The 144179-nt window shown below is 43.6% G+C and overlaps 3 protein-coding genes across 3 annotated transcripts; 2 read left to right on the forward strand and 1 right to left on the reverse strand.

Moving 5' to 3' along the window:
• Nucleotides 1–18635: 18635 nt before the first annotated feature.
• On the reverse strand, nucleotides 18636–77718 carry RBPJL (recombination signal binding protein for immunoglobulin kappa J region like). Its single transcript, XM_048497893.1, has 12 exons — nucleotides 77709–77718; nucleotides 59864–60089; nucleotides 47297–47422; nucleotides 42395–42465; nucleotides 38916–39031; nucleotides 32488–32662; nucleotides 30053–30190; nucleotides 28250–28365; nucleotides 25444–25584; nucleotides 24516–24671; nucleotides 20718–20821; nucleotides 18636–19656 (listed from the first exon to the last, which is right to left on the reverse strand). The coding sequence occupies exons 1-12, from the start codon at nucleotides 77716–77718 to the stop codon at nucleotides 19383–19385; spliced, it is 1653 nt and encodes a 550-aa protein (XP_048353850.1). The 3' UTR covers nucleotides 18636–19382.
• Nucleotides 59658–107679, forward strand: MATN4 (matrilin 4). The gene is made up of 11 exons (XM_048498215.1): nucleotides 59658–59946; nucleotides 89731–89849; nucleotides 92398–92967; nucleotides 93653–93775; nucleotides 94781–94903; nucleotides 96067–96189; nucleotides 97384–97506; nucleotides 99285–99698; nucleotides 102613–102765; nucleotides 104475–104579; nucleotides 106588–107679. Exons 2-11 carry the CDS (start codon nucleotides 89774–89776, stop codon nucleotides 106644–106646), a joined length of 1869 nt encoding a protein of 622 aa, XP_048354172.1. The 5' UTR covers nucleotides 59658–59946; nucleotides 89731–89773; the 3' UTR covers nucleotides 106647–107679.
• A 27063-nt stretch (nucleotides 107680–134742) lies between these two features.
• LOC125433392 (waprin-Enh1-like) lies at nucleotides 134743–139457 on the forward strand. Its single transcript, XM_048497895.1, has 3 exons — nucleotides 134743–134830; nucleotides 138402–138539; nucleotides 139300–139457. Exons 1-3 carry the CDS (start codon nucleotides 134743–134745, stop codon nucleotides 139455–139457), a joined length of 384 nt encoding a protein of 127 aa, XP_048353852.1.
• Nucleotides 139458–144179: the final 4722 nt, after the last annotated feature.

The following is a 144179-nucleotide window of genomic DNA, read 5'->3' on the forward strand; positions in this document are numbered from 1 at the left end:
CACTGAAAATTATTATGCCTGATGTGTTATTGTGCCTTAATACAAGACCTTTTCCTATCTGACTTGAGAAAGCAGCCATCATCTTTGACCATATGCTGCTGCTAAACAGAAGTCACACAAGGAAAATGAACAATAAAAGCATTCTGTACCACTTGGAATGGACAAAGATGCCATATTGGCTGGGCAACCTATTTAGTTTTGAGTTTACAAGTCTAATTCCAGTTTAGACATGGATTGCCTGGTTAAATCACTAATATCTAGCCCTCAGGGCCAGTCTTCACATTACAAAGTCCTTAAGTCTGGTGGGGGATTTTGTATCAGATATGTGATGGGAGTTTTGTGTGTTCCAGACTCACACCGGTTGTCTTCTGCCTGTGTCTAGGGCATACAGGGACAAGCAGCTTCAGTCTTCCTCCCACGCTGTTTTCAAGTCCTCAAATCGCCTTGTGTGGCTTCTGTTGCAAAAATTATGTCATATAAGTAATGTGATTTCTGCAATGGAGCCAACAATGTCTCCAGAGGACGGTTTGTCATTTGCCCTCCCTTGGTGGACAAACTGGTCCCTAATTCCCCACCCGCAAGAATCTGAGGGACAAGGAGGAAAATGCCCCCCTCCCAAATGAAGAAGAAGAAGAAGAGTTTGGATTTATATCCCACCTTTCTCTCCTATAGGAGACTCAAAGGGGCTTACAATCTCCTTGCCCTTCCCCCCTCACAACAAGCACCCTGTGAGGTAGGTGGGGCTGAGAGAGCTCCGAGAAACTGTGACTAGCCCAAGGTCACCCAGCTGGCGTGTGTGGGAGTATACAGGCTAATCTGAATTCCCCAGATAAGCCTCCACAGCTCAGGTGGCAGAGCGGAGAATCAAACCCGGTTTTTCCAGATTAGATACACGAGCTCTTAACCTCCTACGCCAGTGCTGCTCCTATGGCCTCCATAGTGATACTGTAGGAATTTTCCCATATCTCTTTCCTACATAAGTTTAGGAAAATTCCTAGAGGGGCATCCAGGAGTGATAGCACAACCCTCCCTCCCTCCCCCACACTCCACTGTGCCTAGGCACTTCCATCAAAATCTCCTGCATTTGTTGAGGTGATAGTTGGGATCCATGGGGCAGATGTAGGATTAAAAAATTGGCAGAAGGGGAGAAGGCTGAAGCTACTACTTCCCACCTGCTGCAGTCAAAAACAGAAAAGGCCATATTTGTCTGGGAGGCGCAAAACTCCCCTCACAGAACAGATACAAAGTCCTCTTGTCTTCCCTGAACAAATGTGAGGGCTTTGTAACGTGGTGATAGGTCCTTAGTTCCTTGTCTGTGAAAATATTATTCCTTATGCAGGCAGAAGAAGAAGAAGAAGAAGAAGAAGAAGAAGAAGAAGAAGAAGAAGAAGAAGAAGAAGAAGAAGAAGAAGAAGAAGAAGAAGAAGAAGAAAAAGAAAAAGAAGAAAAGAAGAACAAAATAATAATAATAATAATAATAATAATAATAATAATAATAATAATAATAATAATAATTTGGATTTATATCCCCCCTTTCTCTCCTGCAGGAGACTCAAAGGGGCTTATAATCTCCTAGCCCTTCCCCCCTCACAACAAACACCCTGTGAGGTAAGTGGGGCTGATAGAGCTCCGAGAAGCTGTGACCAGCCCAAGGTCACCCAGCTGGCGTGTGTGGAAGTGTACAGGCTAATCTGAATTCCCCAGATAAGCCTCCACAGCTCAGGCGGCAGAGCTGGGAATCAAACCCGGTTCCTCCAGATTAGATGAAAAGATATTGTTACCCATCTAACCTTTAGAAACAATGTTATTCTAAATCAATAATTTTGTTCCAGTGACCATCTGACTCATCTAGGAGGTCATTGAGTACAGGACGACCTGTGGGAACTTGGAGTTCAAGCCAACCTGCTACGTTTGTTTTGGATTACCAAGCTTCACTACCGGTTCAAAGCTTGTTCCCTGCGATATGACACAGAACATACCGTGCTGGTTCCCTCTACAAAAGCAGAAAGACGCTCCTCGGTTATAGAGATGCAACAACATTCGTGTTCCTTAAGGCCCTCTGCTGAATTTGGAATTTTAGTTGGAAATGAAGGAGTCTCTGATGTATAGCTAGGGAGCGTGAAGGAGTTCTGGCTTGACTGAAGATGTCAACTAGGCAATCTCTGTTGGTCAGTGATTGCACAAATAAACACTTTGCAGTCTTCACTCCCTAGTAATGCCAGGCCTTTTGTCAAGAAGCCAAGCACATAATCGTGTGTGTGGCAAGGACAAGATGGGTTTGTATGTGTGTGAGTGGCCAAACTATATTTACAACCCATTTGTAAGGGCTGGCAGAGGGGAAAAAATCCTCAGAAATACAGAGGTGGCTGGCATTTCCGGGAGGTTTTTAAGAGAATCAGTCATGCCATGAGGCAGTTAGGAGGATTGGGTGACCCACTGGAGGTTCTTTCCAACTTAAAAGAGCTGCTGATTTTTTCTCTTTTAGCATATGACTTAAATTACTGCTGAGGTTTGCTTAATCCATTAAACTTTAAGAGTGTTGCAATCGCCACTTCTTGGGTCATTCCGTCCAACAGTTTTGCAGTAAACAAAAAAATTATTTGCTTATTTCAGACTATCAGACTAGGAGATAAAAATGTTCCCCACAATTGGACAACAAAAAATGTGGCTAAATATAGAAGGAAGCCTTCTTTTACAAAATTAGAACAGCAAACTGTTTAGCTGGGAATTCCTCAAAAGGGAGGAGAATGGAATGAACAATTTTGGTCTCAAACTGATTTGGAGACACAAGGCATGCTCTTAAATGTTTTCCATCTTTTTATTCAATTCCAGTACTTTTCAAAGGCGAATGAAAAAGGATGTATTTGGGGGAGGTTTATTCAGTAGAAAAGGGATCATGTAATGGGAACAAATATATTCCTGAGTCCTGGGACATAATTTTCCTTTTGGCTGGTTGCCAAAGATTGTAATCTTGTAGGCTTCCACTCTATCGGCATGTATAGCAGACCTCTCTCTCCACTATAAACAGAACCTCATTCAAGACCATTTTCAGAAGGCGACAGGGTTGGGTGTTTGCTGAAGCCCCAAGACTGGCAAAAATTTTCACCATTCTACAAGGGTCATTAGTCTCATTTCACACGAGGCTGCCAAGAAAGTTCAGGGCGGCATGAAACAATCTTCAGTTTTCCTGCCCTACCTCTTCCAGTTTAAAAGAGGCTATTGAAGTTGCTTTGCCAGAAGTCCCCCTCCAAATTCTGACTGTAGTACTACCACTCTGTATATTAAGGATTGTCTTCCATGATGATTACTCTGGATGAGTAGCCATCTCAGCAAAATAAAGTTGGAGTCCAATGGCACCTGAAAGATTAACAAAATTTATTCAGACATTTATTCCAGCATCTGATGACACTAGTCTTTGAAAACATTCGTTGGAATAAAATTTTAAGGTGCCTTTGGATTCCTGTTTTATTGAGGGGTCTGTTTGGGAAGGTGGCACGGTATAGGCCAAACTCATCAGATCTTGGAAGCTACACAGGATCAGTGCCACGATGGGAGACCACCAAAAGAAGGACCTGCACAGGAAGGCACTGAGTGGCAAACCACCTGTTTCTCACTTGCCTTGGAAGTCCTTTGTCAGTTGTGAATTGATGGAACATATGTATATTTGAAGGAACACTGGGAAACAGTGAGCTACGGAGATCTATCCCTTACATTGTTTCTTTTAATTGCAGTGCAACCAGCTGAAAAATGACTACTGAGAAACCAGTGACACAGGAGTTTTTAACCTGGTTGCACTTACGGGTGCTTTTGACAGCAGGCAGTTGTAAAGGATTCAATGGTGTTGATGGTGAAGTAACCTTGAGTGCATTCCACAGCCCGGGCGATGGGCCAGATGCATCGGCGGAGACTTTATCTTTGCGCGGGAGATGAAGCCTCTGTTCCCATGGGAAGCAGGAAGGGGGGATGGGGTGCCTGGTATTATAACCTGTGCTTCTGGCGGGAAGTGTCATTCCTGCCACTGCGTGTACTTGAGCTTTCTAAGATGTCTTAATAAATGGACTTTTACCCCAAAAAGCCTTTTATTTCTGCTTCTATGGAATTTCTTACATTGTGGCAGGAATCTTTAATTCATCTATATTCCTGGTGCAGTGGACCTCTTTGCTGGTCTTGCGATGGAGAGGTTGAATTTTACTGCGGAAGGTGCTGCAGTTCCCAAAGAGGCCTCCCACCCTTCCCTTCTGCCTCTGGGGGAACCAGCAGGAGAACGGGCCTCGCTGGTGGCTCTTCCCCGGCCCCTCGTGATCAGCACGAAGTCTTCCCCACTCCGCTGGAACGAGGGACGTGATTTACCACTCATGGGGACTTACATGAGTCGCTTGGGGCGCTGTCCATGGATCGAGTTTCTGTGGATCGGATCTCTACCCGTTTTCGTGTGGATGGCAAACTCCCACGTTGCAACCTGTCACGGAGGAGACGCGGTTGACCACCTTTCATGCGGCAACCCAGGAGTCCATTGAACAGTCTCCTGGACTCTCTCGCAGATTTTGGTGTGATGTTCTAAAGAACCACCGCGGGCATTGCAGCACTGGGGCCCTCGGCCCAAAGGACACCGGGACTAAACCTCGAATTGGGAGGGGTATCCGTACCGGGCTTCCTTAATCGGACCCCCCTAATTCCGGGCCAGCAAACGCACCGGAGGTGCTCCTCGGCGGAGCCAATGGTGGCTACGGCGGCTACCGGGTGTCTCCGATGCCTCGCTTCCAGACTCCATTTAAGAGTCCGAGGAAAGCTTGCCTTCCCAGCCGGACCGGGTTCCCCTCCCATCGTAGAGAGGACTGGGATGAGGAAGTGGGATCACCGCGAGATGCCTGGGCCGCATGGAACCGCGGAACGCCAGCTATGGGAGTGAGGAACGGGCACAGTTGCAGCAAGAGCGCGAAAACCTGCAGAGGGACCACCGGAACAGCAACGCAAAGAAGTTCAGCCTCGAGTTGGACCGCGCTAAAGACGCTACCCAATCCACAATATGCCCAGAATCGGTCAGTCCATGATAAAGTCCTGGAACATTCCAGACTGGATTTACAACGGCAACGCCAAAGCTGCTCATGCTCTGGCGCACGCGAAAGTGAGCTCACTGAAGCCCTCAAATCCACCTGAACCGGGCTAAATTGGAACGAGAAAAAGCTGCTTTGCCGGTAGCATTCAGGATGCATTGCCTCGCAAGGAGAGGGATCTGGCTGCGCTGGAGAGGGAACTCAGGAGGCAGCAGACTCGGGAGGACCTGCTGGAGCTCCATGCTGTTACTGATCATGCCGGGTGCCAGGGGGGCCACGCACCTGGGTCCTGCCACTCCAACGCCAGCGGCAATCAGCCAGCTCGCCCGATTCCTCGCCCCCCCCGCGACAACAGCGCTGCCTGCCCAACCTGCTCAACCAGCGCAACCACCTCCCCAGCAGGCTTAAGAGCCGCCGAACGGGGCTACCATCGGCCTCCGACACCAGCCCGCTTTTGATGGGACCGCCTCCAAACTTCCCTACTTCATCTTGCAACTCAATGCCCACTTGGAACATTCATGATGATCTATAACCGGGTCTGAACGCCGGTATCACGTGGACATCGGCTCAGTCCTGGATGGGGCAGCAGCCGACTGGTTCAGAATCACTGTTTTGGATTTGCAGGATGAGGACTCTCGTACATTAAAGCCCGCATTCCTCCTTAATCTGCTAAGAGCTGCTTTCAAGATCCAGGCGCTGAGAATGCAGCCATCCGCATTCATCAAAACCATCCAGCAGGGCAACCGCCCGTTTACAGAATTTGTCCGTGAATTTCGGGTGGGCGGCTGCTCGACTTCCTCCTGAGTGGCCTGGAGCGCATGAAATGCGAATACTTCTCGGATGCTGTGGACAGCAAACTACGTGGAACGGTGTTTTTAATTCGGCTTCCTCGCACTACTGCAGATTGGATCCAGTTGGGGGGTCTCAAGCGGCGTCTCGCTTGGAATATCGCTCATTAAGGAGGCCGCCCAGTTTCTAAAACCACTACTGTGTCCACTAAATCAAGCCCCATTGGCGCTCCTACCGAAACGTACCCTCCGAACGCCGGGGGCTTCGCCGAATTTGCTTGTGCTCTTTACTGCGGAGGGCCAGGTCATCTTAGCCGCCAACTGTCCTAAGAAGCAAAAACCACCAGCTCCAGCTCCGCGCACACCGCCGGGCCAAACCACCTCACGCGAGGTGTCAGGGGTCAGCCTCCCCCCACTGGCCTTCGCCTAAAGCGTGGACCGAAGGCGACCCAGAGGAGGGGGAAGCAGCTGTTTGTCTTTCTTCAGCCCCCATGGACATGGGCCCGACTCCTGACGCCGGGTGAGTGAAGGCAGCGCTCCCATTACTGTTCAAGCATTTCTCAACCCCCGCTTAAACACACACTCGCATTATAGCCTCGGCCCTTGTGGGATTCCGCCTGTTCCCACTGCTTAATGCGGCTCCCCAGGTGGATGCGGAGCCCGGTTTAGACCGAATCACCTCTGGCTAAGCCCATACCATTCACCCAAATGGATCGCATGCCTCTCGGAAACGAAGGTCCGCCTCAGTACAAAAACACAGCCGGCTCCTCCTCCGTCATACCACCCATTGGGAGAAAATTAGTTTCATTTTTGGCTTCAGTGGCCAAACACTCCATAGTTTTGGGCATGCCTTTGGTTATTGTTACATGAACCAAAATTCATTTGGAAGGAGAGAGGATCCTAGAATTCACTGACCCTCCCTGTGGTGAACACATGAACTGGGAAGAAAAAACCCAACGCCTCCTGACACACCCCCCTCTCTGGCTTCCTCAGTGATTGCTCCCGATTCTATTGGCATCCCACCCGCATATCAGATTCTAGCCAGAGTTTTTTCAGGAGCAGGAATGCCATCAGCCGCCCCCCCACAGAGACACTGACTGTAAAATTGTCATACAAATCAGGGGCACAACTACCCAAGGGTAGAACCTACCGCATGAGTCCCAATGGGAGGAGAAGGAACTTCGTGTCTTCTTGTGATAAGAACTTTGCTCTCAAGCGTTTCATAATGACGGGCTACCAAACACACACACGCTGCTCCCGCTTTTGTTTGTCAAAAAGAAAGATGGGTCTTTACGTTTTGCACAGATTATCGAGGTCTTCACGCGGTCTCCCTGTCCAATGGGAATATCCTTTGCCTTTGATCAAGGACCCTTTAGATGCACTCGGCAAAGGACGCATTTTTTACTACATTGGACCGAGAGAAGCTTACTACAGAGTCAGAATTGCTGAAGGATATGAACACCTGACTGCGCTTAACACAAAGTTTGGACAGTTTGAATATTGCACAATGCCATTCGGGTTAAGTGGGGCCCTGAGCTTTCATGGCCCTTATCAACGAAGTTCTCCATGATTTACTGTACAAGGGAGTGGTTGTATACTTAGATGACGCTTTTAATTTCATCGCAGAACTATAGGAAGAGCATGAAATATTGGTTCGAGAGGTATTGGAAACGCTTTGCTTGATAAACTCTCTTTGCCAAACTCTCCAAATGCTGCTTTCATCAGACTTCCATTGACTATTTGGGTTAATGGATCTCGCTTCCCGAGGGCTTAACAATGGATCCCGCTAAAATTGAAGCAGTCCTCCCAAATACCTGCCCCCACCAACCGCAAAGAAATCCAGTCGTTTCTTGGTTTTGCTAATTTCTATCGCGGATTTTATACCCCAATTTGCTGAACTAACTCTCCCTCTCACAGACCTCTTTACGCGACTAAGGGTAAAGATCCACTGTCCACCAAGCCCGGGGCCCCCCTTTTTTGGTCTGAGAAATGTCAAACAGCCTTTCACATAAAAAAATCTGGCGCTTACTCACCGAACCGGATCCTGAAGCACTTCTGACCCGGATCTCCCGCTTGTGGTTCACGCGGGACGCTTCGGACAAAGCACTTGGGGCAGCCCTGTTGCAGAAAAAAAATAAAGATGGTAGACTGGTTCCGCAGCTTATTTGTCAAAAAAATTCTCTGGTGCCGAACTCAACTGGACTGTAGGAGACAAGGAGACTGGCGGCCATCAAAGCAGCACTCTCCACTTGGCGCCACTGGCTGGAGGGGGCTAAGCACCCCTTCCAAGTTTGGTCGGATCATAAAAAACCTGGCAGCCTTTTCCACTTCCCTCAAGATGTCCGCGAAAACAACTTCGCTACAATGCCGATTTCTTTTCTCGCTTCTCTTTTACAGTCCATTTTTTCCCTGGGAAAACCAACAAATTCAGCTGACGCGGCCTCGCCACTTACCCGAGGAGGGGGGTGGAGCTGCCTTACTTGGTGACATCTCCACGCGACTGTTCTTACCCCCTCCCAGTTGGGGTTGGCTGTCACCCGTTCGCTTCAAACGCCCACTTCTCCTCCACCCCTCGCTCCCAGTCTCGTCTCTCCTTTCCCAAGCGGGAATTGGAGGAGGCAGGGCTGCGTGAGCCTCCAGCAGCCGGTGGAGACTCCCACCCGCGCTTGGAGAATGGAGTTTGGGCGGAGGGGGAAATGTTGGTATGTGCCTCCCCCCCTCCGCAAGCAAGTTCTTGAAGCTTGCCACCATGCCCGTTCCGAAGGACATTTTGGCTTTTTGAAAACTCTGCACTTAGCCCGCCGGCAGTTCTGGTAGCGCCGCACGCGCAGCGACATTGAGGCATTAACATCAAAGGCTGCTCGGTTTGTGCAGCTTCCAAAACTATCCTGGGAAAGCCCCATGGACTATTGAAGCCTCTCCCGGTAGCTTCCTCAGCCTCTGGGAAGTCATCTCCATGCATTGACACAGATTTGCCCCGAAAGTCATGGGCAATACGGTTTTATGGGTGGTGGTAGACTTTATTCTGGCAAGCCCATTTTATTCCATGTGCTTCCCATCCCCTCCGGCCTAAGTTTAGACGATATTTATTCAACATGTTTACCGTCTCCATTCCGCCCCCGTTAAGGTGGTCTCCGACCGCGGCCCCCAATTCATCTCAAAGTTCTGGAAGGCGTTTTTAGGGTTGTTGGGGGCCGCCCCGGCCATCATCGATTACTCTACCACGCTCAAAGTGACGGCGAGACGGAGAGAATCTTAACAGAACCCTAGAGCAGTATTTACGCGAAACATAACTAACTACCACCAAGACAATTGGTGCGAAAGCTTATTCCGCTTTATGGAGTAATGTTTCATAACAATGCGTGTTCATAGTGGCACAAAGAAAAACCCCTTTGAAATTGTGCTCCGGTCGCCTCCTTCTCGGCCATAAGCTACAACTGCCCGCAGCTGCTTTGGACCCTGGTGAATTTCAACAATGGATTTCATCCTCAGCCGAGGGGATGGAAGTCGGTCCAGACTCGCTTTTACAACAAGCAAAGGACTCTAAAAACTGCAAGCAGATAAACACCGCTCGGATTTCCCTCTGCGCAGGGCTCCTGGGTGTATTTATCTACAAAAAATCTCTTGTGAGACGTGTATAGATATTCCAAACTTGGCAAGAGATTTTAGGGACCTTTTCAGATTACTAAAGTGATTAATGATGTCACTGCCCGCTTAGATTTGCTTCAACTCTCTTAGTAACATCCATCCTGTCTTTCCATTCCAGCTTTTACTCAAGGAGGCTCTCATTCCGATGCTTGAAGTATCTAATTCCTCCGGAGAGGCCCCCAACGTAATTATTATTGATGCAATACAAACACTACCTAAATTGACGCTATCCTGGACTCTCGCTTTAATCGCAACCCCTTGCAATATTTAGCTTTTTGGGTGGGATATTCCTCTGGGTATAATCAATGGGTTTATTCCGAAAACATTGAAGCCCCCACCCTTATTGCTGCTTTCCACCGCGCCTTTCCGCACAAACCTGGGGGGAAGGGGTTTTCTTTAGGGGAGGCAGAGTGTAAAGGATTCAATGGTGTTGATGGTGAAGTAACCTTGAGTGCATTCCACAGCCCGGGCGATGGGCCAGATGCATCGGCGGAGACTTTATCTTTGCGCGGGAGATGAAGCCTCTGTTCCCATGGGAAGCAGGCCCCGGGGATGGGGTGCCTGGTATTATAACCTGTGCTTCTGGCGGGAAGTGTCATTCCTGCCACTGCGTGTACTTGAGCTTTCTAAGATGTCTTAATAAATGGACTTTTACCCCAAAAGCCTTTTATTTCTGCTTCTATGGAATTCCTTACAGCAGTAAGCACCTCCACAAAACAACTGCCTTTGGAGCAGGGGTAATCACAAAAGGCTGGGTGGATCCAAGCCAAGGATCATCCTAAAATGGAGGCAACTACTGTGGAATGGGTTCTCCAATGCCTTCTGAGCACTTTGGTGAGATTGAGGAAAGCTAGGACTGACTTTTTGTTTTGGCAAAGTGGCTGCTAGAAAAACATGTTGGTGGGCATCATGGTGATTATCGCTGTGAGAGTACACAGCTAGTATTTGCACAGTACTGGCATTTACCTGAAATACAGATTAAAAGTTGGAGGCTTACAGCTTCTCTTATCTATGTAATATTTGTCAGAAGAGGTGGAGTATTGTTCAAAACAGCTGCTGTGTGGCCTCTTCGAGCAGAGTGTTTTGTGTTTATTATGCATGCAATAATTTACAGAACCCAACTCATCAGTGCATATTATGGTTGACATGCTTGTCCCCATTTGGCATGTCTGGGAGACAGAGATAAAATGAAAATTGGTAGGTTGTGAGCAGAACCAGAAGGAGACCAAGTGAATTGGAATGTGATGTAGCTGAATCTGGATTTTCAATCCTTGGTAAGTACTGTTGCCCAACTGAACATAGTCAGACCAGTTAGCTAGAAGGCTGGCAGCTCTATCCTACTTGCGTAGAAAGTAGTTCCATCAGAATTGGCCAAGGTCACCCAGGAGGCTTCATGTGTAGGAGTGGGGAACAAACTTGGTTCACCAGGTTAGAATCTGCCGCTCACGTGCAGGAATGGGGAATCAAACCAAGCTCTCCAGCTTAGAGTCCCCACATTTAACCACTATGCCATGCTGGCTCTCTCAGCACTTTTACAGGCCAATTATTGAGTAGGAGTTTTGTTAGTATGGGTGCTGAACTCAGTGTGGAACAGGTGCTCAGGTGCTCACCTGGCTTAAGCTGTACTTATCTGAGTAGCAAATATATACAGTCAAAACACAGTATAAAAATCTAAGGCCAGCCAAGCCTGGAAAACATGGACTGTATATATATATACAGACACAAAGCAAAATGACCTTATAGGTATATGCAAATGTCCCAAATTGTGAAGACAATTAATAAGACATAAGACATAAGTCCATGTTTTCCAGGCTTGGCTGGCCTTAGATTTTCAAGCTGTACATACACAGAAGATGTGGAAAATCCTACCTAGGCTGCAATACTAAACTTTCCAGGCATCCTTTTGAAATCAGTAGGACTTCCCTCTGAGTAAACACAGGATTAGATTGCTACCTAACCATGCAGCTTGATCTGCCTTTACTGCAGATGTGATGTCATCCGAACATTCTGCAAAACAGAATCCAGGGATGAAGATTCCATTACTGAAAAAGATATATTGGAGCGCTTCCAATATTTTCACGTGGAAAATGTTACAGGTAAACAATTTCATGCTTTGATCTGTACTGTGGAGCATGATTTGCAGATGGGGCTTATCTGTGGAAGGCATCCACTGGGATTTTTGTCTGGCCAGCATCAGAAACCTACGTAAGTGTTGCAATGCATGCCTTCACATGGTATTAAATTAAAAAAAAAACAGGACAAGAAGAAAGGAAAGAAAGGGTATCCCAGAGTAAAGTACACACAAAGTCTTATTTTGCTGTTCTTGGCTTCTCCCTGTTGAGTTGCACCACCAGTCCCCCAGTGGTTTGGACTTTAAAAGTTCTCTGAACATCATTTTCACATGGAGTCTATGTTCCCAATCAACAAATATTGATTTAGCTGACCACAGCATCAGAGCCAGTCCCTTAAAACTTTTATAGCTTTTTAACTATAAATGCAAGCAAAGCAACTTTTTAGAGGTCTTTTGCATATATTATGAGGGTGGTCAAGGAGCCTCTTTACAAGATTTCAGATTGTGCGGGTGGATAAGTTGCACTCGCCATTAGGATGGTACCCAGCCCAAACCAGATTCCGGGGAAGGAGCGCACCCTATCCTGGTGGTAATATGTAGGACTTCTAACTGTGACATTACACAGGCCGATACCATTTTTAGTTTATAGTGCTGGGAGGTGTTTTCAGACAGCATTCTACTGCTTTCTGTAGGTGTGACAGTAGAACAGTGCTAGTCTTTGTCCTTTTCACACCTGAAACTACAAAATGACACTGGATTGAAACAAAAAAACATATTTTTCTGCTAAGTGATATATCTGAATGGCCAAAGGTTGTTGCTTAAGTGCTAGATACCAGAGTACCCTGTTTCCCCGAAAATAAGACCTACCCCCAAAATAAGCCCTAGCATGATTTTTCGGGATTTTTGGAGGATGCTTGAAATATAAACCCTACTCCAAAAATAAGCCCTAGTTACCGATTCCCCGGCGTGGCTGATCTGGTCACGTGGGGGGAGCAAAATCATGGAAAAAAATAAGACATCTCCTGAAAATAAGCCCTAACACATCTTTTGGAGAAAAAATTAATATAAGACCCTGTCTTATTTTCTGGAAAACAAGGTATATAGACATCCATAAGGGAACCCTCTTATTTCAGCAAAATTAAGATGCGGCACCAGAAGAATACCATCCAGCCTGAAAGCACCTTCCAGCATGGCAAAACAGAAGTAGTCTGAATAGTTCTACCTCAAATTAGTCCCCCCCCCCCCACAATGAAGGTAATATCTGTAGCTATCATACCACAGAAGGATCGAGTTGGCAGTCATCCCTACTTTAAGCTTATTGTTTCACCAGAATGCAGTCATCTGTTTATGCTTGGTTCTTTGTCCACCCTAGACTAGCCAGTAACTGGTCAAAGTGACCCAGTCACTCCACTCGCTCCAGACTTTGGTGTCTCATTTTCTCACATATACTTTTCATGCCTGGCAGTTAGAATCAAATCGGCTAGTTTGAGTCATACTTTTTGGCCCCAAATGAGTCAAGGTTAGTATTGTCTACTCAGACTGGCAGCATCTCTTCAACATTGGGGAATTTCAGCTGCCGGTGTGGGAGGGGGTCACATTGGTGCCGACCTCCTCCGTCCGCAGCCTGGGGGTCCACCTGGATTTGTCTCTTTCAATGGAGACCCAGGTGGCCCATACAACCCGGGTTGTGTTTTTCCACCTTTGACAGGCCCGACGGTTGGCTCCCTTCCTCTCCAACGCTGATCTAGCCACTGTGATCCATACAACAGTCACCTCCAGGCTAGACTATTGTAACTCGCTCTACGCGGGCCTTCCCTTGCGTTTGATCCGGAAATTGAAACTGGTCCAACATGCGGCGGCCCGGCTGCTCACAGGGGGCGCCTTCCGAGAACATATCTACCCTGTGTTGCGCCGCCTGCATTGGTTACCATTGAATTCTGAATCATCTTCAAGGTGTGGGTGTTGACCTTTAAGGCCTTACGTGGCCTGGGTCCCTCGAATTACCGCCGGGACCGCGTTACCGTATGTCCCGAATTAGAGCCTCTTTCTTTGCTCAGCAGTAAAATTACTGGAGATCCCTGGCCCCTTATGTGATGCGGCTGGCCTCCACTCGAGGACAGGGCCTTTACGGCTCTGTACCCTGCAGTTGGAACGCTCTGCCACCGCAGCTGTCCGGGCCCTGCGGGACCTTGGAGAGTTCTGCAGGGCCTGCAAGACTGAATTGTTCCACCGGGCCTTTGGAGAGACCAGCCGCTGAGGGTGCCCTGCTTTGCCCCCCCTGCTGTATAGGGTCCCTAACATCATCGGGACCCATTATTCTCTTGGGAGGGTTGCATATGGGTTTCGTGGGATACTGTTTTAGAATGTAAATTTTAAACTTTTTATATGTTTTTATATATGATAGTATATTGTTCGCTGCCCTGAGCCCTTCGGGGATAGGGCGGTATATTAAATCAAATAATAAATAAAAAATAAAATAAATAAATCTCGGGCTGAGGTCTTTCACATAGCCTGCTACCTGAACCCTTTGCTGGATATGCCGTGGATTGAACCTGGGACCTTCTGAATGTCAAGGAGAGGCTCTGCTAAGCTCACAAGCCAAGACCAGGTGAGGAGACAGCAAATGGATGCTGTAGCACAAGCCAAAGTCAGAGCACGAGACAAGCAAACAGGAGCCATAACACAAGCCAAGGACTGGACAGGAGACTCAGTATTCAGCACAGTAAAGTCAGTGGTACAAGCATGAGAGGGAGTAGCTCTTCCCTTGGTCTCTTTTAAGCCAGATGCTCACCTGGCAACCAGAGATGCTGTGCACCTGGCTCCTGCATCAGACCTGCTTCTGCAAACGCTCCCCATCATTGCTGAGGCCTGGCTGGCTCTGAGCAGCCAAGTGAGCGCTGCGTCTTCTCTCTCTCGCAAGTCACCTCACAGCTTTCTCCAGTGCTGCTTGCAGGGCTCAGCATCACTTCACATGGAAAGGGATTCCTGCCAAATTACAACTGCTTTACCCTGCTTGGTAGTGTTCAGAATAATAAAACCAGCTTCCTGCAATGGCAAGAATCCTCATATTTTTTGTGACTTGATTTATAGATCATTGTGATCCAAGGACTAATGCTGGATTATACCAACGATGAATTAAATGATCTGTGACATTTGTAATAGAAAACAAACCAAACAAAAATCTTCACAGGAAGAAGATGCCACAACATCTGCATCTGTGCAGCGATTTTTAAATTAATATGTTCCAATTGCGATCAATGTTGCAATTCCTGTCCTTAATGGTTTGTGTTGGTGCATCATAAATCCACCAAAGTAATAATTCCCAGACTTTGAGGCATTATGAAAGGCTCCTGTGAGCCCATGTGGAAACTACTTCCTGCATTGGCATGGGAACTACTTCCTGTATGGGCAAAGTGCCAGTGGGCTTCAACTGGGGCATCCAGGAGCCAAGCGATGATTGCTTTGATTACCGCCAAAGTGACATGGCTGCCCAACATCTTAAGTTGTGTTCATCAGGGGTGCCACCTAGGCTGCAGTATGAGCCACACCACTTCCCTGAATGCTCAGTCAACTAACTCCAAGAACCATTTCAACCTCACTTGGTGCTAGAAAGAGCCAACTTCTGACCTCGCCCTTCATTTTCAGCAACTTGGCTTCTATCCCCCTCATCAAGAAACTTGACATCTTGCTCTGCTTACATTATACTACCTGCTTCTAGCCCTTCAATTAAAGTTTTTGGGATCTGCTTCTTCTCTGCTCTAGATTGCAAAGATTGTTTTTGACTCTCTTGAACTAAATGATGATTCCCTGAAACTGGAATGCCTGGGGCTGGAACCGGAGACTGACAGTGGGCAGTTCGGCGGTCGCCAGGACACCTCTTCCCCATCTGGCTTCCATGATAAGTAGGTTTTCACATGCCTTACCCAGGTGCTGATCCTCAGGAATTGGAAGGGCAGAAGGAGGGCCCAGCCAGGAAGAAGAGTTTGGATTTAGACCCACCTTTCTCTCAGGTAAGGAAACTCAAAGGGGTTTACAAACTCCTTCCCCTTTCTCTCTTCACAACAAACACCTTGTCAGGTAGGCAGGACTGAGAGAGTTCTGAACAAACTGTGACTAGGCCAAGGTCACCCAGCAGGAATGTAGGAGCGGGGAAACAAATCTGGTTCACCAGTGAACCAGAGGAGAATTGTTGCAGAAATAGTTCTGCCTGGTAGTGTGGCAGAGTGGTTTAACTCTACCTCTAGGAGAGGAAAGAGTTGTGAGGTCTGTTTCCAGTAATGTACATAAACAAATCTTCTTTATTGCTTTATCGAACCTCCTGCTTCATTGATCTTTGTAGTCTCCCTGCTAAATACAAAAATTATCTCACAGCAGTGACTCAAAACCTTTACCCTTGCTACCTGAAAAACATCTTTAACTGAAGGGAAGGCTTATATCACAAAACCAAGCAGATTCCCCTGATTCATCAGAAAGTTAGTTGGTCCCCTCAGTTCCAAGAAAGGACCTACCACAGTAGGAAATATGTTATGTATCTTTGCACTGAGACTGTTTGAATTATCCATATCCCATCACATCACAGCACATTAAACATTGGATTAGGGGTTGGATTTAGCCAACCTTTTCATCCAGTTCTTCTCCTTGTTGCAGTTCCTGTCTCATGAGGCTTTTGTCCATCCAGGTTCATGATCCGCAGCACAGACTTCTTTTGTGGTCAAAACAAACAGTAGAAAAGCTGGTTGCATCTTACCCTGGGTTATGTTGCCATTCTGATGTACATGTGTTGGGGGTTAGTCTGTGAAGATCCACTTTTGAAGAGAAGAAGAAGAGTTTGGATTTATGCCTCACCTTTCTCTCCTGTAAGGAGGCTCAAGGTGGTTTACAAGCTCCTTTCCCTTCCTCTCCTCACAACAGACACCTTGTGAGGCAGGTGGGTCTGAGTTCTGCAGAACTGTGACTAGCTCAAGGTCACTCAGCAGGCATGTAGGAGTGTGGAAACACATCTGGTTCACCAGATAAGCCTCTGCCACTCAGGTGGAAGAGTGGGGAATCAAACCCGGTTCTCTAGATTAGAACCCACCTGCTCTTAACCACGACACCACGCTGGCTCTCAGTTTGGATCAGAAGTCTGCCATGTAGCTCACTAGGTGACCTTGAGCCAATAATCTCTTATTCTGATCTACCTTACAGGGCTGTTGGGAGGATAAAGTAGTAGATGAGAGGAAGTGTAACACTGTTCTGAGACATATGTTGGGAAAGTGTGAGAAAAATGTTTTATATATATTATATATATATAGTGTGAAGTGCTGTCAAATTGTGGTTGACTTACGGCAACCCCAACAAGAGTTTTCAAGGCAAGTCAGAAACAGAGTCTTCCTTGGAGGTCTCTCTTCTAAGTACTGACCCTGCTCCCAAAATTTGACAAGGTTGCATTATACCATGCCACCTCCCTTCCTGCACATTTTAATAGCCTGCCAAATTTAAGGCTGTCACTATGTAATCTCACCACCACCCCTCTCCTTTTTTATTTTCATGGTTCAGGCAGGAGCTGCTGTTTTGATGCTGAACAAGGTTGTATTTGAGGGTGCAGTTGTCTGGAGCAAGACTGGGGATTTCTTGGGAGTTGAAAGAGTGGTCCAAGTGTTAACCAGGTCTGCCCCCCCCCCCCCCGCCAGCAAATCAGCGGATTCTTGGACACCATGGAAATATCCCTTCCCATAAAAGAGCACGGAAGCCTGCCTCTGAAATCTTAGACATCAAATAAACATGTACTGTAATGTGAAACACACTGGCTGCAGAATTTCACAAGCTTGCAAAACCCACTAATGAACAAGACAGTCTTCCAGCCCCAGAATCATGACCAGGGAAGTCAGAGAAAGAGGGGCTTGTTGGCAGAGCTTGTCTGGTACTTTGAAGATGCTGACGCTCGCGACACTGTGGTCTGTTACCACAGGGCTCCTCTATAGACCTTCAGAAGTTCAACACAGGTTAAAAGCCAGCGTGGCTCGGACAACAGGCTCCCTTCTAAATCAGTCTTTAATGCTAAAACAACACGCTTCAAAATAGATTGGCCTTTTGACGCTGCTTTCGTCTGAAGCTTCTGAGAAAATCTTCACAGCCTGCAACATGTGTACAGTAGATAATTGTACATTTTTGGAACACAGATTCACTGTAAGACACTCTGATATTTGCAGCATAGTTGCTAATTTTTTTTAAAGTATATATGCAAATATAAGTTGATCTGAACAAGTAGTAGGGGAAATGCTCTATATCCAATGGCAATTTGGCTGGGCATCACATTTCTCATGCTTCCAGCATCCTGTACCACATTTCTACAAATGGTAAATTTGCCATAGCTGGCATCCCTCCCACTCCTTGACCTTCTCTGATGCCATGGAAGATGACAGCAACATGTCACTATATTTTGCTGCTGCCTTAATGCTTTGGCCAATGTGGGAAGTTGATAGCCTCTTAGAAGAAGTAGAGCTGGTTTTTATACCCCACTTTTCCGTATCTTAAAGAGTCTCAAAGCAGCTTACAACTGCCTTCCCTTCCTCTCCCTAAAACAGGCACCCTGCAAGGTAGGTGGGGCCAAGAAAGTTCTGAGACAATGGTGACTGGCCGAAGGTCACCCAGCAGGCTTCTTGTAGATGCGTCGGGAATCAAACTCAGCTCTCCAGATTAGAGTCTCCTGCTCAGAACAACTACACCGTCCATTCTGCACAGCACAAAGAAGATGTCCTGAGGATGTCTTAAAAAGAACCAGCTTCGTTTTTTCCTACTGCACAACACAAATAAAACATCCTTTGGGCTTTTTAAAAATAACCCCTCTAGGCTTTGTTGTCTCCACAGCGGACAACTTTAATTTTTTTTTCATTTTCACAGCAGCTTGTGCCTGCCATTTTCTGTAGCTTGAGAGTCTCCCTGCTGCTGCCATTTGATGCATTTGTTTCCCACGCAGGTTTCCTCTGCTTGCAGCTCATCCGATGGTTATTTCCTTGCAAAATGTTCATAAACAAAGTTTGTTTTCCCTGGGGAACCTGCACATGTGTCTTTTTTACTTTTTTTGGTGTTTTGTTTTGAGGGAGCTGTATCCATAGCTATGATGCAGGGGCGGAGCAAGGGGAAACTGCACCTGGGGCACGCCCCCACCGCGGTGCTGCCTGCCCCCGCCCTGCCACTGCCTGGCCACACTTCTGCTGCGGCTCTGCCCAGGGTGTTACCTCCCCGGCCCATTGGCGCTACACCACTACTATGATGACATGGATAAGAGAATTGCAGTTGCTTGGAGGACTGGTCTACCCCGCACTAAGAAGCATTGGGTAGACCTTGCCTCCCATGGGGATTCTCAAGCTGCAGGAAATGGTGGGCACAAGTTGCTCTGAAAATAAAAGTAAGTGTTCTAATGGGGGGAGGGGGTGGAAGGTGGGAATACTGAAACACTCCCTGCCTGGTTGCGTTCGCACGGCCACGCAGGAGATGTATTAAATATGACTCCTGGAAAAAAAGTCCACATTTTAGGTAGAAGAACGAAGCAGCAGCAGCAGCTTTGAGCTGAAATAAGGTGTCCTAAGGACATCTTGGCAATAAGCTGTGGAGGCATTCCCCCCCTGACAATGTACAGAGCACCTTTGGGATTTCAGCTAGCCTGGCCACAACCTTATAAGCAAATCTTCACAATCACAGAAAGATGTGTTTTTTGTATTTGTTTTAGAAAATGAATGATTTCAGGAAACTGAATCCTGTGCCCATTACCACTTTTTTTCTGCATTTTTTCCCCACTCACAGAATCATGTACTCGCAGAGTCACATGCAGTTCTGGCTCTAACTTTGCATGAAGAGATGAAAGTTGGTCCTGGTGAACTCTTGATGGATGGTGTCGAGCAAGCTGCCAGAATCCTGCGTCATCTCCTGCAAAACGGGCTGCCCAGGGAAGAAATTCTGCTCTGGCGTATATGTGAAGCTGAAAGTACTGGAATAGATCAGACCGTCATTCCTTAGGAGTAAGAGAGGCACGGTGATGGGGTATCTCAACCACCTCCAGTCACGGCTAAATGCAGAAACATCAGGCACAACACATTCCAAGGACTTGGGACTCCTAGAAAAAATGCAGAACAGAGGAAGATTTTTTTAAAAAAAGTCTGAGTTTTAATTAGATAAGAACCTGTTCATATTATAGAAATGAGTGCGTTGGTATATGCTATTCAATCATGAAAAAATTAATGATGCGATTTGTGATTAAGCCGATCGTTAGCATACAGCCTATGGGGCACTGAATAACTAGTTAACTGTATTAATGAGGTGATCCATTGATTGTCATTGGCTAATCAATATACTGCCATAAAAGATGTTTTCACTGATGTAGACAAGATGTTTTCACTTATGTAGGCAGTTGAGAGGAATTTGTGAAGGTCTATACTCGTAGGCTCCATAATACATCTTGTGAATGTGGATTGGTTGGACAGAATGCATGGATCTCCTGCCCCATATTCCTGTTCATTCTCCAGCCTTAGAATGTCTGAAAAGGGCTAGTGTAGCAGCTAAGGTGTTAGCCTTGGACTGTAAAGGTCTGAGTGTAAGAAAATGAATGATTTCAGGAATATTCAGCCATGAAATGCACTGTCTGACACCTGAAGGACCAAATTCTCCCATGTGAAGCCTCCTGTCCACTTTGGAGGCCATGTTTCAGATGCTCTTGCCAGCTGAAGCTAGACAGGTGGCAAACCATGAAAGGGTCTTCATGGTTGTGGCATCAAAAGTTGGGAACTTCATCCACAGGATCTGTCTTCCTCTGTTTCTGATTAGGAGAGGTATGAGACTGACCCAATATTTGCCACATCAGCATTTACACAGATAACACAACAACTTGTTTATCTACTTGTCTCCAGGGTGGTTCAAACATGTGCCCCACCACTAAGACAGAGAAGAATACTGTTTCCCATCAGGTGGTGCAGTTTATCATATACTCCCAACTGTTCCCACCCCCTTTCTCATATGGCACAACGACTGACGGTCATTCATTCATTTTTCCAGCAACCTGGCCAATCTTCTGTTATTATGCAAGAAGTTATGGTGTGGCAGTACCCCCAAAAGCACTGGTTGTGAAACTGCTTGCAGTAACATACCTCGTGTTCACAACAGACTGCCTCTCTGCTTTACCTGTACATAGTTTCAGCTTCCACATCTCCAAACCAAACTTTCAGGTTTTCATGGAAATATTCACCCTGTACTTCTAGTATCGCCACATCTCCTCCACCTGTCAGCTGTGAGGAGCAGACCCAATCACAAGGGAGAAAGTTACACAAAGCACCTTATGCAAAGAGTAAAACACAGACCCATCTCCCTCTTCCTGCTCCAAAATCTGCATCCTCTGTCATTAAAACAAGCATGGAGACACCTCTTTTTGGAGACCTTCCTGTCCTGCTGGTAGTTAAATTTGGGAAGGCATGAAAATGACCTTACCCCTTGTAATGTGCTTTGCAAAGTGGTGGTTCCAGATTCAGTCCCTGGAAGTTCCAGGGTTTTTAAAAAAAATTCTGTAGTGTCTGGTCTAGAAAAGCTCTCAAATGAGACCTTGGAGTGCTGCAGGCAATTTCATTAAGGCCATGTTGGGCAAGATTGCTTCCAAAAAGAATGTATAAATCTTTATGTTCATACTTCTCTAGGGTGATAAAAGAGGTAGAGTTAGGTCTCCTAATTGGACATTCATCTTGGCTACATTTTCATGCTCCTTGGTGCTTGACAATGCAATTCTGAGCAGAGTTACACCCTTCTAAGCCTTCAATGGGTTTAGAATTGGGATGTCACCCTCCAGGTGAGGCCTGGAAAGCTCCTGGAATGGCAACCAATCTCCAGAATACAGAGATCAGTTCTCCCAGAGAAAACAGCTGCTTTGCTTTGAGCAAAGAACTACGTTCTCACAAAACTATGGCCAATTCCCCACAGTCAATTAATCGCGTGATACTCAGCCGAATTATCAAGAATTCAGGAAGAACTCCCCACTGCCTGATTGACAAACAAGGATTCATCCCGGTGTTATAAAGTGAACCAAGAAGAAATAAGGCTAAACTTATTTGCAGATGATATACTAGTAATAACGGTGAATCTGGCTGATACAATAAAAGAATTAAAAATAATTTTAGAAGACTTTCAGAAATACTCAGGATTAAAAGTCAACATGGAGAAAACAGAAATAATGGGGGTTAATGTGGAAAAAAGTCAAATAGAGAGAGGATTACTCAAAAAGAAGATTAAATATTTGGGTATCATAATAACACAGAGAAAGGAGAAGATGTTTAAATATAACTATGAAGTAAGGTGGAAAAAAATATTAAAACAAATAAAAGAATGGGATAAGAAGACCTTGTACTCGATCACTGGGAAAATCAAAGCATTAAAAATGACCTTTAATGCCGAAAATGTTCTATTTATTTAGGAACTCTTCCATTGGAAATTAAGAGAGAAACAAATTTGAGGAATGAGATAAGAAAGCTGAAAGCAGGTGTTTAATAATAAAAAACCAAGAATCATGAATAAGATTATATATATGTCAAAAATTCTCTCTCTAGGTTGAGGGATACCAAAAATGCAAGAATAGTATGAGGCGTTCCAGATTAAGAGTCTGATGAAAAGAGTATAAGCGAGGAAGATATGTAGAAAAATGGATTAAGACAGAAAATGAAATAAATGAAGGAGTTGCATTTTGTAGTATCTTCAATATAGAGTTGAAGAAAGGAAATCAAAAAGCAATAGGACCAAGAAAAGGGTCTTACTAGATATATGGGAAAAAATGGAGAGAGTAAATGGATGCGCCCTGCAACACCCTGAATGTGGCACCTTTGAGAAGTGTAGTTGTGAAAGAAGGAAAAAAAGTTGTAAAAATATTGAAAAGAAAAGGAATTCAAACATGGCAGAATTTAATCAGGGAAGGAGGAGAGATTATAACACTACAAAAATTTTATATAGAAACTAAGGGGAAATGAGAACTGGTTGGTTTAAAGAGGCATTTGGGGAGAAAGGATTAGAGCTTCCTGGATAAAAGGAGAATGTCAATGTCGAAATGTTTGGGTATATGGAAAATATAAAGAGAAAATTTTAGGGCACATATACAATCATATGGTAGATGATAAGGATACATGATAAGAACACTGAAACAAAAATGGGAGAAGGAAGGATCTCTAGAATACTGGAAGTATTGAAAAATTAATGAACTTGATTTGGGAAAATATAAAAAGAATTAGAAATATGTAAGGTTAGAAAAGAAAAGTGATATTAAAATGGTATAGAACACCAAAACAACAAGCCTACATGATAAAAGGACTTGGATTCAAAATACTGACACTGTGGAGACAAAGAACATGTTATAACCATATATATTGAATAGAGAATGTTCAGAAAGTAAAAAAATTCTGGACAACTGTATTAATATATATCGAGAAACTGGTGAAGATAAAGGTAATTTAAATAATGACTTAATGTTTATGGGAAGTAATAAGGAAAGAAGACAGAAAGATTATGGAAAAACAATATAGTTATATATACAAAATAATGATTAAAAGCAGCCCATGCAGCAATAGCCTTCGGCTGGAAAGAAAAGAAAAAATGGACAATTCCAGAAATGGTTAGAATATGTTTGGGAACAAGTGACATTGGATATTTTCGATATACTAACTAAAAATAAGGCATTAGCAAGACAAACAGAATGAAATTTACTGAAAAATATGGATAATATCACTGATGGACTGGATGAAAAAGAAGTTATTAGAGTCATCGAAGATAAATGGAAGAAAAGGAGCTACAAAAGAATAAGAACTTACTGCTACTGTTTGTTATTGTGAAAAAACTAGAGAAAAAGAAGCAATGGGGGGTGGGAGAAAAGGGGGAAAATGTATTGTTTGAAAATGTATGAAGAAAGAAATTATTATCATAAATTGTAAAATTCAAATGATACAATAAAAAATTAAAAAAAAAAAGGATTCATCCCGGTTTTGGCACTCATTCTCCCCCTTATCCCGTGTCTTTGCCGAACCTGCTTGAAAGTACCACTTTTTCAAAAAACACGTCTTCGATCCAGTTTGGAGGGGAGGATCGGGGACACAAATGCCTTACAATCAGTGGTGGGATTCAAATAATTTAACTGGTTGTTTATAAGCATCATTTTAACAGCCGGTTCTGCCGAAGTGGTGCAAACCTGCTGAATCCGACCACTGCTTACAACCAAACAGTGCGTGCGGTGCTGTTCTTGCAAGAGCACAAGAGAACGATAACCAACCAGAAACTTGGGTGGGGAGAGACATGCTGACGTCATAATGGTGGACCGTTTGCTGGACTAACGTAGCATGACGGCCAATCAGGAGAGAATCCCATAAACCGATCACTTGAAATTGAGGATAGTTACATTTGCTGAATTCGAGAAAGGCAAACTGGAAATGTCTTCACTGGAAACATGCTGCAGTGGGGAGGTTGAAACCTTGATGAAAAGGTGCAGTTTATTTTCAAATTTGGCTTGATCTAGATTGAATTTCCCAGTGGGGGATTCGACTAACGATGCCCAAATTCACCAGCGAAAGTTGCAAGAATCGGCTCCAGTTCCAGTGTACAGAAAGGAGGTATTCAGCATGGCTGTAGTTCAGTGGTAGACCATCTGTTTTGCATCCAGAAGGTCCTAGGTTCAATCCCTGGCATCTCTAGTAAAAAGAACCAGGTAACAGGTGATGAGGACCTCTAAGCTGACACCCTGGAGTGCCACTGGCAGCCAGAATAGACATTAGTGACCAATGGTCTGAATTAGTCTGAGGTAGGTTGATTATTATGTCCTTAAAAGTTTAGAGGCAGCAAGAGTAAGGAATGCCAAGTGGAATTTCAGCTCCATGTTTTTCATTAAATTTGGTAGGAAAACATTTTTGCTCTAGTTTCTCACCAAGGAGCCAGACAGAAGATGGACTTTTTTTTACATACCTCCAGGGCAGTTATGAGAGGGGCTGGGCTCACAGGATCCCGAATGGATCTCAGACCATCACTGAATGTGTATTCCACGGTCTCTGTCCCAATGATGGTCCAGCAGGAGCTGTCGTTCAGCAACTCCCGGTTGGCTTCTCTGGGACACGGGGAGGCCTGAATCACAACATGACAGGGCATTAAAAGATGGGGTGGTGAGCTGAGTCCTGATCTGTGTTGCCTGAGACATCTGGTTGATAATTCGAATCTGGTTGGGAAGGGAAGCTGGGTTGTCACGATAGAGCGAATTTCCATATCCCAGTTCACCGGCAGCCCTCCAAAGAGGGAAAGCACTGACTGGGAATTTCCACCGATTGCGGAATTTTTTTTTGAAATTAAGCGTAATGGTAAAGCATGCTAGGAAACTATGAGCTGACAAGCATGAACCTGGTTGGCAGCACTAGGGTAGAGATGATGCTCAGGGTTGCCAATATGCCATTTGCCACCTATACCCCTCTGGTGTCCTCGGGAAATGTGTAGGTCAAGAGTCCCAAATGGGGTGCTTGTGGGAGCTGTGGTGCTCACCAACACTTCTCTTGGTGCTCGCTGACAGTTTTTGGAAAGTAGGCAGGACCAAGTGGGCATTTGCCCAGTAAGACTGTTGATGGAGCACTGGAGATTTGATTGGGTGTGCATATTTTTTAAAGACAATGCTTTGGCTACAGTTGCTACCACAGTGCTAGGATCTTCACTGTGTGACTGAAGTAACTTGTGGCAGCCATTTTGTGGAAGCTGTGTGTCTGCTCCTATTACATTGTGTCAGAATTCCAAAGGTGTTCACAGGTTCAAAATGGATGGTCTGGGCCTGTCTGTAACTATTCATAATATCTTTCTATGCGCCGGTATAAAAGATGTTGTTCTATTGATTTTTCCCTGAACAACCTGTTACCTGGAACTGGATCACTTTCTCTGTAGAGAGGCATAGGTACTTTCCATCACTGCCATAGAGCTGGAAAGCACATTTGTGCAGCTGGGAAATGGGCTCATCCACATCCATCAGCACAGATTGCTTAGCAACTTTGCGAATGATCTGGGGAGACAAATACAGAGATGGGCTAGCAGCTGTGTGGGGCAGGAGAGGCGAGGAAAGTATGTTTACAAACTTTGTCCCTTGTTTCCATGCAGATATTTTTTTTCACTTTTGGATTCACTAGTAATGTAACCAGGAAAAGACGTTCCTTTGCGGGTGGAGATTTCCAACAACATAGCTGTATTAAAGCATCAATATGATGCTTCCTTTCATCAAATATTTCTTAAACATACAGATGCAGCCAAGAGGGGCCTCACACCTATATGATTGTTATCCATAGCCACACTGTTTGTTTCACAATGGATTATGTTTTCAACCTGTTTTGTAGCAATTTAAAATACAGATATAAACAAGGTGCTTAGGGAAGCTGTTCTTACTTCTTTCATATAAGAGAAGAATGGTCTTGATCAACAGAAGAGCTGTCTTGATGAAGAGTGTACAAAATTTCAGAGGGGAGTCGTGTTGGTCTGCTTATGAAGGGAGCTTTTTATTCTTGAACGATTATACCCCCAAAATTTTTGTTGATCTTTTAAGGTACTACTGGACTTGAATCTAGTTAGTGTACAAATTCTTTTCTGTTGTCTGAAACAAAACCTTTGAAAGCATGGAGTGAGGTGGTTTGTCTTTTTAAGCTCTTAACCTGTGTATGATATCTGGAAGACTGTCAGTCAATAAAATAGCCTTGGCTTGGCCATCCAGTTTAGAGCAAAAGTGGTGGTAGAGTGTTAATAGTGCGGAGAAGTGGTAGACTTACTGATTAAAGGTAAAGGTAAATGTTTGTTAAGGAACTACATTTCAGACAGAAAAGCTGAAAGACAGGAATAGCCTTCAGCTACCTTGCCAACTAGGGAAGGAGGGTGATGAGATTTCTGAGGAGAAAGAGAAAATTAGGTCTGAGATTATCACTCTAGGGACTGACAAGAGCTGACACAAAAGGACAAAAGGGTCTCTAACCTTGCAGTCCTATCTATCTGACCACTTGCCTGCCACCTGCTGGGTGTTCCTCTCAATTCCTTTGCATGCTAGACAAAATAAAAACTACAGACAGGAATGCATTAAAAGCCAATCTGAAAATACTTTATGCCCCCACCAGCAGATTATTTCCCATTCGTTCAGCCTCTACTCCCAAAACTTCGTGGAAGAACACCAGAAAGCCAAGAAGAGAGGCGCCCCTCTCCCAACGTGGACCACTTCTGAGACATTGTCCCACAAAGGTATTTGTTTGCCGGGTGCCTGGCATTTTATCACTGGGCCATGTGGGTCCCAGGTTTCCCGAGGTCCTTCAAGGCACATGGCCCGCTGGCAGGCAGACGCTGCACCATTTTGGTTATGAGAAGGAAGAAGGTAGCCCTGATTTAGGGAGCTAATTTGGCTCGGGACGGGGTGGGGGGGCTTGGTTTTTCTCAACACCTCCCTCCCCTTCCCCCCCTTTTTATGGGTGACGAGCGGACTAACTGGGCAATATGACCTCCAATGTCACGGTTGAGGACGATGGTTTTCCTGTTGGCTGTTTTATTAAGGTGGATCAGCCTAGGTGTGGGTACCCGGGCCTCTCCCCCCGTGGTCTTATGGGAAGTTGCCCAGTGACTATGCTCCTGGCCTTCAGGGTCGAGGCCCCGCTAGTACAGGGCCTGCCTGGGTGCACCAAGGTGGTAGCCCAGCGGACACCGGGATTGGCCTCGAAATTTTGTGCAGAACATCCAAGACCAGAATTAATACCAGCATGAGATTAATAATCATTAATGGATAGAATCTTCCGCCTTTCAAGGTCAGGGCTTGGCTGTTCCTCGGAAAAAAGCCGAGTAGTGGGTCATTGGCGTTTTTAGCTTTAAGCTGGATGTGTGACCCAGTGGCCCAGTACCTCTCTGTCCTCCCCAATAGGGATTGGGGTTGTTGCCGGGGTCAGCCAGGGGTGCTGACCGGCTGCTGAACAATGTGCTCCTCTTGCTTGCCCAGCTTCTGTTATGATAATAATAAAAAGGGCTATGGCCCATTTTAATTCCAAGATATGTCCTGTGGTTATTCACCAAATGGAACCTCTGCACATCTGGGCTCAATGTAGGTATCTCTTGTATAATTAGTAAAATGTTTGTTTGACCACTGGATATCAATGAAGACATGCCTTGAGTCACAAAGGCAGAAGGGGGAATTTTGGGTAAACATTTATTGCCCTTTCCCCCTTCCCTACACTTTCTCTTTTACCTTTTTACTGCCTAGTCACAATGTAACTAACATGCAGTTTAAATAGGAAATATTTTTCTTGTTTTTCATTCATATGTCTCCTTCCAATCTAAACTTATTTGGTAAAGCATTTTATATGATCTCACTCAAGCCTGTTGTGCACTGTCTACTCTGATGAATATGAATTATGAATATTAATATCTAATCAATAACAAGAAGTCCAGGGTCATGATGCAGAAGCAAGCAATGGCAAACCACCAGAGAACTTCTTTTGCCTTGAAGACCCCATGGGATTGCCGTAAATTGATGGTGACTTGATAGCACTTTCTATCACCTGTTTTATTGTTTGTTTTATCAAATTGTTTGTATATTGTTGGTACCTGGGTTGCTCAGGAGAAAAGGTGTGCACATTTTCATATTTATTTCATATAAGCAAAACATTCGACAACTATGATCCACATTTGGATTTACAACTGAGCCTTACCAAAAGGGGCAGCGCAACACCCGTGGCTGTGCAAATGAGACGGACGATGGATCCATAACGAATGTAGCCTTCTCGGAGGGGGAACTCACTCCGGGACTGGGAACAATATTCGTCTGCTTAAAACAAAATAAACAGAAGAGACAAAGGCTGAAAGCAATGTGCAGGAAATGGGTGACTATAATTTTGGAAAATAAGACAATACTGGTCATGGAACAGTGTCGGAATGGGAACAAAACACTGCTTTAGGACAAGAATACAGATTATATGTGACACAAGTCAGGTTACATGTGCTTGACCTGTCTCTCAGTCACAAATTTACCTTGGGAATACATTTTAAAATTTCTCTGTTGTTCCTGTGAGGGGAAAGGAGAGACTCCAGGATTTCTTCCTATGGTGTTTTCACCAGTGGAAACGGCTGCTGGGGCTGTTTTCCCAGACTCCACTTAGCCATCATAGGGCACATGGAGCCCAAGGAGGGGGCAATTAGCCTCCACCCCTGAGGCTGTTTCCACTGGTGAAAACAGAGTGGGAGAGAAGCCAGAATTCCCTCCTTCCACCTTGCAGTGTTTTGAGATGCATAGATCAATTGAGAGAATTTTAAAGATTAGTCCTCATGTGAACGTGTGGCTGAGAATCAGGTTGAGCACTTGGTCCCAATACGTGCAACATGTAGTATGTATTTTGATCCCAAGCCATGACTGACACTGGACTAGCCACTATTTATCATTTATTTATTTATAGGATTTTTATTCTGCCTCTCCCTGATCAAGATTAGGCTTGGGGCAAAACAAATATTAAAACAATCAAATGTTTAAATGCATTAAAACCACAGCACTAAAATATCCACTAGTGCTTTAATTTCCTTCATCACCTGGGCAACCAACTAAGGAAGGAAGCAACCTGAAGGAATTCATCAATCAATCAACAAATGCTAAAAAAAAATCAGTAAATCATAAAGAAGTAAATTTAGGTTTAATTGATCTAATTAAAATAGGGATATCTTGTAACACTACTTTACTGGATCAGACCTAAATTCCAGTTAATTCAGCATTCTTTTTGCAAGAGTGGTCAAGTAGAAGCCTCTAAAAAGTGAACAAATTGTGAATGGGAAAATAAAAATGGTATGCCCAGTCAATCAAAATTTGGCACCAAAACTAGTGTCAAAACTATGCTGGCTGGATACATGTAAATAACTTTTCTTGGCTTGCACAAGATATTTTGTAATGTTCTAGTGTCACAGGCATGTCAGATTTTTATTTTGCATTTCAAACTTATTTCTGCTGTAGTGGGTGGACATGTCAAGGCGTATTCAACCCCTGTTGCCACCCACTCTATATAAAGTAATTTATTTACAAGAAACATACCAATTTGAAGAGTGACACATATCCAAATGAACAACTCAAGGATGCCAAATAAGCCTTTTTTTAAAATCCCAAATTGGTGCTGTTTCTAAGAAGTGACAGACTAAAGCCTATTAATCACATTTAACTATGTTGCTTTATATTATATTCATTCCCTGTAGAAAACTTCATACATTTGGTTTTCCAGTGATCTGGACCTTATGCTCATTTAAAGTTTTAGCTTACAACAGTGACCTTGTAAAAGATGGTAACATCATTTTGACAGTCTCCGAACAGCATCGTTAAACATTCTCTTTGGTTTTGGAGTCTGCCACCCACTCATAGTTCAGTTCCCCAGAACTCAGCTTTATTGCCGAAAGCGCCTGAAAACCGAGGGGAGCAGAATTCTCATTAAAGTTTTGCATGAATTATTAGAAACAAACATGCACATAACAAGCCTCACCCAAACGAAGCGTAAATGCGGCCCACTGCCTGGCACTTGCAGTGAAGGCCCCGCCCTCCACCGAAAGATAGCGGGTGCTGACTGTTTGGGAGCGCAAGCGGTTGAAGAGGGAGACTTTGGATCCAGATGAAATGCATACTGAGGGAGGGAGGCAGAAAAGAAAGAGATATCAATGATGCAACCCAAGAAGCACCTTTGGGTGTTGAATTGATTTCTAATGCATATTCAATTAAAAAGGGCGTTTGCAGGAATGTAAAATCTGAGTCTTGTTGATCTATACCAATAACCTTTTTGGTATATATTACTAAAAATATTATACATGCTTGTTGAAGGCTTCCATGATGTTGTGGGGTTTCTAGGCTGCGTGGCCAGGTTCTGGTGGTTTTAGCTCCTAATATTTTTCCTGCTTTGTGACTGGCATCTTCAAAGGCATTTTCATGGTAAGATGTGTTTCTCTCTGTTACACAGTGTGGAGTGATTTGTGTGGTGGATATGGTATGGTGAGATGAGAACAAAATAGATACCCACCACACAAATCACTCCACACTGTGGCACAGAGAGAAGCACATCTAACTGTGACATGCCTCTGATGATGTCAGCCACAGATGTGGGCGGAATTTTAGGAGCTAAATCCACCACACCACTACCATACAGCCTGGAAAACCCATGACAGTCAGTTACAAATGCTGTTGTTTCTACATGGATGCTTCTTATTCTGCCTTGGAAATGTTAGAGCTGAAATGATTATGTGGAAGAAGAAAAGTTTGGATTTATGCCCCACCTTTCTCTCCTGTAAGGGGACTCAAGGTGGCTTACAAGCTCCCTTCCCTTCCTCTCCTCACAACAGACACCTTGTGGGGTAGGTGGGGCTGAGAGAGTTCCGAAGAACTGTGACTAGTCCAAGGACACCCAGCAGAAATGTAGAAATGCAGAAACACATCTGGTTCACCAGATAAGCCTCTGCCACTCAGGTGGAGGAGTGGGGAATCAAACCTGGATCTCTAGATTAGAATCCACCTGCTCTTTACCACTACACCACGCTGGTTCTTGACTTGGAACATCCACACAGGTATGATTCTCTGTTGTGGACTCAATTCCACTGCTAATACAGAGGCAGCAATGGAGCACCCACCCAGCATGATTCATGGTCCCCCAAACACTGCCTCCCACCACCCCTCTGCAGCTTTTGGATCTTTTTTATACATCAAAAAATCCCTCCTGCAGCTGGAGAGGAATTGGCTAGAGAATAAGCATAGCATAAGCATTTTATTGTCATTGTGCATGCACAATGAAATTTACAAATTTACATGACATTAGATGTGGGTAGGGAAGTACAGATATCCACACCTTTGCATCCACATGTGGGTTAATCCACTTTCTGATTTTTTTGAAACTTCAGAACAAACCTGGTTCTGGAAACATCACAGCAAGCGGGGAGGGGGAATCCTTGGAAGGCACATGGGGAGAAAACATCCTGTGGATGTTCTGAACGCCCTCAGTGCAATTTGAGAGCTGAAGCAAGGAAAATCATTCACAGTGGAAGACTTTCCATAACAGTCTTGCCCGTAATGCAACTGGCATAGCAAGCAAGTGGGATCCCAGTATGTGATTGCAAGGCACCAACTTTATACTTGGAGCTAAGTCAGCCAGGGTCTGGCCAGTACCTAGATATGAGGTCTCTGGAGAACCTTATGAACCTGGTCTAAAACAGTCTGAATTGTGGGTAGCATATCTGATTGGGGAAACAGTGCAGGGAGGTAAGAGTTTAATTCCTCTTTGCTCAGTGCCGCAGCTCTAGTCCATACTAAGCTATCCTTGGCTGTTTTTTTGCAGGTGAATTACATGTGTGAGAATCCAATCAAAGAGTCTCAGAGGCGTAGCAAGAGGGAAAAGCACCTAGTGCAACGGTGTGTCCTCCGCCCCCGCCCCACCCCAGAACGCCCCAGAACGTTAATTAACAAATTAAAGTCAGTGCTTAGAAGGGAGGTCACCAAGGAAGTCTTGGGTTTGCTTTACAGGCTATGGCAAACTACTGTTTGTCTCTTGCCTTAAAAACCCTATGTCAATGTAAGTTAGCTGTGACTTGACAGTGCCTTCCACTACCTCATAGTAGTTGGGGAGCGTCTGATATTCTCTCTGGGTGAATTGATTACTATTTGGATTCATTCTAGTTTTGAGTCATCCTCCCTTTTTAATCCCTTCCCCTTTCTGTTTTGTATATAAATTGGCCTGATGGATGTAAACCTCAGGCATCAGATGAAGTGAGCTCTGATTTACAAAAGCTTATGTGGGAATAAACTGTGTTAGACTCTAAGGTACCACGGGACTCATTTGATTCCACCACTCTTCCTATCTTTCCCTATGGTTTAGAAGGCTGTCTCAAAAATTATTAACAAATCCCCTTCATAAGGACTCACCAACCCATCAACACTCACGCTCGGTGTTTTTTAAGGACTGTTTCTTCTGTGACGGCTTGGAGATCACTTTGATCAGCTTGCTGTGGAAAGTTCCAATCTCCTGGCCATTGCTGAAGAACAACTTTAAGACCAGCCGGAAGTGTTTCCTCTTATCAGAGTCTGAAATGTACAGAGTTTTGGCACAGCCGAATTCCTGCATTCAAGGGAGAACTTCTGTGAGGGAGAAATTATGCTGAGGTATTACTGCTTGAATACATGGAGGCAAAATTAAGTGCTCCTTTCTGTTTAATTTTAGATGTGCCACGAAAGTGGTTTTTATGCAGAAACTTGGGTCGATTCCCCACTCACGATTAGATGCATGCTCGTCACTCCAAATATACAGGTTTCCTGCAGAACTCCCCAGTTCACCAGCACCAAACGCGCATTCATCCCATTTCTGGTGCTCCCCCCACCCCCCCGGCACATGTTATTTTAGAACCTGGAAGAAAGCAGACCTTTTTGAAAAATGCGTGGGCAATCTGGAGTGGTGGGGAAGTTGGGGGTGGTGGTGAATCCAGATTCGAACTACCCACCCTTGCGAATGACGTTGTTACGGCCTTAACAGGGGTAACAACGTGGAGCCTCCCATCCAATGAGAACGCAGTGGGCTGTATGCGATGTGTGCGCAGTCCTTTTTTTAATTTTGCGGACTGGAGATCCACGTGGATATGAAGCAACATGGGGGCGGCTTTGACTGATTGACTGAGTAGAAGGCAATACAAAGCAGCGCTACACATCATATTCACATGGATCCGAGTACATGGAGGATTAACGGCGGAAACGGAACTTTGTTTTAATCGCCCGGATAGGATTTGCTTTGCGTACTTTCCAGCGCCAGGCGATAGATCCCATCAGTTTGAAAGTAAAAAAAAAATTCCTTCCCCAGCACAACGCAGCAGCCAAGCAGGATAGCCCCTGAGCGAATCACATGTTTGATCTGCCAACAGTGGGAACTCCTGCATGGCTGCTGCGTTTCCGGGAACAAGGGGGCAGAAGCTGCAGTGAGGACCATGAAACCGTGTTCAAAAGGTCCCGAATCTTACCAAATCAGTTTGTATCTACTTTCATTTTTGAAGTGGGGAATCGACCTTGGACAGAGATTTTGACTATTCTACTGATTTAGCTGAAGATGTTTTGATGTTAGATCTTTTTATTGTGATTTTAATTAACTGTGTTAGTTAAATTACAAGTCACTTGGCCTTAACGCAGTGGTCTGGTGATATATCCACCAACTCTGAAACAAGGTAGCTACAGTTTTTAAGTAAGATACAGCGGAGGGGGGGGGGAAGGGGGAGGAATCAATTCCTTCTGCTGAGGAATAAGATTGTAAGGCTTCATTGCATCCAACTGAAAACAAATTGACCTTCACAGGGAATCAGAGTGAACTGCCACTGATTGGCTCAGCTTACAACCAATAAGCATGAAATATGGGACAAAACAGCCCCCACTGGAATGCATAATGCTCCTCATTCAAAGCTCTTTGAGGTTCATGTAAAGGGGAATGTGATTAGAGATGTTTTTACAGGTGGAATGAAGAACTCAGTGACAGCGAAGGCTTTATTTACTTTGGGGTTAGGGATATCCAAATGGAAATCAATGTTCACGCGCAATTTATTCTACACAACATAAGAAAGTCCCCAGGTTTACAGTTCCCAGTCATCTTGGCACTCCCTCTGTCCGATAGCCTTTGCTTTCACAATGAGTCAAGCGTAGCAAACACAAAGATCCTCTCTGTAGTTTTTCTGGCCCTCCTCTGGTTGCCGCATTCTTCTGAGGCTGGAGATAAAGCGGGGGACATTTTTGTTCTATTAGAAGGTGCTAAGTTGTCACTGCTGCTCTTGATCTTTGGGCTTTCTCTCACCACTTAATGAAAGAAGGCACTTCTGCTCGGCAACAAGGAACATCAGTGTTCATCAGCAAGAGGCAACGGCTTTGCAAGACGGGTAATCCATGGCAGGTCCCCAACTGTAGAGAGCATCAAGTAGGATGGACAAAAGCTGTGATGGGTTTCGTTGAAGACCCTGGAAGTCTGACTTTTTTCTAGCTGCCATGTGGCAATGCAAAATGATGGTGCAGAATTAGAAACAGTGATCAGTGGGAAGGGGACTGAAATCAACGGAGAAGAAGAAGAAGAAGAAGAAGAAGAAGAAGAAGAAGAAGAAGAAGAAGAAGAAGAAGAAGAAGAAGAAGAAGAAGAAGAAGAAGAAGAAGAAGAAGAAGAAGAAGAAGAAGAAGAAGAAGAAGAAGAAGAAGAAGAAGAAGAAGAAGAAGAAGAAGAAGAGGAGGAGGAGGAGGAGGAGGAGGAGGAGTAGTTTGGATTTATATCCCCCTTTTCTCTCCTATAGGAGACTCAAAGGGGCTTACAATCTCCTTTCCCTTCCCCCCCCTCCACAACAAACACCCTGTGAGGTGGGTGAGGTTGAGAGAGCTCCGAAGAACTGTGACTAGTCCAAGGTCACCCAGCTGGCATGTGTTGTAGTGCACAAGCTAATCTGGTTCACCAGATAAGCCTTCACAGCTCAAGTGGCAGAGCGAGGAATCAAACCCGGTTCTCCAGATTAGAGTCACCTGCTCTTAACTACTACACTACACTGGCTCTGAGAAGCTGCATGTTGTTGAATGTTCTTTGGGAGCTGGGAGAGATTTGAGCAGCTTCTCCAAGTGAAAAGCCAGCTGTTTCCAGGTTCAGCACAGGAAACCAGGTGATTTCTTTCTAACTGGACAAGCTAGACCAGGGGTGTCCAACTCTGGTGCCCCAGATGTTCATGGACTATGATTCCCATCAGGTTGATGAGAATAGTAGTTCATGAACATCTGGGGCACCAGAGTTGGACACCCCTGAGCTAGACAATGGATTGGATGCAGGGATCCCTCAGCAGCTGGAAATTGGAGCTGGAAATCTTTCAGATGCTCCCCTCCCCCCAAAATCATTTCTGACCCTGGGAAAGTTTATTCCTGAGGCTGTGGGACCTGTGTAAAGTAATGCCCAAGTTGGTCAGGACAGGAGTCTGTATAGGAGAGCAAAAATGGATCAAGGCTGACCTTCTTTCTCACAGAGCTCCACTGGAGAGGAGGAAGAAGGGAGTGATTTTATTCTCCTTCCACTGTACCCCACACAACCCACAAGGATATTGTTTATTTATGTGTTTGTTTTATAGGCTGTCCTTTCCTCGAAGGGCTCAGGGTGGTTTACAACAGGTACCATTACCATAGAGAAAACCAATAAAACAAGTAATTGATTCCTATCATATTTTGTCACCATTCTAAAATCTGAGGGATAACACATCAAACACAGCCTCCCATATGGACTCCAATTGACATTAAAAGGAAGGAAAAGGGGAGGAGGAGGAGGAGGAGGAGGAGGGAAGTCAGCTGGATGGGCACTGTTGCAGTCCTTAACCATAGAATAGTTCTGTCTTTCAGTCCCTGTGAAACTGTAATAGGTCCTGCAGGGTCCTGGTCTCACTGGATAGAACATTCTACCATGCTGGCGCCAGAACCAAAAAAGGCCCTGGTTGAAGACAGCTGGACAGTTATAAGTCCAGTAGGATCCTGTAACCCTAGGAATAAACTTTCCCATGATAGGAAAAGGTTGCTGAGCAGTGGGGCACTTGATGAAAATGGTGCCTGGGGCAAGTCATGAAATTGCACCCAGAATTGTACCCCTACCTGATCCAGTCATTGAGGTTTTGGGCCATGAGATGTAAGGCCTGGCTCTGGTGGGGATTCCCGGCCCCTTTGCTGAGCAAGTGGGCAGGCCGGGTGGCAAGCAAGCAGGCAGGCAAGTGAGCAGCTGGACCGGGGGAACACCAAGGGGCAAGTGAGTGGGTGGGCTGGGTGAGCAGGTAGCAAGCAAGCAGGATAGGTGGATGGTGAGCAGGCAGAGAGTGGGTGGGTGGGTGGGAGGGAGGGAGCGGTGATGGGCAGACTGGGCAGTGGATGGCTGGTGAGTGGGTGGCTGGTGAGTGGGTGGGTGGGGGGTGCAGGAAGAGGAGGCAGTGGTGGCAGGCAGTGAGGTACAGGCTGTGATGCCTTGGGCATCTTTCCTGGCCTATGGGGAGAGGGAGGTGTGGCCAAATGCACCCCCACATGACCAAGGTGTGTGGTGCCTGGGTCTTGAGCCCACTCGTGCTCCCTAGGTATGCCACTGCAGCTTAGGGAAGGGGAATGAAGGAAAGAGTCACAATCCTTGAATTGTGTATCACTGGCTCCAGCCCAACTAGAGCCATTTCACAGGCTATGCAGAGGCAAAGATCAGGAGTGAAGTAGCCTTTAAAGATTATATGCTGTGACACAAAGTTTAAGCTGTTTGCTCCTTTCTCTGTGGATGGTCTAATGAACGAAGCTGCTGGACACTGCTGTTCCTAAGGAATTGCCATAGCCTCCAGATGTTGGGAGGCTCCTGCAATGAGGCTTTAAACACTAATCTCTATTTCATCTGGCACCTATGTCTGAGTGACATTTGCCAGCATGTGGCCTAATGCTAGTCTAGACTTCATCCAAGGGGAGACCGCCTAACTATGGACAGGCTTCCTCTAAGTTTCCATTACTCAAATGTAAAGGACGTTCAAGCAATCAAGGGCATTTTGAGCAACATGGCCTTGGGCCATGAGGAATCTTCCTTCCATCAAATCACTAGAAGTTTACAATGTTAGATGGGTGTTGCCTCTTCCTGTTCAAGGCACTGGCTGATTTCCTTAGGGACTTGCATCTCCACACCAAGCCCTGGTCTTTAACTACCTCTTGCAAAGGCTATCATATTAGTTATTTACTTAGTGTCAAAGTAGGGATAAATCTCTGTTGGGCCCTTCCAGTGATATCAGTCTGTTTATGGAAGATGACCCTGTATCTTTTTCAAGTGACAGTGATAGTATGATGGACAGCTTCCAAAGAATTAGAAAGTGAAAGAGTAGGAAAGATAAATGCTGAACCAAATGTTTACTCCATGATCAGGGATGATTTTTTCATCATCATTGTAAGCACTCATTTGAAGGGACATTTTTACCAGAATATTCACCCATTTCCCCTAGATTTAGAATGTCCCAGCAAAACAGTATTTCACTGGGTTTTGAGCCCCGCTATTTAGAGACAACTAGGCACAACAAGGTAATACCATGACTAGCAGGAAGTACATAATAACCACACAACATAGACTAACAGTAGGTGCATTTGCTTGGGAGTAAGTCCATTGAATACAGTAGGACTTTCTTCTAAGTAAACCTGCCAAGATAATAGCTAAGTTATTCCTAACCACAGTGCATGAATGGAAGGGAAAAACGAATCCTCACCCACAATATACAGTCCTGTAAGGGGATCACATTGATTGGGCCTTTGAATGGTAGTGTGCATGTATTATATGATCCCTGCCAGTCTCTTCTACTTTATATATAGAGATATATTGGCTGGTCATGTCAGACCACTGCCAATGAACACATATGGAAAGTGTGTTTCAGGACCCACCCTTTCACTTGAAGCACAACATGGGCTTTTGTGCACCACATCACCAGCTGGACTGGGGACTGTGGCTTGGCACCATCCAGTCCCATTGTGTCCTTTTTCCTCGTCCGCACGATTCTGAGGCTATGACTTGCTTCAGGGCTCACTACAAAATTGCAATGCAAACAATGTTCTGTACTTTCCTTCACTGGTTGATCCCAAGGCTGCATTTGGTTTGGTTTGTTTCAGCAACAGATGCTATAAAAACAGTTTCTACCATGCAGCGCAGAATTTGTGCCTTTGATTGGGGACGCCAAGCTAGCCTGATCTTGTTGTATCTTGTAAGCTAAGCATGATTGTCCCCGGCTAGTACTTGGATGGGAGACCACCAAGGAAGTCCAGGATTGTTATTCAGAAGAAGGCAATGGCAAACTATCTCTGTTTTCCCCTTGCCTTGAAAACCCCTTGTGGGGTTGCTGCATGTTGGCTGTGAGTTAATACCACTTTCCATTTCTATCAACATTGCCCTTAGGAGATTAAAAAAAACCTCCAGTTGTGAGGTCTCAGGATCACCAAAGCTAGAAAGAAAAAGGAGAAGAGGAGGGCACCAACCAAAGGTCAGCACTATGAATTCCCTCTAATGTAAGCATTTATTTAAGCATGTGTATTGGATTCAGGATGGATTGACTTTTCCATTGGATTCAATGGAACTTAGAAGTGTTTAACTGGCTAGAGAATACCACAGATAAATGAAAATTTCAGGAAACAGCAAAAAAAGCAGTTTTCATAAGAATTCATTGAAAACCCCCGCAAATAGTAGTTTTTAAAAGAATGGATTTTAAAAAATAAAATCCTTCCCAGTGGTTATGAACAAACTGCTGAGCACCGGAATCTGCCATAAAAATGCAGTATGGAATAGGTGCATGTTCTGCAGACATCCATGCTGAGTAGAGTGACCTTTTGCGGCTTACCTTGGAATCTGGCTGTTTCTCAAAGTTTAATTTCTGCATTTCCGCGTGGCTGTTGGCCATACTGTCCAGTCCCATGTACCCACATACTCTGGAACTGGATGCTGCCAGATCTTTAGCTGGAAAAAAAGGAGATGAGAGAAGGATCTTACAGTAATGCCTTAGAACTCCATGTCATTACCAAGGGAAGAAAAGAGAAAGCACAACTAATTCTTGCTTTCTGTTTTCACATTTCCTCTGTAATGAGTGGCTTTCAGAGAAGGCATATGAGTCATTTATCCACATGTGGCTTATTAGATCATAAGAAACAGCCTTGCTGGATCAGACCAGAGTCCAACTAGTCCAGCACTCTGCTACTCGCAGTGGCCCACCAGGTGCCTTTGGGAGCTCACATGCAGGATGTGAAAGCAATGGTCTTCTGCTGCTGCTGCTCCCGAGCACCTGGTCTGCTAAGGCATTTGCAATCTCAGATCAAGGAGGATCAAGATTGGTAGCCATAGATTGACTTCTCCTCCATAAATCTGTCCAAGCCCCTTTTAAAGCTATCCAGGTTAGTGGCCATCACCACCTCCTGTGGCAGCATATTCCAAACACCAATCACACACTGCATGAAGAAGTGTTTCCTTTTATTAGTCCTAATTCTTCCCCCCAGCCCAGCATTTTCAATGTGTGCTCCCTGGTTTTAGTATTGTGAGAAAGAGAGAAAAATTTCTCTCTGTCAACATTTTCTACCCCATGCATAATTTTATAGAATTCAATCATATCCCCCCTCAGACATCTCCTCTCCAAACTAAAGAGTCCCAAATGCTGCAGCCTCTCTCATAAGGAAGGTGCTCCAGTCCCTCAATCATCCTCGTTGACCTTCTCTACACTTTTTCTATCTCTTCGATATCTTTTTTGAGATGTGGTGACCAGAACCACATCTGACAACCCCTGGGGGAGTTTTCAAGGGAAGAGACATTCTTGAAAACTCAATTATGAAGGACATTGGTATTCTGCTTCTTTGAACCGTATGGAAAACACATTTGATAGAGGCATACATCATATTTGACAGCCACCATCACTCAAGAACCAAACATCTCATCTGTAGCTGTCAGACAGCTTTGCAGGTACACAGCAGTGGGGTGTTGGAGTTTCATTTTCTGGCCTTGTGGGGTGGGTTGCATCTGTGCAACAGGTGACATGATTCTACCCAGGATCATGGATGGCTAGGATAAGCAATTAAATGAAGTATGGGGAGAAGGAACTAGTCCTCCCACAAGGTTTTGAAATAATACTTATGTCAGAACATCAATAATATGGACCTGAGCAGAAATTCATTTTAAAAATACAGTGTTTATTTCTAACTACACCCTGACTAGTTGATTTGCTCACTGTTGATTTGTATGACTGGCTGCTAAACGGCATAGAAGGACAAGTTTTGTGGTGGAGGAGAAAGTAGGATTACCATACCGCTGTGTGAGAATGCACATGAAACACTGCCGATTGCTCCCTACTTTACTGTGCTGCTTGATTACATGAGAAGCAATATGATGAACAGGTTCAAACAGTTTACGAGCAACCAAACTGACTGATGAAAAACTGTCCCTTTGGTTTCTAGTGAATGGACCATAACACAAACTAATGACTGTTCAAGCATTGCTAATTGGAAGTGCACTTACTCATGAAGGGGCAAATGAGCAAAAAGAAGGCATGCAAATCACATGTGTGCCTTCCGCTGCTACTTCTTTATATGTACTAAAGAGCTTTACACTTGAGGAAACTGTCCCATAAGTTATTATAACCTTCCAGTTCCCCGCCACACTCAATAGGGCTAAAGTATACATTATGCTGGACTTTTGTGACTGGAACTTCAGTCATCATAAAAAGCAGCTGCAGAGGGTTCAGTCTGGATTGTGGCTGTGCTATGGGGCAAGGGGGGTTACTCTCCCCATACTTTTCCTCACTGAAGATGCCCCCAAGCTCCCTCAGACCCTGGTTGAGGGTGGTGGTTGTGGTGGAGAATGAAACAAGTATATGTACTGTGCCTGATTTTTTCTCTATTGGGGCTTAAAGGAACTGGAAGGAAATTTTCAATCAGGAAAAGATGCAGGGGTGGGGGAAGGAATTAACATGTCAGGTTTTCCATGTGCCAAATTACAAGCCAAGGGTTCCAAAAACAAAATTTTGGCATCGTGTACTTTTGTCCTCAAAGAGCATGGGATAATCTCAAATATCTCTTGTTAAAGCAATGACAATCTTGGTCCACTCACCTCTGTCCCTTCATGTGTCAGCAAATTATGAGACTGTAAAACTCTCCCTGTGGTCTGGACACATTTTCTGCAGCTGGCAGCTTGTGCCCCAGTCCAACAGCTGGAGGCCTTTGTGGCATTTTTTCAGGCTACCAATTAGGTGATGGGACCTGTGTCCACTGCAGTGATTAATTTGTGTAATTTACTAGGAAACGGAGGCCAAAGTAAACCTTGGACCTAAGTAGACACATCTTCCCTCCATTCAGTATTAGATGTTTGGTGCCCTCTGGCTAAGACTGAAAGAGGAAGATGTAGGGTTGCCAGCTCCAGATTGATAAATGCCTGAAGATTCTAAAGATTCTGAAAAAGAAGAGGAGTAGTAGTAGTAGTTTTGATTTATATCCCCAACTGCTGCTCCTGAAAGGAGACTCGGAGTAACTTACAAATTCCTTTCCCTTCACTCTCTACAACAGACACTGCTTATTGAGGTAAAATTGGGGCTGAGAGAGTTTCAAACAACGGTGACTAGCCCAAGATCAGGAATGTAGGAGTGCGGAAACACATCTGATTCTCCATATTAGAATCCACTTGCTCTTTACCACTACACCATGCTGGCTCTCGGGGTGGAGCTTGAGGAGGGTGGAGTTTGGGAAAGGGAGGGACTTCAGTGGGGTATAATGCTATAAAGTCCACCTTCCAAAGATGCCATTTTCTCCAGAGGAACTGCTCTCTTTATGTAATTCCTGGAGATCTCCAGCCACTATCTGGCAACCATAGGGATAGGCCATGCAGAAGTCTACACAGGGTACGTGCATGACTAGAGAAATAGAAGTAAGTTGCATGGTATGAACAGTATAGAGATGCCTGAAGTACGGAAGCGTGTTGAATGTAAAGCTAAAACCAATTATCTGATAAATGTAAATATAAAAACCAAAGTTGTATGGGTGAAAGCACCCTCTGTCAGGCCTATTAACTGGTAATGAGGCTCAAAGTTCAGCTTTGAGCTCCTTGGCAGGAAAGGATACCAGTGTAACTAAAGAAGAAGAAAAATATGGATTTGTATCTCGTTTTCTCAGCCATAAAGAGCCTCACAGCGGCTTACAAACTACTTCCCTTCCTCTCCCCACAACACACCTTGTATGGTAGGAGGGGTTGAGAGAGTTCTCAGTTCTTAGGCTAGAGGAAGGCTTCTTGGAAAAATTTGGGATCCAAGCCATCAATTCTGTTATTACAGTTTTCAACTGGCCATACCTTTCAGTTCTTCCTGCTTTAGTTTCCAGCCTGGTCCAATGAGATAAACACAAGGTGGTGGGCAGAAAAACCTGATAAGAGATAAAATATTTTGTTTGTCTGCCAAGCAAATATTAAGCAAAGGAAGCTTCTCTGTTATTCCTCAAGAGCATTTTAATGCAAAATATGTCTATAATGTTTCATAACAGACACAAAGATTAATGCAAAAATCACAAACAGGAAAAAGAAAAGTGAAATCAGAATTTGTTCCACTACAGAAATCTGCAGATCACAGGAGGCTTTCTATATCCACATCTATCCCTTCCCCTGTTGAGGTGTGGGGGGAGGGATAAGCAGGAGGGCTTTCTCTATGCCTGGTCCCAAACTATAGAACAGCCTCCCTATGGAAATTCAGTAGGCGCCAACTCTTTATGGGTTTTGGCATCTGGCAAATTCAGCAGGTGCCAATTCTTTATGGGTTTTGGCATCTGGCAAAGACTTTCCTTTCACCAAGGCCTTCGACATTTGACTCCCTGGATGCCCCCTCTGGAGGTGCTTGTCTGGGGTGAGGGAGAGTATGTGGATGAGTAATACTCTGGAAGTGTATTACGATGTTTTAATTATTGTTTTAGAAGATGTGGAATTATTTAATGTTGTTTTTATTGTAGCCTGAAATTTTGTAAGCTACCCTGAGACCTCCATACAGGGCAAGTCATCAGTTTAGAAAATAAATAAATAAATAAAATATGGAACCATGTTAGTGGTTCCCCCATGTCCCCCTTATAGCCCTCCTCCAGATTTCAACTTCTAATTTCAAGTATAACTATTGTTCAGTTATTATTATAACATTTTGTTGAAAAGCAGCCTAGAGCTGTGAGTAAATGTTCATATCCATGCTCAGTGGTGGAATGTGCTGTCAAGTCAAAACTGACTCCTGGGCCCTTTCTGCACGGACCAAAAGCCGTCAAGCCGGTAAAACACCGTTTTAGCGGGGACCCTTCGCACAGACGCTGCTGCCAAATCGCTGCTGACGAGGTGGTAAGCTTGGTTCCTTGGCTTGTGCTTTTAAACCTAAACTCAGAGAGTGAGTTTTTTGCTGCTTTAAGCTTTCGATACGATGCTATCGCGAGTAACACCCGGAGTCAAACGGCGTTTCTCCCCCGACCCTCCCCAAGCACAGCTTACCTCCGGTCTCCTTCTGTCGCATTGTGGAGGCCAGGAGACATGCCTCCTGGCCTCTGACTCCAGGGTCTTCGCTCTGGCCGGGGGGGGGGGGCGTCCCCTGGCCTCCACAACACGACAGAAGGAGATGGGAGGTAAGCAGCGTTTGGGAGCGGCACAGCCTGTTTGGGAGCGGCACAGAACGGTCCCATGGGGGTGCAGTGGCATAAACTATGCCGCTGCACCCCCGCAAGCTGGCAGTGCGGAACGGGCCCTGGTGATCCCTTAGGGCTTTCAAGGCATGAGATATTCAAAGGTAGTTTGCCATTGCCTGGCTATACACCATGACCTTGGTATTCTGTGGAGGTCACCCAGCCAAACACTAGCCACTGCCAACCCTGCATAGCTTTCAAGATGTGACTTAGCCATTATCTATTGATTAATATACTTCGACCCACTTTTCTAGGCTGTTGCAAAAATAAAAATATGGTTGAACTGAAACAGAAAGTAAATAGTAGTACTAATTGGACAGTAAGGCAAAAAGGAAACTAATAAACACAGAAATCAGCTAAACACAAGTTAAAATAAAAAAGGTAAACATCTCTTAGGAAGGGATAAAGAAGAGCATTTAGTTACTTCCTTGGGCTGAGCACTTCAGAGCACAGGGACTACTATCATGAATGCTCTACCATTCCAATCTCAAACAGAGAAGGCATACAGTGCAGGGCCTGTTTTCCTAATTGCCACAGGTATATGGACCTGCAACAAGTTGCTACTTTGCAGACTCAGAAGGTCAATATAGCAAACCACAGTTTGTCATATCATCCAAACTAAGTTTGAGGCTGAACTTTGAACTTAGTTTAAGGCCAGCACTCCCAATTTGTACTATCTTTCAACTGGTCTCTAATCACATAATGTCAATGTTGTGGAGCCATATCCTAATTTCTTCTTTCATCTCACTCTTCGCTCAGTCAATCCTTGGAATAATTTAAAGGGGCAGATAGCAGGCATTTCACTATCAACAGTGACATTCGTACCATAATGCTGAAGGAGTTCCTTCAGTGTTTCTTCTTGCAACCACCATCACCCATGATTAAGACTTGCCACCTCTTTGATGCCCCCTCCCCACAGGCTCCAGAAGTCTGTATGAAACAGCCACATCTATCAGAGTCTCAGTAAGTTGAGTAGACCAACCTTGGCCGGTGGAAGATGGTTGCGATTATATAGGGAAATAAGGTTGTGTTTCTTTCCTGCTAGAGCAGAAGGAGAACTTGTCACGGTGATTTTTTCAGTCAGGAATGTGGAAGTTCCAACAGGTTGAGCACAGAGTTTACATTCACAGCGAGATCCATAGACCAACACAAATAAACAGAGGTCCAGAGGTTTGGAAACATGTTTTCCTGTGTTTTATTTGGGTTTCCACCATCTTTAAACTCACGTGAATGGCTGAGATTCATGCTGTACTAACACCACGTAAAATGTTAGTAATCAAAACATCAGAATGGGTGGTTTTATGGCCCTCTGCAATAATAGTATTTTTCAGCACAGTTGTTATGATATAAGGTCCTCGATCCAGCATACACAGGAAAAGAAGCAGTTCAGTGGCTTATTTAAGCTTTAACTGGAATGTTTCGGGCTAGTTCTTTTTGTCCTGCCAAATCCACAGCATTTCCATTTTCTAGTACACTTTGTGTCACAGTAAGATTAGCTCAAAATGCTTCCTATCATGTCCACTTGTGGAAATAGATGGTTATGTGAAATTGGTTAAGAGCTTTGCTTGCACAGAGAGAGAGAGAGAGAGAGAGAGAGAGAGAGAGAGAGAGAGAGAGAGTTGACTGGTGTCAATACCACTACTGCCTTGACCAGAAGCCATTTTGGCAGCTTAATGATTATTTCAGGCTACCAGAATGCTGCTTCTGACAAAATTCTTGTCACAGTTCTCAGCAAAAGAAGAAAAGGGAGACTCCACCACAAAACTTCTGAATTGTGATTCATTAACAGGATTAACACTGCTTCTGACTTTAGAATGAACCAGAATTCAGGATTTTAATTTCAATATTTCTAGTACACTTTGTGACTACGAGATGGATTAAAGGACAGCCTCATTTTATTTTGGTGGGAGGAATTGTGGGTAGCCATAGGTGGAGTGTTCATTTGGATCCTCCATCTGCAGCCAATGCAGGGAGGTGGATAAAACTAAGTTCCATTTTCAAAATGACGAAGCTAGAGAGCCAGTGCCATGCAGTGTAGTGGTTAGACAAGAATGTGGGAAACCCAGGTTAAAATCTCCACTCTGCCACAGAAGTTGACTAGGGGATGTTGTGTCAGTCATAACCTCTCAGTTTCACTTACCTCACAGGATTGTTGTGAGGATATAGAGGCAGAGAAGAGACTGATATAAGCAGGTTTGGGTCTTCATTGGGGCAAGGGCAGGGTATAAATAAATCAGTTTGCATCACTCCCTTTTTAATCATTTAAAGAGGTTTCCCCACTTGGGAAAAAGTGGAAGGAAGGGGAAAGGAGGGTTCTGGGCTGTGGTAGACCCCATTATAATTGTCATCCCCTGTGAACATCTGGCTGTATCAAAGTTTGTGACACACACACACACACACACACACACACACACACACACACACACACACACACGATTACTGGTATTAACTAGCCAAGTATAGTTACTAAACTGTCTCTATATTTTTCTTGATTAGATCTGAATTCTACATATCTCACTCTGTACATGCTTCATTTATTGCCCCCCTTATAACCACCTACATAAAATGTACACAAATAGAAGATTTGCTCATACTTTCTGAAGTAGTCCATGGAAGCTTATGTGGGAATAGCATTTTGTTAGAAAAGAAGATGAAGAGTTTTGCATTTATCCCCCACTTTTCTCAACTGCAAGGAGTCTCAAAGCAGCTTACAAATGCCTTTCCTTTCTCTTCCCAGAACAGCCACTTTGTGAGGCTGGTGGGGCTGAGAGAGTTCTGAGAGAACTGTGACTAGACCAAGGTCACCAGCAGGCTTCATGTGTCGGAGTGGGGGAAACAAACCTAAGTCTCCAGATTAGAGTCCACTATTAGAGTCTTAGCCACTACACCATGCTGACTCTTTTTAAGGTCTTTAAGGTGCTACCAGACTATTTATGCTTAAATAGACTAACACAGTGACCCTGTCTGGAACTGCTCACAGGAAAGTCATTGAGGAGCCAGATTAGCTGGGGTCAAAAGCAGCTTTTGCTTCTCACCAGGCAGGTGTTCCTACATGCGGACAAGGAAAGGGTATCCCAGAGGCAGGTCTCTGGGGAAGCTCTTCTTTCTTGCTGGGAGAGCATTTGCCAAATAAGAAACACTGCTCTTCATGTTCAATGTAGCACGCAGGAAAGTGGGAGGGGAAGTGTTGCATAGAATGATGGTAGGGGCCACATTTTTGGCTGGTTGATTATGGAGGAGGTTCAGATCATACTAGATCTGATTATTTTTTGCAGTTATTGAGAATCCTTTGTTCACTTGAAACATCCTAACACTCCAGTAGAACTGGAATGTTCTCTGCTTCCCATGCCTCCGACGTGCTTTTCGGACAAAGCAGACGTTAGAAAATTAGTTTGTGGGTCAGAGTAAGGAAGTGGAGAAGAGCTGGGAATGCCTGGGTAACCAAAAAGAACTACACTTATAGGACACACAAACATGTGCATGTATACATGCAATCTCGTCTTTATACTGCAGAGGTCTCTGTGGTGCTCTGGTTCAGGTGATTTCCTACCTTTTTTCATTGCCGTATGATTTCTGAGCAACTTTTGCATGGAGCATCAACACAGTCCATTCACATGGAAGTTGAAGGTATCTGCACACTCCATCTCGGAGAGGGTCTACTTGCTCTGGATTGGATCTAAATGAGAAGCAAACAAAAAAGTTTGCATGTGTGCATGCAGCAGTTTGTGATCTATTTATAGCAGATGATAGGAAGCTAGCACAAAAGGGATGAGGGGATATAATCTCAAATGTGTTGTACGTTCCTTTATATGTTTGGGAAGCAGTCAAGCATTACCCACCTGCCAACAGAAGTGGCGCTGTTCAGGAAGAGACACATCATATGAAGTAGATGTATCTTGAGTTTATTGTAAGCTGAAAAAGCCTCAAAGCTGTCCTTTTAAATTTCAGATATTCAGCAAGAAAAGTCATCATCATAAAGGGAATAAGCCACTGGACTGAAAACTATAAGAAAGTATGTTTTAAAAAAACAGTAACAACCACCCTTCCTAAAATAGATGCACAGCAGTAGTATATGCTGATAAGGAAGCCTGTACAATCTTCAACCTTGGAAATTTACCCCCCAAAATCCTTGCAACTTTGACAACTAGCACAAAGAAATTGGCCCACTCACATGACATAGACAGCATTATCACCTTCTAATGTCTGTGCATGGAGCTGCTGCTAAAAGTACAGCTAAAGAAGCCAGGTGAACAGTTGGCAAGCCTACAGAAAAATGTTGGGCAGGCAGCATCCATTAGGGGTGCTTTAGTAATGGCTTAGACAGGAAACTAGACTAATTCCATTGGTGATGCAACAAATCCATTGTTGACTATAGAGCCACGCATTCTGGTTCAATATCCTTCCTGTTGTTTTTGCAGTCTTATGGTCCTGTCCAAAGGGGAGGGGGAATGCGCCATTGGAAGCAGCATGGGGCCACACCAGCTGATTTGCTTTACCCAGGGTACTTACGCTGATCTAATTTCTGCCTTTTATCATGGCTTTCTTAGAAGCAATCAAGAAAGAATCAGTGCCTGCAAGCTCTTCAGGTAGTTTCAGTCTCCAATTGTTTCCAGCAACGGAAGTATTACTTATTGGTCAGACTTCATGGGAGGAGTTAGAGTCCAACTTTCAATACAATTAAACCCTTTTTTGAACTGTTGCTCATTTGTCTATTGGTCTTACATTCTGTTCTGGCTAAGCACAAGGCACCTGTTATTAGTTCACTTGGGGAACAGAACAAGCCTCTTGAAGGTACAATTTTCCTCAGACTAAGCTTAGCATTTTTGGGCATGGAGACAAATTATGACAAACCTCTCACAAAAAAACCCTTATTGTGCTTTGTTACAGTTTCCGTCATACCCACTGGAGGTATTTGGAGACAAGAGTTTGGTATGATTAATCGACACAGAAAAACAAGTCCATTTAAATTCCTCTTTGGTCTCTTTCATCTCTAAAATTCCAACCCGCCAATGAAAATATTCTGTCTGAAATATTTTTCTGTGCCCCAGTTCTCACATATTAAGTGATAATGCTTTTTCATGACTGCACCTTTTCAGGTGTATTCTCAGGCTCCTCCAAACTGCTTTGGGAAGAATCTGTTAAGAGTTTGGGTGTCTTGTTAGTTAAAAGACAGGCAAGGTAAGTTGCTAAGAAAATTGCAGTATACATTACTTCTTATCCATTTATACAAATGCCTTCCTGAACATTTCTGTTTTGCATATTCTTTGAAATAATAGAAGTGCGGAGGCCTTCTGAGTTCTTCAGGTAGGCCACTTCACAAGGTGAAAGCAACCACAGATAATGTGTATGAATGGGCCATTGCCCATTTTACCCATATACAAGGTGGCACCTTTAGAAGGTTTAGGTCAGATGGGTGAAGCTTTCATGGCAGAATATAACAGGAGACCCAGTCCTGCATGTATCTGAGTTCAAGGTCATTAAAAGCTTTTTAGATGATAACCAGAACCTTGAATTGAACCTGATAACTGACTGACAGCCAAAGGAGTGATTGCAGATTGACATGTGACATACCTGTTCCAACTAGTACTTGATAGTAACTAGGCTCCACATTCTTGATAGTAACTAGACTCCACATTCTGTAGTAACTGGAGTTACTTGATAGTAACTAGACTCTACATTCTGTAGTAACTGGAGTTTTCAAGTTGACTTTAAGGGCAAACCTGTGTAGAGTACACTAAAATAGTCTAGCTTCAACATAACTGTAGAATAGGTCCATGTGGCCAGATCAGCTGACTCAAGGTCCATTTTCTGGGCTAAATAAAACTGAAGAATGCATTTTTTGCAGTTCCATTAACTTGCTTTTCTAGAATTAACGCCGGATTGAGTATAGCCCTTAGGATCACAACGGAGTTAGCAAATCAGCCGAACCCATCAAAAGTGGGAAGCACAATGTCCTCCAAGATCACAGCCTTCCCAGCCAACATCTTGTCAGGATTCAGTTTCAATGAGGAAGGCTTTCTTTCACTTGGTACCATTCTGGAAGCTGTGCAAGGCTAAATGTTTAAAGAGAGCTGTTTGTATAGGGAGGTTTGCATAGTTGTGTCTTTTGTTGTTTATATTTTTTTTGTGGAATTGTATCTGTTTTAAGGATTTTCATTTTTGTAAGCCTCCTCGACCTATGTGAAGAAAGGTGGCATGTAAATTATTTAAACAAATAAAATTTTAAAAATGCTACGAAACTGCCTGCATAGGAGATGGCTAGCAGGACAGAGAGACAGGCTAAAATCCTGTTTCCTGTATAGGGTTTTTAAATATATATATATAAACAAGGATATGTGTGCATGAAGACACACACACACACACACACATATGGATATGGAACTGAGACGCTACATGTTACAGATTGTGACAATGTAGTTTGACCCTAAGAGGTGTAAAACTCTGTTATAGGGAATTTCGCCTTAAAAGAATTTCTGATACCCATCCGGAGGAGACAAAGGTGGATTTCGAAGATGCTTCTTTGTTCAGTGCACTCATCATATACTAAAAACAATTAAGACAGCTACAGCCAAAGGGACAGACACATAATGAATGGAAGCTTTAATCCCTGCTGTTTAAGTGAAATTAACTGAGAGCTTTGCAGGATTACCACAGATGGCAAGTCTAGCTATAAGGCTTCCCCTTCTGTGTGCTATTATTTTCCACAGGGTTTTTATTGTGCCACGATGAAGAGAGTTAGGGGTCAGATTAAGCTAGTGCCGGGCCTGCAGCATATGTTCTAAGCGAGCAATAAATGTTTAACAACACACATAAATATTAAAGCATAAATTATTTGTTTGCATAATAAAGTAATTCAGTTCAATACTACTACTCAGACACAAATATCAGTTTTAAATGTCAAAAGTGAGAAAACTACGATTTAAAAGTCACATTTTCTAGATTGAGTACGAGTTTGCTACTAGGTTAATCTGGCACTGGAGAGAGTCTTTGCTTGTGCTCTTTTTGTCGCCTTTCAAACTGTCCTTATAATCAGATTGGGTTGCTAAATGATTTTTTGTGTCTGTGTCTGTGTCAGTACAGACACAACCCATTTGGCTCCTGGCTGCTACTGAATTTTTTTGACCTGTTCAGACAAAGCCGTTTGCAGCCTAGCCTGTCAGTATTGCGGGGCTCTGCCACTTTTTATAAAAACTGATCTCTCTTCCATTTTCAGTTCTTCCTTGTGCTGCTGAACTGCTCCAGTGTGCTGTTTGAACTGTTAACAGCACTTCTGAAAAAAAATTGCTATTGTTTACCAGCCATTTTGGCATCATCACAGGCTTCTTAAGCTTTTTAGAAAATGGTTTGAAATTTGCTCTGTAGCACCAAGACAGCAGATGACGTCCTGTTTAGGATAGTAGAATCATAGGCCCCTTCAGCACTAATGCACTTTCAATCCACTTTCAATGCAACTTGCAGCTGGATTTTACTGTGCAGAACAGCAAAATCCACTTGCAAACAATTGTGAAAGGGGATTGAAAGTGCATTATTCTGCATGTGCGGAAGGGGCCATAGAGTTGGAAGTGACCACAAGGGCCATCAAGTCCAACCTCCTACCATGCAGGAACACACAATCAAAGCACTAATCTGAAGGGAGCCTTTATGTTTGTAGGGGAACTAGGCAAATACATTTTCTTGGAGTAACTATTCATAAAAAACAAATCCTACCTAGCTTCAATCTGTTTATATGATAAAGGGATTGATCAGAACCTGATCCAAATGGAAAGTGGCCAATAGAACCCTGGATAATTTGGGGCTATTTTATTTGCTTTTGGCTGTGGAGAAATGATAGGGTTTTAACAGAAGCATAATTTTTATTTTAAACTGGGGTGGGTGCTGTGTGGTTTCCGGGCTGTATGGCCGTGTTCTAGCAGCATTCTCTCCTGACGTTTCGCCTGCATCTGTGGCTGGCATCTTCATGCAGCTGTGGACAAGTCTACATAGGAACCACCAAACGCAGCGCACAGACACGTATCAAAGAACACGAAAGGCACTGCAGACTATTTCAGCCAGAAAAATCAGCAATAGCAGAACACATGATAAACCAACCTGGACATAGAATATTATTTGAAAAAACGGAAATTCTGTGGACCACTCTGAAAGCCACTCACGTCCAGACTACACAGAGAAGCAATTGTAAAATCCCATAAGCACATGGACTGAATTTTAACAGGAAGGAAGAAACTTATGAAAATAGAACAAGAACTTGCAGCTGCCAGTGTTGCAGAAAATACTAGAAGTCCAAGAACAGTGTCTAACCAGCTCCACACAAACACCAGGATGACCATGTAGACAAAAGAAACAAGGACCGAAGGTTGCGAATACTTCTATTCAGATGCTCCCACCAGTGACCTTGCTATCTCCAGTGTTACGCCCAGGCTATAGTCTTCATTGTTACTCATACTTCTATTCAGATGCCCTCAACTATTGACCTGGATTTTGCCTTCTTTGTTTACTCTGAATTAAAGGTTTCTCCACCCACCCTGGACACTCCAACAGATATATACTCCACTTACTTTCCCAACATCAGATCCTCTGAAGATGCCAGCCACAGATGCAGGCGAAACATCAGGAGAGAATGCTGCTAGAACACGGCCATACAGCCCGGAAACCACACAGCACCCAAGTGATTCCGGCCGTGAAAGCCTTCGACAATACATTAAACTGGGGTGTTGTGTAGTTTCCGGGCTGTATGCCCATGTTCTAGAAGCATTTTCTCCTGACATTTTGCCTGTATCTGTGGGCGCAGATGCAGGTGAAACGTCAGGAGAAAATGCTTCTAGAACACGGCCATACAGCCCGGAAACCACACAACATCCCAGTGATTCCGGCCGTGAAAGCCTTCGACAATACATGTTATTTGAAAGGTTCCACCTTTTAAAATAGATTGTTTTACAGCCTGAGGAATGTTGCATGGATATCATTTTAGGTGATCTAAACCTGTTTTTAATGGCTTGCTTTAACATTGATGATTTTATTTTATGATTTTATTGTCTTGATCTCACTTTGTGAATTGCCTCAAGGAAGACTCCGAAGAGCTGATATATACATTTTCTCAATCAATAAATATAAGACTGTGAACACTCAACTTATTGTTTGAAGCTTTTGCAGAAAACTGTGATGCTATTCATCTATCATATTATATAATTACCTTTCCTGCAAAGTTCTCAGGATGCACACATTGTATTGTTCTCCGCCTTATACTTTCTCCACCACCTTGTGAGGTGGGCTCCTATTTCAGCAGGTCCTGCTTCAAGAACCTGCAGGACTTGTTAGACTAGGGCTATTGTGGAGCAAACTATACGAGAAGTGATGGTTTTGATTCGTGAATCCATCCTGATAGTAAAGTCTTACTTTGGCAGAAGAAGTCTGTTGAGCAGACTCAAGGGGTTTTGTGCTGAGGAAGGATCAATCATTAGCAGAGTAGATTCAAAGGATCCAAGTTCATGACTCCATAACATCTCTTTCAAATCCTTTAAAACTGTGTCTGAGTCCATCCTTTGCCGGCAGTGATTTTTATTTCTAACGGTCACATCCACTGATCCCCAAAGGGTCGTGTTTATGGATGTCCATCTCTTTCTCTTCTTTCCAAAGCTTCTCTTCCTCAAAGCAAAGAGCCAGTTCTAGCTTTCCTCCACTTCATTGAATCTGGTAATTCAGAAGAAGCCAGAAAGCACCACCTTTGTGTCAACCAGCCTCACCCTTTTCAAAACAGCTGCCTCCATATAGAACAGGGGTCAGCAACCTTTACCACCCAAAGAGCCATTTGGACCCGTTTTCCACAGCCCCGAAAATCTACTGAGCTGGAGAGGTGGCTCCGTAGTGAGCCACCTCCGGTTCGACCCCTCCACTCACCTTTCTTTCCAGTGCTGGGAGGCGAAGGCGCCGGGCAGGGAAACCCCCTCTGCCCGACGGAACAGGCAGCCACCTGCTCCGTGGGGCAGAAGGGAGATGGTGGCTGCTCTGGAGGGACACGTCCATGCTATCCTCCGACCTCCAGGGGTTGGAGGGCAGCGTGGGCGTGTCCCTCCAGCCCTCCAGAGGAGCGCTGGAAGGAGAGGTGAGTGGAGGGGATGCGAAAAGTGGCGCCCTCATGCACGGAGCCGCCTCCGGCTCGGCCCCTCCACTCACCTTTCCTTCCAGCACTACTCTGGAGGGCTGGAAGGACGTGCTCACGCTACCCTCCGACCTCCGGGCCATGCGGAGCCACAGTATCAGGCTGAAAGAGCCGCACGCTGCAGACCCCTGATATAGAAGGATGCTTGGCTAAGAAACGTTTTTGGCTGGCTCCAGACCTCATGCTGCCATTTTGTGAAAGGCAGTGCCCTTGTCCCTGGCAGCCATTTTGTGGGACAGTCCCTTCTCATCCTCAAAATTCCAAAGTCCCCACAGGCTTGACAGCTGGCTTTAACCAGTATGCAACAACTACCCGATCACATGTCCAATCAATCAAACAAACAAACAAATGGCTGTAAGCAGTCTAATGGTTTGTTTTGTCTGAACTGTTTGGATGCTGCATCATTGAAGGCGTTCCATGTGCTAAAGCTTGAGGGGACCACCCAAACTCCATCATCTGGTTTGAATTTACATTTGGCAAAGTCAATGGGGAATTGCTTAGGGGAGCTCAACAGACCAATTCTGCGATCTCTGGCACATGGTACATCTTTAGGATTACAAGGAATTATTCATGCCTTTTGACATTTATTATTCTACTGAATCCATACAAAGCTTTGAATATTGTGTCACATCATGACTTTGTCATGTCTGCAGCTTTTATGTCTCTGCACTATTTCTAAAGTCTTCTATTTCAGCCACGAATCCCCAGCCTGAATTCAAAGAGCTTTGAAAAGCAATGCAAAGAAACAAAACAAGAAACACATGACTATCTGAGCATAATTAGGCTCAAACTAATCCCCTTTAAACCCCACTGATTTGAACAGAAAAGTTATGCATAATATATAGCACATGCATTTTTCCACATTCAAAGAATTTGCATATATTAGCTTAGTAATCCGCACAAAAACACTGTAAGGCAGGCTGTTGTAGGTTTTCCGGGCTGTGTGGCCGTGGTCTGGTAGATCTTGTTCCTAACGTTTCACCTGCATCTGTGTCTGGCATCTTCAGAGGTGTATCACAGAGAGAAGTCTGTAATACACTGTGTCCAGTGAGAAGGGAATGTTTAGTGGGTATATATTGTCCATGTCCCAGGGTGGGGAACTAATCAGTAAGCGTTTGGGTGGAACTTGGGTGGAATTGCCATTATTATTTCCAATTGGAGGACAAGAGCCAAAGATGTCACTTAGCAGACTGCTATGGCAGGGCTGATGAAGTGTTGAGGACTAGGAGTACAAATTTCTGAGCCCCCAGGTTGCCCCGGGTCTTTCCAGGAACCAGGCGAAGTACTGTTGGAGGATATTTCTAATCAAGTATTTTATATGTGTTCTTTTGAATGAAGAGAGTCTCTATAGGGGAATCTTTGTCTGGAGATTCCATGAAAGCTCTTAGCAGCCCTACCTGCCACATGTACTACAATGTTTACTCAGAAGTAGAGTTCAGTGAGGGATGTTGTCTTATAAATAGATACAGAGGGTAGCCCCAGCAAATCTACACTCAAATTCTGGACTTCCTGGTTTATAATTCTTGTGCATTTGTCTTTCATTTTGACACCGATAGGTTTTTTAAATGTCAAATCTGACTGAGTTCACAACCTTTGCATTTCCTATGACTTCACAGAAATAATTAACTGCCTTCTCATTTGTGACCAAGAACAAATATTTGCACATTTCTCCTACTGTTCATAATGGTAAAAGGTTAATCAAAGCCAGAATGGCTAATTTGTCATATCTCATAATGTTTGGAACGTTTCTTAAAAAATCAGAGCTACAGCCCTGAGTTCTAATAGCTGAACATACCATCTTCACAGTTTTCTTTCTGATGTACTTTTTTCAGATGCTTTTGCATTCTCTCCCCCGTACCTTCACTATTAAAAGATGTTTCCAAACACGTACCGAGAAGGGAATAAGGAAGAAAAACAAACTCCCTCCCTTGTCCTTTAGAAATGTGAACAGAAGGCCAAGAAGGTGCAAATTATTTTTCAATTACGTAAAGATAGGGTTTGATGGACACATTTCATGATTGATGTTTCTGCTTGAACACAGTCTTCTTTGCCACCTCCTCTTCTGCACTTGCATAAACATGAAGATCTTAAGACAAATCAGGTGGAAGTCTGATTCTGACCTGGCAAAGAAATTCCATGCAATTAAGCACATTTCTACATTAAGCAACATCATGCTACTAAACTCTAGTTCATGTGTCAGCCGATCAAGTGCTCTTAGAGTATCGCCAATGCTGAAATTGCTCTTGTTTACATTTATAGGAATCACATGAATTTCAGCAGATCATGGGCTAGATTCTCTTTACACTTACACAATTACTTCTGCTTATCTTGATTTAGCTGGTGGAAGCAGAGGTCAAATGTGAACTAGATGTCCTTTGTTGGAGCAAATATGTCAAATGGATAGAAGGTTCATTAGGAACTATGGTGATGAAAGAAGAGCCAAACTACATGACTGGAATACAGGACCATAAAAATAGCCGCGGGGGGGGGGGGGGGGGGCCCTGATACAGACTTGGGCTATAACACTGGACATGGGAGGAATTTAATTCATTTCCCATCCTCAGTCTATGATGTTTCCTCAATCTAAAACAGCTATTATAATGCAATGTTTTGAGCTTGTTTTCATTTCTGTATAAGGCCTGGACAGCCCAATCCAGATGGGGGCAGGGGAGCCCGGCACCCCGTGAAGGTGATGTAGCCTTGTCTCCTCCTATCAGGTACCCCAATTGCACAGGTAGGAGGAAAGCTGCAAAATCTTCCTGCCCCCAGGAATCCCCATAGGGGAAAGGAACTTGAACCATGAACATCATGGTGCAGATTTGGGGACTGCTGCAGCAGCATCCAGGGGCTGAAAGCCTAGTGGAAGCTGCCTGCAGTCAGTTGCATCCCTGGGTACTTCATATGGTCCTAGTCTATAAGGCCCTTATAGGCCACCTGTTCCAACCTCTTGCTCAATGCAGGAAATCCTCCAGAGTATTCCTGATTGAAGGTTGTTCATGTTCTGCTATAAAACCTTTCTCCTGACTGTTTAGACCATTAGATATGGACTTGCCTTCTGGAGCAGAACCAAACAAGTTGTTCCCCTCTTCCACAAGGCCACCCTTCAGGTAGCTGCACCCTTCAGGTAGTGCAAGTCTTCTCCAGGTTAAACATACCCAGATCCTTTTTATCATAGAACTTGTTCTCCAGAACTTCAGTGAACTTTGTTGCCTTCCTCTGAACCCAGTCCATTTGAGGTGTGACTAGCTCAAAGTAAAGTGAAAGGCACGCACTAGATCTCATAAAAGTAACAAATATACACAGGAGCACCCTGAATTGTTTGGGTGCAATGATGTAAATTGGTGCACAGTTCGACTTGGGACTATTGGCCACTTTCACCTCTATTGTTTCCCTTTCTGTAAAGCATCTCTAAGAAGGGTGTTGCAGGCAAAGGGTCTGATGCAGGCGAAACGTCAGGACAAAATGCTACTGGAACATGGCCATACAACCTGGAAAACTCACAACACCCTAGTGAAGCCTTCCACAATACATCTCTAAGAAGACTTGTGGCCTAATGAAAATATCTTCATCCCACTCCCTATCCTTGCATCCTACTCATGCCTCTAATATGCCTCAATGTAAATATTTTTCATCTTCTTCTTTGAAAGAGCCATATTTAGTCCTGTATTGAGCCTCAGTTGGCTCAGGGGTCACAGTTCCCTGAAGAATTACCTTGAGAATAGGTGTTTTGAGGGTGTGTGTGTGTGTGTGCATGTGTCTTCTTGTTTGGTGAAGCAGAACTTTGGACAGGCAAATGTATGCTGAAAGGAAATAGTTGGGAGGCCAATCTGCCACTAAACAAAAATAATGTATAGTGTAAAACTTTCTGCAAAACCTAGGAACCAGTGAGATTTTGGGAAGATTTTATATGAGTCTCAGGTTGCTCATACATCCTTTAACAATCAAAACCAGTTGAGAGGAAATGAGTTGATTGATTCTTAAGGTTTCTCTTCTTGATACTATTGCACTTATGATTTTTCAAGCTGTCCTTTCAACAATGCCTGGCCTACTGTCCATCATTTTTATATCTTTTGGCAGGGTGCTAGATATACATAGAAGCAGCAAACTCATTGATTAAAGAAAAAGTTAAATGTTTGTTAGGGAACTACATTTCAGATAGGAAAACTGAGAGACAGAGATAGCCTGTAGCTGTCTTGCTAGCTAAAGGAGGAGGGAAAGAGGAACTTCCAATAAGAAGGAGGAAATTAGAATAAGGATAGACAAGAGGTGACACAAAAGGACAAAGGAGTCTCTAACCTTACAGCCCTATCTAGTGGACCACTTGCCTGCCCCCTGCTGGGTCTTTCACCTCCATGCTGGAAACAGTCCATTTACACCCCATTTCTCAAAAAAGGAGACGTCAAGGATTGCAGCAACTATCAGACCATCACATTAATTTCTCACAGAAGTAAAGTGATGTTCAAAATTTTACAATAAAGACTGCTATCATATATGGAACAAAAATGCCCAATGTTCAAATTGAATACAGGAAAGGAAGAGGCAATTGCAATTTGACTTTGATTTCCAGAGTATATGGGAGAATTTCAGAAGAAAATCAGCTTGTGTTGTGTGGTTCATGAAAAGTTGAGCAACGAAGGAAGCTGACAGGAAGAAACTTGATTCTTTTCGAATGTGGGGTTGGAGGAGAGATTTACAGATACTGTGGACCATTAAAAAGACAAATAAGTGGGTTGTAGGTCATATCAAGACTGAACTTTCCCCAGAAGCTAAAATAGCTAAACTGAGGCAACAGTACTCTGATTACATTATGAGAAGACAAAACTCACTAGAAAAGACAATAATGCTAGGAAAGGTTGAAGGCAGTAGGAAAAGACAAAAGCCCAACATGAGATGGATTGATCACCTGAGGAAGCCAAGGCTCAGTGCAAGACCAGAGGAAGGCTGTTAACACTAGGAGGTTTGGGAAGACATTGATTCATGGGGTTGCCATGTATCAGAAGCAACTTGGGGAAGAGAAGATTAAGGGGTGACATGATAGCCTTGTTTAAATTTTTGAAGGGATGTCATATTGAAGAGGGAGCAAACTGTTTTCCGCTGCTCCAGCGACCAGGACAAGGAGTGATAGATTCAAGATGAAGGAAGAGATTCCACCTAAACATGTGGAAGTAAAGGCTTCCTGACAGCAAGGGCTGTTGGACAGTGGAATATGCTGTCTTGGAGTGTGGTGGAGTCTCCTTCTTGGAGGTTTTTAAACAGAGGCTGGATCTTCACCTGTCAGGAACACTTTGATTGTGTGTTCCTGCATGGCAGGGGATTGGACTTGATGGTCCTTGTGGTCTCTTCCAACTCTATCATTCTATGATTCTATAACGGCACATAAAACCCCCACAATCCTACGCAGCCGAACTTTCAAGACTCCCAAGCTTGGCCTGGAAGGGCTGCAGCAATAATTCACAGTACTGATTGTGAGTAGGGAAGCAAGGAGGTAGTTACTCCGGAATAATTATCGCAGGGCACGTGTGCTTTTTTTATGCATCTGGCATACAGGTTGTGATGAATACACTGGCAGCCTGATTTCATCTCAGCTCAAATATCAACCGCATCCTTTTACAGCTGGGGACTTGGAGCTCTCCATCCCCTCACCTCCCGAGCGCCTTGCCCAACCCACCCAGACCCACCCCAGACAAGTCCCCAGATCTCCTGGTCCCACCCATCCAGCAGCTGAAGGTGGGTGGGGTTTGGGGAAGCGCCGGCGACCAGCTCTCCATGGGGCAGCCCCACTCGCTCCAACCTCGCAGGGGAGGGGTCGGCCCCTTTCCCCCCCAGCCTCTCCCCACGCGATCCGGCTTAAAGGCGACAGACGCGGCTCGCGGTCCTCTCAGTGCCGAGCAGCTGCTGGAGCACCGTCGCCGCCGGGCGCAGCAGCCTCCCCGCCGCCCCCTCCCAGGCTCCCGGCTTTACCTGAACCAGCACGACGGGGCAGCCGCCTGCCCACCTGCCTCCTGGCTCCGTAGCTGCCCCTCCGCGCCTTCCAACCGGCCCAGGTGAGTGAGGGGCTCCGGGACACCTGCAGAAAGGAGCGCAGCGTTGAGGGCAGCATGGACCCCTCCCCGCCAGCCCCCACCAAGCGGCTGGGGAAGACCCCCAAGACCCCTCGGCAAGCGGGGCGAGCTTCGTCCCGGTTTTCCTGCCCCGGGGAAGAGTTAGATGGGAATCCGCAATCCTAAACGTCTTTCACCCCAAAGGCTCCCCTGTCTTCGAACTAACGCGCTTGGTACACATTGCAATGCAAACCCAATCCAAGGGCTTCCTTGCAAAGAGAGAGAGGGAGAGAGGGAGGGCATCAAGGTCCCAAAATACAAACAGAAACGTAAAAAGGGTTATTAGACTCCAGGCTGGCTGGTAGGTGAAGTCTTGAGGCGGACCAATATTGCATAAATTATACTGATGAGATGCAAGCGATACATTATATTAATTATTAATAAATCTTATATCCTATCTGCAACAATAAGCCCTCATGAACATAGAGCAGTAATGATATGAACCACCTCTGGACTTCAACTATATATCCCTGGTAGCATAGCAAGAACATTGACGATGACGGAGGGTGTTTCAAGGCGGCAGCTGCAGGATTGCTTATCCACTGGGGTACTTATGGGTATAATGTGATGGCGGAGAGATATTTGGCATAGGTTTTGAGGACCGACTTCACATCTGGGCACCGGCACTATTCATCCTTCCCCACTTTCACAGGTCCAGACAATGAAGTCTCCCAGGCGTCCTTCAGGACAGATAGCTTCACTGCCCAACGTATCTCCCACAAGAACTGTGGCTTTTTCATCTGTGACCAACAGTTCTGTATCTTCGTTTTTACAGCAGGCGGCTAAATAGTGAACATTCTGTGTAGCCCCCCCACTATACCCCTTTCAACAAGAAGAACCGAGTAGAATTGTAGCATCATTCGTGGCAAATGAAGTTACAATTCTACTTCGTTCTTTTTGTTGAAAGGGGTATAGTCTGCTCTTGTCAGAGGTCCAAAGCTTAGCACGGTTAGGTATTCTTAGTATTTGAATGGGAGACCTTCCAGCAAGACCAAGGTTGCTGTGTGGAGGAAGGCAATGGCAAACCACTTCTGACTGGGTTTTGCCTTGACTCCCTCCACCCCCACATGGGGGTCACCACAAGTCGTGTGTGACTCACAGGCAACTTTACCTTTAGTCAGACTGTGGAACAGTTCTTTTTGTATTAACTGTTTTCATGGACCATCTTTATTGCACTTAACTGGTCTGGGTGCCTATCTGAAGTATGCATGGCTCAGTTCTTTGTGAGATAATAATGCACAGCCTGCCATTTGCCCTTGTGTCGTTTTTCTCTGCAAGAAGGCAGAAGCACAGAGGTAGAATTTGTTTCTGTGCACCCTTGCAGGTGAGCTTTAGTTTAATTTAGTCCTGAATTTTGTCTGGGGTGCTCCGGGGGCTAGGAAAAAATTGGGAGGGAGAGATAGATAAGTACTGGCTATTCATTCTGTCCTCTCATTCCCTACCCCTGCCTTCAGTTCAGAAGTCCTACCCTAGAAGCAGGCACGCTGCTTAGCTTACTGAGAATGAGAGTGTGTGGAGTCAGCTGTCAGAGAGAAAGAAAGAGGAAGAACTATCCAAATTGGTTTAAGAGGCGTGAGCTTGCAAGACCTGAAATGCCACTTGAAGGCAGAAGGGGCTCCTAAAAACGGAGCCTCGAGGATTGAGTTCTTGGGCACCAAGAGCCCAGGATGATGTGAGGAAATGCATCTTGTCCTATGACCCACTGGGGAAGTTGTGGTGGTGAAGCCTAAAGACAGATGTTTGATTGGGGACTGACTGCATCACCATGATGCTTAGATCTGGCTGTGGCTCAATGATGGGGCATCTACTTTGCATGAACACTGACGCACATTCACTCCCCGGCATCTCTTGAAAAAGGATCAGGGAGAACATGGTGCAGCATTACATGGGATGAAGGTACACGTGCTTTGGGGAGATCTATAGATAGTAAATATGATAGTGTTCGCACAATGTATTAACAGGGAAGCGATAACCACACAGGGGAACTGTCAGTCTGTACCCAGCCAGCCTGGTGTAGTGGTTAAGAGCAGTGGACTCTAATCTGGAGAACTGAGTTTGATTCCCCACTCCTCCACATGAGTGGGGAACTCTTATCTGGTGAACTGGATTTGTTCCTCCGCTCCTGCACACGAGCCTGCTGGGTGATCTTAGGTCAGTCACAGTTTCTCAGAACTCTCTCAGCCCCACCTACCTCACAAGGTGTCAATTGTGGGGAGAGAAAGGACAGGAGCTTGTCAATTGCTTTGAGATGCCTTAAGGGTGAGAAAAGCAGAGTACAAATCCACACTTTTCTTCTTCTTTTCTTCATGACTCCATTCAAACAAATTTGAAGCCTTCCTCCAGCTTGATGAGCCTTTGTCCCCCCGAAGCACCCTTTTCCCACTAGATGAGAAGCTACTTTGCTGAGTGTAATGCTAATATGCAGGCTGTCATGTGCAGAAATGTCCAGAAATGGTCTGGAGCAGAATTGTACCATTTCATTCTGCCACTCAAGGCATCTAATCATCTTAATATTTCATCCTTCCTCCAGGCTGACAAAAAAGAGAACCAGGTCACCCCAACTCAGTTATATCCTGACAGCTGCCCTACTAGGTAGATTAAGTTTAAAAAGCAGTGATTGGCTCAAGGTTCATCCAGTGAGCTTTGTGGCAGAGTAGAAATTTGAACCTGGATCTCACTTGTTTCAGAACAGCTGAATCCAGACTGATCTTTCCGATAACAGGAGGCATTTTTGTTAGCAGAACAGAACTTCCCTGCCTCTTTGGCTTCTGCTGCAGCCCACTGATCTCTCCAAAATGTGCTTCTGTAGGACCCACAGGGATGAAATGAGGACACAATTGGAGGTCTGCAGCCAGAAGGAGGAACTGGTAGAAATTACACCTCCTCTTCTGTTAGCAGAAAATTCAGTCTGGACTTAACCCCGGCTCAAAGGAATGACAGAGAGTTGTCTCTAGAGAAGGAAGAAAGAATGCCTGGATCGAGTTATGACAAACGCAGTGATTGACTTTTTGCCTTTGTTCTGGAATGGATATTAAGGGTAATGGGTATTAAGGACAATAAAGGAGGAAGTATTCACTGTAGTAAACTGGGATCTATTTCACTTCACTCATTCCACTGTTCCCTTCAGCCAGCTCTTCAGCTCAGCTTTTACTCACATGGTCCTTTATGGTGCCCCAGAAAGACTCTATACTTCCCCCTCTCCCTTTGCAGGAAAAAAGGGGGAAATAATGGTGTTAGTGGCATGCTACAAATATTCTACTTGTTGCTGCTTAGTGAGAAACTGACTTCGTTCCTTGCTGCTTAAGTATCTCTTGATTTGCCTATAACGATATGACAGTCGTGGTCAATAATCTGCTCTTAATATTTAAGATAATTTGGACTTGTACAGTCACTGCTTATTAACAAAGCTGAATGTTTATGCAGCTGTTCCTATGGAGTGCTTTAACAAAAACAAATTCTAAGCGTGGAGACTGATACATGTTTCAGTGCGTTGCTCACAACAGAGCCAGATCTGTTTGTCTGACCCATGCCTGGCTGTTTAGTTTGTTCGTCTCCACATTTTTACTGAATTTTTTCCTGCAAACCAGGTAACCGCTGGCGCACATGGCAGGCATGTTTGCACAAGCAGCTGCCTGCTTCTGGTATCCCACTGAGGTATGTGCACCAGCTACATCAGTGAAGCGGCTGTGAAGACAAGGCTGTTTGCTGCATTTGGCTCTTATGTCACTGCAGTTTCTTGTGCTTGTGTGGGGAGAAGCACTGTGACCAGAGCACAACTAAGCAGCTGTCGGTCGGGCATGATGTTACCTAGACTGTGTATTTCCTCTGTGGCGGATCATGCAGCAGAACCTAAAGCATGATGACTCTGGCCAAGGGGGTCCTTAAGTTTTAGAGTGATTTGCAGAGCGAGTCTACTTAAAATCCTGCTCAGGTTTCTTCAATTACTCCAGTTCAGTGGGCCTTACTTGTTAGGATTGCACTGCTGGGCTGTTGCATGATTCAAGAAGACTGAATGATAATTAAGTGCTATCAATCACAGTAAACTTATGGTGAACCCTCATGGAGTTTTCAAGGTAACAGATGAGGTAACCCTAACCCTAACCCTTGCCTTCCCCTGCACAGGAACCCCCTTGGTGGTCTTCCATCAAAATACCAACCAGGCCCACCCCTTCTTAGCTTCCAAGCTCTGATGAGTTCTGACTAATCTTGGTTATTTAGGCTCCTAAATGACCCTCTAAGTCAATTAAATGTGTCAGGTAGTCAGCAAATTAAATTTACAGTTCAATAAACAATAGCTTTGATGTGGGAGCTGGGGAAGCATATCTTAGCCTTTAAATAAACTCTAGTCCGTTGTACTTAGAGCACTTTCTGCGGCTCTCTAAATCTTGCAGTCCCTTCGCAGTGGGGTCTCCTCGTGTTCTCCTGTTTAAACACGAGGAAGAGCCCCATTGTCTCCTGCGCAGCTGTGATCGCACTCATAGCTGCCTGCTCCCACTCAAGGCAAGATATTATCTTTTAAAGATAACGTTCATGTTGGTTTTACTGATATATCAATATTGTTGAGGATGGCTTTTTTTGCTTTTGCATTTTTTGTGAAAAGCTGGCCATGGATCCCTGAGGAGGGGAACAGTCTTTCTCCTCCACTCCTCTCAGGGATCCACGGATGGTTTTTCCTTAAAAATACAAAAACTATGAAAAGCAGCCTCAACAATGTCGATATAAGCAATATCGATATTACCTTTAAAGGGCTTTAAAGAAACAAAATGGGCAACCTTCATCTTGTCTTTTGGTTGCAGCGACCTGGAAGGAGAGAAACCCCACAGTGAGAGGGAAACCTTGTGGTTTCCTCGCTTTTGCAAACTGCAGGGCGCCCAGCATCTCTGGTGACGCAACTATAATGGCGTCAGTACAAGAATCTCTGTCCAGCAGGAACCATACGCTCTCTGAGGGGCAGAATGCCAGTGTATAATCTTAGCCTCAGAACAGGTATTCTTTCCAGTGAGAGGAAAGGAAAAAAGGCTGTTTTTAGATAATATCTGCAGGTTTTGTAAGTACAAAAAGTAGAACTGGTTTTTATACCCTCCTTTTCTCAACTTTTAAGGAATTTCAAAGTAGCTTACAATTGCCTTCCCTACCCCACCACAGACACCTTGTAAGGTAGGTGGGGCTGGGAGAGTTCTGAGAGAACTGTGATGAGCCCAAGGTCACCCAGTAGGCTTCATGTGTAGGAGTGGGGAAACAAATCCAGTTCACCAGATAAGATTCTGTCACTTATGTGGAAGAGTGGGGAATCAAACCCGCTGCTCCATATTGGAGTCCACTATTCTTAACCACTGCCCCATGCTAAAAATAATCCATGCTTGGTTAATCAGGCCCAATTTTTAAATTTAATCAGAGCAGCTTGAATCGATCAAGGTAACTAGTTAATAATGCCTAATAAAGGTTATTATTATTATCAACTAGTTAATGAATGTTGAAGTCTATAAAAGTCATCTTAAAAGACATGGCAGGGTGAACAATTTTCTTTTGCCAGACACTTTTTTTTGCCAGCTTGCCAAAAATGGCTGTCCATGCTCTACAGGAAAATAGGTGTATTTTACATGAATACCAGGATGGAGACCCTGGCCTATAAAGAAGTGTGACTGAATGAAAACTATCACATGTATAATGGCAGGGCAGAAAGAACTCTTGTGAGGCAGAAACATGTTCTGTAGAGACTCGGTTACCAAAAACATCTAGTGGTTTAATACTGAGAAGGCGGCAGACAGGAAAGGCCTGGCTCCATGCTGGTGGAGTCAATGGGCCTTTTGTCCCAGGACCTCAGTGATTAAAATTGGCACAATAAATTATCCTACAAAACCCCATCACACTGGAGTTGCCAGCCCTCTAAGAATGAAATCTTATAAAAGTTGTAGTAATGCAGCCTTGAGGCTGGCATTTAGAACCTTTGAGTAAGCACAGTCTCTCTCTCTCCCCCCCCCCCCCAAAGTGAATCCTTATGGATTGCTTGCAGATTTAGTATTCATCTCAGAGGGTGGTTCAGTAGAATAAGTGGATTTGCTTGAGAGATGGAATTGGCCCCACATGAAATATGAATTCCTGTCTGGAATGCAGGCAAGAGCGTGTGGTATTTTTTAGTAAAATGACACTATCTACCTCAGCAAATGGGCTTTTCTTTCAGCCATCTGGAAGAATCGTTGTCCGAAACCTGTTTAAACTGCCCCTCCCTCCAATAAGAACACGCTTTACCCTCTTCTACAAAGTATTTCATCCAGTGCTATTTTATGGGAGCTTTCTCTTCCACCAGCTTAAATAAAAAAATTCCTTTCGCATTTATCCTTTGGTTGCTCAGAACCCAATATGTCTCCTGAGGTTTTCTGCGGGACTTTATAAAGGAAGTTGAAACATTTTTCAGCATCCCCAATAAGGTCCTTTTGTTAGATTTCCTAGCTATCTAACCTCATTTTGAAAAAAATCCACCTGGCTTTTAAATGCATGGTGAAAACATCTGAAGAAATGAGAACTTTGCTGGCATATTTGAACTGCAGACACTACTATGGGGAAAATAAATGAAAGATTCTTAGGTCACAGGTTTCTTGGGGTAGACAGCTTCCATTTGGGGTGATTTTCAGTGCAATCCCAAGAAAATAAGCATCATTCTAAGCTCATTATCGTCAGTGGCCATAGAAGGATGTTAACTCTGCCTCGATGGTACCATTAGTCCAGCTGAAGTCTAATTTATTTATTTAGAAAATGTCTCTGCTGCCTCTGCAAAGAACTGCTCAAGGAGGCTTACACAGTAAACCATGATTTTAAAAAACCATACAAAGTTAACCATTAATAAACTATTAAAAACCAAAGGAGCTGGGGAACAGATTTTTAAATGCACAAGCAGTCACGTCAGGAGCCAGGACTTCAGATTTCTATGCAGTATGCAGGTGTCCAGAGAATCCCAATTTTAGTATTAGTTAAATTAAGTTACTAGTCCCTGCGATTGCTTGAACATGCAAAGGACAAAGCTGTTTGCTACGAAGAGTGGTTTAGCAGTGTGGGACTTCCCATCAACTTGGGTAAGAGACACTGAGTACAGATCGGAAGGGAGTTGCCTGCAAAGTTTATCAAATGCAGAACTGACTAGATTCCAGTTATGAGGATCCTTTTTGCCCATGCTGGACCCTTCCCATTCACATGGGAGACAAGGGTGATTTCCGCACTGGCAATTAATCCTGGGGTAGTCACCCGAAATATCCAGGTTCCCTCAAGATCTCCTCACAGCCAAACCATGGAACAGAGATCAGTCCCGTTTCTGGCGCTCCCCCTCCCTTATCACGGGATTTTCCGGGACCTGCTTCTATATGCACCTTTTTGAAAAAACACTCCAATGGGAGCTAATAGAAGATGGGTCCTATTTGAGGGTCCATAACTTTGGCCCCCATGAACCAAACTTCACCAAACCTGGGTGGTATCATCAGGAGGGTCTCCTAAAGATACTCTGAAATGTTGGTGCTGCTAGCTTAACAATTGCACCCCTGACAGCAGGCACCCCCCCCCCCCAAGTGGCAGGCCTAGATGTCTTCACTAGAAACATGCTGCAGTGACGATGTTGGAACCTGGATGAAAAGGTGCAGATTCTTTTGAAACCTGGTTGTATCTAGATTAAATTTTCAGTGGGAATTTGGCCAAGGACTTTTGAGCCACACTCATGGATTGTACAGCCTGTAAAATGCCTTCTGACTAACAACAGGGGAAACAGAGAGCCTATATTTAATGTTGGTGGCATTTCAAGGATATTGTCATATGGACATGACAGCGTTTTGTGCTCTTCACCCAGTGACTCCAATCCAAGCTGGAAAGAATCTTTAGAATTTTGAAGAGCCAATATTAGTTTTTAGGGGACTGCCCAGAACATAGCCAAGGAAGTGTTTCAGATTTCAGCATCAATTGTTCAGGATCACAAGTGACCTGAGCTTTTGTTCTGTTGTGATGAGGTTACTCTATCACAGCATGGAGGCACCAACCTTTGATGAGCCATTGCTATCACTGGCAGTGAACATTTTTGCTTAATCTTTCAAAACGGATTCCATGAAGTCATCTACCAATACTTGTAGAGCAATGTGTTTTGCTCAATGGATTCTCTTCACAGTATATTTGCAGAATGTTGGCTTTCCAAGAATTGATAGTCTTTCCAAGGATCAATAACCTGAAGCAAATTAAAGTCCTTGCCATAAAGCATGTCTTTTTTGGTTTCACCTGGAGTACTCCAGTTATCAACTTTACACGTGGTGGTTGGAGGCCGCATTCCTCAAATCACTTCTTCTCAAGAGCCTGGCTGAAATCCCGTGACAAGGGGATGGTTTTGCTCCAGGCTAATTTCTTGATCCAGTGAATATTAGCTGTAATTATTCAGTTTTATACTTGTTGGTGAAAATGTACCATTTCCACAGATAACATTCATTCATTCTTCAGTAATAATGGGAAAGGCTGTAGTTTGATGTGACAGAAATTATCTTGTTAGGCTGTGGTTCCCAGACTTCCCAGAGCTGGAAAGAACCCATTTCACATTGACTTGACTAGCATGAAACCTTTCAGTGTTGCATAGGATTCTGAGCTACGTTCTAAGGAGCATGCTCAGTTGACAGGACACTCTTGTCAGCCATGTTGGTCCTCATTGCTGTCAAATGTGAACTGGGAATGCAGCCCAGTACATGCCCCTAAAATGCACCCAAAAAGACATCTAACACACAATTGTAGCGGTATACTAGTTTTATTAATAATAATAATCCTTAACAATCATATGGTGCTTTTACGATGCCATTCTAAGCAGAGTTACATCTTTCTAAGTCCGTTGAAGTTAATGGGCTTAGAAGGGTGCCTTCTCAGAATGGTACTGTTAGTGTCTAAACAAGCACTTCACACACACGCATACACACTCAGTTTTAGTGTAATTTGTATGAGACTGTATTGTGTGCCTGTTCTATTATCTTCATCTTGAAGATAGGGATGGAAATTTAAGCCTGGGACTTCCTAGGATCCCAACTCATTCTCTATCTTTGCATTTTATCTTGTCCTTCTGACAAAGAGATTGGGGGAGCTCTTTTATTCTCATAATGATACCTCTGTGAGGTAGGTTAGGCTTCAAGGGAATGACTGAACCAGTCATTATTACTTAGTGGGGATTCTAATTTAGGTCTTCCTGGTTTTTAGTCCAACACTGTTAACCACTACACCACACTGCCTTTATTGTACAAGACAGAGGAAAAGCAATGATTCTGGATAATCTGTCTTTCAGGAAAATGTGTTCCCTGTTAGTAATATCCTTGAGGAATCAGTGTTAATCTTCTATGGAAGCTTACAGTTCTCCTCCAAAAGCCAGTCTGAAGCCAAATTTCAAGCAATTCTCTCGCCTTCTTCTCAACTCCTCCAAACAGTAACAGCTTTGAATATGTGGGTTCAGTTCCCTTCATGTCTGTCACCTCTATTTCAATCGGGGATCATATAAAGGTTTCATTCACAGGCCGGCCTCTGCAAATGCCTCTTCACACTTCTATGTTGCCTGCTTATGTGGTAGAAGAATTAGCCTTCTGTGGGCTTTTCCAACACAGACAGAGCTTTAAGTATCGTATAACGTTTTTAGCGGTTGAAAGTGAGTTTTTTCCCGTCACCTTCACAAATCTTGGCAAAACGAATAGGTTCTTAAAAATAGACTTGTTAAAATGAAGACTGGAATAGAAATGTATGTAGGAGATCTTACCATACATTAACATGTTCCATACCCCTACTCTCATCTTTCAGCCAGAAAAGTGCCACAGCAGTTATTATGAGGGGGAACATCTCATTATCTCTGCAGGCAGGTGTCTGCAAACCTCCATTTGCCAGCAGGATGTGAATACCGAGACATGAGGCCCTTGCAGGGAAGATCTGCCTACCAGTTTTCTTCTGCAGATGCTCCCTCCTGATTTATTTATTTTTAACCTGGATGGATTTACTTTTGGTTTTGAAGCCTAGCAGAGATAAAAATGGCTTGGGGGTTATTAGGGTCAGCAGGCAGGGGAAAGGGCTAGGCACCCAGCAAATTCTGCTTCTTTCCCCCATACTGATGTCACATGGGAAAAAAACTGGATATTCCATAGCCCAGTTCACCACAGTGAATGCCCATGCAATCCCCATGCAGTGTCCCCTTGATGGTTCCTTCATCATAAGCTAGTACAAAAGTAACTTAATTGTAAGGCAACCCTCCCAGCTCATACTCCTTGGGGGGACGGAAAACTCACCCAGCATCCCTCCGCCGAAACTTATTCCTTTTCCAGAATGCTTGCATATCATATGCCACCATTTGCTTAACAGCTGAAGGGCACAGCCTGCAGTAAATTTACTTGCAAGCCGGCCTGAGACTGTGATTTGGATACTCCTCTCAGTCTGCAAAGGAACTTGGACAAGTTGCCTGCATTCCTACCAGCTTAGTGCACAGAGTTGCTGCACCACACTTTTGATCCCAATAGCCAACAGAGACATGGACACAGATGGAAAATCAGAAAGTCCGTGGGAAGGCAGTGCCAATGACGCTCCGGAACAGAACACTGATTATCTGACAAAATGGGCTAATTAGGGTGGGTTTTTAGCCACAGTGAAAATATATTGCATAAGGATTTCTTGCTTTAAAAATAGCAACACTTTTTTTTGCAAGAACAGTGATGGCTTTCTGACTGGTGCCCAGCGGCCTGGTCTTCTGAGTCTTATAGCACAGAGACATCAATTCATGCAATATGGTCCAAGAAGCTGAGCAGTATTCAAGTTGCTTCATCCTGCACAAACATAGCTGGGCCACAGAAAGCCCATAGTACAGGTGTGTGAGTGAGGAGAAGAAAGGCATAGGATGCTTCATCCTTATAAGAGCCCTTCAGGGATTGGGCAGTCTATGAAATTTAATAAATAATAACAATAATTTAAGCCATCTTTTTTTGGCTTATAGGTGCTGAAGAGATATATGAGAGAAAAAACTTTTTTACTTACCGTATATATTCGTGTATAAGTCGGGGGGGGGGGCTTTTTCAGCATAAAATATGCTGAAAAAGTCGACTTATATGCGAGTATATATGGTATATTTATTTTGATAATTATTCTCAGTAGGGACCCAAAGTGGTGTAGTGGCTAAGAGCAGGTTCATTCTGATCTGGAGGAACCGGGTTTGATTCCCCGCTCTGCCGCTTGAGCTGTGGAGGCTTATCTGGGGAATTCAGATTAGCCTGTACACTCCCACACACGCCAGCTGGGTGACTTTGGACTAGTCACAGCTTCTTGGAGCTCTCTCAGCCCCACCTACCTCCCAGGGTGTTTGTTGTGAGGGGGAAAGTGCAAGGAGATTGTAAACCCCTTTGAGTCTCCTACAGGAGAGAAAGGGGGGATATAAATCCAAACTCTTCTTCCCCTTTTCCATTTTATTCTCACGACAATCACCCATGGCATAGTGGTGATATGAACCTGGATCTTCCAGATCCTTGTTCAGGACTCTGACTACTATACCTTGATGGGTTTCTTTTCTTTCAGTTTTTATCTCAAGGAACTCTGGACAAGAATATTTCTCTGTCTTATGTTAGCTTCGTAAAAGATGATGTGCCATGTGCGTGAGATTCTGGCTTTTCCCACACAGAACATTTAAAAGATTTTGCCCATGTTTTGGAAAGAACTATTTTAGGTATTTTTGTTTGCACAGTGAGGTGAAAAAAGTTCTTTTCTTTAAAAAGAACCCACCATCATATCTTTGAAGCTACATGAAATTTGCTCAGCCTTGTCGATTCTCATATCATGTCTGTGTAGCTTTGAAGATAGCTCACAGAAATGTTTTTTTTTAAATAAGGAAAAATGACATCTTATTTAAGCTGTGCAGAATGGACCATTGTCATTGCCGTGAGTCAGTTGCAACTCAATAACCACTTTGCCTCGCTGAAATTCATGCTGAGGTTGTAATGATCCAGTCTGGTCAGAGAAAAGGATCAGGTTGTGTTTCATGGAAGACAAAACCTACACAGATGTTAATAGCCTTCAAGAAATCATCCCAAAGCGTGACATTTTAGTGTTCAGGTTGCACTGAAAGTTCATGCTTACCCCAAAATCTGTGTGTGGGTGTGTGTGGACATTGTCTAGCCTCAGGAAACACATATATGCACCTATTTTAGCAGTTCACATACCTTTTTTGGCAGTCTTTTGAGTAGGGTACAAATGCCAGTACCTGGCATTGCACTGGTCTTCCAGAGCCTAATAATTCCAAAATAGTGAATGTTCCTGCTCTGAGTGAGCTTTGTTTCCCTCAGTGATGTCACTAGACAGACAAATTGCTCATGACAACAATGTTAGTGTAGCCTGGAAGAAAGCTGGTTTGAATAGAAGCCACCACCGATTGGGGGCTGTGAACAACAGCATGGTATAGTGGTTAAGAGCAGTGGATTATAATCTGGAGAACCGTGTTTGATTCCCCACTCCTCCACATGAGTGGCAGACTCTTATCCAGTGAACTAAATTTGTTTCCCCACTCCTCTACAGGCAGCTTGCTGAGTTACATTGGGCCAGTTTAGTCCTCTCAAAACTCTTTCAGTTCCACCTACCTCACAAGGTGCCTGTTGTGGGGAGTGGAAGGGAAGGTGATTGTAAACCACTTTCACGCTCCTTAAAGTTAGAGAAAAGTGGGGTATAAAAAACAATGCTTCAAACTGGTACGAAAAGCATGTCATGCCATGCCCCAAGGGAAACAGGATGTGCTTTGTATTGTCAAAGGCTTTCACGGCCGGAATCACTGGGGTGCTGTGTGGTTTCCGGGCTGTGTGGCCGTGTTCTAGCAGTTTTATTATATTCAGATCCTCTGAAGATGCCAGCCACAGATGCAGGCGAAACATCAGGAGAGAATGCTGCTAGAACACGGCCATATAGCCCAGAAACCACACAGCACCCCAAAATGTGCTTTTTTCAAGCCCTTCCTCTGAAATTTGGAATTGCTGTAGTTAAAACAGATTAGTGATAGAGAGCATTCTTTTTAGTCCTTTGCTTATGGGAATTGATCTGGAGCATGTTAAAGCTGAACTCGTTCCAAATGAGAAGAAAACGGCTCCTGGTCTGCAGCACATAAAAGGTAAAACGATCTTCCTGCATAATAAAGAGCTTTTTGTTTAGTTCTGTTTCTCTCCCCACCCAACTCCCCCCAAGATCCTGACTGCAAGGGGGAGACTAACCCAGGATTTCCACGTGGGAAACAATTTGTCACTGTGTTAGAAGCAAAGCTAGGTTACAGTCATTTGCAGTGGTTTGCCCGGCTGGGACTGGGGGTGTTGAGAAAGGGGGATATGGAAAAATAATCACCAGCCCAGTGGGAAGCATTTTGTGCAGAGGCTTGGCTAGGCTATTAGTTGCTGTTTGCTGCAGAGCTTTCAGACACAGAAGCAAAGCAGTTGTCCACAGGGTGCTGTCATACCGGCGTGTTCTCTTTCTTTTTTGTTTACACAATATCTCAAGCTGTGAACTCAGGGCAGCTTCGGGGTCCTTTTTCTTTTGACAAAGTCCTATCTTTGTTCCTTTCACCGAGCAGAAAAGAGTTTCACGCTGTACGCTGCTGCCGTCTCACACGAGGCAGGAGAGACGGGAAAGGCATCCGTCATGGGTCCAAAGAGATTGCTCTGGGTGAGCCAACATACGTGGCACACTTGGAAGCACTCAGAGTGTGGTCACGCTGGTATGTTATGAGCGGGGTTGAGCCAAGGTGTGCACTGGTCAACACATTAAACCTTTTCAGAAGACCCATGTATGCACAGTAAATGTGTGTGGGCGTATTTGGGAAGGAGCAGGACTGCACCACCAACCTATATATGTTCATTAGATGGTATGTACAGACCCTAACAAGATAGTGAGATTCACTGCCGTGGATGTAGTGATCAGCACATGCATAGATGGCTTTAAAAGGGGGAATTTTGTCTGGTTTTTGGAAACTAAGGACTGCCCCCAAAGCAGAGGCAGATGACAAATCACCTCTGAACGTCTCTTGCCTTGAAAAGCCTATAAGTTGACTGTGACTTGATGACACTTTCTTCCACCAGACTTGTGGAGGATAGATTCGTCAGTGGAACTTTTATGTGCAGAGGCAGCAAAGCTCGGAATGCCAGGGCTGAGAGGGAAAATCGGGGAAAGGCCTTGGCCTCTGTTCCCTTTTTGTTGGGCCTCCAGGACTGCAGACTACAGCTGGTCCAAACTGTAGTAGAAAGGGTGCATGGGGGGGGGGGGGGGGGAGGGTGAGCAGGTACCATATCACCCAAGTTCTGAAAGATCTGCGTTGGCTGCCATTCCGTTTCTAGGCGCAATTCAGAGTTCTGATTTGAACCTTTTAACGATAAAAATGGCTTGGGGCCAGCATGCTTGAAAGTGTCCGGCAGAGACAGGGCTTTTTGTTGTGGTGACATTTTGCATGCGAGATGCCCTTTCCTCTCAGGTTTTCCTGGCATCTATTGTACAATCTTCTTTAGACACCCTGTTCTGCCCCCCCAAGCGTCTCTGATTGAGGTGCCCTGTTCTTGGTTGGGACAGAAAGGGGGAATGCAAGCCAGTTTCTACAGTTCTTAAAATGGCTTTATTCAAAGGAAGAAACAAGACCCTAACTCCTCCCAGGGTTAACTAAACAGAGTACTTGCTTATCCTCAGGCTGTAGGAAGCTGTAAACTTGTCTCTTCTCCGGCTGCTGTTGGCTGGTAGACAGTCCCTTGCTTCCTTGTAGCTCTGGAATACTTGCTGTTGCTGTAGATGAACTTGGCTTGTTCTCTTTTTAGACTGCCATATAAACCTATGGTCTTGTCTGGACCTATATGGTTTACATAGACGTTATGAACAGTGCAGAGATCCTCACCCTTAGCACCTCATAGATTAACTGAACAATTAACACAGAGGGCTTCTGGGTAGGGAAAAGGAGAATTGCCTGCTGGGAAAAAGTCTTAAAGGGGTAGGGCCTAACTAAAACACCCTCCCAGGAAAGGCTTAACAATAAGGCAAAACCCATACTGACTATAGGGAAACTGAATCTTAAAAGGGAAATAACTAAAGGCTCTGTGGGGGCATGACACACCCGATTAAACCATTTGTATTTGCCAAAGGGTTGATATTTTAAACTAACTTCCACAGTTTGATTCTTCCCTAAGATGTATTTTAAGAGACTCGTTTGAAGGGTTTTTTTAAAATAATGTATCGATCATTATCAGTTGTATCATGTTTTATGCTGCTGCTGATGTTATGTGCATTTCTCTATGGAAAGGCAGGGTAGAAGTAACCTAAATAAACAAACAGGTTGGTATGCTGGACTAGACAGATGATGGCTGTGATCCGGACATGGTCTCTATTTATTTATTTATATTTGTATTTATACCCCGCCCTCCCCCAAGGGGCTCAGGGCGGCAAACAACAGCATTTAAAACAACAAAAACCACATACTCAGGTTGAAACAATTAATACAGTAACAATCACTATCACTCATCTGTTTTAACTACAGCAATTCCAAATTTGAGAGAAGGGGCAAACACTTTTGGCTTGAAAAAGGCACATTTTGTTTCCCTTGGGGCCTGGCATAGCATGCTTTTCATACCAATTTGAAGAAGAGTTGTGAGTTTTCCAGGTTGTATGGCCGTGTTCCAGTAGCATTTTCTCTTGGCTGTGATCTAGTAGGATTCTTACAGAAACTATAGGCATGTGGGGTTTGAACAGTGGAACCTCAGTTTTTGTCGGTAATCTGTCTGGATTACCTCAACGAAAACCGAAATTGACGAAAACCGAGGCTCCCACTGGCAAGCAATGGAGCCTGCATGGGACGCCAGTTTTCATTGTGAAATTGGCGCATGCGCACAGACGAAAAACGGCGAAAACTGAAGCACCCGACGAAAACCGAGACAATATTTTCGCCCAAAGATTTGCTGAAAACCGAAACGAACAAAAACCGATGTCAATGAAAACTGAGGTTCCACTGTATTTGTGATCAAGAAGTCTAAACAAAGCAACAAACATGCAAGAGGAAGAAGGTGGGGCTTGAAATTACAATCCCTCTTTCTTCACACACACATCCCTTTCAATGTGTTCATTACACACGTTTATACTATCTGGAAAGGTCTAGAAAAGGTTTTCTGATCCTCTTCCTACAAGCCCAGCTGGCAGCTTAACCCAAGTGAAAGGACTCTCTGTTTTGCCTAGTTTTGGCAGCTTTGCAGTGCAGTGGCATAGTACGTGAACACTGAGTTGCAAGCCAGTTGCATGAAGAAGGAATTGGGTGAGCTCTTCACCATGATGTAAGCTCAAAATAGCCATGTTGAATTTCCATTGTGCAATTTTATCTGGATGAATTGGCCTTGCAGTCAAAGGACTAGTTCAGATGACCAAATTCATGTGTCTGCAGGTGCCTTTTTTCAGATATTATGATTTTGGCAGGTCACCTGCACATAAAAGGAGATCATACTACATACAGTTTTCTCTATACACATGACAGCCATTTTGTCTGAATAAAACAACATGAGTATTTTCCAGTTTTCCTATGCATGAATGGATCATTGCAATTTCAAAACTATTCAGTAGTTTTCTGTAAGAGGAGCTGTGTAGGGCCCTGATGTGGCTCAGGCTGATGGCTTGTGGGGAGGGGTGGTTAATCCCCCCCACACTGTTGTAACCTGGAATAGTCTTATGGGACTGCTGTTCTCTCACTGGGGAAACCAAGGGAACATACAAGCTCCTGAATATTTCCCCTAGTGGACCAAATCTCAACTCCACAAGACTGTTTGAGGTCAAGACAACTGCACAAGCCGAAAGGGGTTAATTCTTCTTGTAGAGACTTCTCAGGTTAGACTGGGCTCCTGCACAACTCCTCTTGCAAAGACAAAATGGTTTGGAACTCGTAACAACGGAATTCTCAACACTGTGACTATTTAGTCTTTGAACCACTGTTCAAAACCTGGGTCAGAACCATTGTCATTTCAAGCAAAATACACAAGGGATCATTTCTTCCATCTTCCTCCATTAAGGAACTGGCCCAATATTTAATGTTTCTACCTTTTCTTGAACCCTTTCCTTGCTAGCTCAGGAAAAAAAAAGGTTCAGTTGCAGAACTAACTTCTGGTTGTGGTCAGGAAGGTCTTCTGAAGCTGTAGCCTAACTTTGCTTTTCTGCAAGTAATACCAGTTTGGTTTTGGGTTTATCCTTACCTAGGGTTGCCAGGTCCTCCTGGCCACTGTCATAGGGTGGGGTGGGGTTGCCATCTCCAAGCCGAGAAACTCCTGGAGACTTGGAGGTGGAATCTGGGGAAGTTAGGGACCTTATTGAGGTACAGCGCCATGAAGTCCACCCTCCAAAGCATCCACATAAAGCCATGTTAGCAGTTAAGCCCTGGTTTGTACCCCTGTCACATCTTCAGACCCTTTGCTGTGTGCCATTCTTTATTTCTCTCTTGCAGACAGTGAATTCAGAGTGCTGGATGTGCACATGTGAGTCAGAAAGGGAATATTTAAGGCATTTCTATGAGCCAGGAAAAGAACTGCTAGGCAGGCCACACTGAAACCCAAAGCTGCTGCTTTTCCTGAAACTCAATACTCTTGGCCAGTAGTCCAGACAGACAGGGTGAAAAGGGAAGAGGGGAAGGCTTTCCAGGATAAGCGCAACTAATGCAGGAACCACAGCTTCTATCGGGTATCATGCCAACTTACCTGGTTCCATGGTGTGCTCAGAGCCCTTGTAGCTTGTTCCAGGGATTGAAATGCAGTACTAGTGGCCTCCATTTGCTCTCTGCCTTTCCCCCTTGATTCTTTTTATGCAAGCCCAAGAAGCTGTTGGCAGAGATAAGCTTTTTTGGCTGCTTGTTTCCTGTTGTTTTTTCCTTCATGCCTTTATAAAAGTCAAAGGCATCCTAGAATGCTTTTCCAGGGCGCTGCTTATCTCCTGAATGGCTTCACCTGAATATAAATATCCTTATCCTTCAGTGTAGATCCTGAAGGCCTTTGCCTCAAATAACCCTGTTTGACTTCCATTGACTTCATAGCAGGGCCTTAAAAAAAAAAAAATCTCCAAGGTCTTCTGCTTATATCTGAAGTCTCTCGTCCTGCTCAATATTTGCACATCTTTCCCCACATCTGTTTCTTGCTGCTTGTTCCCACACGTCTCCCACTGCTGTCAACCAAGCCAAAGTACAAAGAGAGGACAATGTTGTTACATCAGCAATACCCAAACTTTGTGCCCTGAAAAAGGAAGACATTAAATAAAGGCTCTTGTAAAACCCAAAGTACCACCTACAGAAGAAGCTGCCCTCTGTGTCCTTCCATGAGTCTTTGTTTTACCCTTGCTTTTCCCCTGTAAGCCTCTGATGGGAAGGTGGACAACTTTGTATGATGGTATCTGGTGTGATTGATCCAAAACTGCAGAATTACCCTCTCCTGATATCTCAGAAGCTAAGTGGGGTCAGTGCTTACAAAAGCAGCTCTCTGAGGCCAGGGACGGCAGTCTCTTGTGGCCTCCCCGGAGGGGAGGGCAGAAGGAACTGCCAGCTCAGCATGGGGTGGAGGTGGGTGGGGGGCGGAGCCAGCCTCTGTCTCCAGGCGGGGGGCGGCAGAGCCCTGTCTCCAGGACTCTATGGCCTTAGATTCTGCTGAGAGACTCTCCTTCCCAAACTCCACCCTCCCCAAGCTCCATCCTTAATCTCCAGGAATTTCCCAACCTGGCACTGGCAAACCTGTGTGGAACCCATCAATAAATCTGCATTGTATCTCCCCAGGCTATTTCAGGCCAGAAAATAGAGTACGGGGGAAGGAGCAGCAGTGGCATAGTGGTTAAGAGCAAGTGTATTCTAATGGGGTACTTTTGAGCATATTCATCATGTTCTCACCGGTGCTTAGTCCAACTCTTTATGGGTTGATCACTGCTATTATTGAATAAGATTGTGCCCTTCTTGAATACTAACTCATCCCCCCCAAAAAGGTTCATCTCTAATTTGTTATTTTCTCTACTTTCTGCTTTTTCTTCAGAAAGTGTTCTCTTTTTCTGACTTGGGCTTCGATAAAAATTGGAACCAGAAAAAACTAGGCTGTGTGCCAGCCTGCCACTAAGGCACAGTTTAGACAACAGTAGGTTTTCAGAAATGGCACTGCTGCCCAAAACTATTTTGTGGTTCTCTCGCTCTTTTGGTTTTTAAAAGACAGAGGTGGGGGGATTTTTAAGAAGTGGTAAAGCAAAACAGATTCCAGTGGGATAAAGCCTTCTGTGTCAATTCAGGTTCCTGTCAGCTGTGTCACAGAAGGAATAAGGTGAGCCGAATGATGTGTTAATGTAAGGTTAGGCAAACCCACATACCTGGCCCTATGGTTACCCCTGAAGCATATAGAACCAGGCTTGATGCTGTGCCAAATGGCATATAACACTGGAGTCTGATCCCAGCTCCTATCCAAATCCAAGCACAACACCAACCCTGAGGGTGCTTTTGCAAGAGATGCTAAGAATGCCTTCCATTTATGATTTAATGTGGCTTGCAGCTGGGAAACAGCCATTTTTCATTGCCGCTACAACTCTTAGAAATGTGCTGTTCAATCCTTCATTTGTCTTTGCATAACATGTTCGTCCCACCCTTCCTCAGGGCAACATACATAGTTCTCTGTTCCTGCATTTTAGTTTTACAACAAGCCTTTGAGAGTGAGTGATGGGTCTCAAGATCACCCAGTTATTTTCAGGATAGCGTAGTGCAGTGGTCAGAGTATTGGATTTCCGCTTGGAACACACAGATTCAAATTCCTGCACTGCAACAATGCTCATTGGTTGATCTTGAGCCAGTCACACACTTTCAGTTTCACCTACCTCAAAGGGTTGTTCTGTGGATAAAATTGAGAGAGAGGAAAGCTGTATGCTACCCTTTGGCAGAGAAAGATGAGGATAAAAATGTGCTAAGATTTTAATTTGGTCTTCACAGTCCTAATCTGGTCAGTATACCACACAGTGGAATCCTAAACAGCATTTTGGCCCTTTCCGCACAAACCTTTTTAAATGTTTTGAAGCAGGAAATAAAACATTTCCTCCATTGAGTTCGGCATTCTTTTTTCGCCCTTTGGTTCTGAAAACATTTTTTTCCCAGCCTCAAAACATTTTCAGTGAATCCCCTTTAAAAACTATGCTTCAGGCTGAAAATTTTGAAAACATCTTCACTGCTGTGTGATCACTTTAAGACTTTTTTAGACTTCTCTGCCTTCCCTGGACTTCCTCCTTGGTGCCATTTTCTGAGCTCTCTCTTTGTTCCCCCTTGCCTGTTTTTTGAGCATTTCTTTATTTTTTTGCAGGGGTAGGGGTGGTTAATCTTCAAGACATTTTATTATACCAGGTTTGGAGAATCATAACCCAAAGCTGTGAAGCACAGAAAGCACGGAAGCATCAATTTGTCAACTAACTTTAAAAAGGGCGGGGGGTAATGCCAGCCATGAATTGTTTCGAGGGGGTGCGTGCACACATACATTGTGGAAAAGGGGGGGGATTGAAAATGTTTTCCAAACTTTTTAGGAGATTTGTGCAGAAAGGGCCTCTGTTCAGGCAAGGGAATTGGAAGGGCATAGCTCTCTCAGTTTGCACTGTTTTCTACAGTACTGAGAAATATTGCAGGTCTTTATTTTCTTATTTATGTATATAGGATATATATTTTACCTTCCTGTAGTTTGTGGTGTCATACAATCAATCTAAGCAATGTCCTATTAAAACAAGTCAGTCAACAGTTACAAATCAAACTGAACAATACAGATTGAAAGGCATACTTGAATTGAATAACCAGCAATAATAGTTAAATACCGGTATTTTTTCCAAAGGCTCCGTGAAACAGAATGGTCTTTTTAACCTGTGGAATGCTAGCAATGAAGAAGTCTCGCATACCTGGCCGGGCAACCCACCTGAAAGAATGGGAACTGTCACTCAGAAGGCACACATGATCCTTGTGCCGATCTGCTGGCTAGAAGCCACTGTCAGCAAGACCTTTTGGGGTTATCATAAATTGTAATTGAGTTCACGTGTGTAGAGCTGGTCCTTTTTGGAAACTGGATCCCTGGTTGTGAGGGGCTTTAAAACTATTCAGAAAAGCACCTTGAACTGAATCTAAATGGGAAGCCAGTGAAGGTGTTTTGAAATAAGCTAGATGTGCATATGTTGCTCAACACCAGCCAAATTTTGCAGCAGCTGAAGCATCTGAGTTGCTTTCAAAATGCACCTTGTTTAGACCATATTGTGGTGGATCAGAGCATTTAAGTTGGTGAGTCTAGGATGCCAATGGAAGAAGTTGCTTCAGGCAACTAACTGCACCAACTTTCTTCACTAACTGCACCAACCTTAAGAGTGTAAAAGGAAGACTTTGGTCTTCATCCTCAGGTCTCTGCCCCAAGATGTTTATCATGCAAAACTGGCTGGTGAGAAGAAATAGAGGCTTTTGAGAAGCGAGACTAACAAGGGATTCATGTGATTTCACACAATTGCATGCAGATGGAGATCTGGGAGTGCAGAAAAGATGGGCTTTGAAGGAAAGTTTTGAAGGAGAAGGGACACCAAGTGGATATTCTGTGAGGAAATTCATGGCTAGGGAAAATGTGTGGGGCCTAAAAAAATGATCACAGAGTTTTTCTGAGGAACCAGATAGGACAAGACAAATTTTTGTAGCATGTTGGGAAAAACACCATCCTGGATGACAGATTAGCAAATCAGATTAGGATGACCTTAAACAGAGTTATATTGTTTTCCTCAGTTGGCGTATTTACCTCGGTTGACGTCATGTGAATCTCCTTGGGATTGTGCTGTAATAGTGGCAAGACAAATAGTGGGGTCGGGGGCGGGGGGTACAGTAAAGAGAAAGTGAATTGTGCCGGTTGGACAGGTTAGAGCGGGGGGGGCAGGGCAACCTATGGTGCTCCAGATGTTCATGACTACAGTTCTCATCAGCCCCTGCCAGCATGGCCAATTGGGAATTGTAGTCCGTGAACATCTGCAGCACCATAGGTTGGCCACCCCTAGGTTAGAGGGCAGGATTGGCCACTGGGAAATTCCTGGAGATTTGCAAGTGGAGCCTGGGGAGGGGCCTCATAATGCCATAGAGTTCACCTTCAAAGCAGTCATTTTCTCCAGGAGAACTGGTTTCGATAGCCTGGAGGTCAGCTGTAATTCCAGGAGATCTCCAAGTCCCACCTGGAGACTGGCAACCCTACAATATGGTGATGTTGTCAGTAAATAGAAAATCATTGGGTGAACTAAAATGAAATTGAAATAAACAATACCAACCAAAATAAAACCGAAGCTATCAGCGTGAACTGTGTCTTGGTAGCTCCATTTCTGTATAACTCCCCCGTGTAGTTCTGTGCAATCTGACACACCACAGAGTTCAGAAGGACTTTCTCTTAGTCAGGTTGCTCAGGATTGCAACCTTAATTCTGGAGCAATCACAATAGCCTTGCTAAGGACTGTTACAGAGGTGGGATCCAGCAGGTTCTCACAGGTTCCCGAGGGTAGGTTACTAATTATTTGTGTGTGCCGAGAGGGGGTTACTAATTGGTGATTTTGCCACGTGATTTTTGCCTTAGTTACCCACCTCCTCTCAGCAGTAGCGCGCAGAACTTGAAGCAGTCTAGCAGGAGGTGCACCGGCGTGCGTGGCAGCCTGCGCCTGCGTGCATTCGTTTCCTGCCCAAGGACCGGCGCAGTGACTGTGTCCTTGCCACAGCCCCGCCCAGGAACGCCCCACCCCCAGAATGCCCCGCCCAGGAATGCCCCGCCCCCAGAATACCCTGCCCCGCCCCTGTCGTGCCCCGCCCAGCCCCATTGGCGCTACACCACAGTTTGAATCCCACCACCATGGGAACCTGTTACTAAAATTTTTGGATCCCACCACTGGACTGTTACCTACTGAACTACTGTGAAATTACTGGGAAGGTTCAGAAACGTATTGCTTTTCATATCGAAGAATCTTGGTAAATTATTTACAAAGCATATGTAACTAATAGACAGATAAGATTTGTCGGCAGCTTTGTTTATCGGTTTGTTATTTGATTGATTTATATTAAGAGTTCAATGCCTGTAGGAACTTTGAGTTCTAAAAATTAGATGAAGATTTTTACTGAGATAGTTTTTGTTATGAAAAATAATTCTCTGATGGAATACTGGAAGGAAAAAATCAGATACTTGTAGGCCTTGCTTTCTTTTCTGCATATATTTTCCTCTTTAAACCTCATTGGCTAGAACTGTTTGCTGCCCCATATAAACTGGGATCACCCAGCAACCTTCTGGGAGTATCCAGTTCTCAGTAATGAAGAATGGTTGATTTTCTTCACAGATCACGATATGAATTAAAGCTTTTACTTATTTTTCTATTTTGGCTTTGAGACAAACTTGTGTGAAAAACTTTGACAGGGATGATGAATAAGGAACTACTTCTGGGACGCACAGAAAGAGACCTGCCATTGAGAATATTGTATGTGCACAAAGAAAGCATTTAGATTAACAGTAGAGTTAAATATAAGTCTGTTAGCAGAAAGTGGCAGCACAGAACTAGGCAGAAAGTGATTAGGAGCTACTGAGAAGAACTGTGCTTAGTGTGTGGTCTCACTTGAACATCACTCTGTTTTCAGATAGCTGTGGAAAATCTGTGAATGCATTAGTTACATTCCTGGCCAATAGTTTGATCACCTGTTGCAATTAAATATAACCCTCAAGTGAACAGGATTTATATGCTGCAAAACAGTGTTTTTAAAGCTTCCAGATCACCAGCGTATGACCATCATAAATATCGTACATGGTCTGGTAATTTCTTTTTGTGGTCTAGGAATATTAGATCTTATTTACAAAGTGGCATTAGTGTCCGGCTACCCAGCTTTGTTGAACCTGCAGGACCTTAGGAATTCTGACACTGGTGAGTAGGTGAGTAGAACTGCTTAGGAGCTCTGCTGTGGTGGGGAAACTCCTGCCAATTGTTTCCGCACAGCCCAAATATAACGGGCTGAGGAAGCTATTTATCCCATTTTGGGAAAGATCTTTGCTCAGAGCTCCTCCCCAAAACGGATTCAGCCTGTTACATTTTTCTCAACCTGAGTTCTACAAAAATCGCTAACCTAGTGAACTTTTTGGGGAAACCAAAGGAGCCACAGCAATGCGGACTGTTTGCAATCACTTCCTGGAGGGGTGAAATCTACAAACGGGACTCCGGGTTCATTATAATGTGTTACACAGACACATTATTAGTGGGCTGTGAAGAAACCACCTGTTTCTTGCCACCACTCTTAAGAAGTGGTGGAAGACAAAGAAAGAAAAGACTTAATTTGAGGTTGAAGATCTGTAAAGAAAGGTCTTCCATTTTAACTTTTGGGTGGATATCATAGAGTTTCCAGTGATTCTTAGAGTTACTCATTGCCACTTCTGGGTTATACCAGCAAATCTTTCCTTCTCATTGTAATTAAGTGTGAATGCATTTCTGCTGTTGAAAAAAAGGAGGAGGGGTCTCTTCTGTTAAAAATAATGCTATTTTAGAGATAATGGGACATGGATAGACAAAAAAAGGCTTTTGATGGGATTGGCAGTAATAATGAGAATTAGTCAAGATTGAGCAAAAGGTGTTGGGGGTGAGGGGAACAGAAGCTGGCTGGATCCAACCAAATGAATTGGGGCATCATGCAGTTTTTTTCCATGTTGCCATTTCAAAGCACAGACAAAGGAAGTGTGTCCTTCTTCTTTGATATGAGAAACTCATGGATTTCCCTTTTCTTTATGAGTGTATGAACCTTCCCTTTACTGAGCCAGACCATTCGGTCCATCTAGCTCAGTTTTGTTGTTTTCAGCGGCAGGCGATGTGTAGGGTCTTGGGCAGTGGCGTAGCGCCAAGGGGATGGTGTGGGGGAGGCGCAACAGGGGGTGTGGTGGGGTGTTCTGAGGGTGTTCTGGGGCGGGGGCATGGTGGGGGCGCAGGGTGCAAGCGTGCCCTGGGCGCAGTTTCTCCTCGCTCCACCCCTGGTCTTGGGTTGCAAACTTTGGCTCGGGAAATTCCCAAGAAGGATGAATTTTGGAGAGGGGAAGGAGCTCAGTAAGGATGGGATGCCCACCCTCTTCAGTTGTAATTGCCCCAGAGGAGTTGACCTGTGTAGAATGGAGATCACTGTATTCTGGGAGAACTCCAGAACCCACTGTAGGGTCTCCGGTAGAGAATGGCTTGTTTCACATGTGCATGAAAGAGACAGTCTGAAAAATATTGTAAATTTAATAACATTCTGCCAGTCTCTCTCTTTCTTTTCCCCACTAAAAATAAATCCTCCCATTCAGCAGGGAGAGTAAACTGCCTGGCTTTTCAGTGACCCCTGGTGGTCAGATGAAAAAGTTACATTTTCTTAGAACTCCAATTTAGAGTATTGAGGAAATGCAGATTTTATTTCTGGGTGTGCAAGCAATTGCAAAATAGATTCACAAGTTACATGTAGCTTTGCTTTTGGACATTTTTCTTTTCACACAATACAGCCACTGAGGTGAAGACTTAAATAGCCTTCCAATTTTGCTTCTTTTATCGCCACTTGGTCCATGAAGAGCAAGGATTCTGGGGAATCATTTCTAGAAGGGGTCGAAGTGGGAAGGAAGGAAAGGTACGATCCTGGCTCCACAGAATGGGATATCCCCCACCACTGTTGTGCAAAGAAGGAGGGAAAAATTGCTGCAGAGTGAAGGTGAAGTTTGACCACCTTGGCTATAACATCCACACACTCTGCCTCCACCACCTTCGCAAGTATTCATACAGACAACGAGAGGCTCAAAGAGAAAGAGGTTTTGAAAGGGGGATATATGTGAATATCAATGCCCATGGCTTAGCAAAAACACACATGTGAAAAGAATGGCCCACCCTGCCACCCAAGGTCAGAATACTTTGAATGCCCTTAGGCAGGCTGGGTGAGTGGAAGGGCGCTTGGACGAACTCTGCCAGCCGGAGAACAGGAGGAAGGGGAGAGAATCAATCAATCAATCAATCAATCAATCAATCAATCAATCCATCAATCAATCCATCAATCAATCCATCAATCAATCCATCAATCATCATCATCATCATCATCATCATCATCATCATCATCATCATCATCATCATCATTTAATCTTACATACTGCTTTCCCCCAGAGGGCTCAGGTTGGTGCACCCGCTGAGTGTGAATTGGCATCCAGAAAGGGAGAGCAGAGAAGCAGGGAGTGAAGCCAAAGAGGATACTTGCTTGGAGTGTGCGCGTAGTGACTGCGGCTCCTCCACTGCCTCTCCATCTGTGCTGGCAGTGGCTCTCTGAGTTCCAAGCCCTTGGAGGGGGGAGTGGAGAGGGCAGAGGTGGTGTAGGAATGTGAGGGGGAGGGTGGTAAGCAGCAGATGGAGCCTGGTCTCCCATCAGCCGAGTGTGGTGGCAGGGGGAGGGGGTGGCAAAATGCGCCCCCCATGTGACAGAGGCAAGTGGTGTCTGAGGCATTGGCCACCTCTATCCCCCCCTAAATACACAATTGCACGGCTCCCACTGCATATTATTTTGCACCTTTCAATGTCTCTCTTTCCTGTCTTTGAGAAGATGTCTTTGAGAAGATGAGGATAGACATAATTTTTGATGGGAGGCAGAAATAGTCTGCAAACAAGTTCACTGAATTCAAGGAATTATTTTCAGGGCAGAAAAATGAGAGGTTCAGATTACTTCCATCAGTCCTTGAATGCCTCTTTGTCAGTTCCTGTAATGGTTGTTACAGTCTTGAGACCATTGAAATCAACATCCAGAACCCAACCATGTTACCAAGATACTAAGAAATGTATCTTGAACTTGATCAAAGGAAAAAGAAGTAGGCAGGCAGGGACAGAATATGATTTTTGGCTGAGTGGTAGGACTGGCATGTTTCACAGTCAGTGTGGTTGATTTCCCAAAAGAATTGGAGCCTTGTCATTTTTTTTATCGCTGTGAGTTTACATATCCAGTATTATGTTTATTATTCCTTTTTCATATCCTGAAATCTAACAGTGTTCATATGCTGCCAAACTAGGCACGAAGCATCTTCTTAAATTGCCCTGACTTTTACATAAACTTAGCATTACCTTTCTTCCTACTTAGGAATATTGTTCCAGAAAGGATCCACTGCTGATTACTTTCTATTCTTAGGGTTGCACATTGGTTCCTGATCTAATACGGGACCCCTCGTGTACAGCAGTGTAAAACTCTTCTATGTCACCTTAGCCAATGTATTTGGAAACACTGAAATTCTGCTTTGAAATTAGATGTGAGGCAAATGAAAATGCCTGACAAATGAAATCTTTGACATTCATTTTTGGAAACTGGTAAATAAGTTTTAAATGAATTTAAATGAATAAATGTATATTACAGATTTAACAAATGATGGATTTGAATGCATATGTGCAAGGGATTGTGATGAGCGATGCAACACTTCTCGAAAGTTTGGATCTGGAGTGAAATTTTGGAGGAAAAATAACATACCGATGTGTATTAGTTGACAACTTTTTTTTCAACTTTAAGAGACTTTAATTGAGAACTTTGCGTACAAAATTGTACTATTTGGCATCTTTATGAAATTGTAACATATAAAAGCATTAGGTTTCTACAAGTAAAATTATGAATTTATCCAGTACCACCCCACCCCACACCCCCTGCCGTCTTTTGTTTTGGTGCCCTCAAGTTAATGTTGACTTATAGCTACACTGCAGGATTTTCAAAGCAAGAGACGTTCACTCTTCCTTAACACATGTGTATTAATTTCCATCTGAAAGGCAGAAGAAAAAGTCAAAAATTGAAAACACAAATTATAGTGAATAATTTGCTATAGAATGTACCATTTGGTCCTGGTATCAGCCTGGTAGAATACTATGTCAAGTGAGACCCGGATCCTGTAGGATCTATCACAAATGTCCTTTAGGGCAGAGCTGTTCCTCCAGACCTATGATTGAAGGCAGCAATGGGTCTTAAGCAATTCCCTTTCCTTTTCCCTTTTCCCTTCCCCTTCCTCCACTGTTGTCCCTTTTCTCTTTTTCTTTTCTTCCCCTTCTGAATGTATGAGAGATAAACCTGGGGGTGGGAATGGTATTTATTAGAAATATTTTATCCTACAGCGGGATTACATGGTGCCAGAAACTATGTTGCACTGTGTTATTGTTTTAACATTTTTTATTGTAATCTGCCCTGAGCCCATTGGGAAAGGGTGGTCTAAAGGTCAAATCAAATAAGATTCATGGATATCTAGTTCAGAGTTACAATATTGAAAACAGTGAGATCTTGAAGATGTGAATTATCATACACGTTCTAGTGTATTAGTTGTGTACAAAATTAATCATGTTCAAAGAATAAGTATGTCAAGTATGAATAGATACAGTCCAGAATTCTGTTGCAATACTCATGCAAGCTAGATTATTATTATTTCCCCCATACTGCACATGGGGAAGATGACAGAGTGTGATGTGCCTCAGACTACCTAGTGATGTCTTAGCAGAAGGGAGATTTGAGCAAGGGACCTCCCAGGTCACTGCTTAGCTGTTCTACTACACCAACTGAAACATCAACTTCCTTCCATAAAATAAATAAATTGTGAATACATGGCTGTTAGTTGGACTTTCTGTGAAGAGCTTCTTCCCACAAATGGCTCAGCGAGCCAAGGGCCCTTTACTGCAATAAATTATTCCTGGTTTATATAGTGAAATCAGGTTTGTCTCACTGCCAGTTCAAACTGAGCTCCATAGCGGAAATCCAGACCACTGTCTTTCTGTTCTGTGTCATGGAGAACTGTAGAGTACTGAAGCTGTGATAATAGTGCTAAACCACAGAACGCGGGGGGTGGGGGGTGGGGAGGCTGTAATGAAGGTAGTTTGTGCAGGTCCTTGGATGTCCAAATACTGGAATTTGTAAAGTTGCCAAAAGGTTGTGACATGTAGTTCTGTTTTTGGAAGAAGCCAGAAAGAAGCCAAACAGTAGATCTGAATTTTCTATGGTAAGACCATACAGAAGAGTGAATTCCTAGAGCACAATGGGCCCTTTCCGCATGGGCCAATAAACCCGGGCTAACTACAGGATAAAATATGTGTTTGAGGGGGAACTTCACACAGATCCCACTCCTAATAAAAGTCCACTCCATGTTTCCCCCACCCCAACCCAGGTTTTTCAAGAATTGCACTATCAGTGATTCTTTAGTTGTAACCTGGATTGCAAACAGCAAGCGCTTTTCTCAGCTGTGCTTCCCGGTTTTTAGCAGTCCCCAGCTAGTGGATGGGTAGCCACATGGGGGTCACAGGTGGCAGTATGACTGTGAGGGTCTATGCCAGCCTGCCCCTGTAGCTACACAGCAAGGGTGGTAAGGGGGGGAAATACCCCACACCTCTGTGTGAAGGCGCGACAGCAACCTGCATTGTTTCCGCAGGCTCTGGTCGCTGCCTGCACAGAGGCATGCAAACAGGAAAACAGGAGAAAGGGTTACTTTATCCCGCCTGCAACCCACTCTCCCTGTGCCATGCAGAAGAGGCCATAGTGTCATTTTCAGGTCCAAACCAGTAGTGACATCTCTCCCTGCTAGTGTTGCCAGTTCTGGAGACGTTGGAGGTGGAACTTGCCAGCAGGAATGCTACTGCCATAGCAGGAGAGACCTGACAAGCCTACCAAACAGTCTTCTTCTGCACACAAGTCTTTGCCTCTGTTAAATGTTACAGAACCTCACCAGATATTCTCTTTTTGTTCAGGAAACACTGACAGCCTCATAGGAATTTATCACCTTGGAACAGAATGATGAAGCTGCTACAGATTGCTGCTTTGCTTTTGCTGGTCTTTACTGCATTAGAAGCCCGACCAAAACTTTTAGGTAAGCCAAAGCTGCACATGTCAGTACCTGCAGGCTAAATCTTATGTGCCTTTACCCAATTACAGAATATACCAGCCATACCAAAAGTGGCTAGAGCTACACTAAAAAACGACCAGTCAATTCTATCTAATGCCTTCTCTACATTGGCAAAAAGAGAGTCTTGGCAAGTTTACCAGTCTTCTAATATTCCAAGATAGTAACTGGCCTTTTAGGAAGCCTGTTTGGTCCAGTCCTATATAGTGACTGAGTACTTCCCTTCCCAACTGGAGAAAGAGTGAAGTGCCACTCTTACTTGCTGATCTGGCTCTTTGTGATTTAATCCGCTTGCTAGAGTAGTTTATATAATACTAGCGGGCCCGGCCACGTGTTGCTGTGGTTCAGTCTGGTGAAGTGGAAAAAGAAAGAAAAGGGGAAGTGAATGGTTCAAACATGTGTCATTGCACAATGCTTGCAAGGCAGGGGACAGGTAAGGGGTCCCTCGCTCCCCTCGCTCTCTCCCATTCCCTTGCATGGCACCCCGCCCCATCCCTCCCTAACGTTCCCCTTCTTCTGCTAGGGTGGGTGGGCCATGTCCAGGTGGCGGACCCTGTCTCTTTCACTCCCTTGCAGGCGAATTACCTAGTGTAAAAGATGCTGGGAGGCATGAGCTACATTGTGTTCAAATTTCAGAGCATTTTGTCCAGCAAACCCCCGGACCCTTCCTTACCTTCTCCTTCCTCCGCGGGCCCCATCTTTTTCACTCCAGATGGCAGCGTTTTTCAAGGAAGGCATGGTTGTTTCCCTTGTATCAGAGGGTGTTGCTTTGACGGCCAGCAGATGGCGCTGTTGCGGAACAGAACTGTGGTGCCAACTATCACAGGTGTGGCATGTACACAATAACTGGCACAGTTGTGACATGTACAGAACAGAAGGTGTGGAAACTGTATGGAAACCTGGCCGCACGCGAATGCGACGTTGTGTCAAAATTTCAAAGCAATCGGTCTAGTAGTTTGGGAGATTATCTGTCAGCAGAAAAACGCACTGATAGATTTTTATATATATAGATTATAATCAGTGTTAAGAAACAAGATGGGTTTATAAGATGATGCAGCATGTGGATCTTTCCCCTCTTTCCCCACCATTAAGATAATAGCTATGTTTGCATCTTCCCAGTATTTTGAGATGTCTCCCATATTTTGCATATATTTGAATAGTTTTGAAATTCTGTTAAAGTCTGCACATCCATTAGCATTTGCGTTCCCTGTTCTGCTCTAATTCCACATGTTCAAGTATTTCCAGGAGCAGCAATTAAATACTCAAACTCTTCAGAACATCCTTATCCAGCAGCAATAGTTTATAGTTTAAATTCTTAACGAATAGAAATAAGTAAATCTTAATGAGAAAAGATCAATTTACGAAGTATGCAGAGGCGTAGAAAGGGGGGAAAGCGCCCGGTGCACTGGAGTGTCCTCTGCCCCGTCCCGCCCCACCACACCCTGGAATGCCCCCGGAATGCCCGTCACTCCCTCACCACACCCCCACAGGGGTGCGTGCCCGGTGCGTCATGCACCCCCCTGTCCCCTTGGAGCTACGCCTCTGGAAGTCTGTGCATGGCTAGATTACTGTAACTCGCTCTATGCTGGCTTGCCCTTAAGACTGCTCCAGAAACTGCAATTGGACCGGAGTGTGGCAGCAAGAATGCTCACTGGGACTGCAGTGAGATAGCATATGAGACCTGTCCTCTGCCAACCGCACTGGTTACCGAATGAATTCTGGAGCCTCTTCAAGGTTTTGGTATTAACCTTTAAAGCCATGAGTGGTCTGGGACTATCATACCCGTGGAACCACGTTTCCCCCTATTGCCTGCGGAAGACTCTTCGGTCCTCTGATAGCAGCCCTCTTTTCTGCTTGCTTGTTCAAGAACTCATGATCAGATGAGACTGGGGTTTTATATGAGCAAATAGCTGAACTAAATCAGCATCAGGGATTTTTGGAATGTTTTAATTATTAAAATTTTGGTTTTATGATTATTGACTATATTTATTGAATTATATATGTTAGCCACTGTGAGCCTGGCTTAAGCTGGAAAGGAAAGGATATTAAATCAAATCAAATAAAAATATGTATGTATGTATGTGTGTATATGTATGTGTAAAAATATCTACATCTATATATAGCTATATTTAACCAGAAAAAAATTACTTCATTTCCTAACAGCAGCAAATAAATTCTCATGAATTAACAGCAGCTGAATCTTTAAGTTTGTCCAGGAGCTTCCAGTAAATATTTAAACTATTTAAATTTCTGGCTTGCAGCAGCAATTTGTTATTTGAACTCTTAACAAGAAGCAAACAATCAATATATTATCAAAGGATTTCATGGATGGAAACTGGCTGTTGTGGGTATTCCAGGCTGTGGACTGATTGTTTTTGCTTCGAAAGTTTCGCCCATATCTACGGCCGGCATCTTCAGTTGCGCATTAATTTGTCTGCAAGTGAAAAGAAAGAGGGTCCTTGTCCAGAACTGTTCAGTGATTATTAAACCAGGTATTTACCTTTTCCTCTTCCAGGAGCAAAGTGTAAGACAGGCCCACTGGACATTGTCTTTGTGATTGACAGCTCGCGCAGCGTTCGTCCCTTTGAATTTGAAACTATGCGGCGCTTCATGATTGACATCATTAACAACCTGGAGATTGGGTTCAATGCCACAAGGGTCGGAGTGATCCAGTATTCTAGCCAGGTCCAGAATGTCTTCTCTCTCAAGACCTTCTTTAACCGGGCTGACATGGAGAAAGCCATCAACAGCATTGTTCCATTGGCCCAAGGCACGATGACAGGGCTGGCCATCCAGTATGCCATGAATGTGGCCTTTACCATGCAAGAAGGAGCACGCCCATTGCACAAGAAGATTCCTCGAGTGGCTGTGATTGTAACAGATGGGCGGCCCCAAGACCGTGTGACAGATGTGGCTGCTCAGGCCCGAGCGGCTGGCATTGAAATCTACGCTGTGGGTGTGCAGCGTGCAGACATGAACTCTTTGCGGGCCATGGCCTCTCCCCCACTTGAAGAACATGTTTTCTTGGTGGAATCTTTTGACCTCATCCAACAATTTGGCAAGCAATTCCAGGATAAGTTGTGTGGTGAGTGTTGGGGCAAAGCTACCCCTCCCCAGTTGCTTGTTGGCCCTTTCCACACAGACCATTAAAAACATTTGGGAAACATTTTAAAAAGAACTGTTTTGGCTTTTTTTTCTCCATGTAGTGCAGAAAAATAAACTGTTTCAGGGGAAAACAGTTCTTTTGCCATATCCTGCCACTTTAATTTGATTCTCTGAGCTGCCTGCCATTTTCTGATTCCTTCCCACAGACATTTCCTCCACTGGCATCACAGCTGGGTTCAATTTCAGTGATTAAAATACACAAATGAACTCAGTTGTGCCTGCCTGTTACCACAATAGGTTGTTTTTCTCTGAGTTGTTTGCCTGCCTTTTAAAATATTTTTGTATCATCTCTAAATATTTGGCAACTATTTTAACTATATTTGAATGGTGGAAAATCTGCTGTGGGGATTGAAGGTAAGATTGTTTTGGTCACCTTTTGGGTACTAGCCAGTCAGTACTGGACATAGCCAGCTTCTGCTGCCAACCCATAGAAGTATATTTTTTCAGAGATTGACAGTAGAGAAGTAGTATTGAACAAAAAGAGCCTCTTCCTAATTGGTCACACTGTTCTAAAAATGTTACATTTTTATTAACTCTGATAATCTACTTTCATGTTTATCATGGTGATGAATTCCTGTTTACAATTGCCAATTTGCATCTTGCAGGTGTTGATATGTGCACAGAACTGGACCATGGCTGCCAGCATATTTGTGTCAGTGTTCCTGGCTCTTTTTATTGTCAGTGCAACTCGGGATACAGGCTCAACGCTGACAAAAAGACATGCTCCAGTAAGGATACCATTTCCTAACATAATAGATTGAGTCAATTAGCCAGGGATTAGGGCATGACATGCATAATAATTATCCTTGTTCCTAAACCGAGTTTACAATAAAAGTGTGCATAAAGTGGATTACGAGTTTACTATATTTATGTTACCAAGTTAGAAAAGATTCTCATGAATCAGAATGTAATCTTATATAATCTTGGCCCATGCAGAACTAAGGACAATATGGAAAACAGTGGCACATAATACTCATCAATCCCCCTTTTTTGTGCTTGCCAAGTGTTTTTTTTAGAAAGTGTGTGGCACTACGTAGGGCTTTTGCTCAGTAAAGCTTCTGATTAATTGGGAGATTTGAATGGCTGTGCAGATTTTTTTTAAAAAAATAATGTTGCTTTGGCAGCAGCTGCCACCATATCACAAGAATCTACATTGTGTTACTGGTTAAACTGTGGCAATCATTTCTGACTGGCTCCACTCCCTGCAGCCTCCATTTTGTGACTGCTACCACTGTGCTGCGTCAGAATTCCAAATGTGTCAGCAGGATCAAAAAGGCTGGGGACCTCTAACCTATACAATTCCACACTGTACAGATATCCCTTTGCCCAAAATTGGTGGTGGGAATGAGGGAAACCTTGAGATGAATGTTTGTCTCCAAAGGGAAACACACACACACAGATATATCCATAAAGTGAAAAATTCTGTCCTGTTGACTCCAAGTTTCCTTCTTGACAACATGGGGATACACAGGACAGAGTTTGTGGACCTTTGTCAACATATTTATGGCTTTTTAGGTACACCTTTCTCAGTGTACACCTAAAATGTACAGTACAAATATGGCATTCGGAATACAGGTAGTCTCATGAGAGAACTGAGCTTGACTTTGGCTTTCTGTCAAGTATAAGTAACTGGTCTGGAGTCCCTTGTTAGCAATGGCAGCAATAGGTTGTGCAGGACTTATGTTCTTACCTTGGTTTGTGGCCCAGACAATATGATTTCTTCCCATCTGTAGTCATCAACGCCTGCGCTGATGGGAGACATGGCTGTGAGCATCAGTGTGTCAGTTCTCTTGGCACCTACACTTGTCAGTGCCGGACAGGCTACTACCTCAACCAGGACAAAAAGACATGTACTAGTAAGTGACTTTCTGTTCTATTACCTCAGCACTGATCATCCTGTTCATCTTTGTTCCATGGCCCTATCGGGCTCTTAGCACAGAATATCAACCAGACTCTCACTGTAGTTGTTCCCCCTACCCACCCACCATGATCCCAATTACAGCGGAGTTTAACTTCTTCGTGCCCCTTTTAGCCCTACCAAAGAACTGTTGCTTCATTTTATCCTGTTCTCCTCCCAGTGGGATATGGATCACCACATAAGCCCCTGCAATATTTCTGTGAGCCAGTGGGCCAATTGGGATGTATCCTTGGGGAGACAGAAGAGCTCAGCTCTGTTTCCCTCACTGTTGCAAAAGCTATTTTCCCTCACAATTACCCATGGTAGGCAAGCTTGAACATAGAATGTTAAAGTCCTCAGCAAGTGAGGGGAAGCTGGACGACTGGGACTGGGTTGAGTGAGGCAGGGAAAAAGGACTCCAAACCTAAAGGAAAGCCTCGTAACTGCATGTAAAGGGATCAGATGTCCCTAATAACTGGAAAACATAAATAAAATAAATTTACCTGAGTCATTAGTGAGGGTGGGCTTGGGGGAAGGCAGCTGAGAGCAGTTCTGCCTCCGCAGGCTTGATCAGGAGGGACATAGATATTATGTCTTTGTTGTTTGTAGTGTGATGTTCTGATTACTGATATTGTTATTATACAGTTGTGCACTGCCCTGAACCTTTTGGGGGAGGGCAGTGTATAAATTAAATATACAATAAGATACGATAATCCTGACAAAAGGATATTTATGACTGTTATAACAGAAGCTATATGATTTTATTTGTTTATTCAAAATAATGATAGCCTGCCTTTCAAAAGCCATAGTCAAGGTGGCTTACAAAATACAATAAAATTCAATAACACAATAATAATACAACTCAATAACATACAATACAGCAAAACACAATAAAATCATATTGTACCATCAAACACAATAAAATCATATTGTACCAATAAAATCAATAAAATACTCCTATAAAATCTAAAATGCTGCTTGCTAAAATCTAGATGTTAAAAGGTGTTCATTTTCTTCCTTTATAACTTATAATTATCCCCAGTGGGGACCCACAACTGCTTACCCCATTCTCCTTTCCAGTGTGGCCTTAACTGCAGTGTTTTTGCTCTCTTGTTCTTCCAGTGATCAATTACTGCAACTTCGGTAACCACAGCTGCCAGCACGAGTGCGTTAGCATCCTGAATGGGTTCTATTGCCGCTGCCGTGATGGTTATACCCTGCAGGCTGATGGCAAGGCATGTCAGGGTAAGTAATGGCTGCGGCAAAGTGACACATTCATCAGTGACAAAGAAAAGAACAGATGGGCAAAGCACAGGGTGAATTATGGTGTTGACAAACAACTAGGCTTGCCAGAGCAAAGCAAGAACATAATTTAATTACACTGTATAGCAGAACCCACCTGCTCGCTGCATTTATAGCCCCTACACGGGTATACCCAAATATTCGGGTATATCCGAATATGTTATTTGCCTTATTTGGGCATACAAATAATTTTATGCCCGAATAAATCCGAATTTTACAGAATTTCTAGGTATTGACCAAGCCTACCCACCACACGATAACTTCACACTGTGCCACGGAGAGAAATGTTAGGAGCAAAAACAACCTTGGAGATAACCTAGACCAGGATGTTCCAATTCCTTTCATTCCTAACATCATTTGGAAGTGGGTTGTCAGTTCTGAGATTCTTAACTTTATGCCTGCCAATTATGCCTGTCTGCCAATTATGCCTGCCGAAACCAGAGAGCCTTTGCTTCCAATGCAAATTGGGTGAGGGTCTGGACATAACCTTGGCCAGTAAGTCCTGATTCTCTTAATTCTTGGCACTTCTGCTCCCATGATCACCTTGAATCTGGTGGCCAGTTTAAAAATCTTAGCTTCTGATGAGGTATGCCTGCTACCTTTGCTTTCATTGCAAATAACATTGGCGCCTTCTGGAGATAACTGGGCCAGGATGTTCTGATTACCTTTGGTTTTGGCACTGCAGCTCACATCATCATGCTGAACTTGGCTGGTTTTCATATTCCAAGCTTTATTTTCTGATCAATTATGCCTGCCTGAGACAACTATAGTTTCTAGTGCAAACAGAAGGGGTTGGGAATTTCTGGACATTATGTGGGCCAGGATGTATTCAGCATAATAGCCATTATAGCCAGTCACAGTTCTCTCTTTGGTACTTTAATGTCCAAGATCATCTTTAAGACAGTGGACAGTTTTGAAACTCCTAGCTTTATTTCCTGATTTGTTACGTGTACCACAGCTGGACTATCAATCCAGTCTTTTTACTATAGATTTTGTGGAGTCAGGACATTCATAAAAAGAGACAACCAATGGAATTGTGATACTCTTGACTAATGACACCTTGTCCCACTTTGGATGTGCTTTAACATGATGTGCTCTGTAGGGATGGTAAAATTTTGTTTGCGATTTGTGTTTCAGCCAGCGATCTCTGCAATAGTGTAGAGCATGGATGTGAGTTTAAATGTGTCAGCACCTCAGGCTCTTACCACTGTGTTTGCCCAGAGGGTCAGCAGCTCCAGGCAGATAAGAAGACATGCAACAGTGAGTATCACAGAAGGTTCCTATTATGGAATGCTTGGAATGCAGCTCTTCAGTGAACCCTAAATCATTGTCAATCAGGGCATCTTGTGAAGCCCTATTAACACTGGTTATTCCAAACAAACAAGTCGTAGTGGTGGTCTTCTGATCCTGACCAATCATCTTTCCTAACCTATTTTAAACAGGTGGATTGGCCTCGTAACTTACTGGGAAAGTTCCTGGTGGGAACAAGTGGAGCCAAACTCCAGCAGTGCTGGCTTGCTTCAAGAGCTTGGACTCAATATAAGGCAATAAGAGAGCCTACACCAATTATGGAGTCAGCATGGAATAGTGGTTAAGAGCAGTGGACTCAGGTTGGATTCCCAGTCCTCTGCATAAAGTCTGCTTGGTGACCAGTCACAGTTCTCCCAGAACTCTGAGTCCATGCAGAGGCAGGCAGTGGCAAACCACTTCCCAACATTTCTTGCCTTGAAAATCCTATAGGGCAGTGATGGCGAACCTATGGCACGGGTGCCAGAGGTGGCACTCAGAGCCCTCTCTGTGGGCACGCACAGAGTTCATCATGTGGGGGGGGAATCACCCCGACATGCACACACATCTAGGCTGGCCTGGGCCGCTGGGCTTGATTATTAGCATTAAACCAAAGACCTAGTTTTGGGGAAGCAGTATAGGTAACCCTGTTAAGCACTGTTAAACCCCACTGATTTTCATGCAAAGAACTAAAGCGTTATCCTTTACCTGGGAGTAAGCTCGGTTGCTGGCAATAGGGTTTGCTTCTGAGTAAACCCTCCTAGGGTTGTGATTCACCCGTTTGAAGAGTTGCATGGCTGCTTCAAAGCAAAGTCACCTTCTACCACCAAGCTTACTCCCAAGTAACGCACGCCAACCATTTTTTCTAAACTAAAACCTCAGCATTCCAGGTTAGAATTGCCAGTATTTGGCACTTTCTTTGCACGACAAATAGAAGTGGAGTTTGGGAGTTGCAGATTTTGGGCACTTTCGGTCTCAAAAAGGTTAAGCCATCCACTGCCACTATACAAGGGTTCTCACCCCATAGGTCAGCTGTAACTTGATGTTAGTTTTCACCACCACACCTGTCATCATCATCATAATCACTGGGTGGATCTATGTTGAATTGCTACAACTGTGGGGCTGCCAATACTACACTGGCAATTCTGTTCCTGGGTTGTTCTGACATTCCAGACCTCCTCAGTTTTTAAACCTGAACTTATATTCTGTGACTTTTCTTTTTTAAAAAATTAAATAGGACTGTCACAATTGTTTTGTAACAGTGTCACATGATGGGATATGGAGAATAGGGATAGTTTACTTATTTGATACTACTGTTGTGTAGCTTCAAAGAAGACATGGCAGAGTCCTGCCGCATGAAAATAGAATGTCTATGAAAAGCAGGATGAAAAGAGTTGATGAGCTCAGGTGGAAAAACATCTTTCCCAATAGCTGTTTCCTGTGGTAACTAGAGATGTTGGGACTTTTTGTATGCCAAGAAGGTACACTTTAGTCATTTATTTTGAGATATGATGAAAAGCAGCAACATCCGAGAATCATTTTGACTTGCTGTCACCAAACATCTGAGAAAGAGGGGCAAGGATTTGGGAGAGAATTTTCAGACTTGTGGAGCAGGGATCCTCAAACCTAGGTAGCACAACTTGAGAATTTGAAGGGTTGGCCTGTTCTTAATAATGTCTCTGTGATTCTTTTCAAAAACAAGGCCAATGCTGTCTCCATTCATTCACCTCCTATTTCTCCTTGGTTTATAGAGTGCAAAACGGGTCACATTGATTTGGTGCTGGTGATCGATGGCTCCAAGAGCGTCCGGCCTCAGAACTTTGAGCTGGTGAAGCAGTTTGTAAATCAGATTGTGGACTTCCTGGATGTGTCCCCTCATGGCACCCGAGTGGGGTTGGTCCAATACTCCAGCCGTGTCCGTACAGAGTTCCCCCTCAACCAACACACAACTGCAGAAGATGTCAAGAGAGCAGTGCAGAGAGTGCAATACATGGAGAAGGGCACCATGACTGGACTGGCCCTCAAGCACATGTTGGAGCACAGCTTCTCTGAGGCGGAAGGGGCTAGGCCTCTTTCCCACAATGTCCCCAGGATTGGCCTGGTCTTCACTGATGGGCGCTCTCAAGATGATATCTCAGAGTGGGCCAGAAGAGCAAAGGAAGCAGGTGAGGGCTTAGTAGAAAGACTGGTGGGGTGGGAGCGTGGAGACATGTGTGTGTTGGGGAGCCTTATTCATAGCTGTACACCTCTACCAGTGGCTGATCTCTACCACGTTTCTTGCAAGCTAGTTCATAAAGCATATTTGCAAGCCACTTGTGGCAGAAGGGGACAATAAATGAACCAACAGTTCTTAAAACCTCCTTGCTGGAGTTGGAGGCATTTTTACTCGCCACAGATTAACTAGGCTAATGATCATTTACAAGCTTAAAGTGAATGCAGATTAAAAGCAAAACATATCAGCACATCTCAAGCACTCACAGAAATAGTAATATACAGAGCATTTGTGTTAATGGAGAATGTATCAGCAAGCCAGAATTGAAAGCTAATCACTTTAAATGTGGCTATGACCCAACACTCAATGATTTGGTTGTTATATTACTGAAACTAAGATATTGGTCAATTATTAACCTCAAAAATAATTTCAGGGTTGGAAAAAAATCCCCTTTATTCTACCTCTTTTTTAGAGAGCTCAAAATAGCTAGTGTGGAAACTTCACCCAATCTTCCTTTGAGGCCCTGGTCTAGTACATACCTGTTTAGTGTCAAAGTGAATATGATGTTTCCTGATCATCTACTGACCACTCTACTGCTTAATATTGTGTCTACATACCTGTTTAACAATCACGTATTCCTTCTAGAATCTTGGGAGTGATGTATTGGTGAATGTGGCCTGTGCACCAATTCCACTCCTCCCGCTGTTGTTCCATCTTTTAGGAAGTACAACTATGACATGAGGGTTGCCAGCCTGCAGGTGAGGGCTGGAGATCTCCTGGAATTACAACTGATCTCCAAATGAAAGAGACCAGTTTCCCTGGAGAAAACGGCTGCTTGAGAGGGTGGACTCTGTGACTTTATCATGCAATGAGGTCCCTCCATTCTCCGCAGAGAATGGATGACTTAAGTCTATGGTGAAACTATGCTTTAAACCCTCTGTAAACAAACATACAGAGAAGGATAGCATCTGATGTGTCAATAGTTTTCTTCAGATGGACACATCATGCACTGGTTTCAGTGCACATAGAGAAGGGCCATGCATAACTATGAGCCCCACACCCACTTACTATATGTGATAACCAGGTTGTGAGCTTGATGCCTGCCTGCATACAAAGTCCACACATGTAGACTTTGTCACAATGAACCGGAATATTTTAAAAAGCACAATTTTTGACCACGAGGGCAGAGTGAATACATGTACAGATTGCATTAGGAATGCTAATGCTGTGAAATTCTCAGTGAGCAGGTTTGCCAGACGAACAGTCGCTGTCCAGCAGTCATAATTGCTCATGAAACAATCCTCAAATCTGCTTGGTTCCCTACCACCAGGGTCAAACAGCCCTTGTACATGTTTGTGGCTGCCCAATAACTGTAGTAATGGAATTTCATTTCCTTTCAGTGGTTGGGTTTCATTTCCTAGCCTTGCAGATGATTTTGCATCTGCACAATGGGTGAAATCAGTTGTCTACCTGGGTCATGGATGGTTGGATTCAGCATTAAATGACATGGGAGGGGGAATGTACTTTCCACCAGACTGTGCAAAAATTTGCATTCAAAATATAACTCCTATAACATGAATTTAAAGGAGCACCAAATGGGTAAGACATTTGGTGTTTATAACTGATTTTCTCACGGTGGATTCATGTGCAGTGATATGTGAGGGTGAAAGAAAATCTCATCAGGTTGTATAAGGACATCCATGTGTGAAACAATGCCTATTGCACTTCTGGAATATGTGAGAAATAGCCCGACAGTCTCAAGTTGCCAAACGATAAATGAAAATTCAGCACCTTGTTTGCAGTGAGTTAATAGAACATGAGCCAGAACAGCCGGGGTTCAGTTGTCTCTAGTTTGCAAATGCATAGATGACAGGTTCACAACCCAACAGTTGTGCAGAAAGCAACATCTGAGCCTGCATATTTGTGCCCATTCCCTCTCTACGCACACTGAAGTCAACGGGTGTCATTTGAAGCAAGCAAGTGTCTGCCTTTAACGATGGTGACTGTCCAGAACTCCTCCAGTGCCGGCAGGAAAAGCAAAAGGCTTGCTAGAGCATGCCAACTCAACGAGCCGTCTATGTTTATGTGTCAGGAATTTGTGGCTAATTAGCAAATTCTCTGATTTCCTGCTGCTATTGCCAGAGGGAAAATGCACAGACTCTCAGGTTACATTGCCTACGAATATTTGAGGCAACTATTCTGCTTTCCAGGGATGAGGATATGTGATGGGAAAAAAGGTCTTTCTGATCTCATCCCAGAAGAATAGAGGCAGCTTGGGTTTTGTGGTCAAAACTCATAAAAGAAAGGGGTGGGGCAGCAGAAAGCTTTCATCCTTTGCCAGTGTGAAGTCTGGAATCTTTGGCTTTCTTATAATCCAAACTGTGTTTCTCTGCTATTCAGCCATCTGGATTCAGACTTCCAGTTTGGACCTGACCGACGAAGGCATGATATGAAAATTAGACCAGAACAAAGCAGAGACTTACTACTTTATTCTGCATCACCCCCTCTACAGCAGTCTCCTCTCTTATATCATAATCCAGTTAATTGCCTAGATTAAGAAATGGGGAGCTCAGTTCAGAGACTTTGGGAACATACAGATACGCATATCAAGCAGGAGTGGACCGCCCATGGGGACAGGGAGTGTCAAATGACCCCAGGCACACTCCCATTCGACACTGCCCTTATCGATGTATTTGTGCCTGTTGCCTATATTTCAAACTTTGCTGTCAGTATTTTCCAGCAATGCGTATTAGTGCAAATCCAGAACACTGGAGTATTACTGAAGTCCAAAGACCACTGTTGACCAAATGCCCATCCCTGCAGAGATGTACATTTTGCTTCATCATTGTATCTTGTTGCCTCTGCAGGAATTGTCATGTTTGCAGTTGGTGTTGGGAAGGCTGTTGAGAGTGAACTGAGAGAAATTGCCTCTGAGCCAGTGGATCAGCACTTCTCCTACTCGGCAGATTTCAACACGATGACTCACTTTGTTGACAATCTCAAACTCAATATTTGTCCTGGTAAGTGATTTTAAGGTTTGCTTAATATGTTTTGGCAAATCCCAGAATATATAGGTTTTTCAGTGTAAACTCGATACTCTGCCCTTCACCAGTAAGCATTTCATGTCCCGATTTTCACTGGTCAACAGCATTTTCTTACAAGAAGATGCCAACCTTGCTGTGGTGTTCCTTCTCTTTGTAAAGAAAATACAGAAGGCAAAGCCAATAAGATGCTAAAGTATAGAAAATTTCCCATGCATTTTCCATATTCTACTCAGAGAACTTTTAAAATAGTTAATTGAGCGTATATAATGACTCCTTCTTATGAGAATGGTAGAATGTATAGGTTGCCTTATTATGGACTATTAAGTGAATCATACATTTTGAAGTATTTTCTAATTTTAGCTTCTGTCTTTCTCCTCTAATGTTTTCTCTAGCTTTTTAAAATTAATTTTTCAATTTGATTGTACTTGTGTCTATCTAGTCAGGCAGATACCTAGATTCTTATTTTATTTATGGCCCAAGGTCATGCGGCAAGCTTTCTTGGCAAAGTGAGGACTTGAAGCTGGATCTCCCAGATTCTAGCCTGACATTCTAACCACTACACTACAGCAGCTATGTATCTGTTCTTAGGTTTCCATGGGGCTAACGTGGCAATGTATGCTTGAACACACCCATCCAAGGGTGTTTATATGTATGTCTGCTCCAGATTTGAGCATATCTGCTATTGCCTTCTCATCATACATGCCCTGTTACATTCATATTACACATGGGGAACAACATTTTATCCCCGAATATCTTTTAAAGTCTACCCCCACCTGCCCAAATAGCTTGGAGTTACAGTGCCTGGCTTCCATGGAGAGTTAGGTCTTTTTAGAATCTTATCTCCTATAGCAGTGGTGGCGAACCTTTGGCACTCCAGATGTTATGGACTACAATTCCCATCAACCCCTGCCAGCATGCCAAAGGTTCGCCACCACGGCCCTATAGCAATGCCCTTGTGAATTCCTCTGCGGAGAACAATTGTCCATTGACTACATTTTTATCCTGTTTTTCAGCCAAAATTGGCCCTCAGAAAGACTCACATCTGTAAAACAAAATTAAAATTGCTAAATACAATATAAATGTTTTGTGAGGAGGAGACTCTTTGCTGATCTGAATCCTGGGATTATAGACAGATCCCTGTCAAGTTCCTGATCTTCCTCTGGTGACTTCTTCAGTGGAAGCAGGCTTGCTCACAACTGGAGTTGGGTTTTAAGTACAGTGGAGGATACATGGCTGTTTCCTGCCAGCACAGTTAAATTGAACTAGTGAATTGTAAATTTTATTAAGTTATTTTGGTAGATTCCCTTGACTTACAAGATGTCTGAATTTCGTCAGTGACTGTCAGAAAGAACATTGCACATTGCATTTTAAGTCAGATAATAGTCTGAGGAAGCAAATAATTCTTTTTCTGATTTCTCTCAGGTGTAATTGTAGTCCTCTGGCTTCTTTTTCCATGGATAGCTAACTACCTTTCAATATAAATTGGTCCTGAATTAGCTGACTCTTTCTAGGCACAGTATAGAGGTGAACATCAAAGACAACATTTTGTTTCCTCCTCACAAAAGAAAACATTACTTTACATCAGCTCGGAGAAGGTTCTCCATGGAGTCGAGGGCCGTTGATCACACTGGGAACTGATGGTGGAACTTTGCTAAAGTTTCTAATTGATTTTTATGATATTTCAGAGGAGGGCAAAGGAGAAACTGAATTCCGCAACCCATGTGAATGTGAAGCCCTTGTGCAGTTCCAGTCGAACACTCTTGCAATTCTGGAAGACCTCACTGAAAAACATATCCTTTTTTATTTAACCTGCATAAAGCAAAAGAATGCAGGAGTCAGACTGAAGAGGAGTCAGGAATGTAGCTGTGGTTCATGTTTGTTTGGATTTTAGGTTTTATATTTGGAGGAGTTTGGAGGTAATATCCTGAGGTATTAAGGGGCATATTTTTATAATGAACTGAACATTTTAAAAAGCCCAAATGTTTGGTAAGCTGCTCAGAATCAGACAATTAGAAGTATATGAAGCTTCTATTGAGTTGCATCCAATCACAGCCAGCAGCATTAATTACAAGATGAAAATACATTTCCAGATGGGGCCCAGCCAGTGTGTAGTGCAGGAGTAGTGATATAACTGGTCCCTGAATCACTGGGTGTCTGCTACAATTATAACAAAAGAGGGAAAAGTTCTCTCTGTGCTTTCTTCACTCAATAATTCCAGAGGGTTAACTGCAGAAGTAGTGTGTCCCAGCAAAACTGTGGAATTTTGGGACACCTTAAAGACTAAGACAGAAAAAAAAACAATCTAACAATTGGTCCCCAAAAGAAGTATCATAAAAGGATCAAGAAAGTAAAAAGACCCTGCAGTTGTTGTTAGATTTTATTCTGGCCTTAACCTTTAAGTGAAGATTATATGGAGGCAGAGGCATATTGAGGGGAAATGGCACCCAGGGACAATACCTGGTCTGAGCGCCCCTGCCCCCCCATGCTTGGGGACGGGCTTGAGGGCAGGGGTGGCTCAGATGGGCACCGCAGCGAGAGCAGGCCAGCAGTGCCCCCAAGCCCTGCCCCTGAGGGCCTGAGGAGGGAAGGAGGTGGCTCAGATGGGCACCGCAGCAGTAGGCTGCCTCTGTCTTTAGATGCCTCCCCCACGCCAGCCAGCTCTTCCAAGCTGTTTCGGCGCAAGGGAAGAGGGGGGTGGGGGCAATTTTGCGCAAACTCCCTTCACACTGTTGCACCTGGGGTCATTTGACCCCACCTGTCCCCATGGGCGGTACATCACTGTATGGCGGAAGCTGGATTACTCCAAAAAGGTGAGGTGATCCTGGCAGGCTTGAGATATGTTAGTTCCTCTCGTTTGCATGGCATGGAAAGACATTGGCATTGTTATGGGGAGTGGGTTTGCTTTCTCCAAAATTCACTTTTTTAGATATTGCCATTGATTATGTCTATTCTCTTTTTTCTCGTTCAGAAGAGGATTTTCTCTTTGTTATTTTCTGTCACACCACATCTGTGCCCTTTTGTAAATTTAGCTCTTGCAAGAATTTTCTTGTTTTGTTTTTTTCTTACCAATCCCAGTGTAGTCGTCTAGCAGGATGTCAGGAAGGTTTGGGAAGAGACTGCCGAGTGAAATTGCGAGGAGCTTCCCTTCTGGCCCCTCTTCAGATTTTTCATCAAAAAGGAATTTATTCAAAATAGACTCCAAATTCCTAAAAAGAGTCAAAGTAACCTATTATTGGATTTCAGGGAGAATGTGGGTAAGAGGGATTTAGAGGATTTCTCTTAACCATACTAAGAGGAGTTACACTGAAATAGCTCCATTCTGGCAAAACTAATGCAAGAAGGGGTCCTAATTGGTGATTCTGATTAAAGGTTCAATTGGTCCTTAAGGAGGCATAGGTTTGCCAACTCTGAGTTGGGAAATACCTTGAGATTTTAGGCCTGGAGCCTGAGGAAGGTGTGGTTTGGGGAAGGGTTGGATTTCAATGGGGTGTAATGCCACAGAACTCACCTCCCAGAATGGCCATTTTCTCCAGGTGAATTAATCTCTGTTGGCTGGAGACCAGTTGAAATAGTGGGAGTGGAAGTTGGCAACCCTAAGGAGGCATCATAAAAGGGTCAATATTCCACAGAAAGCAGGAGGCCCTTTGAGACAAAGTGGAGATGGTCATCATTTAAGTCATCCAAGCCTCTCTTTCCCCATATTCCATTGTGATTGTGTTGTATAACCATGGTCTTCAGTACCCTTTCCATGTGCAGCAGATGTTTGTCTGATAATACTGGCTTCCTTAACTTAACCACTCTCTCAGATGACTACCAGACTTGACCAGCTGGAAAACCAGATTACTGGCAAAAAGTGATCACGACAAACAGCCTTCCAGGAGTTGGGGTTCAGACACATCCCCTAACTCATTGTTAGCATTCCAAAACCTGTTGTAAATGGCAGTCTGTTCTTATATCACAGGATCCTGAGAGGAGGGGAAAACTCCCCCTTCTTCCTTGACTGAAAAACAGAACAACACTTCATGACAGAATTATATTTGCCTTTGCCTGGAATGGGCAGTAGGCCTGAGCTATGGGTCATTCAGCCCAAACAAGTGGACATTTTAAGGAATCAGCATGAAGTGGGGCGTTCAGCATCTTCAAGAGCAACTGGGAGTGATCAACGTTAATATAATCTGCCGTGAGGCATCACAACAAACCCAAGAACACCAGAGACCCAACTGCCTTCCTAGAAAACAGAGTTCCTTCCTATTAAGTTATCTTTAGGCCCAGAAGCTTCTGTAGTTTTTAAGCAGAAGAGCAACAGTTCCGCCTTTCTTGTTTCCTTCACTGTGAATGGCAGGGCCTGCAGCATTTCTAACTACAGCTTATTGTTTTGATTGTGCACAAATTCGGTATCTGACTTTTAAACTGAACATATAATTTTTTAAATATCTAAAATAAAATGCCTTCCGCCACAAAACCCCCTCAAAACGACAACATTTTTTGATTAGAACCTTTCTCCCCAACACCGGCCTGACTTTGACAGTATTGATGGAGAATTTGTCATTCATTCTGTTATTTTTATCGAAAAGTTTTTTAAAGAAAAAAATTATATTTGTGTGTGTTTGTATATATCTTTCTTTCTGAAAGCAGGGCGGTCATATTTTTTAAACAAACGTCTTTTTTATTGTATGTAAATTTTTATCTCAAATAAACTTGCTGAAGATTTCTAAAACACAGCTCCTATCGCTTTACCAAAGTATCTTTCTGAATCATTTTGCTATAATACAGCTGTATTCCCTGTGTAAAATTAATGTACCAGCAAAGGAGTCTGGAAGGTGTTACTGTACAATCAGATAAATTCACTGAGAAATTGTCCATGTTTGTCAAGGATAAAGTTGGAGATGAGATCAGGCCTTATGTATTCTTTAATGATCTGTGATAACCATGAATATTCACTTTATTTTTTTTGTAAAAAATAAGACATAATAATGATATTTATTGCAATCTGATTCCTAGGTTTTGAACAGCACGAAGATGTTCTCATTACCTTAAGAATCAGGAATATATTCCTGGGGAATGAGCCTCTACACTAATGAGCCTCTACACTAAGAATGAGCCTCTACACATATAATAATTTATCAGTCCCACCATATAACTTTCATTTGGAGTACCCAGAGTTTTGCAGAGTGGAAATTGTTGCTATTTGAACCAGAGCAATTCTTCACATGATGTAATACAGAATAAAGGGGCAGAATTGTGAAGGATTTCTTTTGCCAGCATTAAAAAGGGGGAAAACTGGGGCTTTTTTTGCCCTCTCAGATCTGTAGTTTTTATGGTGATCAAGATAGTTGAGATAGATCCTGTCCTGCCCCTGAAAGGTGTGACAATCTATTGTTAGTTCCTGGGCCTATCTGAATGCTCCTCCAGCATCCAATCACCTTTTACAGGCCTGGAAATGATGTCAGTGAAGCTGTGACATCATTTCTATGCAAAAATCCAGAAGTGGCATAACACTCCTGCCACATAAGTTTTGCCTCATGAGGAGAATGGACAGGGTTTTTTTCAATATAGTTATACCTGAGAGAGATGGCAGAGTGAGGTTTGCTCGACTTCTAGGACAAAACCAAGTAACCAGACTTTCAGCTCTGTCTTGTGTGATAAACAGACCTGTAGTAGCTTAATCCATGAATTCCCATCCTTTTTGAGCCTGAGGGACCCTTTTGGAATCTGACATAGGGCAGTAGGTACAATTTACAAAATGGCAGCCAAGAAATCGAAACAGCCAAAAAATGACTGCTACAGCAAGTGAGGCCAACCAAAAAAATAACTTCTCCAAGGTAAAGCAAGATCTTACATAGCTCTGTTAGAATACTGCAACATTTTAGACAGAAGTTCTGTTTAAGATGCTTTTTAAAATAAACATATTATTTAAAAACATTTTCTTACCTTCTGTCACACAATGGAAGTTAGGGTTGTCAGGCATGCCAGTAGAGTTCTCAGTGACTCCTAGAAAAGGCTGACATCACTTCTGGGTTTTCCCTGGAAGCAATGCCTTATCGTAACCAATGAGGGATTTTTTTTACGTTATTTATCTCCAGGTGGGAACTAGGGGCCCTTTCCGCACGGGCCAAAAACAGCGCCCTAGGGACGGCAAAAAGGCCGTCCCTGGGGAGCTGTTCGCATGGGGGGAGCTGGTGCATCGCAGCAGTGCCGCCCTTGCTCCCCCCCAGCGGCGCGAAGCCGCTGTTTCCCAACCTGACTCCCTGAGCGAGGTTTTCCGGAAACAGTGGCTTCCAACCGCTGCCATGCGAACGGCAGCAGCTGGAAGGCGCCATGTCCCCCGCACCATCCCTGCAAGCTTACCTCGTCTCCTGGCTTCCGGCTCGTCGCAGAGGCCAGGGGACACGCCCCCCTGGCCTGCGACTCCAGAGCCATCGCTCCAGCCTGTGGGGGCGTGTCCCCTGGCCTCTGCAATGAGCCAGAGGCCAGGGGACGAGGTAAGCTTGCAGGGACTGTGCAGCCTGTGCGAAGGCTGCGCCACTGCCTGCCACCCTCCCAGGACCGTCCATGCAAACTGTCCCGGGGGAGTGTGTCGGCATCGTTTACGCCGACGCACCCCCGCACCATTGCGGTGCAGAAAGGGCCTGGTAAGTCTACTGAAGATCCTTGTGCTGTGGTGACAATATATTCTATCTGAGGTGAAGAACAGTGAGGAACATTTTGCTTGAGAACAGCCCCATAGCTTAGGGGGCTATTAGAGTTTCTTAAGTTTGAGCAGTGGGTCACCACAATCAGTTTCAACTTTTGTGGGTACTAACAGCTGAAAAGTTCCAAAGACTTAGTGTCTGACTTCATGCAGTCAGGGTGTAAAGCTTCATTTTATAGCTGCTCTCTGTCTTCTCCATTTGCTTGGCTTGAATATTTTACAAAGACTGAGGATGTATGGAACAAAATTTTATTCACCACCAACAATAATTAGGAAAAATAAAAAGCAAATATTCAGGTTCTGTGTCCAGAGTGTTCTTGCTTTGTACTCACCAAGATGATGTTGTCTATATGTAGGAGGCAGCTCAATTGAATCAGTGAGGAGAGCTACAAAGAGAAAGATGCAGTACATCTTCATAGCCATGCCAGAGGCTAGGCTTGAACTGCAAAGTCAGTCTGGGCTTTAAAGTCTCCAGTGAACAGGGAATAAGTGGGAGATGCCCTTTTGACTTGGAACTCTGCCAGCTTTTTGACCTTTAATCCCATAACTCTGTCATTATATCTCTCAGTCTGTGGCCCATTTGTCATAAATTTTATTTAGAAAAATAGTAATTGCACCGCTTGTAGACTAAGCATATTCAAAACAGTTCACAAAATTGTAACACAATGGTATCAAGTATCCTGGTAGAAGACTGTGAAAGCAAACAGTATGGAAATGCACAGAGTAAATTAATTAATGAATATCAGAGTGCAGAACGAAACTCTCAGTCAGAATCAGAATCTACTGAAATGAGTCCATTCAAATCATTCAGGGTCTCAACAAACAACGATAATCTTCAGAGACATTTGGAGAAATTCAAAGCCTAGTAGGAAATCTTGCCTAAAGAACTGGAAAGTTTTGATCAGTTGGGCCTCAGTATGGAAAGAGTTCCACAGAAATGGGATGAGCTTTCTCCTTGTAGATGACTTCCTGGTATGATGAAACTCAGAGCAGGGCTTGATCTACAGAGTACAGAGAGAAGCAGGGCACATTTGGATGTCCCATCAGTTGTGATGTTTAAAAGCTGATTAGGGCTTTAAATACCTTTCATTATGCTCGTAAATTAACCTTCTGCACACACACCCAACCACAAACAGGGTCATTGCATTTTTGAAGCAAGTTGACATTTCTGGACAATCCTCAAGCCTAATTCCATATAGCTTCATTGCAGTGTTCTAACTGAGATGCAACGAAATCATGGACAACAGCATCAAGATCTCTTTCCTGGAAGTGGGTGAAACCAGTGAATCAGCTCATATAACTGATTGAAAGTGCCCTTGGCCATGCCAAGTATCTATGGCTATTTACACACTCATTTGCATTCAGCATACCTTCCCTTCGGTTTTGGTTATTGGTTACACACACATTTCCTTCTCTTTGGCAGTCACCCCACCTTCAGATCAGAGAATCCCCATAGTTTTCAAAAGCTCTGAAACTGTGACTTTTCCTCTGCATTTGCAGGGAAGGTGAATGAGATCGCATGCATTTAGCTTTCCTTGGGTTTTCTCACTCCTCCCTGCCTTCCCATGCCATCACAGCAGTTTTTCCCAGTCTTCAGGCAATCATTTCAGAAGGATCAGAAGGGCTTTCTTTTTTTATTTTCACTCTGAAGGTCCATCACTGGAAATTGATAAGACAGTGACATGGTCTAGCAAACGAACACTAGACCAAAGTTAGCAGGAGAAAAAAGTGGCAGGCAATCTCCCCAAATGGAGATTGCCCAGAAACAACATGGAAGCAGCGGTGTGGGCAAAATTGCATATTAGCTCAGCCTGGAACACTTTTTGCAGGAGGAGAATTCCTATTCAAATTAAAAAAAAACTGTAGGAAAACCCCACTGTAAAGCAAACAGCCAAGGGTAAGTAGTGCATGTATAAATAGCCTATGATTCCACAAACAGGTTATGTTCAGTAGTACTCCTAAAATTTATCCTGTTGAGGGGGCATGTAACCCATTTCAGAACAGATTTTTCTTCAGTCAAAATGTCAAAAGGTGTATCCAGCAACCTTACATCATCAAATTCATCTTGACCTGATTAAGATTCACTTTATTCACCTTCATCCAATCCACCACAGTTTCTAGCTAGCTGTGATAACCCCTAATCCTGACAAAAATGAAACTACTTCAAAACGATATCCTTAGCATGCCATCTGCATGAATATAAAGCTTGTAAGGACCATAGTCACTTTATTCTCAATAGGACAGTTCATAACACATAATGACTCGTTAGAGTTTGTAAAAGCTGTATGTATAGTAAAGATGTTAAAAATCCTGCTAGAATGTGATATGAGGTCAGTGACTATTAGGTCTACATTGTAAAAGAGTGTACAGAAAAGTACATTTTTAGCAGATACCTAAAATTCAAAAAGGAAAAAAGACCAGTGAATATCTTTCAAAAAGGAATCTATAGTAGTCAGCCATGATGAGAAGGATCTGTCTCTTGTGACACCTCCCCACAGTTCAAAAGGAGTGGGTAAGAGTACTCAGAGCAGGGTGATCAGCAGGTTCAAATGAGAGCAGGCAGTTTGGGAGAACACTTTCTGATCCATGATATTTAAGGTTTTAAAAATCAACATACCAGCATATTGAACTGGGTCCAGAAACCAAATATGAATCAGCGATGTTGGTGGTCTGAGCAGAGAACAATCATACTTTAAAAGACATAACAAATAACACAAAACAACATGACAACCAAATTACAGTCAAACAAGTCTTCGTTGCCCTCAGAGATTGACGGTTTCAGTCTTCGACGGTTGCCCCCGGCCATTTGGTCGCCTCGGAAATCGGCTGTCGCCTCAGCTTCCATTGACTTCCGAGGCAACTTTTGAATATCTCCGGTGCGCCATTTGCATTGCGCATGTGCAAATGGCATTGCACATGCACAAATGACATACCTCGGAGTACACTGTTTTTGGTCTTCGCCACCCGTCGCCAGACGGATTAGCGACGAAAACGGAGGTTTGACTGTAGTTTTTTTGAGTGAATTAAATAATATTTACTTATTGATGAGATTTCTATGCTGCCCTTCCCTGTCAGGTTCAGGGAGTTTCCAACCTCTGATAAAACAACACAATACAGTATAAATAAATTAGAATAGAATAGAATAGAATAGAATAGAATAGAATCTTTATTGGCCAAGTGTGATTGGACACACAAGGAATTTGTCTCCGGTGCATATGCTCTCAGTGTACATAAAAGAAAAATACATTTGTCAAGAATCATAAGGTACAACACTTAATGATTGTTATATAGGTCTAGTAAGCAATCAGGAAACAATCAATAGTAACGAAACCATAAAATGTAAAATCATAAAATAAAATGAAATTATGAAATTGAATGAATGAATAAAGTGAAATTAAAACCCACAATTTGAATACATTTAAAATTCAAGATTAAAATAACATTAGGCTCCATAGGCAATTTGCCACATCACTTCCTATAATATATACTAATATTTAAACGGAGTAAAACTTCAGCAAACTACCAAAGGTAACAAGGAGATGGGGGTCGGGGGGAGAACAAAACGAAAAAAGAGGAAGGGGTGGAGGACAAAGGAAGGGGAAGAGGAGGGGGAAACAAGAGGAGGGGAAGGCAGAGGAGAAAGGGGGACCTGATGACTGTTTCACTATAGCTGCCTCAACCATATCTGATAGCTTGTTGTGTGAGGATCTCACTGCACCAGTTTCATAGTGCTAAACTGAGCTATTTGATATTAGCATGGCAAAACCAGAGATACTCGGATGTGTTATTTGAACCAGAGATACTCAGACGTGGAAGTATTTGATGACTATAGTTTCACTCCAAGAAATTAATTTGGTTGAGTAGCGTCCAAGGATTTCATGACTGGAATCAACTGGTAGTTGTAAATGGGTACTTTTAGCTCCTAGTGTTTTGCCAGCTAATTTGGTTATCTTGCTGGTTCTTATGATCTGCTACATCTTTTGCGGTATGAGTTACACAATGATTGTGCTAATTAAGCTCATAAGTCATTGAGGAAGGCGTTGTGATGAAACATATTCGGCATTCTGTTTTATTGTATTTGGCAGTGTGTGTTATTTTACCCTATATGTACAATTGTTTCCCATTTTGGATTTGTTTATGTATTAAATTACTGGTGTTATGTTTGTTTATTTATTTATGTACTCACATTTTTATCTCACTCTATCCCAAAGGGCTCAAACCATGTGCACATGATTGAGTTTGTTCATTTATACATTGAGCCATCTTGGGTTTTTTCTTCTTTGTGCTCTCAACCTTTTTGGGTTTACATCAGAGGGTGACTAACACTTACCTCAGGGCTCAGCCTTAGAGGCTACCTGCTCTGCCCTCTCCTTCTCCTCTTTCTCCTCCCAACTAGTTTCCAACTCTTTGACTGCCTCTCTCTGCTTTCTCTTTCTAGTAAGGGTCTCTTCTCCTACCCTTCCTCTCTTTGCTGCCTAATTGCAGCGTCCTGGCACTCACTCTTTCCAGTCTGTATCAGGGCCAGCTGGGGTGGCATGCCAAGTGGGTCGCTACATACATATACAATTTAAAATGTAAAACTACACCCAATTAAGAAGAATTCGATAAAATAGTGAGATGCAATAAAATCAAGTTAAATGCAAGGATCTCATGTACCATCATTTGCAGTAAGCATGCTTTTTTGAACTTCTCAAGGCTTAACTAAGATGATGGCTGGGTAATGCTCACATGTAGTCTGTAACAGACTCCACAACTTCAAAGTGCTTCTGTACAATCCAGCATTGTTTCTGTGAGCAATTTACACAGTAGTTAACAGCTCCTGACTGTAATATACCTGTAGGTTTTGGGGGTAAGCTTGGGGAGGGTGGACTCTGGGGAGGAAAAGGACCTCAAAACAGTATAATGCCACAGTCCACCCACCAAATCAGACATTTTCTCCAGGGAAACTGATCTCTGTAGTCTGGAGATTAGTCGAAACTCCAGGAGATCTTCAAGCAACCGTACCACCCAGAAAGGCCTTGTTGTACTGTATCTGGCCAGTGAGGTTTATATTATCACCTTCCGCATATATGGGATTTTCATAAAAATATAAGAGTCCTGATGGATCAGAGCAGTTGTCCTCGTAATCTAGCATCTTGAACAGCACAATGGGCAACAAATTGTCTCAGAGGGTCAACGAATAGGCCTTCACTGAGGCTGTCTGGCACTGGTATTCAAAGAAGAATTGCCAACTCTAGGTTATGAAATTTGTGATGGAAATAGAATCTGGGAAGTGGGGTTGCCATTTCCCTGCTGGGGGCAGGAAATTTCTCACTCCCAGGCCCTGCCCACTTCCAAAGATTTGCTGCCTGGTGGGGAGGCCTACACCAGCACCTCAGTGCCCTCCACCAGAAGTGACATTATCATGTTGTTGGCGGTGCAGGACATACTGATATTTGGGCAAAAATTCTATGGTAAAAAATGCTTCTACCATAAAGTTGTTGCCCAAACACCAGAGTCTCCCCACATCACCGGTGACACGATGACAAAATTTCTGGTGCATGCCAGAGGTGACATACATTGAGACACTGGAGTAGATCTCCCCTGTTGCCAGTAAGTCTCCTCCATCTCCTGCCTGTTGTCAGGGTCACTTAGCAACCCTACTGGGGAGTGCATGGTTTAGGGAAAACAGGGAGCTCAATTGGGTAAAATTCCATAGAGTCCACCCTCCAAAGCAGCCATTTCCTCAGGTGAGCAGATCTCTGTTATCTGTAGATAAGCTGTAGTTCTGGGAGATCTCCAGGCCCCATTTGGAGATGCACAACCTTAATTCATAGGTCTGCTGCCTCTGAATATGGAGGTTCCCTTTAGTCATCAAGGCAAGCAGCTAGGGCTGTCAAGCCTCCAGTTTGGGTGGGGGATTGCAAGGGCAACGATGTCACTTCTTGGTACAACCTAAAAACAACAGCAGTAGCTCTAGGAATCACCAGAAAGTCTATGGCTCATTCCGCTGCACTTAAGAATAATCTACACTCAGAAGCTGCTTTCCAGGGCTCTTTGAAGCTGTCTTGCGGAATGGGCAAAAACAGTTGTGAAAAGCAGCTTGAAAGTGCATTATTATTTTTAGCGTGTGCCTTGGAATAAAGCTCAAATGGCATGACTTACTGCACCCCAGAACCACACCTTCCTATTGCCAAGGTGATCCTGTTTAATCATCTTTTAGTGACCATCTATGCTTGTGACCAGTTCCACAACTTTGTTAAGTTCTGTTCACCACATTTCAAAAAGGATATCGAAGAGATAGAAAAAGTGCAGAGAAGGGCAATGAAGATGATTGAGGGTATGGAGCACCTTCTTTATGAGGAGAGGCTGCAGCGTTTGGGACTCTTTAGTTTGGAGAGGAGACGTCTGAAGTGGGATATGATTGAAGTCTATAAAATTATGCATGGAGTAGAAAATGTTGACAGAGAGAAAATTTTCTCTCTTTCTCACAATACTGAAACCAGGGGGCACACATTGAAAATGCTGGGGGGAAGAATTAGGACTAATAAAAGGAAACATTTATTCATGCAACCCGTGATTGGTGTTTGGAATATGCTGCCACAGGAGGTGGTGATGGCCACTAACCTGGATAGCTTTAAAAGGGGCTTGGACAGATTTATGGAGGAGAAATTGATCTATGGCTACCAATCTTGATCCTCCTTGATCTGAGATTGCAAATGCCTTAATAGACCAGGTGCTCGGGAGCAGCAGCAGCAGCAAAAGGCCATTTCTTTCACCTCCTGCAGGTGAGCTCCCAAAGGCACCTGGTGGGCCACTGCGAGTAGCAGAGTGCTGGACTAGATGGACTCTGGTCTGATCCAGCAAGCCTTGTTCTTAAGTTCTTATGTTCTTAACTGAATTACTCATTAAGTAAAGAGAAGTCTGTATGAACTCGCTAAATCAAAATTTATTGAGAGAGCTTTACAACAAAGTTGTAGACCATAACCACCCACAAAACCAATCCAAATTCAACACGTAATTAATGTTTACAGCTGTAAGAAATGAGGGAAGAAAGTAGCAAGCTTTCAAGGCCTTACTAACAAGATTGGAACTTGTAGGTTTACAGGTGTTAACAACAATTAACAGAATTCCTTTTGGGATATAAATAGCAACCAATATTCTCATACAAAGCCTAACTGACAGTTGAAGGGACAGAAGTAAAGATTTCTCAGGATCTGTATAGCAGTTTATTGAGTGAAAGAAGGGACTTTGATTTTTAAGACAAATCCTAATAAGGAAAGAAATACGATATCAGTGGAGAATCCCACTTGCCTGAGAGGTTATTTTAACCAAATATAAAAGAATATTCACAGCAATAAAACAGGCAAAGTAACTGGCAGAACAATTATCAGAGGGGGACACATCTAAAGAATTTGGGAGTTAACTGGATAAAAAAAATCTAAGTCAAAAGAAAACTCACCAAATTCAAAAAGAGGAAAGACTAGAGGCCCTGTAGAAAAAGAAGAAAAATTAGACCAAGCTGCAGCAATCAAATAAAAGGAACAAAATGAAGATAGTATCATTAATATCAACAGATTAAATTCACCATCAAAGCATACAAAAATATTTGACCAATTAAAAAGACAGGATGCAGATTTATTATGTATCCAAGAAACTCATGTAAAGAAAAAAAATGAACATATAATAAATAAGAAGAGTTTGGGCAAAGCTTATGTGGCATTGGCAAATCAAAAAAGAAAGGAGTTATTATAATAAATTTGCATATAAATGTTCAAGAAGAATGAAGAGACCAGAATGGGAGATATATAATTTTGGACTCCCAAAAGGTAAAATCTTCACATCGGCTCTGATCTATGGTCTAAATAATGCAAAAGATAAATTTTACAAAAATTCTTCCAAGCTATTTTGGATTTTCAAGAAGGAGAGATCGTGATTTTTGGTGATATGGATGGGATAATGGATCCGAAAAAGGATAGATCTAAAAAAAATAAAGGAGGAAGATTTCCCCAAAATGTGTTTACATACATGGAAATGGTATAATAAGACCCATGGGAGATTAAAAATCTGAATCCATAGGCTTTGAGAAATGATTGATATCCTGGGTAGATAAGAACAGAGTTGTAACCTATCAGAAAAGAGAACACAATAATACAGGGCCGCAGGTTCCTTACCTTCCTGTAGTGGTGGATTGGAGGAATCTGGAATATGTCAACCAGCAAACCTACAACACCAAATCAGCCAAGCTCTTGTTCCTGAAGAAAGACAATTCCCTCCCCACAACTCTCACAAGGGGATAGATTAATGTAGTACAAGTGCCAGAGTTGAGCTAGGATGACATTAGCAATATGTTTGGAAAAGATGTGTTCAAGGAACTATACAATACTTTCACGTAACTGCCCCTTATTGTAGGCTTAGGTTTGTCTTTCAGATAATGTCACCACATACCCTTCAACAATAGTGCAATTATACAATATACCTCAGAGACTGCCTTTCATCTGCAATGAACAACTGAATCATTCAAACATGCAAACAAAGTAAGCGAAATAGAGAAATTAAGAGTCTTTCTGGTCCTGTTAACACAGGCAGCCCAATCTGAGGGGGGAGGGGAGGGGCGAATGGAGTCTTGGGAGTGGCACAGGCTTGCAGTGGCATGTTTACCTCCCCTGCTGGCTTAAGTGCCACCTATGATCTGAGAGCTAGTTGACTGCATCTTACGCTCAAAAGAACCTCCCTTTCCTGCCTTTCCATCATTATCCCCTGAAGACTTAAAAACCTAGCCAGTCTTGCTGTACAAGTCCAGCCTCTGACAACACCATGAAGACCTATGGCACCTTCCTCTGTTTGGCTGTCCTTGGTATTTGGGCAGAGCTTCCCCCTACATCTGGACAGGATTCTAATTGTGAGTACAAAGTGAGAACAATTCTTCAGGCACATAGAATATCTCTTCCATAACTAAAGGCATTTGCTTTCCTCCAGTATTGTGGCGTATCTTTTGACTTCCAAGGGGTCTGGAAGATGATGGACACAAGCTCTGAAAACTGTCTAAAGTTCTCTGAGCACTCTTGGGTGTATACCATCTGATGCAGGGGATTTTTACTCATCCAATGCAGCACGGGGCTTCTCAACTACTTCTCTGCCTTGCTACTACCATCATTAGATCTCTAGATGACCCTGCTCTCTTTTCACGCAGCAGTGAGTCTATTTCCTGTTTTATCTTGCGTTGTACTCTTCACGTTGCTAAAACCTTTTTGTTGTATGCCAGGCCTCCCCAGCCGAAAGCATTAGTTTCCTCACTGTGAGATTGCCTGAAGCTTCTCTGAAGGACATGATTCTCAAGCAGTTCTGAGCAACCCACAGTTTCTCTTCTTTAGAGGCATGCCCTTGACCCCATTTCTTTAACATTGCCTTTTTCTCCCTTAGCTCATCACAAAGTTCTCTGTTCATCCACATTGGCTTCTTGGACCCCCCTACCACTATTCCGTTGTTGGAATAGTGATGGCTTGAGTTCTTTTAGAACGTCACCTGCTTCTTTTCCTTCCAGCTGTCTTGCCCATGGAACGACTCTGATCATGCCTCTGAGTTAAAGAACTGCCCTACTAAAATCTAACAGCTATATGTGCTGCAAACTTCCTTGGTCCCGTCAGCACTTATAAAAGAGATTCAAGGAGGAACATGTTTAACCCCCACTTGAAACTTCTTGCATGCAGATCCAAAACTCTGTTCATTGAAACGGTCCCTTTCTATCGAGTTTCTCCCCAAATTTCTAATTTAGAAAGCGAAAGTACACAGCAGACACACCCGTTACAGACTCTTAGTAACTCTACTACTTGCGGGCAAGCCTTCCACTTCACCAGTCTCCCCCCCCTGATTGGCTGGCATGCCTTTGATGGGGTGTGCGTGACCTTTCCACTGGCGGAAACATATACGTAGGGCGGATCAAAACCTTAACGCGGTGAAAGTTTAACGATGAAACTGTTTAACTGTGCAAACAGCCACCAAGTACCTGGCGTAAACCCATTATAGATTCAAAGTTACACATTTAACGCCAGATCCCTTCTGCTGGCCAATTTAAAGCTGAACAAACCAAGGAAAGGCTGCACGCATCGCAGTCTGGATTATTGCCCAAATTCCATGTCACACTCCAGGGTGGGAAACGAAGCCAGGGTTTCAACCCTATCTCCCCTCGGATCAGCTCTGAGCCGTGTTAATGGGGTCTATGCCACTTGCAACCAGGTCCTGCCGGAACGCGGATTAATGGGGAGAACAAGCGCCAGAAATGGAATCTGCCACACAAGCAATGGGGAGGTCGTCCCTCAAACCTGGTTAGTTTGTGTTCTGAAACCTGGCTAAGACAGTAGTGGGGATTCAACCATGGTAATTTCCCCCTAAAGGCCCACACCACCTTTGCCCCATCTACCATTTCTTGCCTGTTGGTCAATATTAAGTCAAGTATGGCTGAGTGTGTTTTCCAGGATTCAGGTTAGAAAGCCTAGTCATCATGTAGCCAGGGCAACAGGGGGAGAGGGGACTGGGAGAGAAATTCATGGGTTCAAGTCACCTGAATCATTTTTGTTTCAACTTTTCCAAGCATTATTTTCATTTCCAGTGAGTCTTGTCTTGTCTTCTCATAATGTGACTAAAGTACAACAGCTATGAATTTGTCATTTTCACTTCTAGGGACAGTTTCAGGATTGATTTGATCTAGAATCCACTGATTTGTCTTTTTGGTGATCCATAAGACTCTCCTCCAGCACCACGTTTCAAAGGAATATACTTTGTTCCTGTCAGCTTTATTCATTGCCAACTTTCACTCCCCTAGCAATAGGGGATACTATGGCATGAATTAACTGATCAGTAACACATTCTTACACTTAAAAACCTTTTTAGCTCTTTTGTGACTGCCCTTACCTGTCTCAGTCTTTTGCCTCTGGTGCCATTCCCCCCCCTACGCCTTTGAGTCACCGTCTCCGGACAGAGAGTATTGAACCGTTTCCTCATTGTCACTTTTAAATTGAGTATTTCCCCAGTACAGTAGTCATTACTTTTGTCTTCTTGAAGTTCAGCTGCTTTGGCACTTTCTGCTTCAACTTTCATCAGTAGGCATGTCAAGTCTTCATTATTTTCTGCCTGTAATGTGGTATCATCTGCACATCTCACATCGTTAATGCTCCTCCCCTCATTTTCACTCCACCTTCATCTAATGCAGCTTTTCTTAAGATATGTTCTACATATAGATTGAAGAGATAGGGAGTGTCATAGTCCAACCCAGCAACAGTGAGGACTCCTTGGAGGGTGAGGTCCCCTGTGCAGTGGGCCCACAGCTGGTAGCAGACAACCAGCAGGGAGATCAGGCGCTCTTGGAGGTCCAGCCAACAGTTGGCTCAAAGGCATCTCCAACACCTGACTGAGGTAGCCAGAGCAGATCAGCCAGCTCTCCAGGGTCACCAGCCCCCCTGGAATCCCATAGAAAGAGGCTGAGGGCAGAACTGCAGGTGTGAAGACACTGTGCTGCTTGGCTGCTCAGTGCAAGCTACAGGTTGTTAGTGACTCCTGAGAAGTATATGGAGTGGGTGGCTATAAAACTTTCTAGAAAGAAATACTGGGTGTGGATGCAATTAGCTCTGAACCTGCTGACAGCCTCCTGATTGATTCCTGGAACTTTTACCCTTGGACTCTATTACTGGGCCTTTCCCCACTCCCATCGGGTCCTCTATGCCGGGCTGCCTTCAGCGCCAAGAGTATCCAGGCGCTACCGTCAGTCTCCCCATCGCACTCCCTGCTTCCGCGCTGGTACCATCAAAAGGCCGCTTAGAAGAGCTTCGATGCCGCTGAGGGAAGCGCTGAAGCAGCAGCAGCTTCGGGCGGGTTATGCTTGTTGCCCTCCAGTGGGGAGCAAGTTAGGACCCCGCCGCTTACTCTCCTCGAGTAGCGCGGGGCTTAAAGGAAGTGGGGAAAGGCCCACTGACTTCTGTAACTTCCCTGGCTTCCCTGACCTGGGCTGTTTGGCAATCTGTGTGGAATTCCCTCTGGACTGGTCTTGCAAGAGCTGAGAAAGAGAGTGTGTGTGTAACCTAAAACCAGCAGTTGGCAGGCAACCAGGACAGGGAGATAAAATGCATCCTTGTCTGACACCTTTGCCAATTGGAAACCATTCTGTTTCTCCATGTTCTGCCCTAACACTAGCCTCTTGTCCAGAGTACAGGTTGTGTATCAAAACAATCAGATGCTATAGCTCATCCATTTCCTTTAAAACCAGGCTTTAGCTTTCATGATTTATTCAGGTTCTTCCAGAGCTTCAGGACCAGTGAATCAGCCCCCCGTCAGCATGGGCCAATTGGCCAGCGCTGGTAGGGGCTGATGGGAATTGTAGTTCCTGAACATCTGGAGAGCCGCAGGTTCCCTACCCCTGACCCAGACAGTCAAAAGCTTCGCTGTAATCTATGAAACACAAACTGATTTTCTTCTGTTAGAAGCCCTGTTCAAAGAAGGCAATGGTTGCAAACCCCACGATCAAGCAGCAGAGTTTTGCTCCCTTATTTGGGATTACTTGTGGAACGGCCCCAGTGAATCTATAGCAAGTGACTCTATCCTACCAGGTATTGGAAGGTGAAAGGTGGGATTTATTGTTATTCATCTCATTCCTAAAACATATTGTTAAATTATCTGATTTACAGGGAAACCTGGAGTTTGCCCACGAGATAACACCATATGCAAGAAAAGGTACCCTGATCGGTGTACCACTGATGCAGATTGCAAAGGACAGAATAAATGCTGTTTTGACAGATGTGCTAAGCGCTGCGTACTCCCCATGAAAGGTACTTGAACTGAAATCCTGTGAATTGTTTCACTTCTTCTGGTCTTAAAGCAGAGGAAGTGCATTTGCCGTAAGTCCAGAACAGGACCATGTGAAAGGAAATTTCCTGGAGTCACAATTCATGTTGGTGGCGTTAATCTCTGGCCCCTTTCTATTTCAGAAAAACCTGGATCCTGTCCTCTGGATGCAACCATTTGCCTTGCTGGGGGGCCTGTTCTTTGTCGCAGTGATTTTGAGTGTCCCAGAAATAAAAAATGTTGTTCCTTTGAGTGTGTGGTTCAGTGCAAAAACCCTGTATGAGGTACTCTTTAAAACAATGTTTCAGACCACATATCGGTATATATTCTGCCTGAATCAAGGCATTTTAAATAGAGAAAATAATTAAAGTATTATCCGAAGGCTTTTCCGCGGCGGAATCACTTGGAGTGCTGTGGTTTCAGATAGCCTTAAGCGTGTTCTAACAGCATTCTCTCCTGGCCGTTTAGCCTGCCATCTGTAACAGCATCTTCAGAGGATCATCTGAAGATGCCAATACAGAATACAATGAGAAGAATGCTAAATTCTGTCCTTCTTCCAGGCTCCCAACCTAAAATAATAAAAAGTTTGAATTATCCCTCACCTAAATATGCAGGGTTCCATCTGTTCTGTTTATGAGCAAGAAATGTATATCAGGCTTCCTTCCACCACCTGTTTGATGCCTCTATTTCTCTCTGGCTCTTTCCATCCTATATATGGCTTTCATCCCCTTCCACCCTCAAATGTGTGATAAAGGAAGTCGTGTTATGACATTCAGCTCCCTTCTCCACCTGCTGATTCAAATCAGCTTCTTCCTAACTCTTCCTTGTGTTGGATATTCAAGAATTCTCTTTTCAAATGAGAAAGCCACTATGTTTTCTGTGACTGTTAGTATCTTGAGTGAACAGATGTTCAGATTAGTTCCTTACCTTAGGGACAAATTGCTAAGACTAAAGAAGTGCATCACATCTTTGGAGCAGGCAGTTTGGCTCACTGGGATCACTTGATTCTGTAATAAGGAATGTTCAGTGCTATGAGGTGGTGGTTTCAATGCTGGAAGCAGTGCATGAAAGGGCTGGAGATCTGGTACAACTGCAGCTGTTATACTCTTTGGGAAGAGAACCAGCAGGGTGTAGCAGTTAAGAACAATGGATTCTAACCTGGAGAGCCACTCCTCCACACAAAGCCTGTTGGGTGACTGTGGACCAGTCATAGTTCTCTCAGACCTCTCTCAGCCCAAGTGGAGGCAGGCAATGGCAAATTACCTCTGAACATGTCTTGCATTGAAAATTTTATGGGGTCACCATAAGTCAGCCGTGCCTTTATGGCATTTTCCACCACCACCATACACACTGGGATTTAGATCAAGTCCCCAGTTAACCTGATTTGGGTCTTACCGCTTGCAGCTAAACATGCACTTGACCAGCATTTGTTTGTTCTCAATGACCAATGTTTCCTCTTTTTCTCCCCCCTAGCATAACTCTCTGCTGTATCTCAGAAGAAGAACTGAGACAAAGAAGGAGGCCGGTGGCTAGAATCCACTGCATCACACATCCTTTGCAGAAAGGAAACCAATTTCCAACTAATTCCTAACTACAAAATTTATCCTCTCTATTGTGCCTGCCACTGCCAGAAGCAGAATCTGATGTAACAAAACTTCTGTCTGTATTGTATCTTGGAACACTGTTCAGTGGCCAAAATAAAATGGCTTATGCAGGAAAAAAATCATGGCTAATTTGTTATTTAAAGCAAACATACTTCCCCATTTATATCAGTCAAGGAACAGCTCCACACCTGTATTCAACTCATGGATCAGCCCCAGAGGTCCTCATGCAAAGGGAGAATGAGTGGGAAATGCTGAAATAACTGGACTTCCAATGGCTTCGATGCTATCTTCCATTTGCATTTTTCTGTGTCTAATACAAAGGTGGTGCTCTGCTGCTCAGCAGTTTCCACTGGAGCTTGGCGCATTTTTTGGCTCATTGAAAAATGCTGATCCTGCAAGAACAAAAGCTCCTAGTACCAGAGAAACATACCACATAATGAAGAACATCCTCTGCAGTGGAAAAGGATGGAAAGTGATCAGGGCTGCCGAGAGCCTCCATGGGCCCCTGGACAAAAATTCCACTTGCCCTGCCCAGATGTCCTTGATCCAAACCAAATGTAGCCAAACGTACCCGTTGGCCTTCTGTTATTGTGAACAGAACAATGGTTTTTCATTAGGTAAGAAACATTTGAGGAAATGGGCCAGGATTGTTATCAAATACTTTTTTAAAAAAAAATTTATTGTATAGAATATTATTATATTTGTTACATTCAATGTGTTTGTTCCATCTATACATTTTTCCTTTTTCACCCCCCTCCCCCCTCTTTTCCATTGATCATTTCAAGCAAGCAGCAGAAGGTTCATTCTTCTTATTCTCTTATTCCATGGTTCTTCGTTAAATCCATCTTCTTCCATCCATTTTTCATACAATGTCCATAGCTTCATAATATCTTCTAGTTTCTCTTGCCATAGTGTATTTTTTGCCAGTCTCTCAAAAATTTCTAACTGAATTTGTTCCCAAATATATTCCAACCATTTTAAGACTGTCCATTTCTTGTTATCTTTTCGTCCCAACGCATAACACTGCGTGTCTTTCTCTAGTCATTATTTTATACATGGGTTCCAAATTTCTGTTCACTCTTATATCATCTATTATCCCCACAATTAATAAATCATTGTTTACATCAATTTTTACTTTTACTAACTGCTCTACATATTTCAAAATATTCTCCCAAAACTTTTTTACCACTTTACATTCTATCCACATATGAGTGTAATATGCTCCTTTTTCTCCACAGTGCCAACATTTTGGGCTTAGTCTTTTAATCATGTAGGCTAGTTGTATTGGGGTTCTATACCATTTAAGTAACACCTTTCTTTCCAATTCCACATATTTTTCAATCTTTATCTTTGTCATACTATCCATAATTCTTTCTATTTTTTCTTCTTCTAAAATTTTTCTTTCTCCCATTTTTGCTTCAACGTTCTTAACATAAATTCTTTATCCTCTACCATATACTTATACACTGATCCTATAACTTTCCCTTTTAATATTTCATGGAGTCTTAACCGTTATCAAATACTTTTTAACCTAATTTATGATTTACACTGTGCACGTTGCAATAGGATAACAACTATAACAACAGCCCAAAAGAAAGGAGAATTAGGAAGACTCCCCAGAGAACCGACCAAGCCAGAACTCTGAAGTCAATTAAATATTCCTAAATTACTTAGAAGTAAGCCCATTGAATAAAGTGAGGCATCACTCTTTCAAAAAGTACTAAATGGAAAAAATAGTCAAAATATTTCTACTATGCCACGTCCTGATGTATATTCTGATTAACTCAATTAATATCTAAACACAGACTAAACCCATTTCACATGAACTCCACCTCTGACCGGGTAAAAAAAAAATCCTTACATGGCTCCCACTGCTCCTCCTGGGAGAGTCACAGCAATAAAATACAGGTGACACTGAAAGACGATGGGGAGGCTTTAGCCTCAACTAAATGCTTGGTGAAATAATTCAGTTTTACAGGCCCTGTGAAACTGTTTCAGATCCCACAGGGCCCTAATAGAAGATCGTACAGCATTCCACCAAGTAAATGCCCTGGCCCTGGCTGAGGCTATTTGTATCTCCATGGGGCCAGGGATCACCAAGAGGTTAGCCTCCGAGGAACCGAGGGTCTGATTAGGGCAGTACCAGGAGATGCGGTTCCTAAGATATGAAGGCCCCAGTCTCCTAATGGCCTTAAAGGTTAATACCAACACCTTAAACTTGACTCAGAACTCAAATGGGAGCCAAGGTAGCGAGTGGAGAACAGGTGTAATGTACACCTGCCAGGAGCCTAGCCACTACGTGTTGGACCAGCTTCAAATGCTGAATCAGGGATAAGGGAAGGCCAGCATAAAGAGAGTTACAATAGTCAAGTCTAGAAGTGACTGTTGCATGGATCACTGTGGCCAAGTCGCTCTGAGAGAGATATGGGGCCAGCTGTTGAGCCTGGCGAAGATGGAAAAAAGCTGTTTTTGCTGTATGGACCTTATCCACAGATAAGGAGGACTCCAGGTGGACCCCTAGGCTCTTAACTGATGTGGCTGAAGCACCACACCATCCAAAGTAGGCAGCTGAAACTCCACAGGCAGCATCACGGCTGACCCGCAAAGACTATCTCTATAGTTACTTGAACACTGATTAAAACAGCCAATGCTTTTCCTCTCTAGTGAAACGTGGGGTTTGCCCAACAAATCCATTTCAGTGTTCTATATCAGGAAGAGATCTTTGCAGTACAGACACCCAATGTCCAGGGGTCTAGAAGTGCTGTTACTTCAGATGTGGCAAGATCTGCAAATTTCCAGAAGGTATTTGTATTTTATCTCTGTGTTTATAACACTTGACATACACATGCTGCAAACAGGAAAGCTGATTCTTGTACTACAAATACTTCTATGGGGAGAACTAAGAAGGGCCTTCCTAAATCCACCCAACCATGTATCATGTTTTCTCCTGTGGCCTACCATATTTATGGAGGAAATCCACTAGCAGGCTTTGAATGTGAAAGCCTTTCCCTGTCATTTGCCCCTAAGCAACTAAAATTTATAGTCACTCTGTCATAAAATCTGGAAATTCCATTTAGCTATTGAAGATAATTGTCAGGGGAATAGTATCTATGTAATTGAGATGCATTCCTAACTCAATGTAACTGCTTAAAACAACAAATCAAAGCCGCTAAATGATATATGTAACCAGCCTGCTATATGTAACCACTGCCATCTGGGGCATTCTTTCCTTGATCTTAACTTTGTGGCTTCACACACTTTGTAGATAACTAGGCTTTCTCTGACACCTTGGTTCCATGAGAAAAAGAGTTACATCTGTTATCTCATGGGGCAGGAAGCCAGGTGGCTCTCTTCTACTAGCTGCTGCCGACCTTGGGACACCTCAGACAATGCAAACTATACCAAGGCTGAACCAGATGAGTGCAAAATCGATTTGCAGTGTCCAAAACTGGAAAAGTGCTGCAACACCCATTGTGCTTTCCATTGTGTGGATCCTCCAAAAAGGTAACTAAAAGTACTGATCACAGAGTTACCATTTTCCTGGGGGCAGCAGGCAACAACACCTGGTAAAATCCCTGTGTGAATGTAGGCCAAATTCTCAGCCATGCATTAAGCATAAATCTAACACATACTAATAAAATTGGGAAGAAAAGCATTGGGATTTGAACTGATTCTTGAACTGGTACAGAAAGATGATTTTCCACTGGGGGTGCTTTTCTTTTCCTTCAGGACTGTTTCCTGGCTCTCAAACTGACTGAAACATGGAAAATAACTCACTTCCTCCCTCTGCTGGTTTAAATAAAAGTTTCAGGCATAATTCTAAATATACAGTACCGAATTATGCAGCAATATCGTCAGCTGTTGTGGTTACTGACTCGTTATCTCTCTCTCTTTTTTAATTGAACGCACTGGCTTGGGTCCTACAGTAATTCTCTACTGATTTTCATCAGTGGTATAAGACTCTCTTGCCCCTTCTTATCATTAATGCCCAGAATGATCCCTGAAATGGGCACCAGGTAATACCAATTAACATCACAATGGGGAGACAGAAGTCTGCAACAGGATAGGTGAAACAGGAAAACATATCCATTATTATGAGAGGAACCAACACTTCTATGTTGGTAAGAGCAGGTGGATTCTAATCTGTAGAACCAGGTCTGATTCCCCAGTCCTTCATCTGAGTGGTAAAGGCTTATCTGGGGAACCAGGTGTGTTTCTGCCCGCCTACATTCCTGTTGAATGACTTCACAGTTCTTCGGAACTCTCTCAGCCCCACCTACCTCAAAAGATGTCTGTAGTGGGAAGGGAAAGGAGCTTGTAAGCCACCTTGAGTCTCCTTACAGGAGAGAAAGATGAGATATAAATCCAAACTCTTCTTCTAGGACGGTAGAGATGTGGTTGGATTGGAAGATCTATTCATTCATTTCTTTTTAAAAACATTTCTACCCTGTACCAAACAGGACCCAAAGAGACTAAAAACATTACAAAATGATATGAAAAATCCAGTTGTAAAATCAGCATTAAATTTAAATAATATTTAAACCAGCAGCAGAAGATCCAAGCCAGTAACCCCAATCCACCGGACTCAATAAAATTTATATTTTTACTTATTTATTACCAATATTAATTTAATTTAATGTACTTTCTTAAAAACACATAAGAAAAACTAAACCAGCAATCAACAGTAAAAACTGATAAAAATAACTGAGTAGAAGCTAGTTCTGTTCAGAAATAGCCATCTCTATGTTACTGGCCCCAATGCTCCAATGGCAGCCATTTTGTGGTGAGGCCCACCCTCCAAAAGTGCAAGGATGCCTGGTTTATGTAATAAACTTACTTCATCAAAAACTTACTTATCAAAAACTTACTTCATCAAAAACAGTATCCATAGCACAAATTCTTGTGGTCGCAGCATCTCAGCTGGGTTTACCAAGCTCCAAATGAGGGGTGGAGTTCGCCCAGAATTACAACTGATCTCTAGACTTCTGACATCACTTCCCCAAGAGGAAATAGCAGCATTGGAGGGTGGACTCTGTCATATTCCATCTCCTATGAGCTCCTTCCCCTCTCCAAACTGCACCCTCTCCAAACACCTCCCTTCAAACTCTAGACATTTCCCAATCCCAAGTAGGCAACCCTACTCAAACCAGGGTTCCTGCAAATCCATTTAAAACCAGGATTCCTGTTCAAACCAGGGTTCCTGCAAATCCATTTAAAAATCCTCCATAGGTAAGGGGGAAAGGATGCAGCTGCTGCATTTTAGCTGCCTTCTACTCCTTGTCCTTTCATCTACTCTCTTCTTTCCGCCACGCTGGAGAAAGCAAGACTTTAGTTTTAATCTAGAATAGAAGGTGGTAAATGTGGATGCCAACCTCCAAGTGTGGCCTGGGGATTCCACAGAATTACAGCTAATCTCCAGAAAACAGATATGAGTTTCCCTGGAAAAAAATGGATGCTGTGGAGGATGGGCTCTGTGGTACTGCTCTCCCCGGGCTCCATCCCCAAATGTTCAAGAGCTTCCCAAACTGGATGGAGCAACTGTAGGTAGGAGAGAAGGAACTGTGGAGCTGCAAACAGAGAGCTTTTAATGAGGCAAGAAGGAGCATATTTGTAAAAATTCTGAATAGACTAATCATTAATCCCATGTGGATTTCTTAATCACACATTTTGGGCGTGCATGCAAATTGTGCTGTACAATGTAGGGATGAGATGGATGTGGTTTCCTCTTGTTTACCAAAAACCAGTACTGGAAATAATTATTTTCCCTAATGATCAGTGACTGGGCAGGGAGCTCCTTGCTCCTTGACGTGTGGCAGCAATTACTCACAGAGCCATATTTTCATAAGGAGCAGCAGCAGAGCTCTCACTGCTGCCATTTCTGGCAGGAGGTCAGTGCCTTTGTGAAGGGATAGTTGAATGTTTCCTATTTGGTTTCATTCTTTTTCCTTTGTCCGAAACAGATGGCTATATTTTTTTTCAGTGGTTTTGTTTTTAGCTATTGGCTTGGTGGTGGTGGAAAGTGCCAGCAAATCACTGCTGACTTATGGCGACCCTGTAGGGTTTTCAAGGCAAGAGATGTTCAGGGGCGGTTTGCCACTGCCTGCTTCCACATCATGGCCATGGCCTTCCTTGGAGCTCTCCCATCCAAATACTAACCAGGGTCGATCCTGCTTAGCTTCTGAGATCCAAAGAGTTCAGGCTAGACTAGGCTTTATGCCTTTATATCAGGAGTGTCAAACATGTGGCCTGGGGGGCTGAACGAGCCCTTTGAGAGGGCTTATCAGGCCCATGAGTCAGCTGAGACAACCCCCTCACCCCCGATCTGGCCTGGCAAGCCTGCTGCGAGCTCACCAGAACAGGCAGCTGCCCCACCCCACTCCACTGTGGGCTCGCCAATTGGGGCAGCCATCCCACCCCGCTGTGGGGCTTGCCAGTCTAGGCAACCACCAAACTTCACTCCACTCCCAATCTGGCCTGACTAGCCCATGGCAGGTTTGCCAATCCAGGCCAGTCCAGGGAGGGGTTGGCTATCTCAGCTGGTGAGTCTGCAGTGGGGTTGCCAACTCAGAATGGCACTGGGGGAGGTGGCTGGCACTGGGAGAACTGGCATCCAATCTAGGCAGCTCCTGAAGATCCTGAAAAGATCCTGAAAAGAAATGCACTATAAGCTGCCTGTGTAAGCATAATAGAGGTTGTGTACATGAAATAATACAATGTAATGTTGGCCATCCTGACATGAATATTAAATGAAAACTTAAACATTACATGAAATAAATATTGAAATGAAAACTATTTACTGAATATTTATGAATATGAACCACATGGTTAATTATTCAAACCACATGGATGAGTGAGCATGTTAACTCACATTGTGTCTTACTCACTGACACCAACCGAGTCTGCCACAACAACCTCAAGAGCATAATTTGTACATTCAACATGCAATGTGTATAGGTAGATATTCTACCCGAAATTCCTTCCTTGGAGGTTCCAACAATAGCTAGAACTGGAAAGGAAGATAACACATTTGCCAGAGGACAGGATATTCTATGTCACTCCAGTAAACTCCCCCCCCCTTCCCCACATTCTTTTGGCTCTGCCAGTATCAAAAGCTTTGCGTGTATGTGAAGTAACATCAAACCACAACTGAACCAGTAGGGTTTTCAAGGCAGGAGACTGACAGAGGAGGTTTGCCATTGCCTTCCTTTGCATAGAGACCCTGGTATTCCTTGGTGGTCTCCCATCCAAGTAATAGCCAGGGCCAACCCTGCTTAGCTTCTGAGATCTGATGAGATCAAGCTAACCTGATTCAGGTCAGGGTTTGACAAGCTTTAACACACAATAATGTCAAGACAACATTTCACAAAATGAGGATGTGCTGGGGCCATGGCTGGGCTTGTTGTTTTCACAATTGTATGTCTTTACACTTTTCACATGATCAGCTGGTAGGGCTTTTCACATGATCAGCTGGCACTTTTAATTGTGCCACAGCCTTTCCCCAGTTTAATATTTCCATATAGCTATCAAAGTGACTCATGTTCAGTTTGTGGTCTACTAAAGTCCCTTTTGCACAGCAGATGCATACTGGGTTAAACTCAAGTTAAGTAAACCTAATTTCCCTTTGGCCCATTTATATGGGAGCGGGTCCCCCGGTCCATGAGCAATACAGGCGGTCCCCACACCTTTGCACGAAGATGCTTCGCTAGCGTTTTTAAACATTTTCCGAGTTGCACCAGCATAGCTATGCTGGCACAACTTCCAAAAATAAAAACAACTTTCCACATGTCCTGGCCACTTGTGCAGCCAGGGTGGCAGGCAGCAAAATTGCTTGCTCAGTCACTACCTGGGAGCCGGGTGGCGGGGTGGGGTGAATCCGGCCAGGTATCCCACTCAACACGGAGGCTGGATGGATTCTCCCTTCCAACAATGGCCGCTGCCAGTGGAAGCGCCCATGCAGGGGACAGGCTAAGCAACCCTGGCTCCTGGGTGGGCATTTGCTCGGCAGTGGCTCTAGGCCGCGTTTTTTGAAAAAGGTTGTGATTTTTGAATAATGCGGCTTTGTAACTTCAACCCGGCACTGAAAAGCTTAGGGGGCGGGACCTGTGCGGAGCCCCTCCAAAAACGGATTATTTCCTGTCCTTCAGCTGGGTTTATTGGCCCGTGTGGAAGGGGTCTACGACTACCAGATCCCTTTCACATGTACTGTTGTCAAGCCAGGTGTCACCAATCCTATATCAGTGCATTTCATTTTTTCTGCCTGAGTGTAGTATCTTACATTTATCTCTGCTGAAAATCATTTTGTTAGTTTTGGCCCAGCTCTCTAATCTGTCCAGGTCATTTTGAATTCTGGCCCTGTCCTCCGAATTTGATGTCATCTGCAAATTTGATTAGCATGCCCTATATTCCATCATCCAATCACTGATAAAAATACTGAACAGCAGTGGGCCCAGGAAAGAATGCTATGGCATGCCACTAGTCACTTCTTTCCAGGATGAAGATGAGTCAGTGGTGAGCACCCTTTGGGTTTGGTCAGTCAACCAATTACAAATCCATCTCCAGGGGTAGGGAACCTGCGGCTCTCCAGATGTTCAGGAACTACAATTCCCATCAGCCTCTGTCAGCTGTATGTGATTGGCCATGCTGGTAGGAACTGATAGAGATGCTGGACTCCTGAACATCTGACTTGCAAATTCTATTAACCCACATTTTACTAGCTTGCTTGAAAGAATATCATGGGGAATCTTGTCAAAAGCTTTACTAGAATCAAGGTATGCTACATCACAGCATTCTTCTCATCTACCAAGGTTGTCACTTTGTCAGAGAGAGAGAGAGAGAGAGAAGATTAGCCCGGCATGATTTGTTTTTAAGAAACCCATGTTGACTTTTAATGCTCACAGCATTTCCTTCTAATTACTTACAGACTGTTTAATTATCTGTTCTAGAATCTTTCCTGGTACTGATATCAGATTGACTGGGTGGTAATCATTTGGGACCTCTTTCTTCTCCTTTTTGAAGATGGGGACTTCTCCTGTTCTCCAGGAATTCTCAAAGATTATTGCAAGTGATTCTGAGATTACCTCTGCCATTTCTTTTAATACCCTGGGATGTAGTTCATCAGGAGATTTGAATTTGTTTAAAGTAGCCAGGCAGTCCTGTATTACCTCTTTATTTGTTCTGTGCTGAATTTCCCCTTCTGCATCTTCTGCTCCATTTCCCCCTGGTTGAGCACTATTTTTCTTTTGAGAGAAGACTGTGGCAAAGAAAGTGTTGAGTAGTTCTGCCTGTTCTCCATCCCCTGTTAGCATTTTTCCATCTTCTCCACACAGTGACCCTACCATATCCTTTTACTATGGACATAACCAAAAAAACCTTTTTGTATTGTTTTTATCCTCTCTAGCAAGCCTGAACTTGTTCTGCACTTTAGCTTTTCTGACTTTCTCCCTACGCATCCTGGTTATTTGTTTGAGTTCATCTTTAATGATTTCTCCCTTTTCCCATTTCTTGTACATGTCACTTTTAAATCTTAGCTCAGTTGAAAGTTTTTTAGACATCCATCTTGGTTTCCTTAGACACCTTGTGTTTTTCCTTCTCACTGAAACTGTTTGAAATTGTGCCTTCAAGATCTCACTTTTAAGAAACTCCCATCCATCATGCACTCACTACTCCTTTAGTATTCTTAACCACAGGATCATACCCAGCAGTTTCCTATGTTTCCTGAAATCAGTTTTCATAAGTCTAGAATGCATGTCTGACTATACTTGGCATCCCCTTTCCACTTTATAACAAACTGCAGGAAAAAATGGTAACTCCCACCTAAGGATCCTGCCAGTTCCACTCCACTAACCAGATTATCACTGGTGGTTAGAAGCAGATCTAAAATAGTGGATCTCCTTGTTGCCTCTCCCTTGTTGCCTTACAGACATTTTCTGTAATGCAAATGAGGAATTTGTTGGACCTTACAGTCTTGGCAAATTTTGATTTCCAGCAAACATCAGGATAATTTAAATCTCCCATTACTACTACTTCTTTCCTTTCTGAAAATTTGCTAATCTATTCTAGGGAGGCATCATTCAACTCTTCAGTCTGACTTGGGGATCTGTTGTTTCTCTCCCCTTTAATTTTTACCCAGATGCTCTCAACCTGGCTTCCTGGATTTATGTCACAGATTTACTCACAAGTGTAATCATCCCTGATATATAATTCTACTCCTCCTCCTTTTCTAGTTGGCCTATTTCTCTGAATAAGGTTATACCTCTCAATTATTACATTCCAGTCATGAGACTCATCATACCAGGTTTTGCATGCAGAGACATAGGATCTTCAGAAAGAAGTCATCCACAGGAACAGCTACCTGATCTTTTTAGTGTGTCTGTGCCCCATGCTTTTTCAGCAACTAGTAGTAACTTTAAAACAACCTGCCTGCAGAGTTCTGCAAAATCCCTTCATGGCTGTCTTTTCAGAAGGGCTATAAAGCACATCTTCTGCAGAAAACTTTTGCAAATTATTCAGTGGATAGATTAACAAAGTAAGCCCCACCCTTCATGTTTTACTAATGTGTTAGAAGGAACTGAGTTGTAATTAGGTTGTGGCTCACCAAAGGTCTTTGAAGGAAGGATGTCTATTCCGCAGCTTTACATCACTGAACACCCACATACTTCAGCAACTGCCGCCAAGGCAAACACACTTGTCATCTATCAAGGCAGCTCAATGCAACTATTAAAAGTTTGTGAAAATTATAATGTGTTGATAATAGGAAGGTGAGAAACAGTATAATCAGACATCTCCTCTGTTTAAATTCCAGCTTTGTTCTGTTCTGGAGACTCATACTCGATACTCGAAGGAACAATGAAGACGTTGGCTGCCTTGCTCCCTGTGAGTCTTTTAGCTCTTTGGATAGGATTACCTGCTACTGATTGTGCTGGAATTGCATTTGGTAAGACATAAGAACAGCTGTTGGGTCAGAGTGCACAGGGCAGCAAACTTTATGGTAGCAGCACTTGATTTATTGTCATTAGTTCAGGGAAATCCTCTTTGCACATGGTTTTGAATTCGGCAGGAAGAGCTGAATGTTAGGTTGTACCTACATAGCAATGATTCTCTGTTGTGTGTTCATTGCTACAGCAAAAGTAAAGGCCCTTACGGTAGCAACTGAATGTCCTCGCAGGAGTATCCCCAATGGATTAAGAATGGTGGGAGCATTCTCATGCACACTGCTGAAGGGAACCCGTTGATGGTAGGAGTGGGAAGTGGTGGATGAGAGAGAAAAGGGAGGGAAAATGGTATTGATATGGGTGGGAAGGTGGAGAAATCCACATCTTCCTCTCTACATGGTGGACAAACCACTTTGACAATTCTGGAATGACTGGAGCAAAGTGATTTTTGGAAATGTTGGAGAAAACCCCAGAAGAAGAAAGACTAGAAGGTACCATTGTGGGAACCTAAAAAAACCCCTCCAGTTTGAGAGTCACGGTGGAGTAAAAACACTGGTGTGGAAGCGACAACAACTGAGACTCAGTGTTTGTGGAGTGGGCATAGCAGAAGTAATTCCTTATGACATTTGACCTGTCCTCTTTAGAAGCTGCTATGCATACCTTTTTTAAAAAATCTCGTTTTCCTTTTTTAAATGGTACAGCTCCTACCTAGCCAAAAGGCTGTGAGCTAACGACACTGAACTGCTAAGCAGAATTTTTTTTCCTTTTAATTATTCTATGTTATATAATTCATTTGATCATATATGTTCTTTAAATTCTCCTCATGCTTCTTAAGTTCCACCAAACGCAAAATAATTTTCACTGCTGGAACTGTGATAACTGGATCACAACCAACAAGCTAAAATCGAAGCTTATTAGCTACAGGTCTGTCTATACCACAAACTAACGGATCTATCAGCAGTGAATAGCAAGGCATATATTTTGGAATATTTATTTATAGACTTCTTCTACTGGGTGAATTGATGCCTAATATTATCTAATATTATCTTTTTTAAAAGTTTTCAGAAATGTTTATTAAGATTTACAACATTACAAATATTACAACATTTTTGTAATATTATCTAATATTATCTAATATTGACAGAGCCCTGGCCTGGATAGGCCCAGGCTAGCCTGATCTCATCAGATCTCAGAAGCTAAGTGGAGTCGGCCCTGACTAGTACTTGGAAAGGAGACCTCCATGGAATTCCAGGGCCATGAAGTGAAGGCAAGCACTGGCAAACCACCACTGGACATCTCTGGCCCTGCACAGCTGTAAGTCAGCAGTGACTTGACAGCAAAAAAATATATTGACAGGGACTTTACACAAAAGGGAGTCTCTTTGGTTTTGCAGCAGCAACAGCATTTCATGTGGTAGATTGTTTGAATAACCAGTGACTGTTGTTTTAAATATATCTTGCTTATGTGTACCTTGTTTTAATCGGTCCTAGCCAGCTACACCTTTGTCCTGATCTGCTGCTTAAACAAAGGCTGAAGGAAAGTCAAGTGTCATTCTGGTTCTACTGAGACATCAAGCACAACCATGGTTTGCTTAAACTATTCTTCGTTCTTAAACTTAGGTTCAATTGTCAGACAACCACTCAAACCCTGTTTTGCCTTGATAAATGATGGTTTGCTGCCCTTCCTCTGAAGCCTGAGTGACAGTTGCCACAGAACAAGATTTCACTGTTTTGCAGGGCACTCTAAGGTTCACCCCAAAGGCTTAGTAATGAGTCATTAGGCCACATAAAAAGAAGTGTTTGGAGCAGCTGATACATATCAGTGGCTATTTGCTCGGTAGAAATTTAGAGATGTAAAACATTAGTAAAAAAGAAGGGGAGAATGCAAGACAGTCAGTATACAAGACAGTGCACAGCCTTGGGAGTTGTTAGGAGTATGCAAAATTTGCATTTTGTCATTTAAGAAAACGAACTGATTTTAATGATTAAAAATCCCCTATTAGTCAATAACTTCTGGTGCCATTTCTATTGGTTTAAAGGAAAAATAAATTTCTAGTATAAATTCCCCCTCCCCATCCAATTGGGGTGAAGTTCTCAGAGATGGCAACTCTCACCCAAGGGAATCACCCTTCTGAATTTCAGGCAAGTAGGTGGAAATGTTCTAATTTTACATGTGACTAAATTGAATTGAAGCAGATGAAGGTGAACATATTGCATTGATTGATAGGTGGGAATGAATGTTCCCTTCTCTTCTGGGATCCTTGGTGTGCAGTGGGGTGTCTTTTATATATTTGTTTTTACAAAAAAGAGTGGGTCAATGGGAAATAACCCCTGTACTTGCCTTGATGGTCAATTGCAGTATTTTTCTCCCAGCCCAAGTGTCTTCAGAGACTGGAACTGTACTGAGAAAAAATGTGCTTCAAACAATAGGCTGCAGCAAAGTAGGCTTACTACTTTACATGTTAACCAGTGCATGCCAGCCCCGCTTCCTCTTTTCAATAAAATGACAGGTATCCAAGAGACCTTGGATCCTATATCAGCACTTTCCCCTCACTTACAGAAACCTGATAACTTTACCATCATTTATTCCATCCACTCATATCTCCCAAGTGCAAATTGCCTATCACCAGGGAGAGGAAGCCTTAAATAACTGCCAGGTGTCAGGAGGACACAAAGACTTAGCCTCTGCCTGTCTGACAGTGTGCACAAGCAGCATCTTTATTTTTGTCACCTGCAAGGCAGATGCACTTCCTGTCATGGGAGGCCTGAATGTAGCCTTATAGAATCTACCCCCAAGTCTATAAATCAAATGACCTGCCTGTTATGAGGACTACCAAGCAGGGCTTATGCTTATATAGAACTGAGTCATCCCCAACTCATCACAGAGAAAGACCAATGATTGCAGGAAATTCTATGTATACTAACTGAAACAGGATGACCCCCTTGGGCAGGAAAATAAGCTAACTGTTCTAGACAAACAACATTCCTGCAAATTACATATTTGCAAAGTAATTCTTTCCTCTTCCTTACACTTCTGCTACCCAGAAAAAGGAAACCAGATACTTATAATGGTCAGATCTGACAAATTCATTGTCACCAAACATCAGAAGTTATTTAATGCAAATTAATTTGTATTCTGATGCTAAAAAACAGATGTCAGGTTGATTTTTGATTAGTTAAGTTCTAGTTGCACCTTTCTAATAATTTTCCATTCAAATGTGGCTTTTGGTCTAGACAATATGTTTGCAGTCAATATCTATCGCTATGATCGTGGAAAGTGCCATCAGGTCATAGCCAACAATAGGGTTTTCCAAGCAAGAGGCATTTAGAGGTGGTTTGCCATTAACTTCCTTAATGTAGCAGCCCTGGACTTCTGTGGCAGTCTCCAATCCAAATGCTAACCAGGGCCAACCCTGCTGAACTGCTGAGCTCTGACAAGATTGAATCAGAGAATCATAGAGTTGGAAGAGATTGGGTTTGCCTGGACCATCAAGGTCAGGGTATCAATACCTGTCCACATATGTATAGTATAAGTTGTTGGACATTGGCTAATGCTCTCTCTTTTTCACTTCAGTGATACCTCGTATTTGCCCCAGAAATCCATTTCGATGTACCATACCAGGAATTGATCGTTGCAATTTTAACTACGACTGTCCAGGAAGTCAAATGTGCTGTTCGTACAATTGTGTCAGGATGTGCAGACTCCCACAAGGTAGCCTCTATTTTTTCCCAGGACATCGGAGGGACAGTGGAGGGAGGACTGGCATGCAAGGGAAGGGGAGTGAGGGAGGGGAGGGGAGAGAGTGAGGGGTGGCATGCAATTTCTTATCTTGTTCTTAGTAGCAGTAGTAGGAGCAGTAGTGTTCTTAGTAGCAGTAGTAGGAGCAGCAGTGGCGTAGTGGCTAAGAGCAGTGGCTAAGAGCAGGTGCACTCTGATCTGGAGGAACCGGGTTTGATTCCCAGCTCTGCCGCTTGAGTTGTGGAGGCTTATCTGGGGAATTCAGATTAGCCTGCACACTCCCACACATGCCAGCTGGGTTACCTTGGGCTAGTCACAGTCCTTCTGAGCTCTCTCAGCCCCACCCACCTCACAGGGTGTTTGTTGTGAAGGGGGAAGGGCAAGGAGATTGTAAGCCCCTTTGAGTCTCCTACAGGAGAGAAAGGGGGATATAAATCCAAACTCTTCTTCTTCTTCTTAGTGCAGAAACAGGACGATGGTAGACAATCCTTATAAAAACAGCAGCTGCTCAAAATAAAAGATATCCTCTTGGTTTGTTCAAAATTGACTAAGTTCTGCCAATTAAAAGGAGCACATATAAGTATTCAATAAAGTAAGACCAGGGCGGGGGGGGGGGGGGGGTGTGCAACCTAGTGAGCCTCCAAATATGAATAATATGACCACACTGCAGTTAAAGATAAATGAAACGTACTTAAAGTTGTTGGATGTTAACATTAATCATTTTCTGCTCCAGTGAGACCTAGGATTTGTCCCAGAATCTCATATCAGTGTTCATCGCTAAGATTCAGTTATTGCAATACTGACTTTGACTGTCCAAGGAACCAGATATGCTGTTCTTCCCTCTACTGTGGCAGGATGTGCAGATTCCCACAAGGTATCACACTTGACTAAAGACTGTTTGTCTCACTTCTGTGTGCGTGCAATTATCATATGTTTGGCATACCCAAGAAAGCTGGGAAATATAGGAAATTGTCCTTAGAAAACTGAGAGATCACTTATCTCCTGTAGATGATTTAAGCTCAGGAGCACGTGCCTTTCAAAGGATAATTATGGGTATACTATAAATCAATAGTATAAGATTTTCAGTAAGATAAACTGTGAGCTTCACTATATTATTTTCCACCGAAAGATCTAAGTAGAATTGTAATTTCATCCACCACATGCTGGACTGTCTTAGAATGTTTTAGAATGCTCCGCTGGGGTCCTAGTGCCTACCTAGTTTGGTGGAAAAGTATACCAATCAATTACAGTTATTGGGAGGAGGGACTTGTCCTGAGTTTCCTTTTTCAGGATAATAACATCTGCAGCACTCAGAGCCTTTTTCTTAGTGCTCTTGAGGGTTTAACCAGATGTAACATTTTCCATGGGTACATTACAAGTAACTCATAAGTCTGTGTGGTTGCAGCCATCGGCATGGAAGCCTCTGCTCTTCTGAGTATAGAAGGTAGAGGATTTTGGGGAAAAAAACTTACATTGTTGAGAAGACAGAAGCAAGGAGGGCGAGAAGGAGTATAAGGAAAAATCTGTGGAGTTACATCTTTGCCTTCCTATTTCAGATACCTGATCAAGCTTTGGTATGGCTGAAGACATGGCTCAGAGCCAAATATGTCTAGGACTGGCCTGAAATGGACTTTTTTGTTTGGTTCTTGTTTGTTCTTTACTAGTTTTTTTATACAGCGAGCTATTTCAGGAAGAAAATTTTACAAATAAATAGGTCATAAGGCAGAGTGATTCTGCTGGTTGGAAAAAAAGAAGTGTGGAAACTGAAAATCCTACAACGAAGAGGCAAGGGACAGTGGGGAAGGAGGGGATGCAGAAGGTACCAATGATGGTGATGCTTTGCCCTTTCCACAGGTGTGTCCTCCACTGCTGCTGTGGCCACCTTTTTTCTCTTTCTCTACCACGCTGCTGCTGCCTCTCACCTTCTTCTCCTTCCAGCCCCTCCTATGCCACAGAGGGGAAGTAGCTCCTATGCCATGTGTCAAAAGTTGTTTATTTAAAGGGTGACAGATTGATCATGAACAAAACGAGTCCTCACAGTCCCAAGATAACGTACTACTATTAGTCCCCATCATTAACATGCCAGGCGGAGATCAAGGGACTGAGTTTCTAACCCTCCCCTGTCAAAATCAAGAAAATTTGCAATACTTGCAAAGTGAGTTCCAAAAATAATTCTTCTGATAGCTGCAGCCAGTCTAGCTAAATTGCTGGATTCAGATTGAAGGCCCCCAAATCCAAGAAATATAATTAACCCAAACCACGAAACACAATTAATAAGGTTTATCATAGGAATGTATATGCAGTATAAGAGGAGCAAACAGCAAGGATAAAAAAGTAACAGCTAAATATCTAACTTAAGTCTCTTTACAAGCATTGATCTTCTTATCCAGATACTACCTAAGCAAACTGAGTCCAACAGAGTTTCAGAGTCCAAGGCAGTTCCAGCCAGCCAGATCTGCCTGGTGCAAAATCAGGAGGTGACCCCCCAAAAAAAGATCTAATCCAGGCAAAGGGCACAATACAGAATGAAAGAAAAACTACCTTTCTATATAGGCCAACTGACCGATGGTAGCCTGATTTGAGTTGCCCAGTCAAATGTGTTGCTAAGAGGGTGGCCTAAACCAATCAGGTGTGTTGCTGAGCATGGGATCATGTGTGCTGCAGCGGCATGTAGGCCTAATTAAGCAAGCCACTTTCCGCCAGAGAAAAGTCCTTGTACTAACGAGATGGAAAATGTAGGTGGAACTGACTTATGGGTTCTGGCCTTCAAACCTCCAGGCTCTACGCCTTTACCCAAACCTGTGTTAGGCTCCCATGTTCTTTTCTAATTCCCTGAAACTGCAGCCATCATGACCTTGAGTTCCTTGAGAGAGAGAAACTTCTGTGATTTTTTTTCTAGTCCTGAAGTCTGAACCAATGTTAGTGAGAAGGCAAGAGGCTGATAGGCAAGCTAGTCCAGTTGTCACCATCTTCCATTTCCTTCCTCCCTCTCACCTTCTTTCTCCGTTGCACCCTTTTCTCCATGTCGCACAATGGAGATTATGCACTTGTGTTCTGCCTCACAGTGAGCTTACCTTTCCTTTCATTGACACATTTTTAAGCCTTTCCCCAAACCACCGTGCTGCTGATCAGAGAAGCTGTGCGGTTTTCAAATGCTGGCAAGACACAACCTTTCCTAAAAGCTTCTCTTTCCAAGTGAAGCTAATCAGCCAATTAGAAAGCATAACTCTTTTTTGACATTTTGCAGCCTCCTTGAGGAGGCAATACCTGATTAAGGAGGAGGAAGTCTTGCACCAGGAGGCTCCTTTTTAAATGGAGAGCAGCAGGGGAAACCCCACAGCGAAGCAACCAATCACTCTGTAGAATTAAGTGGATAATCTGCCCATGGGATTTTCAAAGCTTCCTCACCTCTGTTTTTCCAAGTAGCAGAATTATTTCTTCTTTCTTCTTCTCTCCACCAAGGTAAATACGTTTTTTGTTTGGGGGGGGGGGGACCTTAGTGCTATAAATGAGGAGCAACAACATCTGTGGTGAGGGCCAGAACCTGAAAAATATGTTGCTTAAAAGTTACCTCATGTGGAAAATATGGAAAATGTCTTGTCTGGTTGGACTCAGTTTGCTTAGGTAGTATCTGGATAAGAAGATCAATGCTTGTAAAGAGACTTAAGTTAGATATTTAGCTGTTACTTTTTTATCCTTGCTGTTTGCTCCTCTTATACTGCATATATGAACTCGTTTTAAATGAAAACCCTAAGCAAGTACATTTATATTTGGTCACCATTTACTTGTCTCTTTAACCAAGTTTGTTTTTCTTTCCACCACCCAGCAGTATACTGATGAAGAAATCCTCACTGAGGCAGAGGATCTGTGGATTCACCATTATCTCTCTGCTTCATGTCATCGCCTTCCATCCAATACGATACTTACACTGTGTTTGTGGTTGGCTTGTCTCATCGGAGAAAAAGAGCAAAATAACGGAGGGAAAGACCTGTGAATTTTATCTTTTGACATGATTTTTTTTTATTTGTACTTCAAAATCTTTCCAATGCACACAAAAATAAAAATTCACCAAGTTACAAAGTTACAGAGTGCTTATTATACAGAGTGCTTCTGCACCAAATATTAACAATTGTTAGCACTCTTTTCTCTATTAGTTGTTAGTTTAACAGTCTCTAAGCATAAGCATAAGCATTTTATTGTCATTGTGCACGCACAATGAAATTTACAGCAGCATTGCTCGATGCACACAATTTCAGACTCAACTTATTTTTTCCTGCTTTGTCTATATAGTCTATCAAGGATTTCAAGTTGTTCACAAAGTTATTTTCTTTGAGTAGTGAAAGTAACTGGGCCCTCTGCAAGCTCTAATACTTTCACCAAAGATTCAGCCTCTAAGATATCTGAATTTTCTTCAATACCACCCTACTACACTAGGAGGGGCTATGACATTTCCAGAAAGGATTACATCCTCTGCAGGTAAATTAATTGCAGGCACAGTGAGGACAACATGGTTTGAAGAGTGCAGTCTACTACAACAAGGGAAAAGTTGCGTACAGTGTGAAAAAAACAGCATGAAGGGAGAAAATCTACCTTACCCTGGCTGCCAACTTCTGCTGCAGCACAAAGTTTAAGTGCAAGATTTAATAAAGTGAACAAGTGCAAAAGTGCAAAGTTGTACAATTGATGTACAAACCAATAACTTATACAAGCCAAAGATTTATTACAAATATCCCATAATATATAACAATTTTCAGTATCACTAGGAAAATCACACCCCATTAAATACAAGGTAGCCTGTATTTATAACCCTTGGATCCCAGGGTAAGAAAATCTCTAATGAGCACTTGTAATTAAAACAGTCTATAGCAAATTTCTGCTTATTACTTGTGTGCTCTTTAGATTGCTTGAATTGGGCTCCTGGAGAGATTCTTCAAATGTTAGGTCTGCTCTAGTGTGCTCCCGGTAAAATTGATACTAATATGCTAGAAACTGCAATTGACACGAAGGTGCTAGATGGTGCAAAACACAACCTGCGGTAAGCAACATTTTGGGGAAAATCCTTCTTCAGTGTTCACATTAGTTTCACCAATTTTTGTTCCAGGTATGTAATATGAAACTTATCTCCCTGGTATGGCTGGAACTCTGTGCATGAAATTTGCAAGGAACAGTACAAGCAGGGTGTGTTTTGGGCTTTTAATGCCAATTATTGCCTTACAACTCCAATTTTCATGTGCAGCAGTTATTAAAAGGAGGTCTGACCAGAAGTCTTAGAAGTCCTAGACACTTGTTTGAAAGCTGGGAATTCAGAGGAGGGAAGACAGTGTAGTTCTAGAAGGCACTGAAGACAAGAAGAAAAAGAGTTTGGATTTATCCCCCTCCTTTCTCTCCTGTGAGGAATCTCAAAGGGGCTTACAAACTCCTTCCCTTCCTTGTGAGGTATGTGGGGCTGAGAGAGTTCTGAAAAACTGTGTCTAGCCAAAGGTCACTCAGCAGATTCAGTTCACCAGATAGATAGCTGCTCATGTGGAGGAGCAGGGAATCAAACCCAGTTCTCCAAATTAGAGTCCATCTACTCTTAATGACTACACCAAACATGCCAGTGCTATTAGTTTT

Source organism: Sphaerodactylus townsendi, linkage group LG05, assembly GCF_021028975.2.
Source record: "Sphaerodactylus townsendi isolate TG3544 linkage group LG05, MPM_Stown_v2.3, whole genome shotgun sequence".
Lineage (NCBI taxonomy): Eukaryota > Metazoa > Chordata > Lepidosauria > Squamata > Sphaerodactylidae > Sphaerodactylus > Sphaerodactylus townsendi.

What these genes read in the sequence shown, in the direction of transcription:
- MATN4 (XM_048498215.1), top strand. Translation starts at nt 89,774, where the DNA reads ATGATGAAGCTGCTACAGATTGCTGCTTTGCTTTTGCTGGTCTTTACT. An exon ending in TGACAAAAAGACATGCTCCA is followed by an intron (nt 93,776 to 94,780) that starts GTAAGGATACCA and finishes TCCCATCTGTAG; the next exon opens with TCATCAACGCCTGCGCTGAT. An exon ending in GGACAAAAAGACATGTACTA is followed by an intron (nt 94,904 to 96,066) that starts GTAAGTGACTTT and finishes TTGTTCTTCCAG; the next exon opens with TGATCAATTACTGCAACTTC.
- RBPJL (XM_048497893.1), bottom strand. An exon ending in AGAAACAGCCAGATTCCAAG is followed by an intron (nt 32,663 to 38,915) that starts GTAAGCCGCAAA and finishes CCTTGAATGCAG; the next exon opens with GAATTCGGCTGTGCCAAAAC. An exon ending in AGAAAGTGATCCAGTTCCAG is followed by an intron (nt 24,672 to 25,443) that starts GTAACAGGTTGT and finishes GTTGTGATTCAG; the next exon opens with GCCTCCCCGTGTCCCAGAGA.
- LOC125433392 (XM_048497895.1), top strand. Translation starts at nt 134,743, where the DNA reads ATGAAGACGTTGGCTGCCTTGCTCCCTGTGAGTCTTTTAGCTCTTTGG. An exon ending in TTGTGCTGGAATTGCATTTG is followed by an intron (nt 134,831 to 138,401) that starts GTAAGACATAAG and finishes TTTTCACTTCAG; the next exon opens with TGATACCTCGTATTTGCCCC. An exon ending in GATGTGCAGACTCCCACAAG is followed by an intron (nt 138,540 to 139,299) that starts GTAGCCTCTATT and finishes TTTCTGCTCCAG; the next exon opens with TGAGACCTAGGATTTGTCCC.